The following is a 136,789-nucleotide window of genomic DNA, read 5'->3' on the forward strand; positions in this document are numbered from 1 at the left end:
TGTGATGGCAGCACATTCCTTATGCTCCATGCACCCTGGGCATCCCACAGCACATCCAACAGACAAAACAAGTAGGAAAACATAAAATTGCATCTTTAATTTTGAGCAGTCTAACCCTGCCACATTCACCAGTATCTTTGTCTTGAGAGGTGAGCATTGCCTTCCTCATTCCTTCCTTCCCTCTATCTTGCAGCCAAGTCTGCTTTTCTCCCCCACCCTCTCTACCCCCCATTCTTCTTTTACTTCCAGTCTTTCTTGTGCCAGGAAATGCTGAGCACTCTAAAACCCTGCTCCCTCCTCCAAACCAGAGAAATTGTAATAAATGAGTGTAAATTAGCAGGCTTGGCTAGCACTAAGTTTCTCAGGCTTGCAAACAGTAATACATACATGAGTGTTCAGCAAAACAGCTCCACAAAGTCACTCATAACTGAAAGGCAGAGAACTTGCAAGTCATGCCTTGAAACCACAGCCCCAACACTCCCAGCATCCCAGTAAAAACAATTTGGAGCCTGCCCTAAAATCAGTGGCCAGGAGGTTTGTGTTTGTCTAAGATGAGCAAACAAATTACTGGAGAAATGAGAAATAAAAATCAGTGTAGGGACTGGGGCATAACTCATGACACAGCACATCTGTCCACTTGCTACGGAAACTATGTTTGGCAAGTATCAGGTGTCTGAATTTCTGCTTACGTACATCTCCCTGGACAGCAGTGTATTAATAACACAGGCAGCCTAAAAACAGAAACTATCACCAAGAAAAGCTGCCTTCTGCTGAGAGCTCCTTGCTGTAGCCTGGGTATTGTTGTGCTTTCCTCAAACAACACAGAATTTTGCTTCCTTGCTGTTCAGAGTTGCCATCTAAGCTGATCTCAATTGAAGGAAGATGAACAAAACAAGAGGAAGGGAAAGGAAAATTACAGCAGGAAGCAACCCTTATTGTGAGCAGTTTTCTTGAACGTCTTCCCATCAGGGCTCACACTGCTATGTGACTCTGGAGAGCCAGCAGCAGCCAGGGGTTTAGCTTAAAGGCACAAACCTTTCCAAGAGACCTCCAGAAGGCAAAGTCCCTCATGCAGGGGACATGCAGGAGCTCACGCAGCCAGGCAGGACAGCCCTGGCACTGCAAGCAGCACAAAAAGCCACTGAGTCAAACGTGGAAGAAAGCAGCAAGTGGACACAGGGAGAGGCAGAACACTGGGCACAGAGAGGAGCATAGCAACAGAAGCAGAGTGGGAATGAAACCAACTGCATGTTCAAAAGGAGGCCAAGGCTTTGGAATGGGAAGCACAGGAACGGAGATGCTCAGGCTTTGGGGAATGTGGAACTGCACCAGAGAAGTTACTCTGGATAAACTAAGTTTTCCAAAGAGCAGCCTAGGAAGGAGCATTTGTGGCAGCACCACAGAAATGGGCATTTTTGGCTAAGATCAGTATCAGGTTTCTCATGTATTCTCAACCCGTGTTAGAGACGTGAGTCACACCAGTGCAGCCACTCACTCCTCGCTGCCTGGAGAGGCTTTCCTTGCGATGTTTCCCAGGAACCCTTGTGCTGCGGCATGGCCACACAGCTGAGCCGTGCTGCCCCCCGGTGTCAGGAGATTCAGCTGCCAGCAGGAGGAACGCAGCCACATTTCTACTTCATCCTAACTCAACAGCCATCTTTATGTGCCCAACACAAAGTCAGGAACATGGATTTCAAAAGAAAACTGTCTATTCTGGGCAGATGCATTTTGCTTCTTCTCTGCTGCTCTTTGCTGTATGATGTCAAGATAGAAGTCTTTCAGAGCTGCACATGAGATACAGACATGCAATTTCTGCCAGCCATTGTGGTGGCCAGGTATCTCAAACCTCAACTGAGCGTGTATTTCCCAGGAGTTTGGGGTGCAAGCACTGCCTGTTTCACACCAATCAACACACAGAGAAGGAATCCTGCAGATGGACACATCAACACTTCCATTAAAAGGCAAGGACTGTCCGTGAGTACTGGGCTGGTGAAGAGATTCCCCTGGCCTGCCCAAGGTGACAAGCATTTGATATGAAGATGCACTCATCCAAGTGTTTCCTCAAGAAAGGAGAATGATCTAATCTGAGTCACTCAGACAATGTCATTATGATCCCATGATTATTCCAGTGATCAAGCCAGATAGATCAGAATCAACAAGGCAAATGGTTTAGATTAATTTTTCTCTGCCAGGACTTCAACTGAAGTAGACAAGGAATTAGTGCCAGCCACCTACCTAGTTGGTTAATACCACCTGGGCTTTCCTCTAAAATCTTCTGCCAAGCCTGACCAGCCAACAGCATTAGAGTGTTTAAGACAACAAAAGATGAAGGTTAGTATGTTCATAGAACCCAATCTGAGATTTCTACAGATCTCAGACTTGCATTAAAATCCAAATTCTAACTGCACAAACTGCCTGTTCAAGCAGGACTCGGTATCTGCCATCTGCAATGACAAGCTAGTTGGAACAAGAATGGATCTTAATGCATTACAAAAAGCTACACTCAATTCTCTGAACTCGTACTACTGCTGACAAAAACCTGCCTTTGCACTCCTGGTTATTACAATATTTCAATGTGCTTATCAGCCCCTGGAGCAGAAGACACCCTTGGTTTCATGCAAGCTGTGAAACACACACAGTGACAAAGGACACAGAACTGCCAGTAGAACTCAGACTGCTCTGATTATTGGTGCATCTTCTCAAGAGCCTCAACCAGTGCAAATATGTGAGAACTTTCACAAAACACAAACATTCAGTTAAACCACTGAAGAAGAACCACTACCAAGAGCAAAGCAAGTTGAAAAATGGTAATTTTTTTTAATAAGCTGTCATTAATTATAAATTTAAGATACAGTTGCTTGCATTAGCAAACTCTGAATGGACGCCTCACATTTTTTTCCAAACAGTGAGCACTAGAAATTAATTTTAAAATTAACTGAAGATTCTGGACTACTGTAGCTGTGTCACAGCACAGGCACTTGCGAGCACAAAGTCAAGAATATCTTCATATGTCCCTTGATAGCTAAACCAGAGGGACAGGATCTGTGAACAGAGTCCTTGCCTAAGAAAGCCTGAAACAGCCTAGGCAGGATGAACCAAGCCAGGGGAGCAGACCCAATAGAAGCTCCACCTCAACAAGTTTTAAGTTGAAAAAATTATGGCTATAGTCACAAAAATTTTAAGTCTTTTTCTGTTTCTTCCGGCTTGGCCTTTGCCTTGGCTGCTTCTTTGGTCTCTGCACAGCGTTCTTAGGGCTGGCAGAGGGGAGCCTGAGAGTCACTTCATCCTCTGTGTCATCATCCATCCGAGCAGCTCTCCGGCGCTCAAGCACTGCTGGAGTACAGACTGGAGTAGGATCCTGAAGAGATCAGAAAACAGGATTCACTGCAAAGCCATCTGCCAGAAAAAGCTGTCACTGCCCCTGTGGTACCACAAGACACCTCATTCCAGCTCTCCTTCAGAAAATTGTTTACATTTTATAACTAGCTACTTTTGTAGACATTATTTCTTTGGACAGAAGTGTCACCTTCAAAGAAGCGTATGTGAAAGGCAAATGGAAATTAATTCACATTTTTTAACGTGTTGTTACGCACATTTGCTTTCTAAACTTTGTATTTTCTGACTCAAAGCATCATGAAAGTCAAGTGGAATATAATCAGGACAACGGGGCAGGGGGTGAGGGATATATTTGAGACTGGCATACAGAAATGCCACATTCAATTTTACCACAGAGCTGGAACATCCCAGCTTCGTTACCTCAGTAAGGCCTCAGAACTCAGTTGACAGAATGCATTAGTTATCCTGTCTTCCTCACAACCAGCCATGCCCCACTTACCACAAGTAAACCCAGTAATAATAAAAATCCCCAAACAAACACTCACCCCCCCAACTCACAACAATGATGAAACAGAACAGAAATGTTAATGCCTTACAGACTTTTCAGACTGCCAATATCTCAAATCTCAGTCCTGATGACCTGAACTTCCCTTTCATCCTGCTGCTATTTTTACCTGGCATTAAACACCAAATACTGTGCCAGGACAGCACAGGGTAGGAGGGACAGGACAGTATGGGAATGGGGACAGACAGCACTGGAGTGTATCAGCAATTCAACTCCCTTTTTATCAAAACAGGCTGGCATTGAAACACTGTCCAACAGGACTCCATCAAGGAGATCATGTTGTCCCAGGGTAAAGCAGAGGTGAGGGGATGTACCCTGCCTGGCCCAGCACCCTGCACTACCACAGCCTCAAGGGAGTGCTGAACAGCAGAGGCTGACACACTGAGGGACAGGCACTGCTGGTCACAGCGTGCTGAGCAGAAGCCTTTGCTGCTGAATACTCTCACAGCAGAAGGAACCACGAGGATTCTATCACCCTCCCCCGTTCCAGAGTGCAAATGCATCTCAAAGGAGCTACTTCTGGCACAAACATCTCTCAAGGAAACATTATTAAGGTGTTTGTGTGTTGAAATCAGTATTAAGGTGCCAGCTGAAGACTTCAAACGCCCGCCCCAATGTGAATGGTGGCACTGGTCACCACCAGGACTGGTCTGTCTTACCTGGCTGCTCAAAGAAACGTTCAGTTTTGGCTTCTTAGATGTTTTAACTCTTTTTCTCTTTTTACAAAGCGCCTGTGCAGCCTAGGAAGCAAGAGAGATCAGGTGGATCACTACACACTGTGTGAAGATGCAGTCACAGTTCACAGATACAGTTTCATAGTCACAGTTCATAGATTTGCTTTATAAGTACAAAGTCTTTGCTACAGCAAACAGGTTTAAAGAAATAAACTGACTGACACAGAGGTGATCTGGTTTGAACAAAAACACTGAAAGCAATGCAAGAAAACGTGCTACTGTGCATTTTTAAAACATTCCATGTTAAACAGCATTAACTGCTCACAACTCAGGTACTTGACCCAAGCACTCTGCAGAGAAGGAATATGCAAGAGCTGTGGAGGGAAGTTCTGGTCTTGGGACCTGTCTTCAAACCCCCACTCTGCCAAAGCCCTTCTGCTCTTTGGTGAGCTGCCCTCCAGTACTAAACCACAGAGTATCCAACTGCTTGTACCAACAGAAGAAAAGGAACATCTGCCCTTTGCTGTTACTTGTTATTTCTCTACAAGTAAACACACAGGCACATGGAGTGCAGCCCAGCAAGAGCACCATGCTGAATTCCTGCTGCTTCCAAATAGCTCCTAACACAAGTGAGCCTCCCTGGGGCTCCAGCTCTTTTGCCAGTTCCACACAAAACACACGATTTCCACACATCCAGCACAACTCTACAAACACATCTTGCTTAACACACTCACTGAAGCCATGCCCAACTTACAAATCCTGGGAAGTCATACTCCAGCCCCTTGTCAGCCAGCTTCTTCCGCAGCAGCCTCTCCTTCCGCAGCAGGCGCTGGGTCATCCTGGCCTTCTCCAGCAGGGAGCGGACCCGGTTGTAGCGGCGCACGGCCGGCTGCGACGGCTTCCGGAAGATCTTGTCACAGTCCTTGAACAGCTCCTCGTGCACCCTCTCGGGAGGCACGAACTGACCTGCAGCCACACGGGACACGGCTACAGCACGGCTCCCCTCTGCCACGGGCACACACAGCACACACGGGGCAGCCACGGCCGCAGCACCGCGGGGGCGGCGCGGCCACAGAGGGACACGGCACCCGGGGCAGAGGGAGAAACGGGGGGTGGGGATGGATGGGGGATGGAGGGATGGAGGGATGGGGGATGGATGGATGGATGGATGGATGGGTGGGTGGATGGATGGATGGGTGGGTGGATGGGTGGGTGGATGGATGGGTGGATGGATGATGGATGGGTGGGTGGATGGGTGGGGGGATGGGTGGGTGGATGGGTGGATGGGTGGATGGGTGGGTGGGTGGATGGGTGGACGGAACACTTTAAAAGCTTCATGCAGAAAGATCAGACAGAATTGTTTTACAACAACGCCGCTGTTACTATGATATTTTATGAAAAATCCTTTGCTAGGATTTTTCCCTCCTGGGAAGCTGAGGAGTCTCAAGAAAGACATGTAAACAATAACTGTCTGCTGCTGTGGAATGCAACAGGTGCATCTCCCATTGGTCCATGTGGATTGTTTTCACTTGGGGACCAACCACAGCCACCTGTGTCGAGGCTGTGAGCAGTCACAGGATTTGGTTATTCATCCTGTTCTTGTCCTTTGTAGCCTTCTGATCATTCTTTTCTCTCTGTTCTTTTAATATAGTTTTAATATAATATATATCATAATAAACCAACCTTCTGAAAAATAGAGTCAAACCTCTTGTCTCCACACATATTACCAACACACCTCAACTCCTAATCCTTTACAAAGAAAGTGTTACTGTTACCATGACTGAGGAACTCAGTGATTTCATCAGTCTTTTACTCAAAACCTCCTTTTTTCCAATCTTACAGATGATAACTGCAGCAGTTACAAATGCCAAGCAGTGTCCATGTGAAAGGAACTGTCTCCACAGCACACCCAACTCTGTCCTGAGATGTCATCTTACACTGTCACTGAGAGCAACACCAGCCCAGGGAAAAACCAGCAGCAGTGACCAAGAGCCTGCTGGGCACGTTCTTTACACATGATGAACAGCTCAGCCTGTCATCTCACACTGTCACTGAGAGCAACATCAGCCCAGGGAAAAACCAGCACCAAGAGCCTGCTGGGCATGTTCTTTACACATGATGAACAGCTCAGCCCCACAGAAAATACTTCTGGGACAAAACTTCATTAAAAAACCCCTAAGATTCTATGCACAGTTGAAAAAGGTAACTGAAATAGCAAGTTTCCTTTGCACGCTACAGGACTCACACTGCAGCTCGTACTTACACTTCAGCAGTCTCTCAGAAAACAGGTAGTTGTTCATTGTGTCTGCAACAATCTTGGCCACATCATCAGACTCAAACTCCATAAATGCATAGCCTTTGCTGCCTCCAGTCTGCGAGTGACAGGGGAGAAACATCAAACAGTGCTCTGCTACCTGAAGGGCTCTACTGAAGTTATTTTATTCTTCCAAAGTCAAAGGCCATCTCAGATAACCACAAGTAATTTCACAAAGGTCACTAAAATTGTGAAAAACACAATTTAGTCCTAAAAGACAGATTTAGTCCTAAATTGGTATGACATTATTTGTAAAATACACATTTGCACACAAAACAAACTGCTCACAGGTATCTACTAGCTAAAAAAAACCAAAGCTGCCCTGCATTGCTGCTGTTCCATTGTTCCATGCGACAGCAAACCCAGAAGTGAGAAAAAATTAGATTTATCAAACACAACAAGTAAGTTAAAACAGAAGGGTGGCACTTCAGCTGTAGCTCGAACCGGTGCGCTCCGGCACTTCCCACTGGAGGGAATTTACTCACGGAAAAAGGAGCCCAAGGCCGTGCCCAGCGCCGGCCCTGCCGCTCCCCCCGGGGCTCCGAGGGCCGGGGCAGCCCCGGGGCCCGGCCCCGCTCGGGCCCGCAGCGCCGCTCACCTTCTTGCTCCGGGAGAGCCGCAGCCGCGTCACCGTCCCGAACTGCCCGAAGTACTCGCGGAGCTGCGGCTCGCAGAGGCCGCGCGGGAGGTGCCCCACGAACACCACGCCGGGCGTCAGCTCCTCCTGCGGGCACAGACACCGCGCCGTCAGCCGGGCCGAGGGCGGCGCGCCGGCGGCGCGGAAGGCCCCGGGCGGGCGGGAGGCACCATGTCGGTGAGCGAGATGTTCGCGGCGCTGCAGGGAGCGCTCGGCCAGGACCAGGACATCCGAGAGGTGCGGGCGGGACGGGACGGGACGGGACGGGCACGGCGGGGGGCGGGCACGGCCGGGCGGTGGCTCGGCTGACGGCGCGCTGTGCCCGCAGGAGATCCGGAAGGTGGTGCAGGCGCTGGAGCAGACGGCGCGGGAGATCCTGACGCTGCTGCAGGGCGTGCACCAGGGGCCCGGCTTCCAGCACAGTGAGTTCCGCGCTCCCTTCGCCCGGGCTGGCCCGGGAGGAGGAGGGCGCAGCCGGGAGGTTTCAAGCCAGGCAAGGACTAAAGCTGGCGTTCAGCGTTGTGGACACCCTTCTGTCCCTCCCTAGCGTGGTGCTTTTCTGTCTCCATGCAGAGCAGTTTGCTCTTTCCCAGGTGTTCACGTCCCGGGCCGCTGAGCTGGCTCCTGGCTGTCCCTGTAGGTGGCTTGCACACAGGATGTGTTACCATCACTTGTTGGGCTTTTGATCAGTGTTCCCATCTCGTCTCTTCACCCCACACCCCAAAAAGCTGTGGTCCTGAGCACTGAGGGGGTATTGAGGATGGGCTGGGATGGGGGGAACACACTTCAGTCTGGGTTGTACAAAACAGATTCTCTCTGTGTGTATAAAATCTGCTTAACACAGCAAAACGTGGAAAGAATTTGCAAGGGCTGGAGCAGCAGGACCTGCCCTTGATGTCTGCTTGGGTGACAGCAGGAACTGTTCTGCAGCTCTGGAGGTCTGGGTTGGCATCAGCCTGGCTCCAGGCTCCTCAGGTGTGCACAGGATGTTTCTGGGCCAGCCTGTTTCCTCAGGCCACGAGAGCAGCTCTGCAGGCCCGGGTGTCACTTCTGCCCTTTCTGCCCCCTCCTGTCCCAGCTTACTGGGGAAGCTACTGGAATTAACTGAAATGTGTCCCTTAAGAGCTGGGGGTTTTCCAGTCAGTGAATATCTTGGGAGAAGCAGCAGCCATTCTGACTTTGCTGGGAACTCTCGAGAGGAATTTGTGCAAGCCACCCTGTGGAGGGAAGCAGAGCCAGCCTGCCCAGGTGCTGCTTTGCTCCCTTGCAGGGCTGGTGGTTGTTTTCAGCCTGATGAGGGGCTGGGGCTGGAGGCCTGGGCTTGCTCTGCTCTCAGAGAGGGTCTGTGTTCAGCAGTAGCAGCACCACAGGTTTGGGCTGTGCAGCCAGTGCAAGTTCCATCTGCTGGGAAACCCAGCAGTGCTGGGAGCCAGAGCTGCTGGGTGGTTATTTGCACAAGCTCCGTTCTCTAATCTGGGAAAATCCATGGGGAACAACTTCAGAGTCCTTGACAAGCATCTAACTGTAGAGGCCCATGTTCAACTCAGTGTATTTTCACTTGGCTTTTAATTCCTGGAGAGACCCAGTCATAGAACTTGAGGAGTCTGAGAAGAGAATTGGAACAGTTAAAGGGGAAAAAAAGAACAAAACCAACTAAAAAAATGAAAAAAAAACCCAAACAAAACTACAGACTAAAAACCAATCAGACAAAAAACTCAAAGCCTCATAATTATTACAAAAATAATGAGTTCATGCCTAATAGGCCAAGAGTTAACTTGTGATAGCAGACCTGTGAATTTGTCATCAAACTCAGCTCTGTTGATAAAACCATGGACACTTGGGAGTTTGGTGGAGGACAGCTTCCCCTGCCAGCCAGTGGCTTTTAAAATGCCATCTTGGAGAGGCTTCTGGGCTGCCTGTGCCAGATGGAGCTGGAGAGCTGCTCAGGAGGCCGGGCAGGGCAGCGTGTGCTGCATCCTGCTGCTGCCTGCTGCCAGGCAGGGTGACAGGCAGGGTGCCAGCCCGAGAGCCAACTCTGTCCTTGCTCTGCAGCTGCAGAACACAGAGCTGGCACCTGGGGTGGTTTGAATGTGGGGATTGTCTCTGGCAGAATCCAGCACGAAGTGTCCCTTACTCTGTTCCCCCAGGCACACAATGCTCACGTGGCTGAGGCAGCCCTGCAGCTCTCAGTGAGCTTCACTCAGCTCTTTCCTCCTGGCTGCCACATGGGGCACTCCCACATTCTGCTTCCTGAAGCTTTCATTTTTTGCATGTCATTCTCCCTCTCTTTTATTTTTTTTAACAGAAATTACGTGCTATTAACAGAAGTTTTATAATCACACTTGAGTGACTCCTAGTAGGTGTTGTTTGCTAAAAACCATCACACTTCCAGATGTAGCTTTTGTGACTAGCCCTGGCTTCTGCAGGTGAAGGTGCAGGAGGGCCTGTCAGGCTGCTCTTTGTCCTTCCCGGGGCTGTGCCCAGGCTGTGCGAGGGCTGCAGGGAGGCTGTGCCTGGGGCCCTGGGCTCGGCGCTGGGGCTGTAACTCTGTCGGCGAACGGGAGGTGGCAGTGGCTGCTGCAGGAACGAGAGAGCCTTTCTCTGCAGAGCTGTAACACAGCACACTGGGCAGGCTGGAGCCCAGGCTCTGCAAATACACCGTAAAAAGCAGGAAATGCAGCTTCCTGAAGGGGTGTTGCACTTCATGTAACCAAATTCTGCCGGATTAGAAAAAAATAGGATAAGATTTTAATATAGAGAAAGAAAAGTTGTTTTTCCTTTGACTGTGAGAGTTGTCTGGCAGCAGTGCTTGGTGTGTGCTTCCTTTGGGGCCAGCTGCTGCATGCAGTGCTGTTCCATTGCTTGGGATCTGGCTGTTGCTTGGACATCTTGGCTCAAGTTCAAAACAAAGGCGCAGAGCAGATCAGAGAGCCTGGAATTCCAGAGTCTTTCTGCTTTACCTCTATGGCTCATGGTGTCACCAGAAATAATTCTCAGACTGATTCCAAGTGTCAGTAGCCTATCTTGAACAAGAAGGAAGTGTAAATAGCATGGTCTACCCTGGGAAACTCTGTTTACAAACCTTTGCTGCCTGTCAAATATCCATTTCCTGAGTGTATTCATTCCCCAAGTGCTGTGCTGTTTCTTTTTCAGTTCCAAAGAAGTGTCAGAAGGCTCGTGAGCACTTTGGTACAGTGAGGACACAGATGGAGTCTCTGAAGACAAAGTTTCCTGCTGATCAGTATTACAGGTGTGCAGGATCACACACAGCCAGACACAGATATATATGGGAATTGCTTGGGCATTTGGCATCATTGTTTGGAATAATGATGTAAAGGTTGATAGGTTGAATGCTTCTTTCTCTTTGAAAAGTAAATTGTGGTAGACAAGTGTGAGGTTTTTATCAGTATAGATAAAATATGCTTTTGCTCAAGCACTGTAACTTTTCACCAAAAATAGTCAGTATTGATTATTTTTCTAGACATTTTCTTTTAAAAGAGAAAGGGAAGCTTAAGAAGTTGGTGTTCTGCTGGAGCTGCCCTTGTATCTGGGAGCAGGGCATTTGCTGCTCCATTAATTTCAGTTAAGTTGTTTGGTTTGGGGCATTCCTGGAAGCAGAGCTCTAAATCTGTCAGGAGATGGCTGTTTGGTTCTGCAGACACTAAATGAAGTTGTCACCTTTGTGTTCTGTTGCTGCCAGAAGAGGACAGTGCCTGGCAAGAACATTTCAAAGAACAAGAATCTTGTCAGCTCAGATCTGCTGAGGGAAAGCTCTGGCTGTCTGTGGGCAGCACAGCCTGGAAAAGTGTGGGAGCTGAGGAGGTGTGTGAGAGGGGTGAGCAAATGTCAGTGTCTGGTGTGGTAACCTGGGTGTGAGTTCTGGAGTACCAAGGAGATGTCTTGTAGCTGGTGTCATTCTGATAAACCAAAAATACTGCAAAGTGCCTGTGTTAAGGCAGAAAACACAACACACACTGAATGTGTGCTTGTTGCCTAATGCTCCAGTATTAAACATTAATTATTTATACCTTGACCTGGTGTTTCTTCTGCAGGTTTCATGAGCACTGGAGGTTTGTGCTGCAGAGGCTGGTGTTCCTGGCAGCATTTGTAGTCTACCTGGAGTCAGAAACATTAGTGACCCGAGAAGCTGTTGCAGAAATACTGGGGAGTAAGTTAATGTTGTAACTGAAGGGAAAATGCTTGTGACCTTAGACATTGTAGCTTTCAGAGGTACAGGGAAATGGCAGAACTTAATTTCTTCCTGAGAAATCAGTTCCAGAGTTTATCTGGTATTTGATTTCATTATATCAACAAGAAATTCTCAGAGGACGGAAATTGGCAAACCTAATGTTAACAAAAGTACTTTTTCATTAATTTCTTCATCAATGAAGGTCATTCATTCAAAGTAAGTAAATGCACCAAAAGCATAACACAAAGATGAGAGCTTGTTTCTCTAACTTCTTGCTTTTGGTATTTAAAAAGTGTGTGAAACAGATTAAATTCTTTGCCGTAAAAGAATTGTATCTTCACAGAGCAAAAGATTTGAAAAAAGTAAGGAAAATACATCCTGTATATAGATGTAAATCCAGTTACTCTGTTGGATGTACAGTTGAGAATGTACAAGATGCTGAATCAAGAACAGAGAGGCTGTAATTACATCATATACAGGAAAAGGCTTGCTTTTATTATGTAATAGTATTTCATAAATTTGATATTTCAAATTAGCACCAGTAAACAAATGCAATTTAAGGTGGCTGGGTTTGCTCATGCTCAGCTCCACCTCATCACTGCTGTTTTTGTCTCAGTTGAAGCTGATCGAGAACGGGGCTTTCACCTGGACATTGAAGATTATCTTTCTGGTGTATTAACTCTGGCCAGTGAACTGGTAAGAAAGAAATGCATGCATGTATTTCGTTTGAAACTGACCTTGAAAACAGAAGTAATGTGATTTTTAGCTTTCCTGAGTTGTTCTGGCAGTTATGATACACAACACCTTGATCTGAACTTGTAGCAAGAAGCTTCTCTGCATGTTCCTCAGTGTTACTTTTAAGATTTAAACTAGTCATTTAATTGAAAATCCAGAACTGTGCTCAACAAAAAGGTAGAGCTAAGTACAAATAATCTGACTGCCAGGAACACAGGTGCTTCATTGGTCCAGTAACTGATGGGGGCTGTGATGTGATGTGATGTGATGTGGGTGCTGCCTTCCCTGGTGTCTCTCTTGCAGGCCAGGCTGGCAGTGAACAGTGTCACAGCTGGGGACTACTCTCGCCCTCTCCGCATCTCAACCTTTATCAACGAGCTGGATTCCGGCTTCCGCCTCCTCAACCTGAAGAATGACTCCCTGAGGAAACGCTACGATGGCCTGAAGTACGATGTCAAGAAAATTGAGGAAGTGGTTTATGACCTGTCCATCAGAGGACTCAATAAGGAGGCAACAGTTGGTGCAGGCGGGGAGAAGTGAGGGTGCTCGTTGGAACAGCATCACTGATTACCTCAGATGGCTGCCAATTTAGGAAGTACCTAGAGAAGCCTTCCTACAGTAGTTTAGAAGAACTGCAGCTCAAAGCTGCTCTCTATTTTCTTACAAAAGGTGTAGTACAGGTGTTAGATGTTTTGTAAAATCATGTCTAGATTAGGACAGGAGACTGTTTCCAGTGGAATTCCTCTGTCAAACATACGGTGCTGTTCTCTGCACAGCAGCAATAGAAGTCAGTAACTCCCATGAGCTGAGATTCCCATTAGTTCTGTAGTGTTGCTTCCCTGCTGTCTGGGAAGTTCTGTGGCTGTCTGCTCACACACCCTCAGAAGTGTGTGCACAGCACTCAGCTCAGTGCAGACACATGGGATCTTCTAAGAACCACAGTGTGTAAATACAGACCTTTTTTTAAGACGCTTTTTTTTTTCCTTTTTGTTTCTTAAATTTTCACCTATGTAAGTTGAACAAATTTGCATAACTGTTTATGAACCAGATCTCTTTTTTAATGGTTTCTCATAATGTACACCCTGTAATTGAGAAATTAGTGAAAATATTTCTGAGAATTCCTCTATTGGAACTGGTGTCTTTCACCCTGACATATCTCTTCTCTCTCTCTCTCTCTCTCTCGTGTTTGGTTTTTTTTCCCCACCATGATTTCAGTTACCAGAGAGAGCAAGGTTTTCTTAGATACCTTCTTTCTCTGTCTGGTATTTGTTTTACTGGCATGAGTAAAATGCAGAGTTTAAAATGATGATTTGCCTTGAGAACTCAGTGTAACCAATTTTTATGTTTTTTTAACTTCCAAGTTTTCTGAATAGAGAAGTGTAAACTGACAAACTGCAGGTGGTGTCTGAGTTGTAACAACCTGTACACACCACAGCTGTACCTGTATCCTGGGATTAAAAACAAAAAACCACCCCAAAACTATAGTTTGTGTAGTAAAATGTTTGTATCTCCAGAAACGGGGAAGTTCCTGCTTTCAGGTAAGTATGTAAGATGCTTGCAAACACCAACAGCCTCTTTCATGTGTGTAAGTGGACAGACTCATGCCTCCCCATGTGTTTGTTCTTTTGTCCTAAATGACTGAGTTTTACCATTCTCCTACTTCTGGTGGTACAGGGGGTTAAGGAGAACAGCTGACTTAGGAGGAGGAATACTTCAGAGGATGAATGGGAACAGTCAAGTTTATGCAGAGTTTGTTTGCGTTTTGGTTCCTTAGTGAAGATTTACCACTGAGTTAGGGAGTTGTTGTTTTTTGGAAGAAAATGGTTTCTTGGTTATTTTGGCCAATAAAAGCTGTTCTTTGATTATGGCCACTTGGTACCTCTGCCTGTTGTCTGATCATCTGCTGTTATTTGCTTCCCTTGCTGGGAACCTCTCCTGAATACCAGCATTTCAGTTCATCCTTCAGCTGTCCTTGGACAATAACGGAGTTCCTCCCCTTGGCTGTAGTTGTTCAGTGGCACACTTCTAAACACTGCCAAGTGCAAAGTCAAGCTGCAAACAGATTTCATAGGCTTTAATTTTTTTTTTAAACTTTGAGCAATTTCACCAATAAAAACAGGAGAGCGATGGAGTTTATCCTTACCAACCCAAGAGGTGGCAAGACTATTCTAAGTGCATCTCCTAATCTTTCATGTTTGTCCTCATCCTTTGTATCTTCTGTCACTTAGCACGGGGAGATGGCAATATCCCCCTTTCACAGCTGAAGAAAATGAGGGTGTAACTTCCTGAGCCCTGCAGCAATGTAACAGCTTTCAAAGTATTTCTTTGTTCTTGCCCTGTGCCAGTGTTTGCTCATTTCTTAACACTGTGGCAGTGGGAGGAAGGAAGGAGCTTGAGCCAGTTTTGCTGCCCAAACCAGAGATGGGGGCTGAACCAACACCCTAAGGCTGTGCAGACACAGCTGTGCACATCAAGGTCACACAGGAATTCGTGGGAGCAGGGGAACAGAGAAGGGTTACCCGAGCATCAGTTTGGTGTGTCTTAGGTTAGAGGGCTCCTGGCACGTGAGGCCACGTGTCAGGGCAGCTGCTGGTTAAGGCTTTGCACTGACTTGCATCCCAGGTGCTCCAGCATTTGGTCGTGCAGCAGGTCTGCTTCCTGACACAGGATCCTGTAGGACCTTGTGACCTTGACAAGGAATCTGCACATTTCTCTGTAATGGTAAAACGTACCATTTTATCTAAATGGCAAGTTGTGTTCCTGTCCCACAGCTGGGAGTAGAGGGAAGAAGGGAAAACCCAGAAGGACTTGAGTGGGGAGGGGGGAGCAGGGAATGGCAGTGGACTGCAGAAGCTTGCTGGCTCATGGTGAATCAGATGCACTTGAACTCTGAACAAGTGACTCCTGTTGGTACTGAATGGATGCGCAGTGTGTGCTGGCAGCTGGGAGGGGAGTGAGCACAGAGCACTGGAGAGTCTGACTCAACACCAGCAGGCTGTTCCCTGAGCCACTTCAGCCTCAAGTGTGTTCCTAGGAGTGCTCTCTTGGATGTCTTTGTATTCACTAACTTGTTTGGACTTTTCACATCTTGATGTAATTTCTGTGGGTTTTCTTTATTTCAGTAAAAAGGGTACTTAAATAGTTGATTAATAGCTCTTTATTTATAGCCCTGCCTGTTGAAGCCCAGCAGATCAATGAAAGTGCTGACCTGAAATAGTTTGGGAAGCAGGGGTGAGCAGGATGCACAATAGACCTTGGGGCTGGCTCTTGAACTGGGCTCTGCCTGCTGGAATTGATTAACTGCAGCCAGCCCAGCCACCTCCTCAAACTGGCACTTGTCAGAGGACACTGATCACCTCCAGGCTGCCCTTTCCTGGTGCCAGCAAACATCTTTGTGCAGTGAGCTGGATCAAGGAACTGATTTAACTGAAACAATCTTTATTTTTCAGCAGTGTTTGCTCCTGACGTGGTGCATCACACAGTCCCCTTCATGCTGTGCCAGTGTGTTGGAAGGAGGCTGCTTCCTCTCCCTGCAGTGCCAGCTTTCAGTATTCTCTGAGCTGTAACACGGTGTGGTTACAGCTCAGAGAAAAAAATGGTTTGATTTTTCTTGCAGTAATTTAACTGCTTCCCATTTTGAGAGGATTGCCAAGGATCTTCTCTCTGAACAAATAATTTGCCTTCATTTCACTGTAAACTGAATGACCTACAGAGCCTCACTCAGGTTTTTCAGCCAGCAAGATCATTACACGCCAAGGCACTTAAGGGGAGCAGAAAGTGAACGTGGATGATGCTGGGGGTCTGTGGATCCTGACCTGTCACCCATCTGCAGTCCATCTTCTCTTGTTCAAGTACTGTCACAGGATGCAGCTCTAATACAGAGAGCTGCACTGGATGCAGGGTGCAGCTCTACTAAAGAGTGTAGGGGCTGTTCAGAGTCTCCTCCCTGCTGAATTCAGAGAGTGCTGTGAAACAAGTGTTTGGATTTCAAAAGGAAGACTCCTGTTTTATACCTCCTGTCTGTGTGTTGTGGGTCAGGCATGAGTTAGGTAAGATGGGCATCTCCTTGCAGGCTTCATTGCCTGTTTATTGTCACTTCAAACTGGCACTCCTGGGTCCCATTGGTTTGTCAGCCCTGGGGGCTTTCCCTGCCCAAGGGGAACATGGCTGTGTGAAAACCAGCCCTTTCTTGAAAGGAAGAATACACTCCTTGTCTGAGTGCTTGTTCACCTGCACATTCACACTCTGGGTGTACAAACGTGTAACCTAGGGAAAATGTAAGAGCCTCAGCTTTGCAAGGTGCTCTGCTCCCCTGGAAGTCTTCCCAGGGATGTGACTGGCACTGCAAGGGAAGTTCCTGTCCTAGGAGGGAAGGCTTCAAGCCACCTGGGCCTCCAGTGCAAACAAATCCTTTGCCTGATTCCATGCAGAGAACCTTCCCTGAGAGGCCTGTTTGCAGGCTGGGTCTTCTCAATTGCAGCTGAGATAATTTCTCAGGGATGCAAAACCTGCACTGGTGGAGATCACACTGGAGCAGGATTTGAGCTGGAAATTATGATGTTAATCCTTGCTAATGCATCTGGAGCCTAATGCCATCTTTTCAACTCTTTCCAGCTGTGTAACTGCTCCCAGTCAGGCCTGGGCAGAGACCAGTGCTGGAGGATGCTCTGCCTGTGTTTCAAAAGTGTTGTTCCATCTCTGCTGAAGAACAGGAACTCAGTTCCCATCACTCAACCTTTCCATCATGTTGTAGAAAGGTTTTCCTTAGGGGATCACCTTCACCTTCCCAGGGGAGGTCTATTCTTTTCTAATGAGTGCCCTCAGGGCTTGCCTGGAGCTTTTTGACTGTATAGTGTTACTGTCAAAACTTCCTTTTTCTTCGTTGCTTGTACCTATGTCTGATCAGATTGCTCCTCTGCAGCAGCATGTGAGAAATAAGGCAGTTCCCTCATCTGCCTGATCAGTAAGACATTTTGCTCCTCCATACTCCACTGTAGTGACAGGTCACTCAATGACAGAGAGAGCTTTGAATATTTATCTGATCTCTGGGAGGACAGTTTCCTCTGTTGCTTTCAGTTCCAGGCTTTTCCAGTTTCAAGTCAGAGAATGTCAGCCTAGTTAAATCTTACCCAGTTCCCCAGCACACACATGAGAGAAGACATCACAAAATGAGTTACAGCTGCCTCATCCATGAGCCCTGAAGGGATCTTTGACACAGTGCTAGAAGATTTAGTTTTTTTCCTTTTGAACATGTCAGGGAAAAGCAGGACAGTGCAAGATTCACCAGAATCTCCTGCTGGGGGGAAAAATATTTCTGGGAATTCTGCTGCATTATAAATTCACATGCAGCAAAGTCAGGAGATCTGAGATGATCTCAAGAGTTTTTTTCAGGATTTGGTGTATGCTGAGGTCAATCTTAGTCTCCAATGACAACTGCTTGCTGCCAGACCAAAGCTGGTTTTCTCTCTCAGATGTGTTCTTGATCAAATGTGAGATCCACACTGAGCACCTCTTCCCCATCTGCACTTCTTTCAATGACAACCAGGAAAGCACAAGGACACCATGAAGGAGAGGATCTCTATTCACTAAAGCAGAAGTGTCTGCCCTCTGAGGTATTTGCTCTTCATCTCCACATGTTTTCTTCAGGCTTTCCCACCCAGCCTCGTGACTCATAAAGGAGCTATTCCTTCTTTCCTTGGGACTTGAGGTCATAGAGGGCTCTTAGTCCAGTGTTTTGTTGTCTTCTGTGTCTGCCTTTAGAACTCAAAACTACATGGACTCTAAAAATAAAGACTGTCTTTTGTTGTTTTCCTGGTAAATGACCAGTAAGTCTTATACAAAATCCTTTTTAAAGGTCATTTATGAGTTCTGGTAAATCAAGGGAGTAACCAACTTTTTCTTTTTTCCCCTGACAAGGAGTACTTCCAGAAAGGTCTGCTTGTACTACTTGGGTAAGTTCAGTGGGCAGGAGTCTTGAAAAGTAATCTTAGTATTGTCAGTCATGACAATGAAAGGCATAAAAATATTACAGAGACCTAGGAGGACGGCAAGCTTGGAACAAATAATTGCTTTCTTGGCTTGCAGACAACCCTGTTCCAAGTACCCAGGGTTATAATAGCATTTTGTCAGTTTGTTAATCAGAAATGGAAAAATACAGCGCAACTAATCTCCAAGTCTGCCAAGTAAGATGTGTACATGTGATACTGAAAGACCTGGAACTTCCAGGAGAGGGATCATCTCATTCAGAAGGGTGCCTGAGGATTATGGAAATCTACTGCCTTGTCAGTGTACTGACACTCCTGCCCTTCCTCTGCTGCCTCACCCCACACCACAGGCGCTGGCAGGGCCACAGGGATTGTTCCCTGCTCATGTCCCCTTTCAACACCTGTAATTTACAGGCAGGTGAGCAGCTGCACACACCAGGTACATAAAAGTAGTGTGTGTTGGAAGCACAATCACTGTCCAGTCTGACAGGTTCAGCAATCCCACTGTCGCTTCCCATAGCTCTCCCAGATCAAAGGGCTTGTACTTACTGTTCCTTAGAACAGAAAGTACAACAGGTTCTTTAGAACAGGGCTACAGCACCAAGCACACGTCCTGCTCATAACTCAATACCCGGTGATTATTCATGGACCTTCTTCTGGGGCGAGTTTGCTTCAGAGGAAATAGGCCATGATTACAGGAGCCTGGCAGGCAGGTGCTTCCTGTGATACCTAGAAAAATCCTGAATCTGACAAATTGAACAATCAGCCAAACATAAGATTGATACTAAATATCAGACCTTTCACGTACTTATTGTTCTCTAACCTTCTTGAACAGCCAGGCTGGCTGAAGGTATCTTGATTTAAAGATATGACTGTACAAATGGTCCACTAGTGGTTTCAAGCATGAATTGAGGTGAAGAAAATCACTGTCATGGAAAGTAATTGAAAACTTTCCAGCAAGCAGAGCTTTGTGGCTGTGAAAACCACTCACTGTTTGGATAAATTGGGCTGTTACTGTACTTATGCCTTCTCTTGTCAGTGGTGCCCCAGAGAAATGAAGAGAAGGTGGCTGTGCCATTGTGGTCTTGGAGAGAAGACAAAGGTGCTACAAGCTGTTGTTTTTTGCATGTGAGGTGAATGGGGCTTGAAGGCTCATAAATGAGATCTGTCACAACAGCATAAGAGAAATCCTCCTCCAGCAGCTGCTCTGCTCAAGCATCTGTCTCTGCGAAAAACAAATGGCAAACCAAAAGCGATGCCTCATGCTCTTCACTGGCTGCTCAGTGCATGTTTTGGGGGAACAGTTTATTGTCTAGTGATTAGAAAAAGCTGGAGGGAATTCCAGCTCACCTGAGGGAGCCAGGCTGCTGCCCTGACAATCACTTTGACAGCTCTTGCTTGCTACAGAGCTCAGCTGTGTGCAGCCACGCTCATGTCTTGGGTACCCTCCAGATGATGCAAATCTTCCCATTTCCTCAAGGACAAGATGAAGCACTAAAATGCTGGTTGGTGCAGAATGAGAGAAAATACAGCCAGTAGGCACAAATCACTGGTGTCTGCCGCAGTGCCTGGAACAGTGCAACAAGCCCTGGCAGCGGAGGCCAGAGGACAAAGCACAGGGCACAGTGTGCTGAGGCTTGCTCAGATGCTGGGTCAGTGGTGACTTTACAAGACTAGGGATACCTTTGTGAAGATGTCTTCTGTCTGCCTTCAGTGGTGACCTTTGATACTGGTTGATCTCTGGAGAAATACATAAATGTGCTTGTGTGAATCCTCCTCTGAAATAAATGCCTGTAACAAAAATATTTTGTTGGTAGTGAATAACACTGATTGGCTTTGTCTTTACCCTGTGGGCCTAAAAGAATATTTACAGGCTGTCCTCCCAGATCCATGGACCAAAACTTAGGCTCCTTTAGTTTAGCCTCTCGGCTGAAATCTGGCCTTTGCTGAGTAAGTCACAGCGTGACATTTTGCAAAGCAGCGGTCAGTGTTAATGTCAGGCTGAAAAGGTTAAACCCTGTTTGCTTTTTTACCATTGTTCAGCTTCGAGTCATTTCCCTGCTGAGCAAATGAGAGAGGCTGGACCCTATGGGGCAGTTATTTGTGGCCTCAGTTTTGGCTCCAGAGCAAAAGGGTTTGTGCCAATCTGTTGTTGTCTAGTGAGAATTTGCGTAGCAAGTTTGTACCACTCACCCAGTCTCATTTGGAGTAGCCCTGAATTCTGTTCAGGGGATCCACTGTGCAGATGTAGGCACATTGCTCATCTGAATGCCACCCATATGAAGTGAAACACATTCTCCATAATACAAATATTAAAAAATAGCCACCTAAAGTAATTGAAACATAATTATTAAAACATTTTATGTTACTCTACAGTACAATGTAAATTGTTCCTTTCAATTAAATTTTGAAATACACTAGATTACATAATTTAAATAATTGCAAACTCTTAAATTCACTATCAGTGGTAGCAGAGCTGTATTTACATATACTTCTGAGATATTTCAGATGCAGCATTATGTTCCAGTCCATAAGTCAGTTAAACAACAGACTCTCACTGGGAGTGTGCTGCTCTTCCACAGGTTCTACACATATGTGGGGTTTATGCATATGCTCTTTTTTTTTTTTACTCTTTCTTGTTTTTTGGGTTTTTTTTGGCTGTGTGCATGCAGCTGAATCTGAGCAAATTGATACCTACTTGATTTGGATTAAAGATGAAAGGCCTTTCTTTTAAAACAAGTATTTTGACTGAATATACAGAGGTGAATAATGAAACACAGTCCTTAGGAGTAGTGGTGGAAAACAATTTTTCCAGCTTTCATCCTCTGTTGCATAATACTGCACCTAATTTTGCTGAATACCCGGACTTTACCTAATGCTGATGAAATACAGTCAATAGTGGAAACCTCTCTCATTGTCAAGACTGGCTTTCAACACGATCCATGCAATGGCAAGCATCATACATCATTCTCCTGCAGTGCAACATTAACAAGTTAAATTATTATCCTTCAGTGATCTCGAGTGGAGCCCATCTCTGTACGTACATGAGCCACAAACTATTGTGAGTCCAGAGGTTGGAGTTCAGCACCAGGCTGTGGCATTTGCTTCCAGTGCTAGTAAGAGTCTTTGGGGTCCAGGCTCCTCCCTGTGCTGTCCCTGGAGCAAGTTCAGGCACCGGGGCTCTCGGTGGTCTTTGCCTGCGGCACTGGTGAAGCCAAGCCTGCTGGTGCAGGACTCAGGGCCTGGTGTGAGGAGTGCTGATCATGATGTTGGGCAGCGCGTTCCGCCGCTTCTTCCAGGAGCCCAGCTCCCTGGAGTAGCGCCTGATCTGCCTGAACCAGTGGTGAGTCCGTGCCCGGTCGCTGTCCCGGAACACAAACGCCTCCCGCCTGATCTCAATGAGTTCGAAGGTGTCGTCGCAGTCGGGATCAGTGGAGACGATGCAATTACTCAGCCTCAAGGGCTCCCTGAGCAAATGGAACTTCCCGTTGTTTTTGTCCCTGATGAGTACCAGCACTGCGTCCTTCACAGGCCCTGGCTCAGCTGATTCCAGGCTGGACTCGGACACACGCTTCATGTTCACCAGCAGGAGGACCTGCATGTTCTGGAACTTCAGGGTCTTGCTGCCTTTCTTCACCCACTGGCCATCGGGGGGCTGGGCCAGCTGCAGAGACCCCTCCATCACAAACCGCGTTTCCTCCCGCAGCCAACCAACAGTTTTGAGGGCGGTTTCTCTCATCTCGATGTTGATGACTTCCCTCTTCTTCTTGCTGTCCTGGCGAAAGGATCGGAGGGTCCACGTGTTCCCCTCCTGCTTGGTTTTCATGTTGATGTGCTCCAGGTGGGACTCGATGCGGCTCTTGGCCTCGCGCAGGCTGCCGTGGTCTGGGTGGTACTCGGTGGTGGCCTTGATGATTCTGCTGAGCAGCAGGGGGTACTTGGTGACCCTTTGCAAAGGGGCCATCAGGAAGGACCGCAGGTTCATCCGCCGCAGGGCTGTGTTGTCGTTCTGGGAGACATTGAGGAATATTCTGCAGGGATTTAAGAAGACAGGATGAAATGGTGGTTGTTCTGCCAGCAGATGCTGCAATCCTAAATGCAAAGGAACAGCATGGTGCTGACAGCTGCTGGGCACTGCAGCCCCCCCATTTTTAGCAACCTTGTGAATTCTGTCTTATTAAAGACTAACAACCATTTCTGCAGCTGTGCTCAGCTGCAGAATCTTGATGAGGTGCCTGGGACACTTGCACATAACATACTAACAGTCTTCTATTAAATTATAAAATAGCAAGGGTGTGATCTTACTCTGGTACATACTGACGTAAACACGAGGCGGATACATCAGTTTGTATCAGACTGCATTAACTTGTAATGCCTTTCATCATTAGATTACAAAGCATATTAAACAAGAATTTGGCTGAGCAGTGGAAAGAGAAATTACTTGCCTGACATTGCCCAATAGATCAAGGCTAGGAATGGGAACCAAATTCCAGTCATGTGTGCCACAAAGTGGGTTTCTGCAGTGGAGGTCTAACCTGGGCTCCAGCACAGGCACTGAGAGCTGATCTCAGCTGAGTATTATTTGGTGACAGTTCAGTGCAGTGGTCACTGGGCAGATACTGCTAGCAAAAAACACAGAGTACAGCTGGGACCAACTGGTTGATACCAGTGCAGATACCAAGGATTGAACATTTTTGAGAATAAATGACTGTCCTCACCCCAAGAGGGAGCAGCAATAACTGAAGAACACTAGCATCAGACTTTGATCTAGATGGGCTGGCAAAGGCTTCACCCTCAGCCTGCTGCCTGTCTGTCCCCAAAGCCAGGATAGGCTCATCCCCTTTCTCACCTGAGCAACTCCTTCTCCTTCTCCAGAGCATTGAGCATATTCACAGAGGAGGACTGCTGAAGACAGTATGTCTGAAAGGCTGGCAGCATGTTCACAAATTCCAGGAATATTTCTCCGATGCACACGGTCATCAGGTCATCGTCCCCCTGCAAGCAGCAAAGGGCCCTGCTCAGTTAGCTCAGGAGAGCACAGCCACGGGGCCTGCCTTCAGTCCTATCAGCATGAACTGCTGTGGGATCAGCTGAGCACAGACCAAAGGTGGAGCTGGGCTCCCCCTTCCCAGTCAAAAGGCAGTTCCTGCAGGTCTGGGGGGAGTCAGTGCCTAGGGAGGGGAAGGAAAGCTGGTCTAACTGCTCGCTCTTCCACATGCCAAGAGCTGTCTGCTCTCCTCCTGTGGTCTCAGCCAGCTCATCAGAACAAGGGCCTGAAGGCCAAAGTGAGCTTCTTAGTTAAGAGGGTGTATTGTGCCCATGCTGGTGGGGCAGGCAAGCTCCTTATGCAAGGCAGGGTGCATCAGTAGAAGTGGCCATACACAGCTGTAGAGCAGGAGCAGACTGCACTGCCTGGCCTCACAGACAATCTAGAGCCAAGCTGCAGTAAACTGCAAGCCAAGGCAAACACAGCAAAGCCAGCATGAAGCCAGCCAGTGCAGGGCTGCAAGAGCACAGCCTGGGAGACAGAGCATGCTGAGCTCTGTGCCCCCACAGTCACATTCTTACCAGCATCCAGGCCAACTGGCCTAAACCTAACTTTGATAATGGGACCATTAAGACCTGTTAATGGGATAAATGAGCAAGATTGCTAATGTCAGTGGCATCACCATAGCACAGTGAGTCCAAAACTTGCAACCTAACACAGAGCTCCTGAAAGGAATCTGCAGGAATAGCTGAGAGAGTAAGGGACTAGATAGCTGATAGCTGACCATAACCCAGGAGTCCTGCCTCCTCTGCTCCAACCATGCTGCCCACTAATACAAAACCTATTCCAGTCTGCCTGGTCCAGCCCCTTTAGAGGGCAGAGGCAACATCATACCTGATCAAAGGCCTGATCAATCTCTTCTTGAAGTATCTCCAGGAAGTTCTCATTGAGGTCAATGAGCTCCTGGATGTTGCTGAAGATGCCCTGGAGCTGCTCCTGGCTGAGCAGCCCAGCCGCCTGCATGGGGAGGTAGAACTCCTCTTTGATGATGCGCAGGTCCTCTCCATAGCTGGCCTCCGTGTTGACAAACTCCAGCACGGACTCCTTGCGCTCCGTCCTGCGCTTGCGGCACTTCTCGCAGAGATCAGCCCGCCTCTGGTTGCAGTTCTGAACATCTGTCTCCACCGGGAGGTCCCTTTCTCCACAGTCGGTGCAGGGACGGTGGGCTTCCCAGGCCTGCAGGGAGCTCAGCGTTTCAGATGCCCTGTTCCTGCACTTCCTGGCTGGCATCTGGCCAATGCCACTGTCTGCCCTCTCCACATCCGCTGACTTGGTCCGGGTGGCCGCAGTGGGATCCAGGTCATCCCGGGCATCATTCACACCAACAATCCCGCTGTCCGTGCTCAGACTGCTGACGTTGCTCCAGTGACGTCTGGAGCGGAGGGAGCCCCGTGGGGTGCGTCGGGTCTCATCAAAGCTGCCACCATAGCCAAGGTTGGCTTTTGCTACCACTGGACCTGAGAACAGACAGAAATTGTTACAGGCACTGCCAGTTGCACAGAGCTCTTCCAAGGAACTCCTGTTGGCACAGCCATGAGTGGCAGGAACCCTGGGGGACAGGCTGGTTCTGGTGAAGCAGGGCTGTGAGCTGCCTCCCCTGTTTTGCTGCTGAGACTGGTGAGAATCAGAAGTAAACAGCTCCCACGTGAAGTCTGGGATCTGCATCTCTGCACTGCCCATACTTGTGAACTCATTTGGGCTGCCTCTTCCCCTGCCATCTACCAGTCAGGGAGAGAGCAGAGCAGATCCCGATTTCCTGCACACCTGGGTACAACCCAGGATGCTTCCCTCCCCTAGTTTTACAGAGTTGCTCCACATTTACAGCAGCACAGCAGGGCGCAGCATCTGGCCCATCAGCCCCTGAGTGTGCAGTGTGTGTACCACAGTCTCGCTCCTGCCGGCGCTTCTGAGCGTGCTGCCGCGCCGCAGCCGCGATCTTCAGCTCCAGCTGCTTCCTCTTCACCGAGTCTGCCGGCATCGGGTCGCTGAAGTGCGGCCGCAGCCGGCACTCCCGCTGGGCCTTGGCACCATCCGTGCTCTCGTGGACAATGTCGGAGCTGGACCGGCGACAGGCAGGACTGGGGGTCTGCAAGAAAGGCAAGAAAGGGTTTGGAGCAAGGCTGAGCTCAAAGCAGCACCTGGTTTTGCAGACACTGGACTTCAGTTGCCAAAGGAGGGAAAAGGAAACTCATCAGTAAAGGGATGGTAAATGTAGCTCTGCTACATGATGACTCAGAAATCTGTCCCCCTGAGTCCCTCTGTCTTGCTCAACCCTAACAAGTAAGGACCCCTCTCCCTCTGCTGTTGTATAGCTCTGAGTACAGCAGCTCTGAGGTTGGTTGGATCACGGCTGTCAAATAAGCATGAAAATGTCAACAGCACAACCCTGGCTATGCATGCTCAGGGACCTGCAGCTGCTCTGTGAAGGTAGCAGGGTCAGCACTGCAGGGTCAGAAAGTCCAGCCTCTGTGCCCCATCTGCACCTTGAGCACTAGGAGGGAATCTGTCTGAACCCCCAGACACACTGGAAGCCATGAAGGGGTTATTGCTGAACTCCCTGCATGAAATGCAGCGGCACATAAGCAGAGGCAGAAAACTCACTCCTGTTTTACTGAGTGTAATAAAAAAAGCTTCTAAAGCTTCTAACAGCATTTAATCACTTATGGGAGTTTCCCAGATTGCCATCTCCAAGCCTGCCCAGTTCCTACAATGAAGGGATCCTCCACAGCTTCTAACAAGGAAAAAATCCTGAACACATGCACGAGAGGGGAATTCCTCTCCCTTACATTCCCTGCAGGTGGAGTGTCACTGGATGTCTCATTGCTTGGCTTGTCCTCCCAGGTTTCTGTTGCCATGGACATCGCTGTGGGCTGCTGGCTGTCCTCCAGAGGTGGGAGATCAGCTTCCCTCAGATCACACTGCCCCTTGGAGGGGGATTTGGCAGCAGTCTCGGCATTGCAGCTGCAAGGGAAGAAGCAGACTCCATTGAACATCACGGATGCAGCTTTCCTGCCATTCCTGACACAGATGAGACTGAGCAGAGAGCCCAGGTTCAAACAGGGTCTGCCACAGTTCAGGAAAAGTGCAGGCAGGGTTCGTGACTGGTCAGCATGGACGGCTGTGCTTGTGTTTCATGGGCTCTAAGCACTGATCAGTTAAGACATTGCAAATTGGGTAACTGCATTCGTGCCAACACCAGTCTGGGTTATCAAGTCTCGGCTGTTCACAGGGCATTTTTGTGTCCATAAAACATGAGGTGATCCACAGGGACCAGAAACACTCCTTTCTAAGTAGGCCACATCCATATTTGCTGCTATTTAAGGAGATGCTGCCAACACAGAAACCATATTGCTCATCTGGATGAAAATCACCCACTATAAACCATAATACTTGGAAGGGATTAGAGGATTAAAGGAGTATTCCCTCTGTTTTTCATCTCATATGATCCCAAGCCCACTGAAGGCACTGGAAAGATACTATCTGTTTTCAGTGAACTCATGATCAGGCCTTTTGGAGCACTTGAGACCTGAAAAGACTGCAGTGCCTGTTGCTCTCACTTGGCAGTTCTGGGATGCCCTCACTCACAGCTGTCCAGTGCTAACAAGGGCCGGGTCTGGCTGATCCAGGCAGCCTGTCCAACCCCACCTTCCCCCCTCTGCAGACAGCATCTCTCTCCAGACAGACTCAGTCTGCTGCAAAACCACCGACTTGACAGAGTAGTTGACAGGTTGTTGTTGGTGATACTATTTGTGATACATTTTTTTTAACAGGCTTTCTAAGACATCTTATTTCCATGCATAATGAAGCCTGTTGGGAAGAATTTTTTTTTTTTTTTTGGTTTACTTAATTTATATGGACTTGGATTCCTTTAAAAAGGAAGGTTGTGAGGACTGAATATGGATGCTTGTATTTACAGGAAGCCAGTGTCTGGAACATATTTCAGGTTCTGCATGTATTTTATGCTAAACAATAATCTCCTATGAGAAAAATCTGCTTCTTCTTAAAGGCTTCACTTGTGAACTTATGCTGGTAGGTCACACTGCTAATGTGCAATTCCAACAGTGTCAACTACAAGCAAACACATGAGACAGATGGGCATTCTCCTTGCAATGAATGACAGTTGGCTCCAATAACAAACCATCAGCCAGTACTAAAATGACTGAAGAGGGAACAAATCTCCCAAAATACAAACTGGCTCTGTTGTCAGGCCAGAAAAGTTGGTTTGCATCTCTCCAGTGGATGCTTTTTCATCATCCTCCATTAATATTTCCAGGTCCCTGCTGACACAACCAGTTAAAAAGAGTTTAGCTATGGCTACGTGACAATGGCAACAGTGCCAACAGCAGGCTCCTGGCATTTGCTTTTTTGCTGTCTCTCTCCAGGTCTCTACTCCCCAGCCTGTAGAAAGGGGATACCAACATCACTGCTGGCACAGAGCAGTCTGTGGCACTTACAAGGCAACAGTAAGAGCAGCACAAGCTCACAGCAAGGCTGCAGCCCCCCCATGGTACTGGCCTGGCCTGCTCTGGCTTGAGAGGTTCCTGTCTCCTTCCTCCCTCCTGTCCCCAGCCATGCCTGGGGTACCACTCCTTAAGTGTGTGTAACTGTCTGTGTGTCCATGATCTAAAATCAGTCTTGAAATTATATGGGTTTAAAATCCCTCCCTCATGGATTCTCAGACAGATAATTTAATCTGTGTTTCACTGAGTTGTGTAAAGTATGAACAGATAGCTGGGCAAACCCATGGGAGGGAAGGCACAAGTTAAGGAGCAAGAAAACTCTTGAAGAGGATGTGCCACTGCCAAAAACCACCCTTTCCAAAAGCTGCTCCTGTTCAAACAGCTCCTGGTTAAATAACACAGAAAAGGGACCATGCTGGGGCACAGACAGGCAATGGGATGCACCCAAGGTTAGTAGCAGAGCTCGTAATTGGAATACTATCTTCTTGATCACACCAGCTCCCACTATACAGAACATACTCTGATGAGAGATGCTGAGCTTTCATTTGTCGTTTTCACAGTGCTTCAGATCATCCACTTAAATATGGGAAGCACTCCAGAGTATTGCTGCTCCTCTAAGTGAAGCTGACAGCAGCTTTCTGCTGATAGGGTCTGCAGACCAGATGCCACCACTTATTATGGTTTCCATATCCCAAAAGGGATATTTAAAAAAAATGTCCAGACGTGATCTTCAGTGGGAATAAGAGCAATATTACCCAGAGAGCTGAGCTAAGGAAACATGACTGAAGATTGAGAAATTCAACCCACTGCATGGCTGGTCAACTGGAGGTAAGAAAGGCAATTATGCAGAGCCCACATTGTGTGAAAGGAGGTTTCTTCATCCCTGGTTTGACTGCTCTACTTCTTGTCATAATTAGATCCCTCCTGCTTGATGTACTGGCCACGTGGTCTTGGGGCAAGTGCTGCTCCACACCACTAGATCAGTGAGTGATCAGGGGGATGTGGGCAAAACAGGGAGGATACAAGCAGTTTTGTGGAACAACATCTTAGGAATGCTCCCTTAACATTTGCCTCTGGCTTAGAAGGAAGAGGGGACATTGCCAAGAAAACAGGATATTGCCCCTTTCTCTAGTCCCCTCCTCCTGGCAGAGATCTGTGCTGCCAACAGGTTCACACCAATGCCTGCTCAAGAAAGTCAAGTCCCCTCTGCCCTCACAGAGGGATGTAGAAGGGGGGACTCCAGCATCTTTCCTTCTGTTGGACTGAATCACTTATTGGGACAGGAGTTTGTGCCTGGGGTTGGTGTCAGTTTTTCCTGTTCTCCCCAAGAGAGGTGATGCACTTGGGCCAACACAGAGAGGACAAGTTCTTTTTGAATGTGTTTTTAAACCTCTGGCTATCAACTCTGAATCTCATGGAAGTGGAGGCAACTGTGGATGGTGTATAACTGGAAATGCACCTGCTTTCCATGCCTTCACTGTCTCTGTGGGCCTCTTCATGGCTTTATCATTGTCTAAGCCAGCAGTTCTCAGCCCCTTCCAAACGTTCCTGACTCTTTCTGACTAATGGAAACATTTTTGTGCATCCCTTCCCTGCTGTCACCTGCCCTCCTGACTTGGTGTCAGTCCTCTGCTAGGGAAGCTGGTACTGTACCCACTGTCCTGTTGTCACCCCACACACAGCCCAGCACTCCTTTCTTTCTTAGTCATGACCTTGGATGTGGCCTGGATGCCAGTGATCATAACTTAGCACTCAAAATGCAGACAAAAATGTCCCACCTCTGCAGTGAAAATCTGAAGTAGTGAATATTCAGGAATATTACAGCTCCAGGTGAAAGACAGAAAACTGATAAATTTCAAAACAAAGGAAACTGGAGTTTCCTAATGACCAGTGCTTTGGCAATAACAATTACTATTAATTGTTATTACTCTGAAAACAATAAGGCCAGGGTGGTTCCTTCACATATAAAACTACCTCTCTAATACTAGAGCCATTGTCATTCACATTTTTAGATCAATTGTCATTTTGGTGTTAATAAAAATTGCTTCACGGATTTTAACAAATCCAACTAGGGAGACTGAACCCATTCACAGAAACAAAAACCACTGTGGATATTAAAAGCACAGAAACCACACATAAAGGCCCTGGGCAGGAAGTGTTTGGAGGCTGGGAGAGTAGTGGGAAGGAAGATCATATGCACTGCTCATTTCCTGTACTCTGCTCTGCATGCAGCTTGGGCTCCAGACACCAGTACAACCATTGATCTGCAAAGAGACAGCTGTTGTTACACCCTTACTGCTGGTGCCATTCTGTGTATTTCATTTCACATTCATTACAAAAATAGCCTAATCCATTAAAATGGTTGCATCCCATAACTTTCTCATGTACCTCTTCCTTAGGTTTTCATACTGTAGAAGAAAAGCACTAAGAAGAGAAGCACTGAGGGCTCTGACACCACCTACTTCCCTTTGGATATAAAGTTGCAGAATTATTTCTACTGTCACTCTGCTTCAGCCCCACTTAAATTCTTTCAGATTACTCTCATTCCTGTGCAGAAGTCACTATTATCTCCTCCAAAACCAGAGTCCAGTCTCAGCCCAGGCATTCTAGAAATAAAAAGACTGCACACAAGGTTGATGCCCTGGCATTTCACACACCCATCTGTGGATTGCAGAAGCAGCCAGGAACCAAGTCTAATGCAATTCTTGGCAAATCCAATAATGAAAGCCAAGTGCATGGAAACAAACCACTCCACCAACACTTACTTCTTTTCCCATCAGCCTCATCTCATGATAAGACAGTGATAACTGCTCTAAATTCATAGTTTCTAGAACTTGGCTGATTCCTACTGTGCCACCCTGCATAGAAAGGGATCCCCATTTCTTAGGCAGGAGGAAGGTAATAAGACTGCAGTGTCCAAAATCAGGATAGAGAAAGCAGTCGTTGTGAACATCTTACCCAGAGAAGGGGGAAAACCCTGGATGGAGAAGGGGGAAGGCTCTACAGAAGTATTTTCTCTGGCTGCCTACACAGAGATGGCAGAAGGACAGTATTTACAAGTACTTTCACTCACTGCCTGTGCAGGTCTCCAAGAGGGGATTAAAGACTCATAGCAACCATCTCACCCTTGTGTGCCTGCTCACTATACTAGTGCATGTCACACTATCTAAATTCATGTCCTGCAGTGGTGGGCCAGACTCTACAGCTTTCTTCAAAGGAATCATATCAATACTTTGTATCCTTTGGCTGTCTTCTACTTTCAACAGATGCTTAAAAAAAAAAAAAGACATTCTGACAATTTAATGCAGAAATAAAATGGGTGGGAAACTGGGTGTCAGAACTACTAACAGCTGTTGTCTTTACAGGATTAAGGTGCAAAAAAAGCAAAGTCTAGATGAAAATGCTTTTTGATGTTTAATCCCCCACAAAGTGGAATTTAAGCTGAACAGCTTTAAAGACACGTCCATGCGGCTATCACAGACTCCAAGATGAAAGGCTCTGCCAACAGCACATTTATGCTACAGGAATTAAATGTACCTATCAGGAAAAAGACCAGATCATTAACAAGGGAACTGCTTTCAGGCGACCCCACAGAGCATGTTACCTTTTCTTAATAAGTTCCAAGGCTGAACCTATGAATTCATCCTTCATTTTTTGTAGCTTAGCTCCATAGCTGGATAAGTCTGTGGCTTCTAACAGCAGCGATGAACAGCAAGAGGACTGGGTTTCAGAAGACAGTGACTGCCCTGCAAGGTGGAGGACATCATTTAATTGTCTTGTCTCTCCCTTCTGCTGCTCATCACTGAAGATCTGCCCAGCACTGTGTATTGCTCCTGCCTGTAGAGGTGATCGTGGAATAGGACTGGAGCAAATAGGGACTGGTGATGTATCTGGGATGGAGGTCTGGAAGGTTCTGTCCTTCACCTCAGGACTGCTCATTTTGAAATCATCCCATGTGGCTGGGTTTTGGGAAAAGCCAGCAGAGGTGTGGTTTTCATGAAATACATCATCATCCTCCTCTGCTGTGACAGCAGGTTCATTCACAGCTTTGGTCTCTAAAGCTTCTGGACAGACATTCTTACTGTTTTCCTCCTCCAGTGTCTGGTTTGCAGGCAGACCATTTTTCAAGCAATCTGCTGGCCCACTGCTGCTGTCAGATGAATTTCCCTCCTTACTTCTCATTTGCTTGAACTCCTCAAAAGTGGGTATGTAGAGCCTCCCTTTGCAGTGGCCTTTCTTGTTCTGTCCCAATGTGACTTTTCCACCTGTTTCCCCACTGCACTGTTCTACGGTCTCTGCTGTTCTGGATTTGCTCATCTCATGGCTTTCCCCACCAAGCTGAAGGGGCAAATTCGGGAAGCTATTCTGCCTTCGGAGCTGAAGCCTCCTCTGAGCTTCCTGCTTGATGTCTTCTGGACTGATGATCCTGTGTGCAAAGCACAGTCCCTGTCCCGCTGTGAGGCTGTGCCTGATAGCAGTGTGCTCCACCAGGACGGTGCAGCAGTTCACAGCACAGCCATTCCTGCACTGCCGGCACACCGGGCATCCAGAGCACTCCTGGGCCATCAGCTCAGGCAGGGCCACCTGTGGGCGCACTGGCTTACAGGGCTCTGCCACCTTGCTGCTGTGCAGCCTCAGCTTCTCCTTCAGCTCTTTTCTGGCATCCCCGTGTAGGGCTCTCTCCTGAGCAGAAGGGAAGAGCCACTGAGGCACTTTGGCAAAGGGAGGGAGGAGCACATCCTGTGCGGATCGAGATGTCTGTTTAGCATGGAGAGAAAGGTTCCTCAGAGAGTCTGATGCACTCTGTACTGGGGCCACATCCACACAGCCTTCTGTCCACTGAGTGGTGCCTCTATAGCGAAAGATGATCTCGTTATCCAGGCTCCGGCAGTGAGAATACAGCCCACAGTCAGCAACTGCTGCCCAGTGTAGGTTTTCCACACTCCGATACATCCGGTTTTCCACGGGACTGGCCAAACGTGCCTTGCCTGTGTGGCAGGCAAGAGTGTGGAAGTCCCCAGAAAAAATATGAGTGTCTAGGTTCTTTAGTGGATGCATGCTGCTAACTGAAAAATCCTTTAAGCCATGTTGTGCACAGAGCTGATTATTTTGGCAGCTCGAGATCACCCGGCAGTGTTCCTGTCTCTCATCAACACTGATGTATGTCATAGCAAATGCACATGGAGGCTCTAGGACAGTGGCGTCTAGGGGGAGAGGAGGGAGCTGGGGTGTCGCTTAGATGCCAGTCAATGTCCACAGACCACAGACAGCAAAGTGTGCTGCTGGGCACTCACTTAAGAGAGCTCTCACATGGGTGGAGTCGCCATGCGTAGAAGACCTGTGAATGGAAGGAAAGATGAGTTACTGAAGCAGCTGGGTGCTGACTTGCAGGATGCAGCAGCAGATCTGCTTCCAGGGTATGCAGAATCCAACACCAACAGCTTGTGCAGGAGCAGAGCAGCATAACTGGGCGATGAGCTCTGGGGCTTGGGCAGGCAAGCTTTTTCTTCTCCAGCCAAGCCAACAGTGGCCTTATACTACTTGTCTGAATCTGGGGAAGTTTTTCCTACCTACCCCCAGCAATTCCCTCACAATAACATTGCTCAGCTCTAGAGACAAATGCTCAGAAGTGCTTGCTGCAGGCTCAGCTTACTCACACAGCAGCACTATGGAGACGATAGGTTTACAAGAGATAGAGAGGTTCTTTCCCTAAAATGGGGTGCAGACAAGAGTGTATGAGTTAAGGGGGATGCTGGGGCCAGGAAAGAATGACATAACTGTGCTCTCTTTGAAGACTCAAGTAGCAAGGAGGAAGAAGAAGGCTGACAGATGGTGGGTTTGTGCCTGACAGTCACATTGCAGCCCCTCACTGCTCTGATTCACTCTTCACAAGGAAGATACATATGATACATATACTGACTGCATATGGTAGTCAAGCATTGCCAAGGCCTTCCCAGTGCAGAGACAAAGGTATCTTACAGACTTTCACAAATGCACCCTCTTGACTCCTTAGCCACAGGCTCAAATGATCATCTTGCCATGACAGCTCAGTGGAGGCCCCAAAAGAGAAAGCTATGCTTTACAAGGCTCCTCCTATGAGCTGTGCTCAGCACCGTAAGGCCCAGGGAATCTGGGCCTAAATCATATGTTCAGAGTGGAGAATTAAACCCCTAAAGTCCAGTTTGGGCCAGCAGGATGAAGACTAAGTGGCTATGCCCTTGCTGGAAGTGGACAGAGCCTCCTTACACTGAATGGAGAGACTCTAGATTTCTTTTAGGGATTTAGGCCTCATGGACTTGCCAGGAGTCACACAAGACATCAGTGTCTGCTACAGTCCAGTCCACTCCCATCCTTGGCAACCAGAGGCAAAGGGAATGAGTGAGTGCCATATGTAAAAGAGAGTAAGATTGGGCAGGGGATATGGGGTTAGCCTGAGACTTGTAAAGACAAGATAGAGCTGGGATGGTGGGGCATGAGTCTTTAATAATAATCCAGGCAAGAACCAACCAGGGTAAACTCACAGGAAGAGGTCTTGATAAAGCAAGACAGAACCAGTTACAGCCCAGACTGTTTGTTCCGTAGTGCAGCTGGATTCTCCACATGGCCAACTATTCAGGCAGCACAGCCACCTTGATCAGGAGGGGAATGAAGAGGTTTGTCACTCCCTGAAGGCTGACACCACAGGCACCTAGCCATGTGACACACCAACAGACATCTATCTGAGAAAAAGTCTGAGGTACTGTATTGCCTGGAAGACAATTTTGCTAACACACTATGAGCTTGATTCATCCCTTGCTTAGAGTGGCTCAAATTAGCATATTTTCCCTGCATTAATGAAATTTTGTCTAATCTCATCCCAGAGAGGGAAGGCAGAACTGCTCCTGTAGTTCACTGCTGAATGAAGAACATAATTTGCATCCTTCATAACTGCTAAAAACAAAAATTAAAACTAGCTCTCAAAGTGTGCTGTTCCCCAAAATGCCACAGGCACTTCTCACCCGGTCTTCTCATGGTGGGGCTGGAGTTCCCCCTTCTTCACGGCTCTGGAGGAGCCCACAGGTGACAGCAGAGAAACGTGAGGATCAGGACTTTCTGTGCTCATAGGTTATAACATAATCTGTCAAGAAAGAAAGAATTACATGATGTGAAAGCCAGTCACTGAGCAGAGAGCATGGCTCCTGGTAGTGCCAGAGGGCTCCTGTGAGAAAGTGCTGTTAATAAAGGATGCCATGCCCTGTCAGGTTGGTCTGTGATCAGGTCACAGCCACAGGACTAAAAGCCACCACATACTTTTGGCACTGTGCTTTCAGAACAAGAAGAAAGAGAAAACAGCCTTGCTGCAGTGAGAACAGAGAATAAAGGCTCCCCAAGGCAGGGAGTCACACAGAGTAAGGCCTGAAGAGAAAGCAAGGCCCATGTGAGGCAGGATCCTGGGCTGGACACTGGCTTGGCAGGCTCTACATGTGTGCATGTGACAGCAAGGGGGCCAGAGCAGAAAGTGCACAGGCAGGGGCAGAAGCAGTCAGGAGAGGAGCAAGGAAGCAGAGGCACAGAAACAACAGGGTGGGATCTGTCTGTCATGCTCCATTCACCAAGAGATGGGCAGCATTGAGAAGACAATTGCTTTTTGCCCATGATTCTCTTCAGGTGGAAGTTCACTGTCTGGGCTCATAGAGCTGACCCCTCCATGGGCTGCAGGTCAGCTACAGAGATGCCAGGCATGGGAAGTCAGGGGCCACTCTGTCCCTGCCTGCTCAAGTGCACAGCACGGGCCATGCAGGAGGGTTTATACCCCTCCATTCCTCAGGGGAATGCCTCAAACCCTCCAGGAGGTGAGGGTACCCCTCTGCACTGCAGAACAGCCCATTTCCCCAGCAGCCATTGAAGGTACCAGGGCTCTCAAGCACTGCCAGGCAGCAGGGACCTGCTGCTGCTTTGTCAGGGCAGGATTCTCCAGAAAATGTGCATGAGATGGCAAAAGTCACTTTCAGGCAAGGAGCAGCTGGAAGAAACCTCCTGTGGGCACAGTGGGGCAGGCAGAGTAAGGGACAGAGAGTGGGAGCCAGAGGCAGGTTTGCAGAGCAGAGGAGCCAGAGAAGACAGAGAACAGCCAGAGCTGGCTAAGAGACAGCAGGGGACAGAGACTTTACAGAGGAGGCTGCACAAAGTTTGCTGACATGTAGGCAAGAATGGAAACTTACTGGATTAAGTGCAGAAGGATGGGAATTTTGTTTCCAAATAATTAATTTTAATATTCGTCACCCATCGGGGGTGATTTTTTTTTTCTTTGAACAGTGATTTTTTGGTTTAAGCACTTCTGACACAGGAAGTCCCTCTGATACTTCCAGGAGAGCTCAGAGCAAAGGTGCACATGGATGTAGCTCACAGGTGGTGGGAAAGGGGGTCTGGTGCCCTGGCTGGAGTGAGAGGGAGTCTCAGAAATCAGTGAGTTCTGTTCCCCCTAACATCTGCAGGGCAGCTGTGGAGATCTCATAACAGCCAGCTCAGGCAGCAGCACCTTTGTTCCCTGTCACTCCACTCTTGGAAGGACCATTTCTTTCCAGCTGAACTCTTGTGATCTTGCCTGTTCCTCCATGTCCCTGCCCTGAGGGCTGTGCACACAGCATGTCAGGCAGCTAAGCTTAATTTCACTGAGCACCCAAGGCAGCTGCTGCCCGAGTCATGACCTGGACAGGGGGACTGGCTGGGGCACAGCCTCCTTCCCCCGCTGCTCAGGGCTGCTTGGAGCAGGAGAAAAGCAGCGGTCTCTCTAAAACAGGTAATTTGTCCCTGGTTTGTAACAAGGAAATACTGAGTGCTTCTCCCTCCTTCCCCTGTTCTTGTGCTCCATGGCACTCAGCAACTGCACATAGTTTCAGCTCAGATGCCTGCATTTGTCCGGCCATTGACACCCCATGATATAAAACATGCCCACACATTCAGCGCCCAAGTAACACGGCCACAAGCCTGTTGTAGGCAGTCTGCTGGAGGAGAGCACAGGATGGAGACAGAAAAAACCCCAAACCAAGTTAATGTTTCTAGCTGATAAGCTAGAGATGATCTCTGAGCAAATACTTGCAGGCCCATAACACATACAGAGTATTTAGCTGCAGTCTTATATGGTCACCAACAAGGAAACATTGGGAACCACAGCAGCTTGAAAGTTTGTCCTCCCACCACCTCAGAGCTTTAAGTACATGCTATAGCTACAGCAGGTGATTCCAGGTACTGACTAGCAAAGGTCAATGAAGTGTAAGGCAACAGAAGGAAGGAAGAAAATGCTAATTTCTTACATGGTGATCCAACTCTGAGTCCTCATTTACCTTCTCCTAAAGGTACACAGCAGCCCTAATGTATCCTGTGCTCTCCTCCAGTTAGACCAAGCACTGAGCTGCCTATCCCAAATTTGTCACTCCCCAATATATGTGAGCACTGTGGATTGATGCTCCTTTGTTTACCCTCCTGAGTACTTCCAGGCAGTCCTGTCCACACTTACCCAAAGCTCAGGCTTTATTCTAGACCAGCAGTCCTCCAAGCCTATGGTCACTTTTTCCAGGGCAAATAGCAAAGCAGAGTTTAGTGTTGGCTGCTGCTGGAGCACATCATTCCCTGGGTACTTCCAGGCAGTCCTGGCCACACCTACCCCAGCAGTCCTCCAAGCCCATGGTCACTTATTCCAGGCCAAATAGCAAAGCAGAGTTTAGTGTTGGCTGCTGCTGGAGCACGTCATTGCTTCTCAATCACATTGTCTCTGAAACATTTTCCTGCTCCCTGGCTCAAGGACTGAAAAGTTTCTAGTGGTTATGAGCCTCATGCCTTAAGTGAGCATAAGACTAAGGGCAATGTGTGCTCAGCTTATTTTCTGCCATATGATTCTGTTTAATCAACTTCTCCACTACTCTGATAAGTGCCTGCTTGGAGACTTGCCATTAACCTTAATTTTCCTGTAAAATCCCCCCCAAGAACTTATTTCTCAAGGATTAAAGCTTGAAGGATAAATTATTTCTTCCCAAACACATCAGAACTGTTCTGCCTGGCTGACTTTCTCAGCAAAGCACGAGACAAAGTGTCAGGAGGATGAAGCAGGCACGCATAGGGTAAGTAGCTCATTGCTGATGAAAAACACTGTGGAGAAGGCCAGACATGCTCAAGGACTCCAGGAATAGCAGGGCAAGGGATCACAGCCTCACAAGGCCTCAGGAAAAGAAGCCACCAAATCTGGCAGGGCTGAGTAGGTTTCCTGGTGCTGCTTTTCAGAGCTCACTGCAGCAAGATTTACTCTACAGACTTCTCATTGTTCCATGAAATGGTGAAGAGCAGCTTGCTATTGTCTGGCATCTCCTGCTTGATCAGAGACATCAAGTGAGACTGGTACATTTTCCACTTTCCACATTTACAACATTTCAGTCACAGGCAAATGAGCTTCTGAGTCATGGCCATCACACCAAACTCCTGCTTCCAAGGGAGGGGAATAACTGCAGATCCTTACTCCATCTTGAAATATGAGATTACACTAACCTTCAGGTTTTATTCTAATGTCTCTGCATTAGGTTTTGCAAATTGCAGCACTGAACAGAGGTTGGTTTATTCTGGACTACAATCTCCCTTTTATTTCAGAGATCCAGCCAGTTAGAGGGATGTGAACAGAACATTTCAAAGAGCTATCTAAAGGATTTTATCAAGCTATTTTACTGCTGTGAGTTTTGTGCTATCTGATACAGCAAACCTCATGGTCACAGCATGATCTGTTTACTGACACGTCATGCACATCACTTCAGCTGCCTAGCAGAACACCAGCAGTCTCAAGGGAAAGAATGCCAGATGTTTTATTTTTTTAATATTAAAGGTTAACAAGAAAAAGAAAGGTGCCTTGGCTGTATTTGCTTTCTTAGCTGTTCTCTTAACCAGTGCTGTGCTGCAGAACCTGGTTGATGGAGATAAAGTGACTGTACTTAAATTTCTTGGGGTTTTCTTTGTCTGTTGTAGCAGCTGAAACAAGAGCACAGCTTATACAGTGTCTGTTAATTGTAGCAGGAGAGGTACAGCCACAGTAGCTCTCTAAACCAGTACAATTCCCTGGGTTTCTTTCTCCTTCCTAGGGTAAACAGCTAACCATAACTTTCCCTGAGTTTACAGTATTATCACTGTTTTCATTGTCCTCTGTATGTCATAAATCAGGACTGATAACAAGAAGAACAACTGCCAGATCAAAACCAGGTAATAATGGGAAAACAATAACTTTTATAGTCTGCTCACTGATTTATAGTCCCTCTGTTCTCACCTTAAGCATAAGCAAGAACCACAAAGTCTCAGAGACAGCTTGGCATGGGGATCCCCTGAAGACACAGGACAGCCCAGGCTGAAGAGGGTACTGAGAGCATAGGCAATGACATTAAATTCTGCTGTGTTATGAGCTGCTTGCTTCACCCCATGATATTGTCTAGCCATTTTCCTCCTTTCACTTTTCCTAATCCTTTATGGATTTTTTTTCCTGCTTCTCCAAGTCTTCCTTCATCCCACTGCATTCAGCACAACTCAACAACTGGTTAATAACTTGTCCAGAAAAACTGGTCTTGGCCACAGTCAGGGCTGGCTGGTCAGAGCAGCCAAAGGGCACACATGTGCCAGGCAGATGTGTCACAGGAGAATCTGGCCACAGAATCTGTTGATCACCATGGGAACATCCTGCTATGGATCAGTTCAGTTCCAACAGGGAGAGTGTAGGAATCACCATAACTTCATGTGAGTTTAAATTTGGGCCAGATTGGCTCTAAAATAGTCTCAAGGCAGTGGAAAAGCTACTCTCAAAATTTTATTGACTCACCTAAGTATTCCTGGCTTCTTTTCTATAGGATTTTTAAGCTGTTTGGGAACTATTTTTACTGACATAAAAGGTTTCACCTGAGAAGCCCTACTGCTCCACACACCTGTGCACTTGGCAGCAGTGCCTTTGACGAATTTTTCTGGCTGCTCTCTCAGTCTGAGCAGCTTCTCCTTCTTGACACCCATCATGGTTTTCCCCTTGTTCCTCTTTCAAAAAGGTTATGATGAGATGATGCTTCCAGCCTACCTCCAAGGGCAGGCATTCTAGCATACTGATTTCAGGTAGCATACTTGCAAGGTGACTTGTGTTCCCTCTTGATTCCCTGCTTTTGGTGCCTCTTTTTGTCTCACCAATGCACCACTCAGTCTCTTGGATAATATTGCTCCAACAGTCCTGCTGATGATGCAGCAGAGGGACTGGAGCTCCAGAGGATTGACATTCATCTTGTAGCAAAGGAGGGCTGAGTAAGTCTATTCTGTAGCAAATGCTCCTGGAGACATCAGTGTGACACCCCCATCAAGTGTTCCCAGCTGGAGTTGCTTGTCATTATCAGCTGTGAAGCATTCACCATCTGCCAAGCTTTCAGTGACTCAACACCCTGGATGACGACAAAGCTCCTTTGGATGACTCCCTCTCAGGAGAAGCAAGTTCCATTTGCAATGAAGTCCCCTGGTGGGAAGATCACCCACAGCACCTATGAACCTGCAGGGTACATCTGACTGACAGATGCTGCCCTTGTCTGTAACACTGTGAGCCACTCTGCTCCCCTCTTACAGCTGCAGAAGGAGTCCACAGGGTTATAACCTGCAGAGACAATGCTCAGGCTTGCGTCAGCTGATGTTCAGGACCCAGGTGGTTTCCCCTGACCTGTGCAGACACCATGAACCAAGCAAGCATTCCCAGGCCTTTGGGTCAGGCAGAGCAGATTTTGCTGACCAACACCCTTCATCTTGGCACGCACACACATCACTCACTGTTGGCCTTACGAGGAACAGACATGATCTGAGCACAGGCTCTGACCTTGCTCCATACCTGGCAAAGACACACGCAGTTCTCAAAGGCAAACCTGAGCCAGGAAAACCTACCCATCCCCCTGTGAGATCTGGGAATTATAAAGCCATATGTCAGCTCACTTTACAAGCTGGCACCTCTACTTCTCCTTCAAATTCCCACTCTGCATAGGTATAACATCAGCACTAACTGCAGAAAATGGTTCCAATATGGCTATGAGTGAATTTGTTATTTCTTGGGAAGTGGGGAGAAGAAAAGGTTAAGGCTGTGACTTGAAGCTCAGTCCCAGCAAAGGGTCCGACATCAGTTGTGACTTCTCAGTGCCAGCTCCAGACCATTCTCCTCTGGCTCCCTGCCAGAGGTGTGCCCCAACCCAGCCCTGATATGCTCAGCCAGTGACTCACACGCCTTTGTGAGGCAGCCCAGTACTGCCAGCCCAGTGCTCTGCCTCCAGCTGTGGTCAGCAGCACATCCTTTTGGAAAGAGCAACACACATGGAGCACGTCTGCAGCTGAAAAATGATGAGGTGGGGAACTACACCTCAGATCATCTGAAACTGTCTTGATCCTCTCTGCATGGGTTTGAGGAAGGCAGAAGGGACAGTGCAAAAAAAAAGCAAGGCAAAATGGGTCAGTTGAGTAGGAGAACTGACAGTGAGTAAAATAAGCCAGCAGCAGGAAAGGGCTGCCTGCTCCCTTCCCCTTGTAGCATGTGAGAGGACCAACAGAGCCTTCACCTAAGCTGAATGTTGTCAGCTTTCGTGCATTGAAGACTGGCATTTCAACTCACCACTTTCATTCACTTTCTGGCAAGAAAGAGGTAAAAAACTAAGTCACACTGGGAAAAAGAAAATCAAGTCCATTTATAATATTGTCATTTAACTAATGATTTAATCTCATGATTTGCAGAACCTGAGTCATGATGCTGGATTTCTTTCAGGGTGGAGATGCCCCTGGCTGAACTAGCAATACAAAACCATCATGGCACACAGAAACAGCACTTCCCATCCCTAATACATTGCTTCCACCAGTCCCAGAAGGACAACAGCAAACCAGTCCTATGCAGTTGGCTCCCTCAGGGTGGCTGAAGGTATTCGTTCTTCCTTGTTCTACAATTGTCCTGAGAATCTCAGCCTAACCCTTAAAATGCATAGGGCACAGGAAAGAAATCACACCATAATTCTAAGAATCAGCTGTATGTCCGAAGTTCTACTACTTTCCTTGTACTAGGAAAGCATTTTTTGCAGCACAGCCACAAATGTTAAACTTTGAGTGCACCAGTGGCTTATTGCATCAGTATTTCCAACCAGGCAACATGAACCTTGGCTCCCATCTCACTGATGGGGAAAGAAGTCCCAAAACTTAATTCTGTTGATCCCCAGTTTGTTAACTTTGCACTGGAAGCCACTCCAGCAGTCCCCGAAGCTTAGGGCAGGTGGATGAGCAGAGCTCTTCCATGCCAGCACACGTGAGATCAGAACGAGATCCCAGGGGAGGAAGGGGGTGTTGAGGACAGGGAGGGACATGTACGATCTCATCCTACACCTTGCTTGGTTACATCCCAAAGCTGTCAGGCACTGCGTCATGCTGCTGGCAGGCAGGTTTGCCATGAGGCAATGTGGATGACAGCAGTGCCAGTAGTCCTGGCAAGGCATGGATGGCCACAGGCAGTAACTTCCCATTCCTCTGGCTCTGGAGGCACTCAGCAGTGCTTCTACAGAAAACCAGGCAGGCCTGTGCCCACCACCTGTCTCAGCTGAGGGATGTATCCTCAGAAAGTCCAGCACTGCATGTTGCCCACTACAAGGCAGTGGGAGTCCTGACAGGGAGCTGGTGCAGCTGGCCTGGCTCTGTCTTTGCATCAGTTCCAAGGAACATCACAGGTTCTTCCCTACCTACCAAAAAGAATTTATTTTCTTCTTTTGCAAAGATTTTCAACTCCTCCCACGGGCCTCTCTAAACAGCCCCCTCCCTTTCAGATGCTGATGCTTTTCAGCTGATTAAACTGTGGACCAGACCATGAGCTGGGTGTAAATCAGTATTGCTTGTCAATGCTAATTTACACCTGCTGAGAATTTCCCTTCCTTCACCATTTAGCAGAATTATATGACATGTCTTTTATCTCCTCTCACAGTTTAGCCTGCCATTCCCCTTTCCTGGCCCCCAAGCCTCCTGCTTTGCTCTGAACTCCCTGGAGGTTTACAGGATAAGTTGCTTATTTGCAATGTAAAGTGTCTCTCAGAACCACAGCCCCGTGCAAACAAACCCAAGAGAGGCACATTTATCCCTACTTGTGCAACAAATCCAGCCACATTTTTTCCTGGCAGCAGTTCCCTAAGCACACACTGCACAGAACTTGCTAAGGGAAGAAATATGTCCCTTATTGCCATTACACAATGCAGGACTTCTCTGGGGAGATGCAGAGGATGGAGAATGAAAGGATTGATTCCACAGAGACCCTGAGCCCTTTCCTTTCTCATTGAAACTGATAGTGATGGCTTACCACCCAGATCAGCACCCTGTAGATTCTGACTGTCAATAGGCAGGATACCATTAATGACTTCTTGTTGCTATGGTGATATTGATGGATACTCTGTGGTGTTGGTGGGAATCCTGTGAAAGCTAGCAAAAAAAAAAAAAAAAAAGGGGGTCAACAAAAATGTGAGTTTGCCTACAAATGGGCAGTTATGTGACATACTTGATGAATTCAGTGGCACTTCACACATCTTGCCTCCTCCTGCCTCCTACAAGAACAGCACGGTGCTCCCCAGAGCCAGTGCAAACACTCCTGCTTGCAGCAGAGCTCTGGTGCAGAGGTGCAGTGCTGCAAGTGGATTTCATTCCTAGGCATTACTTTTGCAGCTTCACCCTGGCAGTTCATTTCACATACAGAATAAAAATCTTGGCTCCAGTGAAATCGCTTGGACCTGTGCCAGTGGGCACAGAGCCAGGATTTCCCCCAGCTCTCAGGATGCCTTATCGCAAGTGACAATTTCATTCAGCTGCCTGGACAGCCACTGGGAACCCCCTGCCTCTCCAGAGCTGCTTCAAGCGTGGAAAAGCCACTGTTGCAGTTTTTTGCTGTATTTCACTGAGGCTCAGTGCTGTGCTCTCTTTGAAGGTGGCGTCATGGGCTCTCTCTTGGCTTCCTACTTTGCAATGTGCAGTTTAGAGCAACCTTTCACCTTTCATCCCAACCAAGTGACCACTGGAAATGACAGGCTGGGCTACAGTCACAATCAGGTCCTTTCACTTTGCAAAAGTGTTCTTGGGATTTGGGGCACAGGAGCCATCTTTCTAAAATAACACTTCTCTCTGACCTTGCTTTCTCTGGGAAATCATTCCTAATTCATGTTGGTGGCACATTAATGAAGAAGTGATAAAGCTCCAGTGGAACTCCTTCTTTCTCTACTGATGCTATTTATCTAAGCCCACCAAGGAGTGCACAAACTGCAAGATGCCTTGTTTCGAGGGAGATTTCAGCATGATTAGCAAATTTTAGACTATGCTTTTTGTCTTAGCAAAGACTCTTATCTTTTCTGCTTTGTTTTATGTCTAGGAGTACATACAAATTTACTAAAGAACCTTTTACTCCTAACAGTAGTACCACTCCAGGCATGTATCACTCCATCACCTGACAGGCACTCTTACCCCAGAAAGCTTTTATTCTTTTGGATCTGTTATTACAGAAGAATTATATCCACAGGGGAGCATTATCTATAGCAACAGCATTACATGGATAGTTTTGCCAGTAAATGCCCCAGTGCAGATCAGATCCAATGGATATGTCAGTGTGTTCAGATTCTTTGCCTCCATACGAATTCAGGAACTGGAAACAAAATTACCCTGCCCCTCTCTTTTGCAACTTTTGATATCCCTAGTTCTAATGGCCTACAGAGTCTGAAAGCACTTTACATCAGAAACAGATCCCAAGGGGAAAATTCAGTTCCTTTCTCTACATTACATGTAGCTGTTCATCAAATTTACCAGGCAAGGTTCCTAAGCACATGGAGGCTGGACCAGCACTGACAGAGGGTCTCTCTTGTATAGCAACCCTTTGATCAGACTGACAGCATCATTTATTTACTTTTGTTTCATATTCTTCAATGCTCCAGTATGTTATTTTTCCCAGTTGATTATCAAAGGCAAAGGCTGCCCTTTCAAGTTGGATTTGCACCTCTTCCCTTCCCCTCCATTTCAATTAGCTATGGAAATTACTTGGATTTTCTCTTTCCATCTCTTCTTGCCTGCCTGTCTATACAAGAGGCTTTAAGGAATACTGATGGCTGGAGACAACTCCAGCTGATGTCTTCCCTGTAGGAAATGTTGTGACTTGCAATTAGCACATCTAAGTGCTCTGTTTGACCTACTGCTGGCCAGGCTGGAGAGCACAGAGGCAGCTGCAGTGTCCTGCCTCTTCCCCAGCTAGGAGCATGGGGATGGAGGGCTGTGAGTGATATGGATGGAAGAAAGGAGGTATCACCACAAACCAGTAGGGACAGACAAGGACAGGAACTGGTTTACTACACTGGAAAACAAAAGGTGATAGGAACATAAAAGCTTCTTGAAATAGGATCTCTGCCCGTGGGGAACTGCTGTTCTGCTGCGTTTGCAGCTATTACTTTTCTGCAAACAATTCTGTGCCTTCAGAGACAAAACAGGCAGTGAACTGCCCAGAGCAGCTTAGGGCTGAGCAGAAATGGCATTTGGACTGGGCTGGAGCTCTGGGTTCCTCCACATGGAGTGGCACGGATAAATGTTTTTAGGCACAAATCCCAGCATGCTGTGAGGAGCACACATTCCACAGGGCAGCTTTCCAAGTGTGATTTGCCCTAAACAGCTCGTCACCAAAGGTTTCTGAGATCACAATATCAAGACTTAAAAACACATCAGATATGTTCAGGATAGGAGAATCACTCCGGGCTGTATTTGATACCAACTGGGCATTAACACTCAGGTGACCCCACAGCATTTGGAGAGATCAGACTGGAGGCAGTACAGATCCATGGGATTTCTCACCACACACGTCTCCACTAGACACATCATGTCATGGTTTACTGGAGATGTTGCAAAGTCATCATTAAGAAACAAATTCTAAGACTGATTAATACCAATGCATATACTCTTGGGATGTTCCTAACCACATCTATATATTCTAACTTATCAGCATTGCCATGGGACTCTTCCTTTTTGGTTTTCTGCCAGACCCTACACTACAGTGAAAGGTGATGGAAGAGGAGGCAGGACATGCCCCTTGTTTAAAGCCAGCTGTAAGAAAATGTTTTTATTTGCTCAGATGTACTGGATAATTTGTGTAAGCCGCATCTTCATGCAAGGGCTGTATTTGACACCAACTGGGCATTAACACCCAGGTGACCCCACAGGAACAGCATTTGGAGAGATCAGACTGGAGGCAGTACAAATCCATGGGACTTCTCACCACACACATCTCCACTAGACACATCATGTCATGGTTTACTGGAGATGTTGCAAAGTCATCATTAAGAAACAAATTCTAAGACTGATTAATACCAATGCATATACTCTTGGGATGTTCCTAACCACATCTATATATTCTAACTTATCAGCATTGCCATGGGACTCTTCCTTTTTGGTTTTCTGCCAGACCCTACACTACAGTGAAAGGTGATGGAAGAGGAGGCAGGACATGCCCCTTGTTTAAAGCCAGCTGTAAAAAAATGTTTTTATTTGCTCAGATGTACTGGATAATTTGTGTAAGCCGCATCTTCATGCAGTGCAGGTTTACAACTGCACATGTAACATGGTGAAGAAAAGAATAAATGCAGCAATTTTGCAGCTCTTCCTAAGAGAGTGAGGGAGAAGGATAGTGAACCAGACTCCTTCTCCATGTGCTGCTGGTCTTAAATATTTGTTATATGATATAGACTGCATGACATTAAGTGTGATGAAGACCCACCCTGGAACCAGAATCACAAGACACTCCATGTCACTTATGCCAGTAACTTGCTGCAGAGTCTGAAGCCGGCAGTATCCAACCAGCTCTGGGTTCTCACAGCCTGAGTTAGGTATCATTACTTCCATGCCATTTTGCAAAATATTCCAAGAGCCTAATGAAGCTCACTACATTCTTGTTAACCTTTATTTTTTTTTTGCAACTGGGAAAAAATAAGACACAATTCATAGTAGCTGATGAGAGTTCTTGCATGCGCATTTATTTTACCGAAGTAGTGCTAAAAACTAAACCAAGAGCATCAAGGCAGAGTTGCAGGCAACCAGCCAGTTTTTTTTTAATATTTTTAATAACACAGCACCCAGCGTTTGTGATTGTCACAAAGCACACACACCTATCCAAAGCTGCATAGCAAGAAGGCAAAACCACACTATTGATACAACTTCACAATCCCAATCAAAAGAGAGGAAACAGTGTCCATGCAGACATCTAATGCCTCATGGAAAACAGGCAGAAATCCTTTGTAAACACCTTTTTTAAGGAGTACTCTGAGAAGATACAGTGGAGATGCTGCAGCCAACATTGTGGTAAGAGCCTCATGCAACACAGCATCCCAGAAAATAATCTCAAACTCATAAGTACTGTCCATCAACAATTCCTGCATGTATCTATAACACCTCAGAAAGTTTAATTACCACTTAAGAAATGGAAGACTAAACGAGCTATGTGACATTTCCCACCCCAGACCCTGTAGGTCAGCACTATTTAAGACAACTGGGAGCTTGAAAAGCTAAACATTAGGGTTGGCAGATGAACAGATGGATGGATTGCTGCCAACATAATCCATCTTCCCACTTGCCTCCATAGGCCTGGGTGACATTCAAAGCTAACTACTTCCCTATGCAAAGAGAAATGCACGTGGTGCAATGAGTAGGCTTTAAAAAGGACACATCAGCTGGCAAAAATCCTTTATGGCTGCTGTTTAATGTGCAGGTGAGGCTGTAAAAGAGAGGCATCAGGCTGTGACAGAAGAGGGGACAGTAGGGACCAGAGTGGATTAGCTATAAGACAACCTCTGAGCAAGTTGCTAAAATCTGTCAGGATGCTGTCTTTTTTTAATTTTTTTTTGTGCATTAAGAGGCCTAAATCTAATTAATCTTTTAATCAGAGCAGATAAAATTGTGGTATTATCATCAAAGGGGATGCCTTATCTACAGCTTCATGAAAAATTTCCATCTCTGCTCAATTTGGATTTTTTTTTTGTTTTTTTGCTTGAGGCTCTATGAGTAAATTCCCCAAACACTGAAAAATAAAAAAGAGTAAAGTAGGAGATGGTTTAACACAGCCAGTTACTATGCAGATACCAGCTAATCTGATGTCAGATGGGTCTCAGTTCAGAACTTCTAGATCCAGCTCAAATACCTGTTGCCTGAGCACAGGGGAAGTTCCTGCTCCCTGACTGGGGCAGGCACAACAGGAGCTGGGACACACAGTGCCAGTATGAATTGTGCCACTCTCCCTGACTGAGGACACTGAAGCCCACAAACTCCCACACACCCAGGACTTTCTGGTTTTCTGCAAGGATTCAAACAAAAGTAAAACAATCTCCTACATCTACTAGCTATAGCAGGCTGTTCTGTCAGCTACTAGACTACAACATAACTTTTCTAAATTGATGCAAATAACTCTGACGTACCTTTGTACCTAGAGGACCCCAAAGAATAAAGGTTGCTGTCTCTGACTGGTCTACAGTATAACTCAGACCAGACTGTATGTTGTGGGATTTTTCTTACAATGGCTGAAGTCTTCAAGTTTTCTACATCTCCTGGCAAATATTTAGTACTGCTGAAAAAATCAGCCAGCAACAAGCAGGTGTAGAAAAAACCCCAATCAAGATCTGAACCTGGGACTCCAGATAATGAACCTTCCTGACTAACGTACTGGTGCATCTGCTTCACTGAACTTGCCTGTGGTAATCTGAACCAAAAACCTCACTCATTTCCATTTACTACTGCCCATATGTCACCTCTAAATATACTTGCATACTAGCATTTATGCAACGTTTAGTACAAAATCCATATGGCTCCTTTCAGCAAGCAGCCACAAGGATAAGTCACAAACTGAGTCTGGAGATGGAGCTTCTAAAGATTTCTTTCTAAGCACCATACAACATTTGCTGTAGATAAACAGAGGTGGAAGAGTTGTTACAAACTGCTCCAGATGGACCACGCTTTCTTTCTTGCATGAAGCTAAAATTGATTTCTTTTTTATGAAATATCTCCTAGTGATTCCTCTGGAAGAGAATTTGGGCAGCAGGGCAGATCCAAGCTTAAACTGAGGAGTGTTGTATACCTGCCACTAATTCTTTGACCAGTCTCACCTGGGACCTTCACCCTTGCTCCTGTCACCCACTGGCCTGGGAGCTGCATTCAGCCCCTGCCCTGATCCTTACTTAGCTTATGCTGTATGTGCTTGTTCTGACCTGGCTTTATTTCTTTGGTGACATCAGAGCTGTGTTGGAACTACAGGTTTCTCTGTTGGATGAAAAAAGATCCAATCATGGGACCCATTCTCCCCTTCCTGTTTAGGTGCAGGGGGACTGTGCCCCTTTTCCAAGGTTCCTGTCTCAACCTGTCCTGTTTTCTGGCTTTCACCTCACCTTCCTTCCTGGAGATGTCCACCCTTACTTGCTCCCTGACAAGGAGTTTTCCAAGCCCTTGAAATTTTTGAGTACAATCCACAGTTAAACAGAAGAAACAAATGTTCCCATGGAATGAGTGAGTAGAAAATCAAAAGTTTCTGAAGCTCCCCTGCAGTGTCCACTGCTGGGTGACCTTCCAGGACATAGGAGCTTGTCAATTCAATTCAAGCTTGTCCCACTTGGCCTTCTGACTATCAAAGAGAGCCTCTGAATGTTAACAATTTGTTGTAACAGATAAAAGGCAAATATAGGTTGGCTGTCGCTGCCTGAATCACAGGAATAAAATGTGGCAGCCAATGAACTTCTTCTACCTCAACCATCAAGAATCTAAGACCATTAAACTTTCCCATGCACTGAAAGAAAAAGGTTCCATGTCTCTAAGAGAATGCAGTCAGAGCAGTAAGTCAGGGGCCTTGTGCTGCTGTTGCTCTCAGTCTTTTAGATGATGGGTTCTTAACTCCCTAAATTGTTGTATCCCTTGTGGACACATGCTGTGTTAGACTTAATCTTGACAGATAGCAAGGAATTGATCACAGAAATAAAACATAACTGGTTGCTTAGTTACCAATGATCACTACACAGTTACATTTGCTGTGTGCAAACAGAGCCCTGTAAAAACCAATTACCCCTCATTACAACTCTAAAATGTCAGCTTCAGAGAGCTGAAAACAACTGAGCCAGGTAATAAACTGAAATTTGAGTAGAAAAATACAAATGATAATTGGGAACTTCCCCCCCTAAATTTTCAAACAGCCACAATCCTGTGGCTGAGGAAAGTAAATATATTTGTTTGAAAAAAATAGGATTATTGTTTATTGTCAAAGTGAAAACAAGCATGTTATATGTGTAAACACTGGGAAAGTAGAAAGTAGTAAATAAAAATGACAAGCTAAGAATTGCACAAAACTGACAGGAGGAAAAAGACATAGGGAGAATTAAAGAGCTTCAAGATTAGTGATAGTATAAAGGAGCTGAACACTTTGGGTCCAAAAACCAGCATGGTGTAACTCCAAAAATGAAGTGAGGGTGTGGTGATTAGGGAGAATGGCTTAGGCATGGGAAACAGCCCTATGTCTGTGTAAGGCAGACTTAAAGAGCCAGCAGGTGCAATGGTTGCAGGATCTGCAAACATCCTTCCCACTTCTTAAAACACAGATATATGGCTATTGCTGTTTAATACACTGTGAGGAGCCACCCTCATACTTCTCACAATTAGGTGCTATGCTTTTATGGTCCATTCCGAAAAAGCAAATCAATAAATCTCTCATAACTGTGACCTTCCTTTAGCAAGGTCTGTCTTTCACCTATCAATCAAACAGAGCTTTGGTGCCAGCTCTGTGGATAAACTGCTTTGCTTGAATGCCTCACCAGAAGCACATTCATGAGAGGATGCACCACAGAGATGCTGCAGGTTAGATACTCATGGACTAATCCATGCACTGAACTTATCACCAGGACAGTAAACAATTCATTCTCAGCATTGCTCGTGTCCAGCCTCTCTCCTCCACAGCAGTTCATCTTCCCTCTCCTAAAATACATTATAACAAAGCACCTATGGAGCTTTCTGCCTTCCTTGCATGTGCTGTAAAGTGCAGCTATCTAATCATGTCCTCATGGCAATGTAAGTTCTCTGAATACAAAAGAGTCAGAGCTGGATGCAGCCACAGTAGAAATGGGTTTGGGCTGAATGCTCTGCTCCTCTCCACTAAAAACTGCATGGCTCGTGTACAGGAGGGACAAGGACCGTAAGTGCTAAATCCTCTACAAGACCTGGGCTGGAGAAATACCCTACCCTGGGTGACCTGCAGTTTACAGAGGAGAAGAAATACACCCATTTCTTCCTTTCTCACCTCTTTATGCAGTGCAGCACAATGTAATAATAATAAATTCTACAGAGGATGAAGAGCACCTTTTTGCCTTTGACTCCATTATGAAATTGGTTCCTATGTGGCCAGGAGAGAAGCAAAAAACAGAATGAGCAATTTTGAGGTTGATAATGAACTGAGAGAAGTGTGTTCCTGTCTATTCAAGAGATGTACAGAAAGTGTAACAAGCACTTCAGTGTCAGGAAGCATTTTCTGTTGTTGAGTTTGAGCAGAAGCTCACGGAAAAACATTTTACAGCAGCCACCAGCTCAGCTCAGTGTTGGCTGTGGGAACTATTGCTCTGTGAAGAAGTTTATCAGCAGCCTGGATGGGATGTCTGCAGTGTAGGAGAGGTGCTGCTTGTGTTTACATTAATAGCTGTGTATGCATTAGTAGTTGTGTGGGGCAATAAGTGCATGTGTTCCATTGATGGCTGATCCACAGAGGTGCTTCCTAACTGGGATTGGTTCATAAACATCACAGTGTGCCTGCTCTGGAGAAATATCAGAGATGTAGGAACAATGCCCTGAGAGTGAGTCTGTGTGAAAGATGGGAAGTGCCTCTCAGCTGCTGTGGTGCCCAGGCCATCTGCCTGAAGGGTGACACTCTGCTCTGGGGGTCAGCATGTACAGCTGAGTCTGTTTCTGTAGCTGCAAAGCCACCTTCCCTGTGCAAAGACAGAGCTTTGTGATCTCCTGAGAGATGGGGGAGTTCTGTTGTCTCTTCTGCTCCCTGTAGACCCATCCCAAGTTAGCATTGTCTGCTGCTAATTCCTTGCTTATTATCAAGGCCCTCAGGTATGTAAACCTGGACCAAATGAAAAAGGCCTCAAGAAATAACAGGCTTACCTCATCATATCCCAGCTGGCAGCACTGCTGAGGACATGGTGGAAAACTTGATTTATTAAAATTGATGAAGGAACTGGCTAGTCTTGAATAATTCATTACATATCAGCTGCTGCTGAGGTAATAGGAGCTCAGCAAGATCCTCTTTAGCACTGCACAGTGCCTAAAATCTTTAAATAAGATGAAGTCAAAGATTGGCTAGTTAAAGATTGAAGGGCTTTCTCCATGTGAAGTGAGAGGCCCTGGATCCTGGTGCTGAGGTCATCCAGCTGCGAAAATCACCCACGTCTCTCAAATGGAAGCCAGCCTGCTAATGTCACTGATATTTGCCAGGGCATGAAACATTCTGCCTCAGCCATCAACTTCTGCAGAATATAATAGCTCCATTTTTCACAATTCCTACTGGAATCAGGTTTAGTTTTCAATATTCACCACAAGCTAGAGATGTCTGAGGGTGTTGGCTTGCTTTTCTGATCATTATGCTTGAAAATAAATCAGCCTGGTACACTAAGAAGTAGGCATTACTATTTGAGTACACAACTCTTGAGGTGCAATCTCTGCTGCTGCTCAGGGCTTTTGTCAGCACCAGCAGAATCAAATTTCCCACAGCCTGGGCAGTGGCTGGGATGGGTTTTGGAAGCATGTCAGAAGCTCTGGAACAGAATCCTGCTAACTTCATCTGGTCCCACTTGACGAACCAAGAGCTCTTTTTAACTCCACTGATGTCAGTGGTAAAACCTTTGATAAACACGTAAAGCAGCAACAAAATAAGGCACTGTAATAAGATGGCTGATACTCCTCTTCCTGTATATCCTCCTGCAGAGGTCAGAGGAATTGTATTTAATAAACAAAGAGGAAAAACCAATTGCTATAATGAACACATTCCTGCTTCCCTGCTGCTGGTACAGGGTCTCCACTATCCACAGTTATAGACTCTCCCTGAAATCCATCACTTTCTCTCTTTCCAGCTGGTGTTGATGGAAACTGGCCTCACATCCAGTACTATTCTCAGCTCCAGCTCTGGTTTGCATTGCCTTCCTTTGTCTCCCACCAAGCACCTAGAAATTTGTGAGGTGTTGATGGTACAGCACCGCTAGATCATTAAGACAGCTGGACACAAGACAGTTTTTGACTTAAGATCTCAATCAATGCAGAGATTGTGATGCCTTGTTGATTTCCTCATGCCAGATTTTACTTCCAGATGCCATTCCTGCTTCAGCCAGAGCAGATGATTTTAGCCAGCGTCTGAAGCATGTTGGTAAAGGTACTCTGAAGTACCACTGGCATCATGAGACATTTGACATAGCACCAGAAGACTGTTGGTTTCCTCTCCTCTCCAAAAATACTGCTGCATCAATCACTTGTGAAAGTGTTTTAAAAATTGAAGCCAGCTCACCCTTGCCTTGAAATGCAGGCAGCACTTTCCCTTCCTGCTGTCTGTTAATAGCCTTTCTGCAGGAGGTCACACAACACTGATTTACACTCCTGAGCTTTTTGTGGACATAGGTTAAGATCATCTGGAGAAGCCACAAACTGAAGTTGTGACTTCTCACCCTGAAGTGTGTGAATGAAGCAAATACACCTTCTCCCACAGCTGCAGAGTGGGAGATGCTGTGAACAAACTGTAACTTGGTAACATATGAGACTGATGTCTGCTCCCTGATCTCCTGAGACAAGACACTCCAATTCCTGTGTTTCAGCTCAATTACCTGTAAGAGGCCAAAATAAAACTACCTTCCAGCATCTGCAAAACTCTCCTGGCAATCTCTGAGAACCAAGGAAAGTCAGGTAAGTTTTCCTAAAACTGAAGTATAATTACTTGAAATTAACTTAATTCTGGTACCTGTGCTCAGGTGTAAGAGCTCCAAGCCACTGAGCACAAGCTGACAAGCCCAAGGACACTGTGCCTTCCCCTCTGAAGTGGCAAGGACAGGACTATGGTTTCAGAAGACCAGTCTATGACCTATACATGCCTCTCTTTACCCACCAGCAGCATAACTCTCTGTGTGGTTCTGTCTTTGCAGCTGCTTTTACCTTTCATTGTTATTTTCTTCTCCTTTTCCTTATTTTTTGCCTTTTTATTTTTTTAAGAGTCATCTGTTCTCTTCTGGAAAGGGCACATGACCGGGGACGATTGCCTTGGGAGCTGGGTTAGGAGGCAGAGTGCCCCTGTGACCTGCCAGACAACAGCAGTTGCTATGTGGCTTCCTTTGCTTTATTCCTGCAGGAGACCAGCTGGTATTTATAGCATTTTCTCTAAACAAGGCATCATCCCTGAGGTACACTCAGGTGAGAGTACTTCAGGGAATTCCCACTGGGAGGTGAGAGTAAAGGATTTTATTATTAAAAAAACCCCAAACCAACAACAAAACCCACAAAATCACAAATCCTGGAGGAACTGCCATTTCCTTTCAATGTGAGGTAGGGACTGCAAGAGAAGTAGGGAAGCAAGAGTTTTACCAGTTCCAACACAATCTCATTTTTTTTCAGGACGATAGTACAAGTAAATTTCAATGCAAATCCTTTGGGGAAGGGTGGAAGCTGAAGCCTGTCCAAACATACACCTGGTTTTAGCTGGGATAGAGTTCATTTCCCAGCCTAAACAGTGAAAAAAACTTAAGAGAAGGGCACAAAGCAACCTATTTCTTATTCTAGGCAGAAAGGAAGGCAAATGGTATAAATCAGGAGTAGGAAAACGTAGATGTTTTTCTTAAAGATTGTTTGTTGTGGTTTTTTTTGTTGTTGTTTGGCTGGTTTTTTAACCTAAGAGATATAAAATAGATTAAATTGAGTTGGCTAGAATTTTGGGGACACTGGAGTGGCTGGGTTCACAAAACAGTTTGTAAATTGCCTGAAGAGACACATTTGATTCTCTGGGGTTCAAGTGAGGGAGTAAAAGGGCCTTTCTCCCAGTTCTGTCCTCAGTGGTGGTGTGCTGAAGGCACACTCAGTGCCACTGATGGCCCAGCTAAGTGTGAAACCTGGCTTTGTCTATACAGCAAAAAAGAAAAAGAAATGTTAAATGCTTTTTTATTTTCTCTAAGGATATGGTGGAACTCAGCCAAAACCCTGTATTTGTACTGCTCTGCCTAAGGCAGCATAAGAACCTTCTCTGGTGAATCACTAGGCCCCAAAGCTTTCACTGCTCCTAAATGAATGCCAAGTATCCTGGGGAGGTGCTGCCAGGTACAAGGACATAGTGACACTGCTGGGCTAATGCATGATGGGTGTCCAAGGCTGAGGGTCTGCAGGATTCTGCCCCACACTCCCTAGGATGATGAGGTTTGGGATCTAATCCTCTGTATCTGACTTTCACTGTGCCCCAATTCACTTCAGTTTTTCTGCTTAATGCTATTTTCTGATCTTCTATAAAGCATTTTCCAAATATTTTGCCCAGTATCTTCCACGAAGCTGGTGAGAGACATTCCTCGCTGTTCAGGGGCCCACATGAGCAGGATGCTGGCAGGCAGGTGCACAGGGTATCTTTGGAGATCAAGGAAAACAGAAGATTGCTGCCACCATGCTTCTATGGACAAATTACACACAGAAACGTTTGGAAATGCATCTTCTGCAAGATGGAGATAAAGGGTGCAAGGGCAAACCCACTGAGATAAATTTGAGGCTTCCTTTGCAGCTACAACAGCCATGCTGACACACACTAGGTTAAGACCAGACTCAACTTTTTGATGTTAATTGCCTGGCTGCTTTAACTGGATATAAGCTTCTAAGTCCTGAAGTCAGCTGTGTGACACAACCAACTAATATTTACCTCTTCACTGCTTTATCTTGCCCAGTGCTGCAGGGTCAGTGCACATGTTCCTGTGCATTAGAATTGTCCACAGAACTGGTGGATTATTTTGCAAGAGAAGCAAGTAACATTTCACATCTGAAGGGACTGATCAGACATTAATCTCAGGCAAAGCTACTCTGGCTTAGGTTCAGTTTCTGCTCCAAGGAATGGCTCCAAGGCACTGATAACCATCATCAGCAACCAGACAATAATCACTGACCTGTTGAGCTACTCACTGGCAGTGCAATGACTGTATCTGGACATCCAGTGGGCTCTGATTGGTGATGTGACACTCAGCAATGCAGTCAGTGTCCCTCTGGACTTTCTGAGGGGCACAGAGGTCTCATGCTCTAAGTACACACAGAATACCACAAAGTAGTGGTTTGAACATGGCTGAGGATAAGGAAGCTTTTTAAGATGAGCTTTGGAACACCAGGATTCCTGCTGCAGTCTGTGCCAATTGCCTGGCATGTGGAGGGATGCAGGACTGCTGAGTCCAACTTCTGTCTTTCTTCTTTGAATCTCTCCCATCCAAGATGATGTAGGATAGGAACACCATGGGGGACAGAAGACACCCCTACTGCTTCCAAGCACTGCACTGCCCTGTGAGCTGACTCAGTTAGGTGGAGCACCAGATCTGCAGCCAGGCCTAGAAAACCACCAGCAGCTGGGAGCAGCAGGTTGTGTGGTGCAGAGATAGCAGGTGGTTCCTGGCTGGGCTGGTCATGCACTTGCACCACTGCACTGGCACACCCAGCCTGGCTCCACTGAGCCAAGGGTGCCACTGAGCCTGTGGAGCAATTCCTGCTAATGAGACTGCAGATCCTCTTGCAGCCATCCCTGTTACAAGCAGCAAGACACTGTCTCAGCCTCCTGATCTCAACCTTTGTTAGAGTTTTGTATTAAGAGAACACAGGCTCAATTTCTCATCCACATTGTAACTTCAGTGACGTAAGAGTAGAGGAAAAAAGACATTAAATACTCTGCATCAAGGAGTGCTGGGTCTTTTTCCAAATAAAGTGGAGGAGGATCCCTCAGTAGGGTGTAGTCCCATATAAGCAGCTTTGCTATCAGGTTCCCTCACTGGGAGGAAGGCTATGAGGATAAACATCTTCCCGCTGCCCCCCACACCCACAATTACCTCGTGGCTGTCAGCCACGCTCAGCAGGGACGTGGGCATGGGGACAGGAGGCTGGCCACTGCTAAAGGCTTCCTGGACATCTGTGTGCTTGAAGGAGCACTGCTGGAAGGCACCCCTACTGCAGCTCTCCTCTCCTTGCAGGACAGTTCCTGTCAGTGAGGACCATCCCTGCATGCAGGCCTAGGAGTAGGCTCACCTGCACCAAATGACCACACATCTGTCCTCACAGTCAGTACATCAAACAGAAAGGCAGCTGGGAGACCCAGACTATTGCATACAGAGGAGCAGTACCACAGGCACTAGCCTCATTACCCTTATTTGCATGGATGTAAACAACCTGCTTGGAAGCAAGCAAGGATACTTGATTTTTGCTACAGCCAGTGTGAGGAGAATACTGCATGGAGTACAGAGCTACCAGGAGAAGCTACGATGAAATCAGCCCACCCCTCTTCAAGCCATTTACTGCAACACGAGGCAGCATGAATCAATAATATGTATCGAGCTGGGAAAGCTAATCTGCATCCAGAGCATCATAACAAATTAAAAGGAAATAAAATCAGTACAATTCCACTGGCTCTCATTACTATCACAGTGGAGAGTAATTAAAATCTATGGGGTGAATTCAACGCTGTAGGAGCTCTCCTGAAGCCAAAGGCACTGTACAAGGGCATTGCTTTTTCCAGATGCTGTGTATTTCCAACACCAGCAGGAATGGTAAAATGGGCAGAGTGGATAGGGTAGAGTAAGAGCCCAACCTCTTTAGGAGCCAGGCATTCTGCTGCTTGCTCTTCCTCATGTGGAGTCATGCTGCACACCTGCTGCTTTGGTGCTCAATGTGCTGACTTTCAAAAGCTCCAGGCATTTGTATGTGGGGCTCCCACTCAAGGACTTCCCAAGCCATTACACAGCTTCCATTCATCAGCTCTGGCTGTCGCCTCATCCTGCCTGTTCCCTGCTCCCCTGCATTATCCTGCTGCCTTTGTACTCCTCTCTCCTCCCCATTCCTAAGCACAGCCACCCATGCCACAGGCTCTCTTAGGTGCTAAAGAAATGCCTTTTCCTGCTATCCTGTTGCCTGATAAGACTCTCAAGCCATCTTTCTGTGCTTTCCTATAAACTCCTTATTCTTTGACCCACACACATCCCTGATGAAGAAGCTGAAGGAGGACTACCACCTTCCCCAAAGCCACTTGCACCCCCATTACAGCTCTGCTCCAGTCCTGTGTTAATTATGAGCTGGAGCTGTGCTATAAGGCAGGAATTCAACCTAAGCAGCATCCACTGCCCAAACTTTGATACCTTGACTCTGTGAGGCTCTACTGCCCCACAGCCAAGGCACTGTCATGACTCAGTGGAGACCCTGATTCCCACTGGGTGGAAGGAGATGTGTGAAGCACAGGAAGCACTGAACACAGCCTTGTATCCAACTACCCAGCACTGCAGCGTGGAGCAGCAGTGCAGCTGCCATGCTGGGACCCAGAGAGGCAACTGATGGTGACAGCCAGCGGCATGGGGCTGCACATGCAAAGTTTGGTCCACGGGGCTTAGGAGGTGGAAACTGCCATTGAAAGAGAGAGGCATTGGATGGAACAAATCAATCTGGGGAAGTCCTATAGAAGGCGTGTAGCAAAAGATTTCATCTCAGCATGCTTGTCCAGCTTTCACCTCTATGAACCTCTTATCTCCTGTCACTCCACCCTGTGTGTGTCTTCCACCTGCAGAAGCTATGCCAATGTCAGCAGGATGATGCAGCTACTAAATACCATGTGTGGCAAACACCAGTCTGCACACAGATACTGCTGCTAAGGACTCTTCCACATGGACATGTTTAACAATTATGGTAATCTACAGAGATAATCCAAAGTGATTGTTAATGCTGTTTTACAAATCGGTGTACTATGGTCCTGCAGGTGGAACCATGGACTAAGAGTTGTATTTCCAGATATACCATGATCTTGTTCACTGTCTGGAAAAGTGGAGGTCTCACTTGACCTGGCCTCACCTCAGTATGCCTTTCACAAGTTGAACTACTTCATTACCACATATCCACATCTGTAAGCATGTTCAGATTCACCAATGAACAGCACAAAAGCCTCATTCTTAAAAGTCTTCAGCACCTTAAAAGTCACAGCCATATTATCACAGAATGTGCTTCAACATTGCACTAAAAACAGGTGCTCACATCTTGCAAAACAATCCAGCAAGGAAAGCAAACAGAAATCTGCCCCTTAATATGTACCTATCTAGTGGCCAACCTCCCTCATTTTTCTAACTTCCATCTGAAAATAGCAGACCTCCTCTCCAGATATATAAATCTCATCTGCCTTTCCTATTACAACTTTGAGCTGATTTGTATGACATTTATATATTCTTCAAAGGGATTGCTCTTTAAGGAAGTGGTAGCTTGAGGTACAACTGGAGTTTTGATCTGAATATTACTTTGCTTAAAACGGACTGTGCTCTGATGGTCTTTATAGGAGGTGAGATATAGTTAGAGGAATGGCTTCTAGGCAAAGAGGAAATATCCTGTACAGACCAGGAGGAGTAGGGATCTTCTTCCTATGGAGGTCAAAACCATCCTAAATGAAAAAAATATCTAAGGTATGCACTAATGTATGCTGCACTGTTGTAAGCATGAACTGGATTGCTGATGTGGTAGTGGGCTGTGTTAGTGCCTGCAGCTGCTTCTGGCCGGGTTAGCTCTGTTTTATGGATTTACTTAATGCTAATGCTGTAATGAAGAATAGCCTCAGGAGTGTGCTGAGAGCCAGAATAAAAAGTGCTGCAGAGTTATTGCTCCACTGTCTGCATGTGACCAGAAATATCACAGCACTGTGTAGACAAGCAATGACTGTCTCCCTTGGGAACATGGCTCTGTGGTACCCAGGTAAGAACAGAACCCAGAATAAAGGGCAGAAGATCCTCACTGAGAGACAGGACTGGCTGTTGAGTTGGCAGACCTGGTTCCCAGAGCCAGGAATGAGACATCGACTCTTCCTGTTGGAAGGTACTCCGAAACTCCTATGGCAGATCAAACAAATAAGTTGTGCACCTTAATCTTAAAAAGCTGATCAGCTCAGAGGCTGCTTATCAGTACAAAGGAGTCCATGGCCTACCCATTCCTCTTTCAAAAACAGATTTTCTTTCTTTTTTTCTCCAGTGACTTTGGCTGATGCTTGTTTTCAGTGATGCTGAGCTTTTAGGGAAGCTGAAGTACTGTGTTGTGAGGTCTCCCCACTGCAGGTATGGCTTCTGCAATCACAAAGCACCAATTTCCAAAGCTGTATCTAGCCCTTAAATAGGAGAAGTGCCACACTGGGGCTTACTGACAGGTTATATCTTGTGTTGTGGAAACCTGAGCCCTGACTGTCCACAGAGAACAGAGCTGTTGCAACAGCTGTGGTAAAAAATGGGGCACATCAGTGCAAAACAGTTAAGCACCGCAAACCAGGACTCCTGAGGGAGTGCTCTCATCTGCTTGTAACTGAGAGGTCTCAGTTCAGGCCTGAGGGGTTTTTTTTTCAGGTTAAACTACCACAGCACAGATTAGCAGTGAAACTCTATTGATCCTTTATGAGAAGCAGTTACCTCCCCCGTTCTCACAAAGCATTTCCTTGGAAAGGCTCTTTCAAGACAGACCTCCTTTAGGCAGGGGTTGCTTCTGTCTACTCCTAGAAGCAGGCTGGAAGGATCAGCCACACCAGCACAAACAACAGCAGTATTTCAGCACAGAGCTGACTGATATCTCCAGGCACTGACACCCTGTTGGTCAAGGGGGCTCAGCTTCAATCCAGTACCAGCCATGGCTAGTGCTAATTCTGCTCCAGACAAACTGATCCACTGCTCTGTCTCTAGACCTCTCTGCAAGGTGTGTTTATTGAGAAAGATGCTTGAGATGTAATGACCCTTAAGATAAGCAAGGACTTGAGTAGAGGGAATGGTAGGGAAGTTGTCTTTTCAACAAGCTAGGATGCCAGCAAATAAATCTGACACAACAGCTCCAACAGGCTGTGATACTAGAAATTAATGTGTGTCACTTCTGTGCTAGGTCTGAATGAAGCTGTCTCTGCTCAGTGTCTGAGGGTCTTTAATTCCCTTTTTCCTCGGGGAAGGACCTTGCATGAAAAGTTCAGCTGTGTGTACTCTGAGTCTTGTGAATCACTTGATTGTGGTCAAAGCCACTGTCATCTTTCAGTTGCTAACTGGCTTCCTAAACATGCCTACAGAAACAGTAGGATTGCTGTGTGGTAAACAAATTACTTTTGACAGGAGACTGCCAGCACTGCTCCCAGACGCCAGGGAAGCCACAAGATGGGCTGCACAGTGTCTGACTGGAGCAGCTCTAGCACTGCATCTACAGCTAGTGCAGTGTCAGGCTGCTTCTGCAAGCACTGACAAAGAACCGAGCCTGCAAACTCCCACCACCATCTGCTGAAGCTTCATATCCCAAAGGAAAAATGGATTTTTGCTTACACGTATCTTCAAGCATTTCAACAGCAGAAAAGGCAAGGGCGTAGACGCTCTCTCTAGCTTAAAACACAAAGCCATGTTTCTTCTTTATAAGAAAAGAATTTACTACTGCTCCTTGACTTCCCATCTAGGACAGGGTTTCTTTCAAAAGCTTTAGAACCTTTAGTCCCTTTCTGGAGAGAAATCCTTAGGACAGGTACCACTGAGTTCCCAAACGAGTTATTTCTAGAATGTGAAAATAAACACGGCTTCCAAAAGGTCTGCAAAGGGCCTTGAGATGTTACATGGCAAAGTGAATATCAGCAGACAGTGGAGATTTTTTTCCCCTTGTGCTTCACCTTGAAGCAGCTGTTAGCAAAGCCAGAAAACTCCTCTGCCCCTTGGTGTATTTAATACAGCCTTGGCAAAGGGACTGCAGTCAGCTCATGAATATGAGAATTGCCTAATTCTCCAGCTATTCTTATTACCTCAGCCTGAGGATCCCAGCTTTTCATAACTAATTCCTGAAATCACAGACTTTCAACTGTCCTTTCTGTCCTTGAGCAGCAAATCACTCCTCCTCATGTAACAGATGCTGGTGCCTGCTGTGGTCCCACCACTTTTCCCAGGGCCCTTCCCTAGCAGGGACAGCACTGTGGACAAGGTTACAAGTGCACAGATCCCGGAGATACTCACCCTTTGTTGCTGTAATTTACAGGAGCATGTCTGGAAAATAACAAACACTGCACAGCCCTGTGCAGCCCTGTGCAGTGGCTCGGGCTGGCTGAACATTCTGAAGGCTGGGCAGGGGCTGGCAGCTGTAATGCAATCTGTCTCTGGCAGCAGAGAGCTCTCACCCTGTTCCTACAAGCTGACTCCCTTCACATCCCACCTTGTCTGTGACTCCCACAAAGACTCAGGATTTGCAGTGCCTCCCCACTGTCACTTCAGTTTGCTCTCATTGTCACATACATTCTCAGTCCACCTTCCCTTTCTGCACCATGTACCTGTCTTTGTTAGTTTTCCTTATTTCACTGATCTTGCCAGCCCTGTCCATCCTCCCAAGACTCAGAGCTAAAGCTGTTCCTGTGCTGGAAGGTGATAATGGCTGCCAGGAACCAGCTGTGAGGGCCACTGCAAACTGAGAAACAGATGGAAGCTGAGACTGGGCTAATTATGCAGCAGGGACTGCAAAACTTGTGGAGATGTTGGGCAGAGGTGCCCATCTCTGCATGTACCCAGAGACAAACGGGTACATCCTTTGAATGCTGGCAGGTGACATGGGAGCAGAAAACTCATCAAGCTGTGGACAGCTTTCCAATCCTAGCTGTGGAGCACTGCATGTGATGCCTCTTCATCTCACTAACACCCACGACTGCTGCTGCCAAGCTGTTCTGGACAAGAAGAATGTGATCACTGCAGTGGCAGCTGAGGAAATCTCCAGGCTGGTTCCAAGGGCTACACTCCTGGGGGCACAGGCAGGTTAGATCTTTTGCTATAGGCCAAGAAGCAGCTACAGCAGCACAGGTTATACTGCAACAGGATCTTGGCAAGGTGGAAAAAACCTCTTAAGATCTTCCTGGTTTTTTTATGATAGAGGATTTTTTTTTCCCCAAGAACTTGCCAAAAGGGTAACTGCATCAATGGAAAATAAAAACTCGGTTATGTCCTCTAGTAGTTTATTTCTTAGTTCCAAACTGGCCCATTCAAAAGCTGAAGAATAAATCACCTCCAAAGTCCATGGTTTTGTAATCAGAACCTCTCTTTCAATTAGTCATGTTATAGGGCTGTAAACACAATAATTCCATCAATACTATGGAACAGTCATGTTGCATCTGTATTAACATAAATGTGTGTTGATGTGCCACAGAGCTAATCTGATGTGACAATAATTGGCTGATGCCCAGCCATGGAGGCCCTGGAGCTATGCTTGCTGCCTCTCCTCTAAAAGAACTGTCCTCTGAAACACTGGAAAGGAAACCAACTGTGATGCTGTATCTTGCCTGCCATCAATCAGCAATGCTTCTTGCACCTGCACCACTGAGGTGTTTGAGGTTGGTGGTAACTGTTTAGTGGGGGAGCTGTATTTGAAGTGCAACTTGATCTCCTAAAAACTTAAATATTAAGAAATCAGGATTTCCAGACTATCTTGTTAGACTAAATCAGACTCAGCAAGTTTGCAATGGATAATAAACTCAGAAAATCCATAAAAGCATTCCTTTCTCTTTTCTCTGTGACTACTGGGAGCTGTGCATCATCACCTAGTCTGCAGTAGGCTTTTCTTACACAGATGAAGCTTAAGGAGCTTAAAACTTTATAAATGCTTTGGGGCTACCGTTGTTATCCTGTACAGTGCTCTACAGACAGAGGCAAGCCTTAAATCTAGACTGCAGCTGGGGTTCTCTGGTTAAAGGCCTTAAAGGAGATCAATATAAGCAGTGTCTAAGGATGTGAACCAGATCTCAAACACAGTCCGTCTCCTGTATGAGCCATGAAAACAAGTGGACAGACTCAAAAACCAGGCTAGGATCAGGAGTCTTTGCAGTTGCAGGCACAATAGAAATCACTTCTTTTGCTTTTGGCAATATACCCTTCAAAGAGCTTCAGTGAGGAGAGACCGTGTCTCTTTTTGAGGGAGGCTACCAGAGAAACCACAGCAGACCCCAGGCTTTCTGTATCTGGCTCATCAGCTCTGTGTAAGCTTTGCTGTCTGGACGCACAGTGCCTTGCCTAGTGCATCCTTGTTCACAATAGAGCTCTTGGGCTCTACCTCAGTACAAACCAAATAAGAGAGGCTTGTTTTACTCAGAAACCATTATTCTCAACAGTATGGCACTACTGGCAATATACAAGAGCAGTATCTCAAAATCCAGAGCATACGTGGCTGGCAGTGCCCAAACCATCTTATGGAGCAGCCAGTGAAATTAGGAGAAATTTTTTTAAAGTAAGGTGGGAAAAAGCACCCTAAATAGGGAATTTTGAATCTGTGCTTAGATTCTGGATTTGAATTAAATCTTTCTAGGTCTCTTATCTGCTTGCTCCTTCATCTGTAAAATGAGATCAATAAAATCCCCAGATTCACAGAAGTTCTCCCAGTCTTAATTGATATCTCTGAAGCATTTTGAGAACCATGAGTGAAAGAAACCACTACCAAGCCCTCAGGCCTCACTATAATACCAACAAACAAGCAGAATTGTTTACAATGCTTTTCAATGCCACAATGACTAGGAAATGAAGAAAGGCTAAAGTGTAGATGCACCCAGTGCTGCCTTGCTGCAGTGTAAATGTAAATGATAGGAGCAGATTTTAGAGATTTTCCTCCAGGGAATTCCGTTTTCAATAATGCAGTAAAACTTCTACCTCTCTGGATTCAAACAGATGCTCTTGCTAACACCTCAGGTATCAAAACCTATTATGAAATTGGGAGAATGCGTCTTGGAGCTGAAATCACATGGAAATTAATAAAGAAATGACTCACTGGGACCTCGCAGATTTAAAGAGCCAGGTGCTGCCCAGCCGCCCCTTCCCAACGACTGAACTCAGCCTAGTACCGCACCAGCACACGATATCCCACCTTGCACAGGACAGAAAGCCCGTAGGCATCCCCAAGGCTGTGTCCTGCCGACTGCAAAGCTCTCTGTCCCTGCGGGTGCAGATTTAGCAGCGGAGAGCAGCGCACGGGCAGAGCGCTCCGGCCCGCGCTGCGCCAGCGGAGCCCCCGCTGCTGCCGAGGAGCGAGCGCGGGCTGCGGGCACATGCGGGACCCCGGCAGCGAGCAGGTGTCAGCAGGCGTGGAAGGGCTTGGGAAGCGCGTGTATCCCCCCGCTCCCGGTCCCCGCGCTGCCGGCAGGACCCGAGGGGCCGCGCTGGAGCCGGGGAAGGAGCCCCAGCGCACAGATAAATCATGGAGCGCTCCATGAGCGGTCCCGCAGCCCTCCCCGCCACGCAGCCATTTGCCTTTGTTGCAGCCCCGCGCCCGCAAGGTGCGGCGTGGCCGGGGCTGAGGATGAAGAAGGAGCTCGCTCCCCGGCCACTCTCCCCTCACAGCGGGGCGGTGGGGACACGTCCTACAGGACTGGATGCCGAAAGGGACCCGCCCGCCCGCCTGCCCGCACCTGCCTACCTGCGGAGCCCGCCTGGGACGCGTCGCCCGCCGCCTTTGTTGTGCATGCCCGCCCCGGCAGCGCCGAGCCGCGGCTCGGCTCCGGCCCGGCCCCTCGGCGCCCCTGAGGGGAGAGAGCGGGCGGTGCTGAGGGGACGGAGCGGGGCTGAGGGGACAGAGCGGGGCGGCCCCGCGGGGCTGGGAGGAGACAGCCCTGCAGCCTCGGCTTTAGGGCGCTCGTCTCTCGGCACCCGCCCTTCTCGCCAGCCCTGCGCCCCTCCTTCCCCAGAGTGCCGGGCAGCTCCGAGCGCGGCTTAGATTAGCCCTCGGCTTCCTCTTACGGTGCTTGGGATCCCTCATTTTCCATATCCGGTAGCTGTTCTTTAGACTGGCCACCTCGGGAGTCCCTATGTCCGGTCACAGATCGCGCGTTCTTTTGTCCTACAGCAAGCACGGCTCTGGTGACTCTCCTGACTATCTTCCTGCATCAGCCGCCACAGGCTCTACACGTGACGGGCAGTCTCTCTGGAAAGAGGAGAGCTGCTGTGAGAATAAAGCCAAGGCACGGGTAACGCCTCCGTTTATCCCTGCTCCTGGGCGAGGAACGAATTTTATCCTCCATTTACAACTATTTTAACTGACCATTCATTTTAGGGATAACCGTGAAAGCTTGAACCTCTGCCCTTTCAATCAGTAAGGACTTGACAAATTAATAGTTATGTTGATTGTTTCTAGGATAAAATACCGCAGTTCACTGGCTCTATCATGTAATGCCAGATTGAGCTGGGTCTTGTTACCAGACTTATATGTGTGTGCATGTTCATCTCTTTCTGAACAGGTGGGTTCTGCACTGGTGAGACATGTTACAAGGAGGGTCCCCGATCAGAATTGCTCACATTGATGAATTTTGTTAAGTGATTCAGCCTGAGTAAAGGCATTGTTTCTGTTTGAAGACATTAATTAGAGAAGAACTAAATTCTGCAGAGAAAAGTTAATTGTGAAGAGAAATAAATGGTATAGAAATCCTGAACTCTTTCTGTGTGTTCAACACCTGATTATACAAATATTTTTTTTCTTTCTGGGGTCTGTCAAACTCCTATTTAACCTTAGTAGTAGAAAGGGATTTCAGTGGCACTGGGCTCACGGCATCCTCTACTGAAGGCTCCTAAATTACAAACTTCTTCATTAAGGCTCATGTGTCAGAGGAAAAGACAGAAGACAGAATGTCCTCAAGGTTACAGAGATGTTCTTTGGCACAACTGGGAAAAACTGCCAGAGCTGTGGTGTCCTGTCCTTGGAGCGTCCTTCATCTGTCAGACATTGCCATTCTGTCCCAAGAAGGCACCTGGGGTAAACCCAGCCCTGCTTCAGGGAGAGCAGGGGAGAGGGAACAGGAGGCAGCTGTCCTTTAGTTCCCCTTGGTCACTCTGGGCCCATATATTGCTCATGTCAGTAAACAATCTCCTCCTTAAAGGGTTTTTCACTGGACACAAGGACGCTTGGAGGATGACCTGGTGTTATTGTGCTGTAAAGAAGGATGATGAGGAGAACTTGGAGATCTATTGTGATGGTCTTTGCAGCTCCCCCTGCAATGAGCTGCCTCCTTTTCCGTTGCGTGCTAATTTATAAATAGACCAGATTCTGCTACTGAGAGAAAGCTTTTGTCTCTCCTTGTACTCGATATATGTGATACTCTGCAGTGGAGAGCAGATGTTTGTACCAGATTCTGCTCCCATGGAAATGGGCAGTAGAAGACTCAGAAGCGAGGGGTGAAATAGCATCAGGGTTATCTCTTGTCCTCAGCTCAGAGCTCCTGTTACAGCCAGTCTGAAAGGCCAGAAGACGCCCTTGGATTTAGCAGCACAGTCTCAAGTGTGTGCCCGTGTCTCTGCTGGAGATGGACATCCTGTTGTTTGCAGACTCCAGTTACAGCTAAAGCTAAAAAAAAAGCGTCTGTCTGCATAAACAGGAATTTTCCTCAATTGCAGGAGCTAGCAGAGGACACTGCTTTGTCTCTGTCCCTGAAAGGGCTGAGTAATGTTTTGCTTGTTTGTTGTTTTATTCTTTTTGCCGCCTTCTTCCAGCTCCATGACTTTGATGGTGTCTTTGGCAGAAGAACAGTTGCCATTGCTCCCATTTTATCCATATCCACCAGAGGATTTTGTTTTCCAGATTGTTTGCTGCTGCTGAAGCCATAGCAATAATGCTGCTGTATAGCTTTACTTAAGGGAGGGAAGAAACAAAACCACATGACAAATTGGTCCAATTTATCACAGCAACAGAAACCTGCAATTCAGCTCAATCGCCCCCACAGGCCAGCTTAGACAGCATCAATATTTAATGACCTGAGTGCCACTGCCTTCACAGGTTGAGCTCCACCTCTGCCCTTGCCTTGTTGCAGGTACCCCCCGGGAATGTCACCCCACCAGTGTGGAGAGCACCCCCAGAATTCCTCTGAGTGAGCAGGGTCTGTCTCAGCCTGCCAAATCAAGCCTGTTTGCTACCCAAAGGGGCACAGTCCAGACCTGCTGGGTACGGCTAAACTCTGCCCCTTTTCCCACCTGGCTGAACGACCCATGCCGTAGGTTTATGCCCAAGTAACATCTCCTGGCTTTCTGGGCAAGCCTGTGGTCTGTGGCAAACAGGAAAGCAGGAGTAGGACTGGACCATCACAGCTCATAACCTCTCCTACAGTCTTTGTTTTGGGTAATTGTTTAAACCAGACAAGACTGTTCACTTGGTAGCAAACTGGAGGTGGCTTCTGTTCAGCTGTCTTTACCTGTTCCCATTATTAAGGCAAGAGTATTTTATTCCAGAAGGAGCTGCAATAAAATAAAATGTCAGCAACATGTCCAGCAAGTGGTGCAGGAAGATTTGAAAAGGGTCAAACTATACCAAATCCCTCCCACTGTGAGCCAAGCAGGGCATCAGAGGAGGTTGGGAATCTCTTTTACTGGGTCCAGGCTCTGAACTGGCATCCAAGAACATCTCCCAGCTCCATCCCAGCATGTGGCCCCTTTCTGGCTTGCTCTGCTTGGGACAGTAACAGGAACAAGGGAAAGGTGATACAGCTATACACAGCCACAGGCATGTTCCCTCATGGCTTTCTTGCCTCAGTTTCCCTGGTCTGTAAAATGGATGTGACCACAATCTCCTGGTCACAAGCACAAAGTTAAAAAAAGCATTTTTATCAGGGCTGTGTTGGGGCAGAGGAATTTGTGCTGCTGGACCAACAACTCGAATTCCTCCAGCAAAGCAGCATCGTCCAGTAGGTTCTCAGTTCACTTGAAAACTCCCATGATTTAGCAAATTGCATATTCCAAAAGGGGAGTTCATTATCCATTCCACTGGCAGTGAGTGACAGAGGCCATTACAATAAATGGCATTTTGGGAAGATGGCTCTCTAATTCACTTGTATTTAACACTGGCCATGGGGCTCAGCTCTTTATGTAAGATACATTCAGCAAAGCCCTTTTGTGACCATCTCCCTGCACCAAGGATCTGTTAGAATAAGGGTGATTAGGAATAAATATAAGAGCAGAGGTTTCTGCATCAAAATGCAGAGGGCCAGAGGCTGCATGGCTGAGGGGATGATGATGTGCACAGAGGACTCATGTATTTAGAAGGGAAAAGCTGGCTTGCTGCAGTCCATCCAGAGATGCTGGGCCATTTCCAGTGCCAGAGCTTGGCTGCTGAGGGATATCTTCCATCCCCTGGAGCACTTGGTGACTGCACCCAGACCCTCTGCACTTGTAGCTGTAGAGCACCTGTCTTGCTATGGGCACAAAACTAACACAGCAGAGCTGTGCAGAATAATATGTAGCTCAACAGACATCTGCAAGTGCCCTAGCAAATACCTAATGGATTGTTCCATCAGTTAACTGTCCAAGAAAGGAACTGTGAGCCAATTCAGTGCATTCCAAATCACAGTTCTGTGCAAAAAAGTTAACAGAGAGCACAGCTCTTCCTCCTGGCAGCCATCCAGTTATTAATTTCCATGTATCAGCTGCATCTGAATGGGCTTGGTCTTCCGCCCACTGTTTCTATTTATTTGTTTTCTATTCATCTCCACTAAAACTAAAACTCAAAGCCTTCCAGAGAGAAAGGAAAACAAACATGCTGAACCAATACTACTGCCCACATACAACTAGCGGAAACCACTGCACTTTTTCCTCCTTTGCAGTGAGGCAAGATCTAATTTTTAAGACTCTGGCCTTTCACAAGAAAAGTAGCACAGGTAGCTATGGCATTAGCACAGTCTCAATTTCTTGTTTCAGACACATCATTAGACACCTCCTTCAGCTCTTGGCTGTGGGTGCTCCAGGTCACAGTGACTGCAGAGACAGTGCTGGACATCTTCCTGCATGAAGCAACTTTGCATGGTTTAAGAAGACAGAGCTGATTGGTCCAGATGGTCACGTTGGCTGAGAGTTTATGGGTCAGGATTAAAGGGAGGGCAGGACTGGTGACATTGTAGTAGGGGTCTGCTTCAGACAGCCCAAACAGGAAGATGGAACTGATAACATCCTCTACAGACAGATAGGAACAGCCTCATATTCACAAGTCTTGGTCTTCATAGGCAACTTCAACCACCCCAATACTCTTAGAGGGACAACACAGAGGGGATAGGCAATCCAGGAGGGTCCCAGAATGCACTGATGATTATTTCCTTCTCCAAGACACAGAGGAACCAACAAGGAGAGGTGCAATGCTGGACCTTGTCCTCATCCACAAGGAGGGGCTGGTGGGGAATGCGAAGCCCAAGGGCAGCCTTGGCTGCAGCAACCATGGAATGGTGAAGTTCAAGGGTGGCAAGGAGGGTGCACAGCAAGCTCACTACCCTGGACTTCGGGAGAGCTGACTGGCTTCTTCAGGGTCCTGCTTAGTGGAGTAGCCTCAGATAAAGCCCTGGAAGGCCCAAGAAAGCTAGTTCATACTCAAGAATCACTTTCTCCAAGCTCAGGAGCAATGCATCCTAATATAAAGGAAGTCAGGCAAAACTACCAGGAAGCCTTCATGGATGAACAAAGAGCTCCAGGACAAACTCAAACAAAAGGAAACCTACAGAGGGTGTCTACCTACAAGGACAGCTAGTCTGGGAGGAATACAGAGAAAGTACCCAGCCTGCCTCACGTTTGCATGATTTCCTATTGGTGTCTTGGTTTGTTCTGGACACATTTTTATTTCAAAGCACATCACCTGATAAAATGTTTTGCTATAAAATCCCAGGCTTTTACAATGCCCAGATTCTTTACGCATCCCAGTGTGAATAAGAACTGAAAAGCCAAGGTTATGAACTAACTTTTAAAGTTATACAAATTACAAAATACCTTCATTTACAATTAGAGTATTTAAATCCTATTTGCAACAGCACAATCAATAGGATCTAACTCTTGATGTACAGGAAGGGATTCTTACTCAGTAAAATGCACTAAAATAAGGCCTTGGTCTTTTTCAGTCTTTTTCAAATGTTTTCCTTCCTTAAAAACATACACAAGTGAGTGCATATGAGTCTGGTTGAACATGAAATTCTTCTGCTTGTTACCTAAAAGGTTTTCCTTCCTCCAATAAAGAGAGTTTCCAGTTCTGTGTTTATAGCATCATCAGGAATTACATCATCTTCCATAAACTCATCTCCAAGCTTCTTCCACCATGGCCAACGAGTGTATTTCAGCATAGTGTTGTGGGCTTGTCTTGCCTTGGTAGCTACAGGGATTGATCGACTCATAAAGGCACCAAAATCTTTTTCTGTAGTCTCTGCTAAACCTGGAGCATCTGCAAGAACAAGGAGAAGGGTTTCGTGTATTTTGTTTGTGGTTTTATAAGTATCAAAAAGGAAAAAAAAGGGAAAATTACCCTCCCACTTCCCACTGTCCTAGGCCACTCCTTTGCCTGTGCTGGCATTGCAATTTTATGACTACATGATAAATCATAAATCTGATTGGAGAGGCAATCCAAATAAAGGCTAATCTGGAAAAAGAAATACATAATGGGGTAGAAAAAAAGAAAGGGGAAACATGGACCACTTCTTTCAGGTGCAATGGTGGTATACACCAAAATGACTTCTTGTGGAAGTATCAGAGGATCTCCTGGTCACTACTGTGGATCAGTGTTCCTGGTGCAGGGTGACATCAGCTTGGTGTTTCTACTGCTCTGGTGCAGCAGCCTTGTGGTTCCCCTGCTTGGGGGACCCAGCACAGTGTAAGTGTGTGGCTGATTTGCCTGCTTGGGGAGTGATGAGCTGCAGTGACACAGCACGTGACAGACTAATGGAATTCAATAACTTGCTGAATTCTGCCCAGCTTGGGTGCTCTCTGGTGGCTGCAGTTTGCTACTCTTTCTTTTTCATGCAAGCCACTTGTCTGGAATTAAGATAGCACAGTAGTGAATTCTGTTTCACTTATAGCCAGGCCAAAGAAAATGAAAACATGGAAATTGCAGTTCAAATATTTCCCTCTTCATCTGGAAGGGGTGAGAGTGTTTTAACCAGCAGCTCACTTACAATATGAGAAAACAAACCAAAGCAAAACAAATGTGGGTGAATAGGTTGTGTGAGACCCCCTTTTTAAGAAATTCTAATGCCTGTTACAGGGCTATTGCTTTTCTTGTGAACATATCAGACAGAGACTTTCAGCAGAAGAATAAGATCCTCCTTGAAAAACAGGTGTTTATCCTTAACCTACAGCAACACTTGGATAATCTCTAACAAAGCCTGGATCTCAAGACAAGGCATATGGCAAAGGAAGAAAGATATTTCAATTTTGAAATGAGGCTTTACCACTGCTCACTCTAACTTTCCCTCTAAATTGGTTTAGTCCAAATGGTAATCAAAGCCATGAACAGAGCAGTCACATACTCATTAGCAGCTCCACGTCGGTGTTGACCTGAGCCAGCAAAGCCTCTCTCCGCTGTGCTGCCTTCTGATCCAGCCTGTTCCTCAACAGGAACTGTGCCAGCTTTGCCTGAGCCTGCATATGCAATTCTTTACTCCTTTCTTCTGACATTTGGGAAGCCTGGAGGAAAGTAAGTTTGTTACCATTAGGAGCTGGTTATTTAAAAACTTCTGGGGGCAGAATAATGCCTCAACAAGGAATGCAAATGATGTTCCTAATTGTTAACTTCGTAGTTTTGCTTCCTCTGCAACTGTCTTCAAAATTATCCATCATCATGCATATAAATTTTCCAATTACCGTTTGCTTTGACACTTTTTATTAGATTAATGGTTAAAATCCCCAATATCCTAGTGCCTTGCTGCCAAACAAACAGGGTTGATACATACATACCTCAAATGGATTATCTTCATCATAATTTATGAAGCCGAATATATTTCATCCCTACAGTATTTTATGTTGCATCATTAATGCAAATTATGAAATGACTAAGAAACAGACCGGATGCAATTTGATGTAGTCATCCACCTTCTGCTGCAAAGCTAGTCTCTGCTCATCAGTCAGTCCCTTGGGTTCTTTCCAAGGAGAGAGAGGTCTCCTCCTTCTTCGTTTCTCCAAGAATTTACAAGCCTTTGTAAGGAACATATGAGAATATGACAGTCACAGAGAGGAAGTTTGTCTTCATGCTTTGTTTGTAAACAATTAGTGAAAGTGTTTCAGTACTGCATCTGTTAAAGCCTAAATGCAGCCATGATGTTGAAAAGACAACATACAAGGTCAGCATGAACACTAAATAGTAACAACACTCATAATAAGTTAGTGACTCATCTGTAGTATGGTGACATTCCAATCCCGGGTTTCAAAGAAGTAGCTTTTATATTTTAGTTGCAAGACTGTATTAGGCTTTGTAGCCTATACAAGGTTTAACCCTTTAAAGCAACTTGTGGCTCTAGACTATCACCCCCAAGTAATTTTTAAATAAATTATGGCTACATTGACAGTAAGAGAATAAACAGTTTTATGAGGCTTCACAATAATCCACTCAGTCCTATCTACTGTTAGAACAAAGTATAAATACTTACTGCTCTTTGAATGATGACAGCTGCCTTATACTCCTTAAGGGATTGTTTCTGCTGATGAAAAATTCTTCTTGCTCTATACCCTCGCCAGAATCTCTGGATAGTTAATGCTGATTTCTCCTCCATTTCCTGCATGTATTTATTCACCTGACCTACAAAGGTAACAGAAATCCACAGTTAGAAGACTGTGGGTTAGGTTCTCTTAACAATTTACATTGTTAATCCTCAAGCTAGAGAGCACCAAAAAAACTTGGGTGCTCTCAGTTAAAAGCCTCTCTTTCCCCAAGGTCTCCTGGCTGTAGGTCAGGTCTTGCAGATCATAGTTGCAATGGAGCTTTGTAACACAAGAAAACTGTCTCTCCCTTTCTCCTGCATCATTTTGAAGGCACCAGATCTTGATCAGTAGTTACTGAGCCCTGGGGGAATTAGCACATTCTCTTTCAGATAATTGGGTCAGGAGAAGAGACAGTAAGACTACAGTGCAAATAGACATGCAAGATTGGGAAATAGATTTGGGGAAATTGTTCCTAAGGACACCCAGACACTCTAATCTTCTGCTATAGTTTAATATAAATCATACTGGCATGGACAACTTCCAGTAAGGCCAGCTGTCGTTCATGGAAGAGTCTCATGGCCCTCTGTCTCTGAAGTTGCATTTGCAGCTTTAGAGCTTCATCCTCCTTCTGTTTTGTTAACTGCTGCAGCTCCTGTTCCCGTTTAGCTCTGCAATACACAAATACATTAACAATAACCTAAAGTTGTACATTTCTTTAAAGTATCTCTCCTTTTCTCTTTGTGTTAAGTGGTCCAGCATTGAGACAGAAAATCCACAAAACAATCTGCTATGCCAGCTGTTGGCTGCAGAATGACACCAAGCAATGAGAAGTCTTTTGCAAACTAACAAATTATCACTCTATCTATAGCCACAAAAAACTCTGAACCACTCTGTGAAATCAGAGTATAAACCTTTACTTAGGATAAAGTTCTAAGCACTCTGAAGGGAATGATGCTTCATGTGGGACATTCACAGCCAGAATGAACTGGAACAACACTTTTGATTCCATCATCTGCTGAAGAGGTAAAGCAACATTAGCCATCTGCTCCAGTATCCACCTTTTCCAGTCCACCTATCAGCATGCATGGCACCTGCTTCCCACAATACATACAATTATTTTTGTACTGACTGCAAAAGGAGATCAGAATGTTGGCTGCCAAGCCTCACACTTCTTAATTTTGGAGAGATTTTTTTTTTCTCCAGGAAATACATACTGACACATTTGGTCCATCAATTTTGTTAGAAAACACTAGGAAAGAATTTTCTTGCAAATTCTTCCTGATCTGTTCTAGATCTGATGTTAGGATGTTGCCCTAAAAACCTGCAGCAGAAGTTTCACAGATGAGACAGTTGAAAACTCTGCAATGGCCCTGGAGTGTTTAAGCCAACAACAGCATGTACATCAATGAAATATGATATGCAGCAACACATCAATATAGAGACTAACATAAAATACCTACTGTACTGATGTATTGATACTAATAACCACTGAGACCACTTGGCCATGGTCTCAGTGGAGTATGAGCAGATGTGAGCTAAAGCTCCCTCTCCCTTCACTGCCCTTTCTCATCCCAATGGACCCAGCCTAGCAGCCTAAGACCTGAGAATGTACAACTTCACCCCACAACAAGGTACCAATGGAACTTCTCTGCTCCTACTGCAGCAAAATCACTTCCCCCTCAGGACCTGAGTACCCTCACTGGGCCCACAGCCCAGGGGTCTGCTCTCCTCTAGCGCTTTTCTGGGGACAATGAAAGAAGTGCTTTAAGCACTAGGAAAGAAAACCAACCAATGGACAGAGCAGAGGTATAAGGGATGCCAGAGGAGGAAAATGCCCACAGACTAGACCTAATGTCCAGCTACTTCTGCCATTGCTGCATGGCACATACCTTTAGACTCACAGTACTAATGACCTATTTGTGTTTCCCACCACTAGTATAAATTGAGCTATAATTTTCACACCAACCATACCTTTTCTTTAGTTTCTAAAACTGTATTGGGAGAGATTGGGATGGAAGCTATGTAAAAGAGATGCTCTGGATTTAAAGATCTGACCTCAAGAGATAAAAAAGCCTCTACCAATATCTGACAGACCATAATCCTTTTACAACTGTAATGCAGACTTAAGGTGTGCCCACACACCTACCTACAGAGACAGATCATGATACATGTGATTATATCAGAATGGTTTCAAGGAAATGAAAGGTTTTCAGCCCACACATTTCTGCAAATCAGAGCTGTAAATTTTTTAATTTTTAATTTAGGTAATTAATATTTTAATCCAAATATTATATTTCTAAGACAAATGAAGTCACATGCTGAAACAAGACTTTTGATCATATTTTATTGATAAAACTATTAATATTTTGCCCATCAATTTTTATCAGCTTCACTAGGTTGAAAACTACAAAAATGTTTCATGAACTTCTCAGATGCACATCTGTGAAACCAAGAGTGTCTGTCAGGTATTTAAATGATTCTTTAATACTGATTATTTCCTATCTAGTTTGCAAAACACATTCATCCTCTGTTTCTCCTAATGATAAGATATATTTGCTTGCACAAAACCACACTGTGACAGGGAACTGCCTCTGAACTAAAGTAAAACATACACAGAGTAGGATCCAAGCTTCCTTCTGCAGTTCATGGCACAGAGCAGCCTCCCTCTGGTCATCTCTTTAGAAATGTAAAATGGTTTCATTTTTGATGCATTATTAATAAAAATTGCCATTTAAAATGTCCTACAATTAGCTATGTAATAGTGAACTAGCTTCAAGGAGAGACTACAGGCTTTAACATTCACCGAGGAGATATTTCTGAAACCACAGTTTCAAAAGATTAAAACTTGCAGAGTTTAGAATCTTCCTCTGCAGGTGAGCAAAGTTTGGAGTTTCAATCTCAGCACTATTTAACCACACTTGTTCTAAAATAAATCTGTGAACATAACCAGAACCTGATTGCTAAAAATTAAAAAGTCCTCTTAAAAGCTCTTCTAAAGTCATGTTTACAGTATCCTAAACACTATTTTTCAGTGTAATGTTTTGAGGTAGACAGAAGAAAACCAACAGTGGCACTGTAGTGTTACTATATTTGCCCAGTACACTGCGACTAAGTGAGCCATGAACACACACAGCTGTAAGGATATTAATAAGTTTCCATTCCTCTCAGTATTGTACAAACACTTTCAAAAGTCCATTTAAATGACTTGAGAGCTACTTAAAGGGCACACAGTAATGTTTACAATATTGAAAATATGACACAAGCGAGTCAAGCAGCTTGGTGATTGCTGATAGTCTCACCATCCTTTCCCTGCTGCTTTTCCATGTTACATCTTAGGCCATCATCCAAATTTTCTGAGCTATATGTTTAGCTTGCAAGGTGCCTTTTAAGGGAAGGGATATTGGTTTCAAGTGTTTGGAGGAGTAAAAAGGAGTGACAAGGATGTCAGACTCCATCACAAAAGTGCAGGGACCAGTGGCCCTCAACAGACACACTCCTTGTCCCTGCAAATCTTTCAGAATTTAAAGACTACACCTTAGACAGTCCAATATCCTCTTAAGTCCAGTCTAGACAATAAAGAATAGTTGTTTGCTTTGTATTACTTTGGTCACAATGCAATGTGATTTGACTGTGATTTATAAGATCTACTTTTGACACAGTAATGATCAATGTGCAAAAAAAGCTTGAAAAAACTTGCTGAGGAGCCTACACTTGATTTTAGTCCCTTAACCTATGTTAAATTCAAGCTAAATTTCTCAAAACCGTTAGCCTAACACATGCTAACATTACTGCTGCAATCTAATTCAAGTGAGACAAGCATTATTTACATAGCTTCCTTCTTCTCTGCTGCTCCAAGGCAGAGGATACTGTTTCTAGGTCACTGAAGTAACTCTACTTCTGAGAGCCAAAGATTTAAAAATTAATGAAGAACAAGGTCTTGCAAACACTACACTGGCACTATGGGCCAAGCATTACAGGCCTTGGTTTCTGCAGCACTCTGGCATGTGGAAGCTCCACGATAGCTCCAATGTAATTCACAGAGCAATTTTGTGTGAAGTTAACTGTTAACCAGTTATCTGTCTTACCACCAGTACATCATCTTCTAGTGCTGTTTAGTGCAATGGGAGGGATAGAGACTGTCCAAAGAGAGACAATTAGGGCCATGGAATGTAGGATATATAAGGACAGGTAAGGTGTGTTTAGCCTAAAGGAAGGCAAATCTGTCTCTCACTACCTAAAGAAGTGTTAGAGAGCAGACACAGCCAGCCTCATGGGGGTGCTCAGAAAAAGGACAAGAGGCAGTGATAAAGAGTGCAACAAGGATATTCCCACTGCCTGTAATGGAAAAATTCTTCACAAGGTGAATCATCCAGCACAATGAAAGGGGATCAAGTGAGATGGTAGGATCTCCATCCTTGAAGACCTCTAAAACTGGATGTGGCCCTGAGCATCCAGATCCCATTTTGAGGCGGGGCCTACTTCAAACAGGACACTGAATTACATGACCTGAATTTTTCCTCTTCCTTTGTGACTTGAGAAAACTCAGCCCAATTCAAACCTTCGGACTAGATCCTATTTCCTGTTTTTCACAAAGTCATACTGTTTACCTGAAGCTCCTCTGTAAAGTGACCACTGCTTGGGGTAGCTTTTTCAGCCTTTTCCTTGTCTGAAATCCCCGCCATGCTGCCTGGATTATACAAGCTGCTTCATGCTGCTTCTGAAATTAATAAAACAGTTGGTAGAATATTTTCTATGCATATAAAAACACTTTATTACTGCTTGCACAATTGGACTATCTCAACATTTGGCCAAACCCCATCAGTTTTCAAATGCATCAAATTGGAGATTTTAAGGCCTTATGAGGCAGTTATTACCATGAACTCCACACTTGCCCCAAAAGCAGCTAATCTGATCACCTGTATTGATGCTGTGATAAACCAATGAATGTACCACACAAATATATATATGTAAAATCTATATGAAAAATTTGTATTTAAAACATCTGAAGCACTTGATATTTCAGATGGTGATTCAATCAAAATACCTACACTAGGGAGGACAGAAAGACAACTTTGGAGAAAGAGCATCAGAAAAAATGTTACATTTGCAATATGATAAGAAGTCACTGAAATGCAAACATGAAAAACATCTATTCTATTCTTAAATGGATTAAAAAAAAACCCCACAAACAATATGAATCACAAGACATCCTGCTCTGTTGAAGATGAAAGCAGATCTCTGCAAATATAACTGATTTGCATTGAAGTACTGCCTCTGAGAAACCTGCATGTAAATTTGTTTTAAGATGCTCATGAGACACACACTGTCTCTTTCATTGGGAACATAGCCCAGGTGGTGTTCTTACTGCACATTTTCTGTATATGATTTAGTTCTATGTAAATGCTGCCTAGAATTCAGAGATCTAAATTTGTAACATTGATGTGAGAAAAGCAGATGAAGTTATTTTAATCTGATAGTTAGCAAAAAATTAATTATTTCCCCCTATGGTTATATTGAAATCTATGGTGAATCTGCACAGAAAGCCAATCTCTTGAGTCACAGTCCAATATTTTAATGGTTGAGCAATTTCTTGATGTTTTAAAAAACCACAATAAAATAATTTCAAAAAGGCAATTAAAAATTAATTAACATAGTGAAATAATAACACAGGTTTTTGAAAAGTGTCTACAAAGTGATAAAGTAAATCCCTTCTAAACATACACAAATCACATGTAAATAGGATTTCACATCTGAATAGGATTTCACATCTGAAAGTCACATTAATTTAATCACCTGCATTTCTCCTTTTCCACTGGATTGTTCCAAATACAGCAGGTCCAAGAGTTGATTGACCTCCCTGTCAAATCCTTTGCCAGTCCACTGTTTACTTAAAAGTTCTTTCAATCCTAAAAGAAAGAGAAGAAGCTAATTCAGTAACGTGAATTTTTCCTTTCAGGCTTTCAAAGTAACAAACTGCAAATCAACAAATCAAATCTGATTCTATGTGCAAAGAAGTGTGAGAGCTGAAGACCATCAGCCATCTTTGAGTGTCAATGCATAATCTTATCAAAGGATGCCTGGTGCTCCAACTATTACAAAGAAGTATTATCCAGTGATTTTGTATGTCCAGTCAGTATTGTGTTTATATCACTGACAGTCAAATTGCCAATGTACTTTCTGTGTCTTATCAGTAAGTCATTGTAAGGTGCTAAAAAGAATTCAAAGCACCACACAAGTGCTGGGTATTGTTAACACTCTTTTCACACTTTTCATAGTAAAATTTATTTCTTTCCAGCTGGAATTGTTTGACCGTTTAACTGTGAGTGCATGTGCATCCAATCCATGAGACAAAAGAGCTTTTTGGGTTTGCAGTAGCTAAAAAGCACCCTTGTGCTCCCCCCACAGCACACACACACTCCCTCTATGCAAGGATACAGTAATGTGTGCTAAAATGTTTGTATCAGACAAATCCCAGAGCCTAAGGGCTCTGCAGGGAGTTGGAGGGAACAGGAAGGAGGGCAGGAAGTATGTGCGTGTTTGCCTCCTGAAGAGCTGCAGATTCAAGTAACTTTTCCATTTTCAAATCATTGTCCATAAACATATTCACACCCTGGGCAACTCCAACACAACAGTCATGTGCACTTACAGAATCTGTAGCACACAGAAATGGCACCTCTGTGGCACCATGTGCCCCATTTTAGAAAAACAATGACAGCTAAACACTGCAGGAGAGAGACAGGCAGGACTCCAAACGGGTGCCCCAAGGCTGCCTGAGCCCTGCAGGGAGCCAGGCTACACGAGAGAGCTCCCTCACACACGTGCTGTGGGTCTGACACAACCACTTGCCAGTCTCTGTACAGACTACACAGCATATGCTCCTTTTGGCTACTGACAGGGAGTACCTAAGTGTGCCTCACAGATGTGTCAGCCCATGCAGGACAAAAGGCCAGGCCCTCCAGGGAACCTGACACAGGGACTGTGCTGGTCTTGGAGATGCCCTCACCTCCAGCAGGCTGCCTTCACTGGCACAGCTCACACCAAGGCACCTCATATACTGCCAACAGCTCTGAGCCACTGTGAAGCCAAGGGACTTCAGTGAGATGGCCAGATGGTAGAAATGCTGTAATGCTTTCTTTCTTGCTTTTATTCCTCAAAGTCTCTAAAGGATTCCAAAGCCTGAGATAAACTAACAGAAGGATTTTAAGTTAAAAAAATAGAGAAAAAAAAGCAATTTTTTTTCTTTTCTTTCTGGAGAGAGGAAACACATACAAGAGAGAGATGAAGAGTTTCTAAATGACTGTGGTATACTGTGATTTTAGAGCAAAATAAAGCATCCTTTGATGCACAACTGCACTACTTCAGATAAGCCAGCATTCTACAGCTGGGATGATCAGATCATCATGGCAGCTTCCCAAGAATCCACAATGTGATACCAGCCTTAGGCACACTATACTTAATTCCACAATACAAGGAATCCCTCCTCTCAGTTCTGTAGGCAAAAGGGTGGCAAAGCTGTTCAACTGGTCCAGAAGTTTATCTGGCTGATACTGTATAATAAGTAGTCAGCACAAGTGCAAAGAATGGGAATTGGACATTTTGCCTTGCATTCCCTCTTTTTACTGTCCTTGTCCTCAGAGGACTGAGACTGCTCACAAGTAGTTTTGACCAACAATAACATCTAGAACATAAAAGACATGGCAAACATTATGCCTGTTCTATAGACTGCATGGGCATCATAGAGTACAAAGGGGTTTCCTGGAGCTTCCTGCTATGCTAGAGACAGAAACATAAATGGGACACCTCATTAAGGAATGAATAATATAGAACAAATTATACACATACTCAGCCTTATCGTATGAAGGCATTGAGACAAAACAATAAATTAATTTCATGAATTCTTGGAAAGAGCTCATTCCAGTTAATTGGATATCAAAAGACAGTCAGCTCCTGGATAACTAAAGCCCCCTATCAGATGAGCAGACCTGCAACAGCCAGGGTCAGAAGGTCACTAAGTAAAACTTTCATGCTCTGGATTAGTGAACCTTAGCACTGTGGCAGACATCACAAAGGGCTCTGTGACTGTGGCAGTAAAGGCACCCTGCCTGTGGATCCCTCAACAACCAAGCTGCACAGGGAAACAGAAGAAAGCAAAAGCCCCATCACGTTGGAAATCACAATCAACAACTTTAAAAGACAAGTTGTCATATGCAGAGTCCTCAGTACACAGAAGAAAATAAATCTAGGAAATAGAAAGAGGTGCAGTAAACTGCAATGAAAATGAATAGAAGGGGAAAAAACCCACAAAACAACATGGCATTGCAGTTTCCACCTGGACTAGAGAGTTACTGAACCACAATGGGAAACCTCTGTCTTTTTATTTTCACAGAAAATGTAAGAGAAGGCTCAGTGATTAGTCCCATGCATGTTTACAAACCTTTGTAGCGAGCTGTGAATAACTGCAGAAGCTGTTTGCAAGATTTTGCCACTAACAACAGCAGTTTTGTGGCAGCACTTCCTACAGCAGGATTGGTGGTAGAGGAAAGCTTATAAACAAGTTCATCCAAAACAGAGTGAAGGGTCTCTTCTTCAACTTGAAGCAAGACAGAACTTTAAAAAGAATAAAGAAAAAAAAAACGGGGAGTGGGACAGAAGTGTTAATTGAAAAAACATGACCTCTTTAACAGTGACTTATTTTTATCTATGTCAGGCTATATACACAAGTCAAGATGCCCAGCTAGCTGGACCAGGAATGTGATCCAGACAGTACTACTGTTTCAATCAACCAATTACCACTCCCTCAATTTAAGAAGACTGAAACCCCAGCTTTTTAATGTTTTCAATTTCTATTACAAAGAATAGAGGAAAAAAAACCCCAAACAATAAAACACAATAATGCTTGCATATGAAAAAAAAATATTTTACCAAGCAGTAATGAATTATCTTATGTATTTATTATTAAGAAAAATAATTATATGAAAACAACCAACCTATTGATCCTCAAAATATTGTGTAACACAGACATCATTATAATTGCTGTTTCAACATCATCTGTTATTAACAACTGCAGGAAGCGATCATTTTGTAGTACTGCAAAGAAAACCAAAAACAAGCAAACAAGAAATCATACAATCAGAACCAGGCTTGAAAATACCATAAACCAAATAAACATCATCATAAGTCATAGCAAGTAAAACCAGACGCTGTTTCTGGAACAAACTCCCTCATTTATAATTCTTACAGTGAAACTTACTGAGATAACTAAACTACTTCAGCCTCCAAAAAACATGGTGAATCCTGTTTTTACTGCCTTTGGACATCCCTCAGGCACTGATGTTGCAAGGGAATGAAAGCCTTAAACCCCTTTATGTTACAATAGTACCCTTTTCTTACAACAACAGTGCAACATGGAATTAACACCAGGGTAAAAATATCCAAAAAAGTTAAGGACCTGAACCTTGACAGTTTGTTACCCCAGATTATTTAATGTAAGTCCACTGATGTCATTAATGCACCATCTTTTTTTATCCCAGTGTACCATTGGCTACGTATTCAGTAATTTTTCTGACAATGTGTGTTTTTAGTTACATATCTTATGATCCTTTGGTTTTTGTCCAATAATAGAAACAAAACCAAATTTGCTTTTCAGAATTAGTGTGATTAATATCAGTTTAAATGAAAGTTTATTTTGGTCAGAAATATATAGTGAAGTTTGTTAGATATTAGTAAAATTTCCTGTCATGGCAAAAACTTCAGAAATCTGTCTGCAAATCTATCTACTTATCAGGGCTAGCAATGTACTCTAGTCAAATTCCAGCATATTTTAAACACCCACGGGAAAAGATAAATTGTCTCCTATTGGGGGAAAAAAAACCCCAACAACCTGATTTTTAAAAGGTATAGACTTACAAAGAGAAATTAAAGGATGACAATTTAAATATTTATCTCTGAAAGACTAGAAGGGGAACTCCAGAGCATTTCCCTTTAGTGGATATTTTCCATTTTAGATATTGCTGTTGAGCTGACTGCTTAAAAAGACTGATTTAACACCTACTCAAGTTTAGAAGACTAGGTGGAGATTAGCTTAAGAATGAATTTTCATACTTGTAGTTGCCACAAATAAATGTTCAGGTGTTCTGTGGGTTGAGATTTTCCTTACCACGTGCTGCTAGTTGGATATGCCCACCGAACAGCCAGCAGATGGCATCAGTAACTGTTTGGAACCAGTGTAAAAAGTCATGTTTTTCTTTTTCCTAAACAAGAGAGAAGTAGGTAAAAACATCTGTATGCACCTTCATTAAGAACTTAATCTTGATGTCATGGGAAGGTTTGTATGCCTCAGGAATTTGGCAACCAAACTCCATCAAATTTCCAAATTAAGTTGGTGAAACTGTAGGAACTAGTGAAAAAAGCCACCCAAACCTGTGAGACCTTTGAGGTCAGAGATCAATCAAGAAGACCTGAAGATACTAAAAAAATAAAAGCATGCATTTGGGAAAAACAATCACAACAACGAGAGAGAAATCTTGTTTATGCCTTAAAAATATTTGATAGCATTGGAGGGATAAGACAAAAAATAGCTCAGCAATAGGCATCACAGATTTAATGCACTAAGTGGGAAATATATTACCTTAAAGAAGAGGGGGAAAATAAATAAAAGGTATGAAGTGGCCAAGGACAGAGTCAAAATGGAAAAGGTTTCCTAATAACTGGTGTGGTGAAGCTTCAGAAGCACCTCCTAGCTGGAGGTGTGGGAGCAAACACCAAACCACTATAAAGCTGAAATTTGATCTGTTTGCCAAACAGACTACATTATGTGCCTGCCTGTGATAGCACTGGACTGGAAAAAAACATATAATCAATCAGAATGGTAGGAAAGGACCTAAAGTCCATCTTGTTCCAGCTCCACTGCCATGGGCTGGGACACCTTCCAGTAAACCAGATTTCTCAGAGCTTCATGGAGCTTGGCCTCCAATGCATCCACAGCTTCTCTAGGCAGCCTGTCCCAGTATTTTACCACCCTGACAGCACAGAATTTCTTCCCAATACTGAATTTAACCTCCCTCTTTCAGTGTCAAGCCATTATCCCTAATCCAGTCACCACATGCCCTTGTAAAAAGTCCCTCTCCATCTTTCTTGTAGCCCCTTTAGGTACTGGGAGGTGATATTCTTCACACTGAACAACCCCATCTCTCAGCCTTTCCTCACTGCAGAAATGCTCCAGTGCTCCCCTACGACCAGTAGGAGCTCAGGTTTTAACACATGAATACTCATACAGGTGCACATTCCAGTCTGTATCCAAGTGTGAGCCACAGACTACTGGAAATCTGGAATTTTGGTGTGTGGAACAGCAAAAGGGTTTTGACAGTACCACACTGCTGATGAATGCTGTTACAAAGCACACGATCATACATCCCACTTAATTCAGCCTCCACAAATGAAACTGTGGGAAGCCTATTCCTAGATCCCAGCTGGAGCCTCAGCTCTCAGTCAAGGTTTAACTTTGTATTTGGTCCAGACTGACAAGGACAGATACAAAATAACAGTAATATGTTAAACTGTAATATTATCTGCTCTGTGTTTTGGCAACATGTCAGTTTCTGAAAGCCATTTCACTACTTCCCTTGACTTCAAAAACTTGTACAAAAAGCAAAAGAGAGCAGAAAAAACTTCAAATATCTACTGGTAGAGTGGGATTTCCAAAATTCCACTGAGCAAGCATCAAGTCTGGGTGCCCAGTCACCTCTGAGACCATGAAGTTTAAAAGCCAAAGTACTAATTATAATGTAGACTGCATTTGCATTCAAAAGAAATGTTTGCCCACAAGCATGACTCAAGTAGCATGTAGGCTGAGACATAATAAGAAAGTATGGGGGAAATTACATATTGTGGATAAGAGTCTCCTGGGATGCCATTTAGGAAGCTTCCTTGTTAAGCACAAAATGCACTTCTCAAGTACTGCACTAACAGAAACTATGTTACTGCACTGATGCTTTCTGAAAATTGATTGTCTGTGGTGTCTATCACAATACTTTGTAGGAAAACTTTGGCTAAGTGCAAGAAGCCAGTGAGCCAAGAAATGAGACAGTATGGAGAAATGGGGATATTAAAAGAAACTGTCAGAATCCATGAAGATGGTAACTTAAATTACTCGTGGGTTTTTGTTTGTTGGGGGTATTTTGCCTTCTGATTCTAGAACTCAGAATACTCCAGAAGCATGAGGGAACCTCGCTGAGCAAAATCCTCCTTCATTGCAAAAAAGGAGGAAAATGTGAGAAAGTGCTTAAATCTATAAATTCATGAAGTCTGCCTTTGGCATTCTCCATTTGCAAGTTCAGAAACAGTGAGCATTCTTGGAATTTTTTTGCCAATTATGCAGCAGAAATTGAATGACAAAACAAACTTCAACAAATCTGATTTAAAATCTGAAGACTCTCTAAAACATTTTTTTGTAAAGCTGAATGAAATGAGTGAGAAGTAAGTCATTATGAAGGCTGAACTAATGATATGCAAAGTTAAGACACTACCACGACTGGGATGCTGTCTTTTGTAGGCTTTTTGTAATGGCTGTGCACAAGTCATGGAGCAAATGCTGCACAATGACAGATTTCAGCTTCAGAACTCAGAGGCATAAGAAAAACTGCTGCAATTTCTGGAAAATAAATTTTCCTAATACCATGTCCCTAGAATAATAACCTACTTATCCAATATGCAGAAAGTTTGCAGGAGTTCTCTGCTATTTTAACTGTGAAACTTAAATACCTTCATTGCTCGGATAAATCGTGCTTGCAAGCGTTTTCCCAAAACCAGCAGGCTGTCTATAACTGAAGGAAGAAACTTCCTGGAAAATTCCTCAGGATCTTCTTCCACCTCTAGCCCTACACAACAATGACTGCAATGGAGTAAAACAAAACAAAACAAACAAACAAACAAAAAAAAAAAAGGAAAAAGAGTCAACCTGAATAGTCAGAGGCCTGTTTGAACAACTTTGAATGAATGTCACATCATCAGAGCAATGCTTCAGTGGCAGGGGACAATTCCCCCCAAACAACAGCTCACTGCTGTGACTGGCTCCAAGGTGGCTGCCTCCAGGGAAGAGCAACCACTCACAGGCTGGAGACCATATTACTATTCATTATGGCATTTTTCACTTAAAAACATATCCAACATTCTCCTTCAGCTTCCTAGAATCTGTTCAGGCTTGCTCCATATTCTAGGGAAGGGCTCTGATGGTCATAAAGAAGAAGAAAAAAAAGGCAAAATAGAAAGGTAGAAAAAAAATGATAAAGGAAGCCCGATGATGAAGGGTTGCACATTTGGCAGTAAAAATATGTATAAAAAATATACCACAAAACCTTCAGTGAGCCTGTCTACAATTTTTCTCAAACTGAGAAGGCATGTGGGCTAGAAATCAGTTCCTCAGATCTCTGCTCTCTTATTTTACTCACCGCAACACGTCGGTTGTTTCTGGAAGACTTTTTACAAGAAACTGCATGTTTTACAACTGGTAAGTTGTTTCAATTCTGCACTTGGCACTGATACCAGTGCAACAAAAGACTCTTCCTGACTTTTCATGAATTTTGCTTTCTGATATCTTATCTAGGCTATATTACCTATTTGGAGATGCACATACATAAAGCTGTCTACCAAAGCCCTTGGAAAACAAATTCTAGGCATGAAGCTGAGAATCATCTAGCTACAAAAAGACATTTTTAGAGCTAAAATAAATTTCAGTATTCTCTGCAACTGAGACAGCTTTTAGGGGATGATTTAAGTGTCACTCTACTCTGGTGATAACTCTTGCATCCCTTACTGAAATTCCTCACATTAAAAATTCATCCTGCAGATATGGCATAAATAAGAGATGGTCACATAATTACTTCATGCCTTCGAATTTTACTCCTTAGTTAAGCCAAAACTAAACTTGAGGAAAATTTAAAATGTATTATTTTTCCTGACATTTAAAACTGAGATTGGATCACTGGGGGGTTGAATTTAAAGTTTTCTTATTTACAACACCATTCTCACAATATCCCTATATCAGGCTATCTAGTCTGTATGAACTGTGTCATCTATTATATTTAAAAATGTAAATAGATACTTCAAATGGGTATATTAAATAAATATTTAAATAGAGTCAAGCCAAGAAGTGCATCAATCATGCTGAAGATCTTTGGAAGACAAAATCTAAGCAAACAAAATAACAATTTTTAAATAATTACAATTCAAAATTATATAATTACTGGGTAAAAATTGTTGCACTGGTGAGTACTGTCCACAAAAAAAGGTAAAGCCAACACAAACCCTGTTCCCACCATATAGTTCCCCCAGTTCAGTGGAACACAATGCAAATGAATTAAACAGGACCAATTAGGCTATGCCTGACCCCTCTGCTCTCGACTGCTTCCCTGCACTTTAACCCTGGCCTTTCCTGAACAACAAGCCTTGTTCTGGATGGGAGCCAATGTATTACAGCTTGAAAAGAAAAAGAGCAAGATGAAAGGACAGAAAGAAAACTGGAAGAAAACTTCTTAGCTTTTTTTTTTTTTTTTTACCTTAGTATCTCAGCTAGCTGGGCAGCAGTAGCCCAGGCTCCAGGCAGCTGAGAGTGGTCTTGCTTAAGGACCAGCAAGCAGTACTGAGTAAGACCATAATCATACATATCTTGCTTAATTTTATTTGATTCTTCACATCCTAAGGAAGGACTGCTTAAAATTCCTGTGGGAAGAAAGCAGGAGAGAAACACAGAGAAACATAAGATTCTGATGTGCAGGAGTTTTTTTCTTTCTCTAAAATGTAAGAAGAGTATATGTACACAGAACCAGGATCCAGGATTAAAGAAACTGTAAAAGTGCTAACAACAGCATTAAATATTTTGTCAGCAATTTCTGCTGTTACAGCTACAACTCATTTGTAAGATTATATGACAATTAGGAAGGATAGCTAAACTTAGGTTCCCATTTTCTCTCTACATATTTAGTAGCAAAACATACATTACCTGGGATATGAACCATTTGTATGAATTTCCTAGGCTAGATAAAACCACAACCACTAGGAAACATATAGCTTCCTTATAATTACATCCCAATTTAGAACAGGACCTGACTTGTTTCAACCATTCCTATGAGCAGTGGCTGTAGAGCAGAAGGAAAGCTCACATAGGAGCTCATGATCTTGTTTCTATGTTAAGATTTAAAAAGTGAATATGGACAACCACCCTTTGGGCTCTCTGCCCAAAGAGCACTGGGAGAAAAGATTTGACCAAGTGTAAGATCCTTGTCTGAATCAGCAGGGAAAGGGCCCACATTATCAGCGTGACAGCTGAAAAGCAGAAAAAAATTCTGTCCATTTGCTCCTCAGCTTCCCCTCCTTATTCTTGCCAAGTTAAACGACACTCAGGAAAAGCTGCTGTATCAACCTTCCTTACAGAGTTTCAGAAAAACCTTCTGTATTTAAGGAGGTAGACGGGAGAAGGACTGGCCACAGTTCACCAGCTCATAATTTTATTTTAGGAACGGCACTAATTACCCTTTAACTTCAGCAGCAGCACGGGGATGTCCTGTTCTCTGCTCTCAGTGATCTGCGCGGCCAAGGCCAGGACCTGGGGGTCCGTGGCTGCCATGGGGAACGGCCAGAAGCGCACACCACCATCGATCCCAGCCTCTCTCCTTTTTACGACAAGGCGCGGGTTCCTCACGCCACTACTTCATCCCGGCTCCTGCAGCACCAGCGGGAGCCCCGGGCTGCAGGACTGCCCCTGGGAAAGGAAACAAACATGGAGGCAGCCCCACTCGCGCCCCCTCCCGAGGCCGCGGGCCGCCGGACCGGCTCTGCCGCCAGGCCGCACCTCCGGCCGGGCAGCCTGAGCGCGGCCCCACGGGGCGGGCAGCAGGAGCGGCCTCACCTCACCCAGGGCCGGGGAAAGGGCAGAGGGAGCGGTGCCCTCTCCCACCGGCGTCACTGTCCCCGGGAGCGGCGGCGCCGGTGCCGCGAGGCCCCCCGGCCGCGGGGCGCCCTCGGGGCGCTCTGAGGGGACCCGCGCGCACCGCCGAGCCCGCGCACCGCCGCGCGGGGGCTCCCCGATCTGCGGGGGGAGGGAGGGGGGATTGGAACGCCGAGCCCGCCGTCTCCAACGCGACGGCTCCCCCAGGCCCCCCTCCCCTCACAGCTGTGTGGTCGCGGCCTCTCTCCGCCAACCAGCGCTCTCCCCTGCGGGAGGAGGGTGCATTTGCATATCCGCGTGCGGGCCGGCGCCTCCGCCGCCCCACTGGCGGAAATCTACATGGGGACGCGCTCGCTGGCCAATCCAGGCCGCGGGAGGCGGGGCTCTTCCCGCCGCGGCCTATCGCAGCCCGCGTGGGCGGGGCCCGCCGGCCGGGCGGCGTGAGGGATGCTCGGTGCGGGCGGCGGCGGCGGCCCCAGGGCCCGCCATGGTGTGAGGCGCCGCCGCGATGAACGGAGCGGTCCCGTCGCTCTACGACCCCAAGGCGCGGGTGCTAAAGCTGGGGGAGAGCTTCGAGAAGCAGCCGCGCTGCGCTTTCCACACCGTCCGCTGTGAGTGCTGGGCTTGGGGCAGCTCTCGGGGGCTGCGGGGGTCGCGGAGGGGTTCGGCGGCCCCCGGTCCCCGCAGTTCCCGGAGGGCGGGGGTGGCCGTGGCCGCTCTCGGTGGCTGCCTCTGTCCCGGGGTTCTGGGCCGCAGCTGGGCGCTGGGTGCCGTGCTGTGCTGGGTGCTGCTCCGGGGTTTCGGGAGCGGGCAGGTTTCAGTGGGTGCTGGGAGCACGTACGGCCATTGTATCCTAGCGCTGCCCCTCGCTATCCGCTGGGCACCAACTTCGCTTTTTATGCCTTTTCCGTAGCGTCTCCCTGCGGTTCTGCTGGAAACAGAGCCAAGCTGAGCCTGTGGCTCTGCCTTCTTTCCTTGCGCTCAGTTTTTAGAAGTTCCGTGTAATTCAGCAACCAAAGGTTAAAGGCAGGCGGTGTTAATCACGGAGCCAGTACGCCCTCCCTGAGTACATAATTACTATCTAGAGAGGTGTGTGCTCAAAGATTCTGAGGGTAGCTAGGAAACAAATGCTCCCAGGATTATAGTCCTTGGTAATTTAGGACTGCAGCTTCTGGTTTTGTTGTCTGGTTATTTATATATAGACTGATATCCCCAAGATTCAGAGAACGTATGTCCTCTGGAGAGTGCCCGGTGTGCAAGATGGATAATGTGCTCTCTGTGAGCAAAGGGAATGGCACTTAGACAGATTTTCTCCTACTGTAGAAGCGGAGGCGAGGGAAAACAAAAAAGTTATAAATGGATTTAAACAAATGCTGCTATTCGAAATTTACCCCAATTTTAAAGAGGACTAACAACCCCGTCTGGTACCTCCTACCCTTAGAGTTTCATGCTGACTCTTGTAATGTGATGATTTATTCTGAAATCTGTTTTGAAATCTCTTTTCCTTTCCAACAAATGAGACATAGAAACTGGCATGTTCATCGGTTCTATCAAATGTACATGCAAAAGAAATACCCTCCAACACCTGACTTTTTTAAACAGTTGAGTAAAAGGGAAAACAGCTGTTGGTTAGAAGTTAAGACTGGAAGTATCAATACCTTCATTTTCTCAATTATTAACAGCCAGTGGCCATATATAAAAATAAATTTTCTCTGGTTTGATGAGAAACTTTGGAACGGTTGTGTGCTTGTTCCTGGAGGACGACATTTAGGGCTTAGCAGGGGCTGTCACCTGTGTCTGAGCTGCGAGCCTGCTGCACACACGGCCCTGCCCAGCAGCTCCCGCAGCCTGGCTTTCCTGCCGGGGTGGTGTCCTGGCTGCAGCCGTGCTTCCCAGCCGTGGTCTGTGCCGCCTGGCCCGTGGCTGCGGGCCGAGCTGGGAGCTGGGAGCTCCCCAGCTGCAGGAATGCCGCAGTCAGTGACCAGCAGTGTGAGTGGGGCAGGCAGCGAGGCAGGGCAGCGGCATCCCGGGCTGCGAGACTGGCCCCGCCGTACCTGGAGCCGCGGGCCCAACCCCACAGGTGTTATCACAGGCCCTGAAGAACCTCCTGATGCTATCCTGTCTCCCTGAATCGGCACAGGCAGAGTTTTGGCTGTAGCCCTTCCCAATATATTTGGAGATAATACTTTGTAGGTAATGATATGTGACAGAGATGCCGTGCTGATGCCAGAACATATGCTCGTTTGCAATGTCTCAGAGTTGTGAAAAGGACCAGAAATCAATACCCTCTTTTGCTCAAAACTTATTTTAACAAGCCCTTTAGATGCTGAAAAAACCAAAATGTAAATCAATGTTAAATTGGGAAGGAATTTCACTTTCAACAGAAATAACTATACTGAAACACCAAGTTTTTGTCAGGTTCTGACGTGCTTGTTACAGTAAAGTTAGAAACAGAAAGAGAAATGTATATTGAGGCTTGATGTTCTTTGCATTTTCAGTCACTTGTCTGCATCTCCCATGTTTGGGATCAGCATTTTCAAGAACTATTTATTGATTTTTCTGAAAGTAATTATATGAGAATATACCTTTTGAAATATAACATAGCTTGTTTGGCTTCCTTATTCATTAAAACCTAAGGGTATTTTTCTAATTTTAACCTAAAGATTTAAACACTTATAATGAATCCTGAGAAAAGCAGCTTGACTTTGAATTCTATTGACTTATGGAATGAGCTGCTCAGGGGAATGCTAGATGATACACTAGCAAAAAAGGTTTTTACTTAATAGCCTCCAACTGCAATTAAGTGGTGCCTGCATTTATAAGATTCCTGAAAAGCCTGTAAATAATCTCATTTGTTTTTATATTTAGATGACTTTAAGCCTGCATCTATTGATATGTCCTGTGAAGGAGACCTTGAAGTTGGCAAAGGTGAACAGGTGACAATAACGCTGCCAAATATTGAGGTGAGTTGATGTGGCTGAAGAGTGGCAGGCTTAAAAGAATGATTTATGTTGTTGTCCTAAGTATATTCCCTGACTCTGGAAGGGTGTAAAGTTTTAGTGCTGCTTCAGAGCTGCCTGAGTGATTTTTACAGTAGAAAAACAATCGCTCTGAGAATGTAAGATTACAAAAGACCCAAAGGTTAAACAGCTGCACTGTAGCTTTAAGTGTATTTGCTGCACTGGAAATATGCTGTAGGATGACCCAGAAGTGTTGCGTACACAGAAAAGCTTCATGTGTATGTTGGCAGTGCAAGTTTCCCCTTGGTATTTATTGCTCTAGTGCAGTTCTAAAGCAGGAAAGACTGGAAAGGGAAAATTTACTACCTGCCATGCTTTACTGCTCTGCTGATATGGGAACTGAAACCCCTTTTGGTGAGAGGTGTCCTAGAGAGAAATAAGGAAATATTGGGAAATAAACATTTGATCAGTTTCAAACTAAGCTAAGTGTGTAGAATCCAATTCTAGTCAAACACCAGCTGCTTTTGGACATGGCTACTCTGAATCTAATTTGAATTAACCAATGGCATTTTTAATGGCTAGAAATGATCACTTGTAGTGAACTTGTCACCACTGTTTCTAAGACAAACAACTACAGGAGTAACACTTACTGGACTTCTGATTTAATAGGGCTCAACTCCACCAGTGACTGTGTTCAAGGGCTCAAAGAAGCCTTACCTAAAAGAATGTATCTTAATTATCAACCATGACACTGGAGAATGTCGCCTAGAGAAACTTAGTAGCAACATCACTGTGAAAAAAACCAGGTGGGTGATTTACAGGAGAAGCAACTGTGCTTTGCTCATTTTGAAAATCAATGTTAATGAGTCTAAATTGAGATATATAACTACATATCACTATTTTTAGGAAAACATAATTTTAGAAAGTACCTGGTCTTGCTCAAAAGAGTGAAAAGCCTGCTTTCTCAGCAAACTGACTTCTTTTGAGTCATGACTGCAGAAGAAATCAAAATGTATTTTTTTGTTAACCAAAACATGTCATATTATTGAAAGAAATAGTAACTATTTTCAAAACCAGAAAATAGTTTAGAGGAAGGAAAAAAAGATCTGTTTGGCTATTAGTTTGCCTACTGTTTTCTGGCTTGTAAATGAGGAAATTAAAAAAAAAAAGAAAATTTTGTGACTCACTAAATTGTAGTGGGTTGTTTTTCTCACACCAAGTTTTTTAATATTTTTCTGCTGTTGAGTCCATCTGAGTAACTTCCAGAAGAATTATTATTAAGTGATCCTGGGTAGCAAGATACAAAAAGAAATCAACTGACAAAATATTATAAAGTTAATAGTACTTATAAAAAATAATTTAAAACACATATACAGTATTAATAGTACAATATTAATATATTATGTGTATTAGTATAATAACTTACCTAAGAATCAAATGCTGCTATTTAGAAAGGCATGAGAAATAATTCCATGGTACCATATCCCCTGCGTTCTTGCATTTTTCCTTGCATCTTTCCTTCTAGTAATTAAAAGTCTTTCCCTTTTACACACAGAGCTGAAGGAAGTAGTAAAGTCCAGTCTCGCATTGAGCAGCAACAGCAGCAAATGCGAAATGCAACAAAGGTTCCAAACAATGTTAAAAACTCTCCATCAAAGGAAAAAACGTTTCCATCTTCTCCTATGGATGATATTGAACGGGGTAAGCTCCACTGGAACAAGTTTCAGAGATTTTGCTGTTAACAAGCAATTAGTTTTTAAGAGCTTTTTGCGTGTGTATGTTGTTTTTATTTTGTTTTGTGTTGAGTTTCATACTAGAAGCTGATTATGTAAGCAACTACACTCTGATATGGAAATGACCACTCTGGCTCAAGTGGGTAAAAAAGCAGTATTTGTAGCTTGCTACAGTAAAAAAACACAGCTGAACCATTAGGCTTAATAATGCCAAGGGTCCTGCTGCTGTCTCCTTGACTCTGTCTTCCACTGCTACTTTAATCAAGTATATGCTTGGTTGTATTGTGGTACTGGAACTAAGTCACTTCCATTTTGACATTGCTACTTTTTCTTTCTGTGCACTCAGCAAATATGTTACAGTACTTTACAACTCAACATACACTTTAAATTACCAGATAGAGCCTTATGGAAGATGAGACTCCAATGAAAAAGACAGCTAAAAACTTGCATAAATCAACCCTTGAGCAGTGCTGTGTATTGTTTCCTTGAGAGATTCTGGTTTGATGTGACACTTATATTTCACTTAATAGGAGGCCTTATTTCCTTTGGGAGGACAAGGAAGATGGCAGGTGGTAATTACTTGCTACAGAAATGCTGACAGGTGGCAGTTTCATTGACTGGAACTGACATCTGCTTCCTACGTTGTTCTGAATTCCTTTAAACAGAATTTTTTTTAGATGCATCATTATGAAGATGGTTTTTGTTTCCATTTTGGTTTTAAACTCTGACCAGCAATCTATATTGCAGGACAGTACTAGAATTCATCTAAGGTTCCAAAGAGGAAGGACAACTTGAGCAAATGAAATAAAATTATGCCTTTTCTAGGTGGTCTGTTCTTTTGGGGGAAGCAGTGGTATCAAACACTGAAAGAGTGACTTCCAATGTACCAAACTCTTGTGTAGTGCCAGTCCAATTTTGAGTACTATTTAAAATGCTGAAAAAATTAAAAGGATGGTAGAGATATTATCAAATCATCTAGTCCATCCTTCTGTCCTAAAGTCAGATTTCTGATGCAACTTTTAACCTGTTCTTAGAACCTTCCAATGACAGATCCTTGTACTTGCTGGCAAGCATTTCCAGGGCTTTGCTCTCCTCACTGTTTGGCTTCTCCTGTACAGATAGTCTGACAGCAAGCCTATTACTGCTTTCATATTCATCATGCAAGTACAGAGCAGATTACTCTGCTGTTTTTGAGCAGTCCTTCACAGACTCAAACTGCTCTGTCTTTCCCATTCTTTATGCAAAATGACACCAGTTGATTCAATCTTTCCTTAGAAGCTTCCTTTCTAAATCCCTGATTTGTTGTCAATTTCCTTTAGCTTTCTTGCAATGAGTCCAAAAACTTCCTAAAGTATAGTCCCTAAACACATCTACTGAAGTTTTAGCAGTGCTGATGTGAGCAAGAAAGCTGCCTTACAGGCACTATTCATCCTTATACACAAAGAACAAATAGTATCATGTCTGTAGCATCACAAGACTAAACAGTATCAAGTCATTTCCGGGCAGCATTAAGTGGTAGAACAGTGTAGGGAGGCACTGTAACTCTCAGACTCTTCAGAAGTGTTCCCTAATCATTCTTCATCCCATGGTTGTGTAACTGACTATTCCTGCTTAAGTACACTACCTGGAACTTGTTACTAACTTTGTTTTCTGGGGTGGAGGGGAAGCTCATTCTGCCATTATCCTCTAGTATATGTACTGCTCTTCCTTCCCTGGTTAAAATAACTTAATTTAAATTCTGTCTGAGTAAATTACATCAAAATTCAAGACAGAGATCTTATTTCTCAGTTTTTGGTATTGGTCATTCACTTAAAATTTTTCTTATATTAGACACTGCTTAGGAGGAAGTGGAATTGAATGCTTAGGACTCAAGTGGTGTCTTTCAGTTAGGTGTCTTACAGCTCCAGATGTGTGGAGGATCATGTTCTCTTATACACGTCCTTAGTAAAAGAAGGATGCTTACATGCTTCCAATTCTTATTTTCTTTCTGCTCCCCTTCTTTAACTTACGTTTGACTAGTTCAGTCTTTCATTGTTCTTTCTTTCCTAGCTTTGGTTTAATTTGTCCCTGTAGCCATAGCTGCACTCTTAGGTGCCATTTTTCCTGAACACAATTTTCTTTTAGACAGGCCTTTGATAAAGATGGCCTTTCCTTTAGACTGGCCTTTGATAACTTAGAGTCTGTTTCATGGAAGTTTGTGTTGAAGATTAATCTTTTTGTTCCTCCTCTCTTCTTCTCTTAAGCTTTGCACTGTCTTGCATCTTGGTGACATTCGCCTTCAGCCTGTTCTGTATTGGGTGAATCTGAAGAGAGATGAGCTACTCTCCTACTTGCTTTGTTGTGTCTGCTATATCAAAGCAGTTCCTGAAGTATTCTAAGAGCTTGTAAGCCCATCTTAACAAATGTCTGGGTATTACAATCTTATATAGTGATGAACTTCTGCACCCTGTATGACTCCTCAAGTCCTCCCTCCACCATGATTCAGAGGTCTGTTTTGGACTTCTCTCAGCACTCATGTTTTGCACAATTATTATGTGCACCCTTCAGCAAAGATCAACTTCCTCTGTATGTTGGACTTATGTCAGAAATGCATACTGTGCAGCATTATTTGCACCTCCAAATCTATAATGAAACAAGGATTTGGAGAAATCTTCCTAATACAAACTTTGCGTAGCTCTTTTGGATATTCTTCATGCTTAACTTGATTTTGAGCAAAATGTAACATGGTCCAAAAAATTTATTGATTGCAATGCTGAATTGCTGGCAGGCATTTTGGGTGCAGCTGCAGACATCTTGCAGTGGGTGGCTCTTTTGGATATTCTTCATTCTTAACTTGATTTTGAACAAAATGTCACATGGTCCAAACAAATGTATTGATTGCTGAATTGCTGGCAGGCATTTTGGGTGCAGCTGCAGACATCTTGCAGTGATTGATCTGTGGATTGTAACTGCAGTTTTTAGTCAGTGAAAGCCATATTTGGGGTGCTAAGGAAACACAGAACATTTTCTGCTAGTTGCAGAAATTGAAGGCTATGTGGGCTGCATTACCCCATGGAATGTGGGGTTAGGCATTTGTGTTCACAGTCACCCTTGTTCTAACACTTGGCTTGAAAGGGAGAAAGTGCTCAAGCTATGAGAATAGAAAACCACATGACAGGCTGGATACTCACTTGTGCCCTTTACTTTGTTCTGGAGATCTTTGGTGGGTTTGGTCTGGGTTTTTTTAAAGTTGCTGTAGTGTGTGCCTGATGTCTGTTGATTTTTTTTATTTTTTCCCCTCTTCCTTATATTTCAATTATGATGAATATAAACTGAGAAACAAATCATATTGTTTGCAGAGCTAAAAGCAGAAGCCAGTATCATGGACCAGCTGAGTAGCTCTGACAGTTCATCTGACTCTAAAAGTTCTTCATCCTCTTCATCAAGTAGTGAAAATAGTTCTAGTGATTCTGAAGATGAGGAAATGAAGCCCTCTCTTCCGATGTCGATGCCGTATTTGCAGCCTCAGCCTACTGTGTCTGCCATACCACAACAGGCTGTTCCTGACAAAGATGCCAGTCATAACAGATCCCAAGAGAGCAGTGGTCATATGATGAATACACTACGTAAGTACAAAGGCTGTTCTTTTCTTAGTGCACGATTCCAGACATCAAGATTCTGGAAGGAAACCATATTGTTTTTAAGTATGTCTCTGTTATAATTAAAACTGTGGGAAGTGATGCTAGGGTTTGATTGTTCAGCAGCAGGCTGAATTAGACACTGGGCTAGAAGGTTCGTGGTTCACAGAGATATTAAATTAAAGCTGAAGCAGTTGAAAATATTTCCTAAGCTGTTCTGGCTTCCTCCCAGTTCTATACATTGGGACTGGAGAACAGTAATTTTTATTGAAAATCCTTGAACTAACAGGGCACTCCCTAAGCATACACTTATCATTTCTTGGATAGAACTATAGGAAGGATAGTATGGTTGCACTACTCTGAGTTACAGAAAAGATGGTGTATTTTTAGTTGTGTCAGTTACAATTACTCATGGCAGGGATCCACTGGCCAACATGGCAAAACTGTCCTTTACATATAAGGAAGGAGGTGATTTGCTTTCAGGTGATATTATCTTAGTCCACACATTCAGGCAACTAAAAATTTAATTTGAAGAGTAGCTGTGGTGTTCAAGAGCGGTTGCTGCACAGTCTGGAATTGAATGCTCAATGTGTTCAAAAAAAGAAAAATTTGAAAAAACTCTCACATAAAAAATAAAATCCCACTAGGCAGAGAAAGTTCACTATCTAAATAACAGGAGTACTCAGACATAGAACTGAGTATTCAGCTATGATAACTCTTCCAGAATGGTTACATTTTTAGTTAGCTGCTTAGCTGCCAGATCTTGTTTTGAAGAGATTTCCATCTACCCTGGTTTGCAGCCTAAGATTGTCATGGCTTATCATTTATATGTAAACTTGTTATACTGACATTTTAGACTCTGGCAGATCTACTTTTATTTCAGCTCTTAGTGGATAACATGAATGACAGCTCTTTTTCTTTTTTCTCTTTTTTAAGCTAGTATTTAAATACTTAAATAACCTGCATTGATATTTAATTATGTACTGCATTAACAGATAAGATCAGAGTGAAAAGTCCTGTGACTTTGTGTGCAGAGAACTAAATGCTGCTTTCATTTTACTGTCATTTTACTGACACTGTTCACTGCAGAGAACAATGTCTTCATGTTTACAATTTGTGTAACATTAGAGTGCCACTTATTTCAACCCTTACTGACAAATGTGATTTCCCATTCTCCACACTTTAAATAAAACTGTTATGAAAATGTGATTAAGGTTTATCCCCAGTGACAGAATCTCAGGTGGCAACACTTCCAGTGAGAAATACAAGTACAGGTGGCCAAGTCCAGCAGTTCCAGCAGAGGGAGAAAATGCTGCTTAAACCATGACAACATCATGACTGTTTCAGAAGAAGCTGGTGGCTTGATGTTGCTTGAGAATCATGTTGACAGGTAGAACTTCTGCCTGTAACCTTAGGCCTCTGAGCTTGCCCAGCTCTTGAGATTATTGCCATTTACTTCTATTATGGTTACAGATACGTTACTGCTTGAAACAATTCCATCCCCAACTTCCAGTGCAGTTAACATTCAGAAGACACCTCCACTAGTTAAAGATAAAACCAGCTACTTCCAAAATTGCCCTTCTCTAGCTCTGTTGCTGAGGGAATTTGGGAGGAGAGTGAAACCTGGATAAACTAAATAGATAGCACATTGTTCTACTTTGAATGGCAAGAGTTCTCAGTCAGATTTTGTACAGTCATTTCTTCCATCTCAAATAAGATTTTGCCGAAATAAAATACTGAATCAACAAATGTCAGCACAAGCTGCTTGCTTGTCTAATCTTGCTTTGAGGTGTGTGCTTATGTCTGTGACTAGTTTTGTGCACCTCTGTAGAACTGGGGCCATACCAGGTAATTAGTGAAGTTTTTCTTTGACTTTGTGTGCAGGGAAAAGGTTGGGGAAAGCTTAGACAGCAGAGTTTTATCTTACATGTAGAAATTATACAGCTGAAATTTTTTAGAACTTGGAAAATAGAGGAGGTGGTGTCTAGAGCATGGTAATGAAATACTTCTGTCAGATACATATCTGCCTCTTCAGGAATCTGGGGCTCAAGACTGCCCCTCACTCCCAAAATACTGCTTCTTCCCCTTTCTACCTTGAGAAGCTGGTTATATAGGCTCACAGCTTGCCTTATAACAAAGTCTGTAAATGGTGACACTAATAAATCTGTTCTTCATGAATATTTGATCATATGTTGCTTTATGTCTACTTTTTGTTTAATGTAACTTTGGAAAGTTACATTAAACAATGTAACTTTCCAAAGAAAACCCAGCATAGATGGGCTATTCTGTGGCCTTGTGTTAGGTACTTAGTATTCTGCACAACTTCATTTCTTTTGATGCTCGGTACAAACATAGCTGTTTTACTTTGACAAATAATAATTTTCCCTTGTATTAGTTTGGTGTTGGTGTGACCACTAAGATTTGTGAGACAGTGATCACTCCTATGAGTTTTCCTGTCCCCTATAACTAGCAAGAATTGTTGAATATATTACATTCACTTATTTAAAAACACAGGAAATGTAATTTGCAGTGCAATCTATTCCCCCAATTAATATTGCTAATAAGCAGCTGGCACCATGAAAACAATCCAGCAGTTCTCCCTCACTTCATTGCTGCCTCATAAGTACAACAGTCTAGATGTTTCTTTAGGGTCCTCATTAATGAGCTTTCTGTCTGGGCACCAAATCCATCTGAAAGCCACCAGCTCTAGATTGTGCTATTTTGCCCTCTCTCTGAAGGTGTTTTTTGGAAATAGGATTGCAAAAATGAGACAGAAAGCTTAGCCTGAAGTAAATCCGAACATATTAATTCTGACTCTGGAACTTGGAGTTCTTGCTTTTCCCATCTGCTGGTTTTCACAAGCATTGGTATTTTTGGCTGGTGTTACAGGGTTTGTGTAATTTCTATTAACTGTGTTGAAATAACTTTTGAAGGCTGCTGAAACACCATTTGGAAGGTTATCTTCTTGTTCACACTCCCTGTCCTCCCATAAAGCAGCTAGTGCATAACAGGGCTGGGATTTCTAAGAATTCACTGTAATTCTCCTTTGAGTGATAAATACATGAGTTAAATTTACCAATACCATTCTCTATCTTGAAAGATCTTTTAGTCTATTACATTGTTCTGAATAATTATTGGCAAATAACTTGATTTTGTTCTTTCTAAAGTGCTTTTAAAATTTATCTTAAAATAATCTGGCTGTAATTTTTTTTCTCTATATAGATGATTGGAAAGAAAAAATGTCTACAGTAATACTTTAAATATTTTTGGAAACAATCATCTTGACTATTCTTTTCTTACATAAAGTGGTTTTGTTGTTGCAGAGAAGCATGTACCACTTTGTAAGCATTATTGATGACACAGTGGAAAACAAAGGAAGGCTAAATGCAGCCATGTTAAAGACTCCAGTGTTCTGGCAGAAATGATATGCCTGAGAATAAAAGATCCAATCTGAGTCTTGTGGGGTTTTGATGTGAGAATAGTGTGTTGACTCAGTTTTCTCAGTTTCAATGATTTTTCTTTTGTTTTTAGGCCATTTCTGCACAGTCTGAGATGATTTTTTCTTTTGTAATGGTTGTTTGGCAAGGGAGGTGTGGGTAAAAGCATACCAGTTGGAACAGACTCCTAAAAATGTGTGGGAAGTTGCTAGATATGATGTAGATTGTGTAGAGCATGCTGTTGTATTTTTTGTCACCTGTCTGCCATCCTGGGAAGATTCCCTTCCTCACAGCCCCTGAGCTTATGGACATCCACAGCAAGCACAGTGTAGCCTTTTTACTTCCTCATTTTGAAATATATGGAGACAGCCACCAAATTAAAGTGCTTTGTAAAATTTCTTTTGATGTTTTGTTTGCTCACTGGTTCCAAAACCAGTTTGAAATAGTAGGTCACTGATACATCTTTAAGTGGTATGTCAAAGAGCTGCTCTTCTTGATTGAGACACCACTTTGTTTTCAAGCACAGCTGAGTAGCATTCAGATGTGTTTCCAAAAAAACCCAACAACTTGTTTTTCGTAAAACTGCACTCACCAGCAGTTTTTCCACTTGTGAAACATGAAAATGTGGGTGGCAGAGATAGCTAGGTGTTGTCTTTTGTGATCATGTTAAATAAATGCCCTTGTGCAAATATGCTAATGGCTTCCTTGCCAAGATTTTGAAATTATAGAAAAGTGATCTCTCTAAGGTTCTGTCACTGTGAGTTTGGTTCTACACCTACTTATTCTTTTATCATAAAATAGTTTGGGTTAAAAGAGACTTGAAAGATCATCTAGTCCAGCCCCCCTTACCTGTTTGCTATTAGCTTTTGTTAGCTTTAGTTGGGAAAGGAATTATCGTGAAAGAAGAAAATGATTTCCTTGAAAATGACTAATATGTTGACTCTTTTTCTTCTAGGAAATGACTTGCAGCTGAGTGAATCTGGAAGCGATAGTGATGACTGAACAACTTTTTGGCCTTAAATATATCACCTTTTTTGCTAAATATGTCTTAGCATCTGTTTTGCACTAAGATTAGATTACGAGAGACTGGAATGAATGTCCTCAATTTTGATAATAGACATCCTAATTTTCTACTGACACATCATGTCTGTAATACAGCAGCATTGATATCCTGTCAGTGCTATGGTTATGTGTTTATCTTTCAAATTACTGTATTTACAGTAAAATTGTGTATGATCTGATTTTGATTATTTTTGCCTCAGCCACCTGTTTTACTTGAAACTGATTTGTAACAGCTAGTTACTTTATATAAATAGCTATGGAATGGAGAAATTTCTGATATTTATGGAGGCAAGTTTCCTTCCTATCACTTAAATGCTGATCTCATAACTTTGACTTGGAGGGAGAGAAAGGGAGAACAACTAAATGAGGTTTGCTGTGTCAGCTACACATTTTGTTCAGTTCACAGTTCATACCTTTAAGGAAACTGCTGAATAATGTGGTCCACTAGTGCAGTTACAGTTTACAATTGTTCAACACATTGCTGAATTCTTAATTTCATTATATGATGGGACTTTATATATTTCTGAGCCTCAAGATTCCTAAGGTTCTTGTCTGTTTTATGCAACTTGAATAGGGCAGTCTTTTTACAACCTTTTTGTATCTAAATTTAGGTAACTGCAGAGACAGCAATGAATTTCCTTCATTTAATTCTGTAACGGAAATCAGAAAATTTCTTTGTAGAAGTATAAAAGTAATTTAATAAAGCAAATGTTTATCATTTTCATGCATCAGATTCTGTTTTTACTGGTTAAGAATTCAATTTTCTACCAAAAGTAGTCTTGCCAGTGAAGGGGTCAGGCAAAGAAATAAAGCAGTGAAACAGTAGCTAGTAAGGACTCTAACCTGTCTACAAGACTGAAATGTTTGTTGCTTTTGTTACATTGAGGTGACCCTTAGTAAGAACTTGCCAAAAGTTTATGGTGATGCAACTGAATGTTTATTACAGATTACATCCGAATGCCAGTGGGAAGTGATACCATATTAGACAAGAAAAGGTCTTTTTTCATATATTAAATTATACTTCAAGACTTAAAGAACTGAGGATCAGACTTCAAATTTCATCCTGTAATTTACCACTTAAGAGTTTTGTAACAGTAGCGAATGTCTGTAGGGTGAGTTCTGACAAGATAAGTCTGTTCAGTCTTGCACAGAAGTCTCCTTTGCTGGATTGCAGAGGTTGGATCACAGCTCTGTGTCTAAACTGTGAGGATTGAATCCCATATGTCAGCCTGAATGTGCACACATGGAAAAAACTGCACACTCAGTAAATGTATACAATAGATGGTAGTAGAGGAGCTTACTCTCTGAACTCTGCTCTATCAGCCCAGTGAAATATGGGAAATAAAATGAAATATGGGAAATGCTACTTTCTGATGCTTCCAGACCTTGTGCTCTGCACCAGGTCACAGCTTGTTAATCTTCTGTCTTCCTAAAGTTGGTATTGTAAGAAGAAAAATGTTCTTGTGTTTGTACTCAAAGGAAAAAACTCATGGGTGAGCAGGTGTTAGAAAAGGGCTAATGCACAACCTTGAGGAAGGATGCTATGTAATAACCCCTGTAAGACATTGGAAACTCTTGAGGGAAAGAGGATTGAGGTCTCTCATAGATCCTAGCTGTTGGTGTGGGAACTGTAGCAGAGTACCTGGCTCTTGGGATGTGCTGCTGATAAAGTCAGCTAGGGCAGTGTGAGGAGCTGAGATGTTGTACCTTAGCACTAAGGAGCAGCCCTGTGTGCTAAATAAAGGGGTCTCTGATAATGCAGTGTCCTGAGCTGAAATATCTTCTTTTTGCCTTCTCTCTGCCCCAGTGGTTCATTTGCATCAGTCTTCCCTTAGGATGATGCTGAATTCTAATTCCAGCCGTAATGCTGCTGTTTTTGCTGAATAACAGGGCATCCAGGGTGTACAGAGTGAGCAGATGTGTGGAAGCACTGACCATGCTACAATCTAAATCATGCAGAGCACGTGTGTTCATGGATTATAATCACACCTTCAGTGATAAAACTGTTGAGTGCAGTCTGTGTATAACTGTGCTCACGTGTATACAGGTGCTTAAATATAGCTCAGGGAGTAAAGCAGATTTCCAGGTTCCTGGGTCTCAGGACTGTAACTAAGCCAGTGCTATCTTTAGGATTTGATCTTTGGGTTGAAAGCTTTCTAGGAAGGGAAGAATGTTATTGAAGCTTTTGTACAGTATGTAGTGCAGAGTGGTTAGTGGCCAGTCAGGCATTTTGTCACATGCTACAATTGTGATAATGCAGGAAAGCTTCCCTTTAAGTAATGGGACTTTACTTCCCTTTAAATAATGTGGATAAGATTCTCTAACAGTTCTTGGAGAGATAAGGGAAAAAAGATAACATGTAAATGCATTAAATAATAAACCTCTGCATGCCTTTTCCATCCCAAACGTGATTGGCTCCCCCCTTATCCATCTACCTGTCAAACATTAGCAGGTGAGCTAAGGAGTTTGTGCAGCCCCTTCTCATGCAGAGGACTTGGCAAGGGTGTCATTGGTGACTTGCAGGGGGCATTTCCTCCCCTAAGGCTGGGGTTGTGTGCCCTGAGCAGTGCTGAGCCTCCATACTGCAGGTTGTTCCCAAATGGCATGAGTGAGAAGGGGACTGCATTGAGATTTTCAAGCAATTTTCTTTTTTCTTTTTTTGACCCTGATTTATAAATTCTATTCTTCTCCCTTAAAACCAGTTTTATTCATGTGATATCAATTTCACTAGAAAGTAATAAAAGCAGTAACAGCTGTAAGTTCCATGACCACTATTTCTACAACCTCTGAGTACCTCTTTCAAAATGACTTGAAATATATCTGTCTCTATCTTATTTCTTTCAGTTCTTTTGTCTTTACATCCAGAGATTTAAAGCACTTGTGTGTGTATCTCTAAGCAGTAGGTATATTTGAATAATATTTTGAGGCATTATATATATTTCTGCGACTTTATAATGAAGCTATTGTATGTTTGGCTGTGAAGAACAGCTGCTTATCACTTATATTGATAAATCAAAAATACCTTCCCAATGCAGCTGAAAACTTGAGAATTTTTTAGTCTTCAATGCTAAGGACCACTGCAGCCACAGTGCATCTGCCCCTTCCCTCTGCATGGCACCTGGTACAAGCACAGTTTGTCTGGTAACTACTTCAAGGTTGCAGTATTCGCCCCCCATTAATTCCTGAAATAGGGATTATATGTGTTTACCAATTGTACCTACCTTGCCTGGCAGCTTCCAATTCTTTTAAGAACTCTGTCCTCTTGTTTTTCATGAATCCTGCCCTGGGGCATGTGGACAGGCTGGGACCATCTCCAGGATAGCTCTGGCACCATGGTATTCCATGATGCCACTGGGATTGCCATATACTTGGGGTTTTCTGAAAGCAGGGTATAATAATTTTTCAGATTAAAGGACTTGACTAAGTCACTTCTGTGCTAACAGAGAGTTCATCACCTTAACAACAGAACCACAGTATTTTTAAGAAGACTTATTTTTTGGGTTTTTCTTGACTGATTTCTGGGGAACCAAATATGAACAGATCATCTCAGATAACAGTTTGATTTGGTACTCAAGACGTTGATCCACAAAAATTATATCATTTCTGGCCAACACTTTTCATTTTCTTTAGAATTTCTACAGGAGGGTTTCTGAGCACAGCCAAACAGATGGTTGAATCCTCCTTAAACATGAAAGATGAGGCTGCATAAACTGGACTGACAGAAATGAAGAAGCTCAGAGGAAGAAAGAGAACATAACTTGGGTCATGATGGTTGCTAGGCTGAGTGCTTGCAGTACATGTGAATTCCTTCTCTCACCACTTTTTGAGGTCATTCAGCCAACCACATAAGGTGCTAAGGACAGTCTTGATACATATGGGTTTCAGACCAGCTTTCTGAGGACATGTAAAAAGAAGAATGAGGAAAAAGAGTTTTGAACATATATATTCCTGCTGCTTTGACTGATGTAGGGGAAATGCAAAAAGAAGGTGAAGATGTGCTGAAATGAGGAGAAAAAAAGTGAGGAATGATAATGGTTTTCACAGTTTAGACCTCAAATATGATATAAGTAGTCATCCACATCTGAGGGGGAAAAGAGAGACTTCTGTGACTCAGCTATTACTCTGCCCAGTTCAATGAAACTAGAGTAGCTGCTTTTCCTGGTTGTTAACTGGTTAGCAGTGGCATCCCAAGGCAGCAGCTCCTTGCTTACCAGATATATGCATTGGAGTGGGCTGAAGTAATAGATGCTAAATCATTGGTTACTGTGGGGTTTATTTCCCCACTTGCAGATTGTCTTGATGGAGAAAAGCTCCTGAAGGACAGACTCAGAGGTCAAGGCTTGTGTTGGCATGGAGAACTACACAGCTCCAAAACAGAAATCCCAACATCTCATACAAGGTTTGTGTAAAGTGCCACATCTGCTGGGAACAGCAAAGGCTTGGGCTCTAGTTGTTTCTGTGGTTTTCTGAATCCGTAGAAGAAATGAGCATGTTCTCAGATTTTCCTTCTCTCAAAGCAAATCCCTCTGCTGTGGTCAGGAAGGAATGGAGGTTAGAAGCAAAGATGAAGGAGCCTTTCATTCAACAGAGAAGGCTTTGTTGATGTACAACACATACCTGGTGAGTTACTGCTGAGACCTCTCTTGACTGGCTTTGAACAGGGGCCCTTGTTACAGAACCTGTTCTCCATCTCTCATCTCCGATGTGCTGAGCAGCCTGGCTTGTTCTCGTAAGTGCTTACGCATGACAGAGGATTACTCGCTTCGTCTAAGAGATGAGGCCTTCTTCATGCTGTTTAAAGAAAAGTGGAGTGTCTTAAAAAGTTAATTAAAGAAGACCCAACAGCAACCTAAACTCTTCTTTAATATCTTTAGTTTCACTTCCATATGCTGTGTATCTTGTTCTACCAGTTTCAGTGCTCTTGCAAAACAGTTGCACAATGGCTTCCTTTTAGCAACCAGCAGAACTAAACTTGAGCTCTCCTAACTGAATGTACCTTTTCTAAGATATGCTGAATTTTCAATAAACTCTACAGAACCCCCTTTTCCCTTGTGCCTTTCATTGCTACAGCTTTTGTAATAACTACCATTGACATCCTCACATACAGCTCCCAGAGAGACATGGGAGCAAGTTCCAGCATGAAAATACCAACTCATCCCTTATCCAATTACCTTTCTTACACCTGACTCTCTGCACATTAGCAATTTATGAAAAGATTTAGGCTTTTACCAGAGTTTTGATCCAAGTGTTTATAGTAGTAGTAAAAAAATCTATCACTGTGAAGTGTTCCAAAAAGCTAAGGCTGTTTTAAAGGCCAGTGTCTTATTGAGATTCTCCCTTCAAATAAACATGTTTGTGCCAGCATGCTGCAATGAGGGCACAACAAACTATTTTGGAATTATCTGTCCTTCAGTGATTCTGCTGGAAATGTTTGTGTGCCTTATTATGATCCTCTCCCACCACAGTGTGGAATAACTTCCATTCCCATGCTGCATGATGACCTGGGCTTTTGTTTTGTTTTTTGGGTTTTTTTTTTCCCCATGTGTGAAAGTTGACATTTAGCTAACATTTTAAAACCACTTTTTATTAGAAATGCTGGTCATCAAAAATGTTTGCCAAATATGACCTGAAGGCAGGTGGGGAAAACTCCATTCAGATTATCAGCTACACCTGTGTTACTCCCTTATTTGAGCTCTTTCTCCCCTTACAAGCCAGACTTTTCCTAGTAGCCTTTACCAACATGGCATTTGTCAAGGACAGTGATGATCAGTGGCTGTGGCTATGTTTAACTGAGGATGCAAGACCGTTAAACTATTTAAGAAGTTCTTTCCACAATGACTACATTTTAGAAACTACCACCTGGAAGGAGTGTACTGAGCTTAGTGGGGACTTTTTATCCCCTTTAATTTGTAAAACAAACTGGCTACTAAAAGATTAGAACCCATCCCTGCCTTTGTACTTTCCATTTGACTCCCTCCTGGTGATAAAACAACTGCCACTCACAGGTGAATAACTGAGGGCCCCAAGAGAGAAACTTGTTAAAATTTTAATAATGTGTTGCCTATATTTATAATTCTGTAAAGCTGAGTTGAGTGAGCCAAAGAATATACCATGTTACATCAGAGCCTTTGATCCAAATCACCTCCACTGTGGAAACAGTACATGCTCATGCTGCACAAACCTCCCTAAACCCAACAAAAATACATGTGAGATTGTCTGTGCTGTGCAGGAGAAGGATTGCTGCCAGGTAACTTCAGCTGCTGCTCAGTGGGAGCAGCTCTGTGCTGGGAGGCTGACAAACAGCCAGTGTCCGTGGGATGTGTGTGAAGGCGAGGAATGGATTGATCTGATGCTTTCTGGGACTTTGAAAGCAACACCCAAGCAGGTGCTTTTGTTGCTGGAAGTGCTGAGGCTACAAACTGTGCTCCCTGCTGTGTGGTAGCTGTGTGAGTCTCCTGGGTCTTATCAGCAGCTCACACCACACAGACACCTCCTGCCTGATAAGAGATGCTCAGCTGCAAGAGGCTGCTTCACAGCTGTGTTTTCTTCACCTTGTGCTTCTTTGACAAGAAGGATGGGCTGTACAAGTGGTAAATTTGTTTTCCAAGCTAAATGAAAACTGTAATTTCAAGCTTGCTTGCCTTGGCACTTCTCACAGTCTTCCAGTTTACAGGGCTACTGGCAGGGTGCTCATCAGGGAGGGAAACAGTTTGGTCATCCCACAACAAGGTGAGGTGACTGTTCCAGGTAGTGCAGTGCCTCAACAGCAGGGATCCTCACTGCTGCACTCTGCTCAGGTGACAGAGCCACATAATTTAACATCAGCTTGTTGTGCTACTGCAGTGTTCCCAGACTGCCACAAGCCCAGTTCCAGTGAAATCAGGCCACTCGGCCTCACAAGTTTATTTTCTACCATGCTAGCATGAGCTTCACTCCTCCCTTCTCATGCAAGAGAGTATTTATGCCACAAGTCTCTCACTCTACTCTTCCTGTAGCTATTCTTTATTGTTTGAGTTGATGCAAGAGTATTTTATGTCATTACTATGTCTCTTCTGACAAAGGAATGAGGCCCAGCCTTCTGAAAAAGGTGCCAGTTTCGAAGCATAAAGACCATCTTAGAAGGGAGACAAGCCTTGGGAACCACACCTGGTAGCCCTTTTCCCTCTGGGTCTGAGTTAGTCACACATCCAAGCTCACAGTCCTGTCAGGACATAACCCACCCAGCGGCATGGTCTCCCAGCCTCCAGCACAACTGCCCATGAGGAAAGAAAAATCATAAAGTGTAAATGTTTGAGTCACAAACAAAGGGTGGGTGAGTAGGATTAGGCGAGGCTGAGCTGACTAACCCACCCCAGCAATAAGCAAGTATTGCTCCCAATTTGTCCTGAAGGAAATGATCTGGCTGTTTTAAAGCTCAAGGTGGTGTTGAAAGGTGCAGAAACATCTTAACTCTGATCGTGGGCCACCCTGCCAAAATGATATCCCAGGCTTAGATCTGTCTGGATTTAGACAGAGACATCACAAAATCAGCGATAAAAAGCAAACCAGGAATATATCATTGCTGCTATTGCTTCTGACAGTCAAATCCCTTGAGGCAGAAACAATTTATGTGCGGCCCAAAATGACTCATTAGGAGCTGCTTCAAACAATTGATGTCTTCCTATTGAAAAGGCAAGTCCTGATGAAACTGGCAAGGACACAGTTTCAGATTACTTTATACTCTGCTTTGTAAAGATGTACCCAGGGTTAATGACAGTTTAGTACTAATTGTGTATCTCTGGCAATTTGCACAGAGACATTTTTCTGACTAGAACCTTGTTCCCGCTTTTAACATTTCTAGTTCTTGAACAACAAAACAACTGGAAATTAGAGCACTGCTTTCTCAAATTACTTTATCTGGGCTTTCAGGGTATGATACAATTAAGTATTTAATTGGGAGGCCCTGTATGGACAGTGTAAAATTTATGTATCCCCAACCACGGTGCAGCCTCCCTCACACTAGAGTGTGATGGTTGTTTACTAGCAACCAGCAGTGCCAAAATAACTCCTTGGAGTAGCAGGCTGACATGGGGCTGGGAGGAAACGAGATGGTCAGGGCACCTTCAGCAGTAAAGCAGCTTACCTGTTCAGTGACGCTAACAAACAGATGCAGAAATACAAAAGTGTGGCTTCTTATCACAAGCAACACGTGTGAGCAGGGTCTGAGACCTGGCTGCTTTCAACTTCCAGGAATTAGCTGGTAATGCATTAGCTGTGCTAAGATAAACTCCTGTGTCAGCAAGGCCTGCTTTAACTCTCCTTTGTGTGTGTGTGTGTGTGCTGAGATACACTCTGAAGAAAGAGCATTTGGTGCTGTAGGTTCTGATCTCAGCTTCAGTGAGATAAAGACAACTCTTATGCAGCAGTTGTTCAGTGAAGGCCATTTGTTCAGCACAAGGGAGAAATGGTTGATAAATTTCATTTTTCATTTACAATGGCTTTAAATGCCCTTGAGTAGGAACATGGATTTTAAATTCTGACTATTATTTAAATTATTCGTGAAATTCTAACTGACTTCCATCTGATTAAAATGACAACTTGAATTTACAAATATCCAAGTGGCTTTCTTCAGGGCATGGAAAATTAATTTCCAGGAGGATTTAATAAATGCACAATGACGTCCACAGTCCCTGTTCTCAGCTTATTTTGAATGACTGGTGTGTTTTGGTCTTTCTGCACTTCACTCTTCTACTGATTACCAGCAGAACTGTTCATCCTTGTGCACTAGCACAGCTGGACTGTCAGTAGGAAGAGAGTAAAGGCTCTGGGAGCACCCCTTCTCCTGGAGGTTTTGGTGCCTGGACATGGGTTGAACTAGATCTAGTCCTCAGGTTTTCTTTTTCTTTTTTAGTTGCAATTAGAGGACACCCCAATTGGTAAACGTTTTTGTATTTCATGTGCTTGTAGGTTTCCAAAAGCCTAAACCTGGCATCATGAATAGGTCAACCTATTTGACCAGACTGCCCCCCAACTTTGATTTGTACCCTCTCTGGGAAAACCTTTGCTTAAGCTTCAGTTCCTCCAGATACAGAAATTTCCAGGAGCTTGTTTTTTTCCCAAAAAGCTATAGTTAAATACTGGTGACATGCATATATAACTTTCCTTAAAACTGGTGTTTCAGCACATGGTACTGGGGGAGCAGTTTGTGGCATTTGTGTGCAAGACAAGAGATGGTGCTGTGTTTGGGAATAGTTTGACTCTCTGGACTTGTGGTTTGCAAGGAAATCTGAAGCTATTTGATTTGGGGCCTCTTCCCATAATTTTCTTAAATCTGTTATTTTTACATGCTGCATGCTTTTCTTTTTGTGCAGCCACAGCTTGCCAAGGAAGGCAGCCTCAGACTGAGAGTGACAGAACCTCTGGGGCTGGGGAGGGAAGCAGCCCCATGAGAGCTGGTATTGGTGTTGATTAGAACTCAGGGAGCTCACAGGGCTTCCCACAGTTAGCCCATGGAGCAGTCCAGAGCAAATCCTTTTACTAAGGGATTTCTTAATCATTTCCTGGGTGCCAGCAGATCCTCTATCCAAGACACCGAGAACTGGGCACCTAGAAGAGGACTGCTAGCAGTGACTGAAAAAAGAAAGACAAATAAGAGCGGAGTCTTTTGAAACATGTTTTCCCTGGGGGAACTCTGGAAACAGCTGTACAAACACTCAGATGGCAGCTGCATGTGCCCATATGTGCTGAGCTCAATTCCCTGTCAGGTCACACTGAACCATGACTGTAAGCTTTCCTACCCTGCCTCTCCCCAATTCCTACTCAAGGACCTTCCCCTGCCTTGCTCTTCCAGTGGGGATAACAAGCCTTGGCATTCAGGGCCAGATGCCAGACTCAGGAGTTGCCCAAAGTTTTGTTGTATTTGAAGAATGCCATGTTTGGGATCACCAACTCCCTTTTTAAAAACACTCTTGATGCTTCAGTTCATCTTGTGATGTTGTTTGCCACTGCTGAGAAATTAGACCTTGCTGCTGATTTACACAAATACATCTACATACAGGTGAGATGAGAGTAAATCCTGAAGGGAACTACTTCCCTCCTCAGTTCCACCAGAAATTGCCATGAGTCCCAAGGACTGCCTTTCCAACAGAAGCCTTGAAAGAAAAACATATTCAAAAGAAACAGACATGTAAAAACCCCTAACTTTAGCCTGGAGAGAAAGAGGCTCCCAGGGGACCTTCCTGCTCTCTGCAAACAACCTGAAGGGAGGTTGTAACCAGGTGGGGGCTGGTTTCTCTCTCAAGTAAGAAATGCAGAGAAAAAGGCCTTGTGTTGTGCCAGGGAGGTTTAGGTTGGATACTGGGGACAATTTCTTCACTGAAAGGCTGGTCAGGCATTGGAACAGGCTGCCCAGGAAAGAGGTGAAATCACATCCCTGAAGTGTTCAAAAGGCGTCTGGATGTGTCATTTTGGGACATGATTCAGTGGGGCTGGGTTAACAGCTGGACTCGGTGACCTTAGAAGTCCTTCCCAGCCTTAATGGCTCTATGATTTTACTCTGCATTTTTGTTGTAAGAGGGAAATATCTCCTGCAATTCCCAAGAAGTGCTGCAAGCACCTCATCCCAGAGTCACCCTCACAGAACTCCTGACCCAGCCTGAGAGCACCAGGTGGGCACTGAAGCTGTTTTGCAATGGCTCAGCGGCCATTTAAAGATTGGAAGGTAGTGACGACTGATGAGAGCGGCAGGGAAAGCGCAGAGAGCCCGGCCCAGAGCAAAGATAAACATCCTCCTGGTCCTGGCACCCGCGGGGTCCTGGGCTGCTCCCTGCTGCTGCCCCAAACTTCAGCAGCAAATGTCCGGCTCTCCTCAGGCCTCTGTTCAACCCGCCCGCTGCAGGCTGCCCTGACAAAACCTGGTTTCCCTGCCGGGGTGATACCATTCACTCCCGTTCCCGAGCCCCGCGTTGCCGTGGCAGGGGAGCGCTGCTCTGGACGTTCCCGTCCCCCGCAGGCCGGGGACAAGGCAGGGACAGGCCGGGAGCAGAGTTTATTTCCCCGTGTGCCGTATCCCCGTGGGCCGCAGGTGCCGGCGGCACGGCGGCCGTGGCCGAGGGTCCGGCGCCACCTCCTGGGCACGGCTGAGGGGGCCCAGCCGGGCTGGGAAACACCCGCACCGCGGCTGCGAGGGCACATCCAAGGGCATCCAAGAACAACCAGATTCCCTCAGCCTGGGAGCCTCGCCGGCCTGCCAGCGGCTGGGAGGAGAGGCGGGCACTCAGAAAAGCCCTCAGTGTTGTTGTGTGTTTTGTGTATGTGCTCCCTTCCCCTTCCTCACTCGGTAACGTGGGCTTTTGTCCCTTCCAGACTGGTGTTTCTCAGCCCAGCGTGGTCCCGGGCGCTTTCCCAGCTGTGGAAGAAGGCGCTGAGGGCGCGGAGGGCTTCGCACGGGCAGCGTGCGCCATGCAGGCCTCGTGAGTCCTGGGACTTGTTCTGCTCTGCAGAATGCCAGCTGTGAGAAGGCAGGCAAGAAGATGTGCCAATCCCACTGGTGTGGGGAAGGCACGGGAAGGGCGCTTTTCTTGGGCGAAGGCGGAGGGATGCGCTGTGCCAGCAGACGCGCGCTGAGGGCCGGGTGAGGAGCCGGGCCCTGCCCCGGCTGCGCTCCCCCTGCTCTGTTTCCAGGCGGGATTGGGCTTGTGCCAGGCCGGTCAGGGCTGTCTGTGCAGTCATGCCCACAGAGTCTGTGCAGATGTTCAGTAGAATCTTCTTTTTTGCATTTAAGAGCCTCCCGAATTCAGTGCCCCTCAAGGAGGCTAATCTCGTGCTGAGATTTCACAGAGGCATGGGGCACTGCAAACCCGTTCCCTCAGTTTACTCACGGTCAGCCTCAAGAGGTTTTCATGGATGTTATCTGATGGATCAAAAAGAAATCTCGTCAGTACATCGTTGCCCTGATAACTGCTACTCTGCATGGAAGGAGGTGGTCTTCAACGAGTGAGGCAAACAAATAACCTGTAAGAAATGGGAGGTTTACACAAATGAATTGCATTTCTTGCCTAATATACACTGATGATGAAAGTCTGGCCTAAGCATAAACTTTGGATATGCTACTGTGGGAATGCATAATGAATAGAGTCATTGCTTGTGTGTGTGCCTTTGGAAGGGACCAGCACTTCCCATCCCACCTTTCTGCCGTCTTCCCGGGCTGCAAGCCCTCTGCTCCAATGCCTGTCTCTCACTAGGTGAGGGGATGACATCTTGCACAATGCAGTTGCTGTATGTAGTGCTGTTAGGCACCAGAGAGTGTTTCTGCTAATGACTATTCCTGGCAGGAACCCCTGTGGTGGTGCTTCTGTTGAAAAACAGGAAACTGTAGAAATAAATCTCTTCCTCTCTAGGGTGTTTTGTGGTTAAGCAGAGTTGCAATGCAAGGGACCACTTTTGCCTTGTCATTGGCTTGGTGTGACTGTAGGCAAGTAATTTCTTCTCTCTGGAGTAATTTCATGTCTCTGAAAGTCTGAGAAGCCTGTTTCTGACATGAAAAATTGGGTGTTGAATCACTTGTGTAGCAGTAGAGGAGTGTTTTGTTCTTGTTCCGTTGTCTTTTGTTATTTACCACATCAAAGAAGAAAGTGGTGGAGGTGATTAGCATAGGGGGAAATGCCTTTTGAGGAATATGAATTCGCTGGAAAATACAGTTTTGCAGAATAAAATTATTTGTGAGTCTGGGTTGAGCTCAGTGAATTGTTTTGGGCGAAAATGAAGACAGAGAACTTTTTCAACTACGGGTTTGGTTTTTCTGACATCCTCAGAATAAAATGTGTCACATTTTGTGGAAAGTGATGTTTGTTTAAATCACTGCAATTCTAGGAAGGAAAATGGGACCCACAGTGTGGTCTGGAGGAGGGAAGGGCTCAGAGTTGACTGAAAAAGCCTGAAAAAAGTCTTAAACTGTCTGAGGTCAGACTAATTTATGGGTTATGATAATTTCTTTTCTCAGCCATCATTCAAACCTCGGTGTCCTCATCCTGATAAACCTGGACTGATGAGAGGACTCCCTGACACTTTTCTTATTGTTGAGTTACAGTTTGATGCTGCTCCCACCTGCAGAAAGAATTTGGCTTGCACCTCAGTGAAGAACACAGTGGAGTGATAGCAATTTCCAAAGAACTATTTGAAACTGTTGGCTGTATCCTGCAGTTGGGCTTTAGGATAGGGAGTGAGCCCCCAGAAGGGGAGGAGGAAGTGCTCAGCATCATGCTCTACATACCTCAGACACACAGCTTTGTGTGACTCCAGGACCCTGGGAGGGAGCCCTGCTTTCTGAGGCAAACAGTGCCAGACTCAAGCTGTTTTCAGTTGTGCTGTGTCCCTGCTGTGTTCTAATCTGTTTGAACTGCAGATAGATTGTCTTATGGGGAAAAGCTCCTAACAGACAAATCCTATCTGTTAGTTTGGTAACGAGACATAAAGTCTTGGAGGATGAGGGAAAAACTGCTTCAGCTATGCCCCAAGATTTGGTGGTGACTGTGAGGTCTTTATGTTGGGAAGCACTGCTCTTTTTTTAATCTTTAAAACTGAGGGACTTGGTGACTATATTTGCTTATGTTTCAACGTGCTGATGGGGAAATTGAGGGGTCCTTCTGTAAGGACTTGATTAGTAAGGATCAGGAGCACTGAAATACCTGGAAGACACGTATAACATCATCTAAAAAGCCTGGCTTATCCATCACATGTCAGTGAAGAAGCATTCTCTCCTACGTGCTGGATAGCGTCCTGTGCGTCCCCGATGCAGCAGTGACTCGGGATGAGCTCTGCAGGCAGGACAGCCCGTGAGTGGCACGGCTGCTGCAGTGTCGCGGAGCACACGCCAGTCCCCGGGCCGGCCAGGCAGTGGCACTGAAAGCAAAGCTAAAGCTGAAGCCCAGCCCTCAGCCCTGGCGAGGTGGGCGCTGCTGCACGGGAGGCGCGGGGCTGGAGCAGGGATTTGGAAGGAACGTCAGCTGCACTTTGCAGAGCACAGGGAACGTTCTCGGTCCCTTGCCATTTGGCAGTTTGCTCTGTTAGCCCAAGTGCTCACAGGGTGCATCTGCATCCCAGCTGGATTCCGGGGGCTGTAATTCACCGGGGCTGTCACCAGGGGAAGGCGAGGGTCTTTGTTGCTTGCTCAGTTTGCCCTGCTGAATGACAAGAGTTCAGCTTTCCCTTCTGCAAGAGAGGTGTATTTTCAGACTTCTTTTTATTCTGCCTCATCTGTCCCATGAATGAGATGCTGACCTGGATCTTGAGTGTATCTTCAGAGTGCCTGGGTGCAAAGAGAAGCTGGAGGCAGAAGTGTTGTTAAAAGCACATGAAAAGAAGGGAGTGTCTGCATGGCAAACGTTCTCACTGTGTCTAGTGACAAAGGCAAAGATTTCCTATTGATTTTCTAAATTGCAGAGTAGGCACAATGCAACAAATGGTTTTGAGCTGTTGTACTTGAAATGGCTGAAAATATTTTGATGAAATAATTTTGTTCAGAAAATACTTCTCAAAAGGGGGGTGGTTTTGATTAAACTCCACTTGGATCAAGGACATAGAGAGAAATGACTGCATGCTCTATTGCAGTGCAGAGCATGGGATTTAGCAGACAACAGGAGTTGAGAGAGAATGCTGAATGTCAGTTTGGATGAATGTATCCCAAATTTGTGTACCAGGCTGGGTTTTTGTGGGTCAAGTTTTTATTGATTCATCCTGTTGAAACAGGTCCACTTTGTAGAAGAGAAGTATTCACTAGTTCTGAGGGAGCTGGGTTCAAGTCACTCTTTGGTTGAAGCTGTGATGTTTATGCAGTGTGAAGTGAAGAAGCTCCAGCAGCACAGATGGTGGCATGCCCAGTAGCCTGCTTGGAGGAGACCTGCTGAAAAGTCAGCCTGGACTTGAAGAGTCTCACCCTCTCCCAGATGATAACCCCTCACCACTGGGGTACACATGCATTTCTTTCAGAAAGTATTTGAGATGCTTTGTTTTTATTTTAAAGTGGGATTTTTGAAGTTGCCTCTATTGGGTTGGTAGCCCATTTTGTACCTAGTACTTGTTTCAGTAGAACAGCCACAGGAGTGAAAGGCAGGATTTTCTGTGCAGTGTGTTTATATCCATGCAGTATCTAATGGAATAGAACAATTAAACTCCAACTCAGTAGGTTTCTCTAGTTTCCAGATAAATTCTATATTGGGAACATTGCCCAGAAAGCTTGCTAGAAATCTTTGAAAATACATGAGCACAAGTTTCCTTTTTAACTGTATTAGGTATTATCTGTGAAATAACCAGATGAGCACAGAGCAAGCTGAACCCCTGACCTCCTCAAAATAAAAAGCCTCTTTGGGTGAATCTGAATTAAAATAACCCCACTAGATGAGCAGGCTCCCTTTCTCCTTTGGCTTTGCAAACCAAACACTGTGAAAACAATCTCTCCAACCTAGTGCCCTGTTTTAGAGCACCATCTGCCTTTTTCTTGTACAATATTTCCCTCACTGGTACTGCAGCTATCTCCCTCTGATGTGTAGGAACAGAAAGGGTGATGGGCTAGTGCAGATATACTGTGGGTTGCCAGCTGACTCCACTGGTAGATCACTTAGTGCCCCAGACTGTCTGAGTTCATGTGCAGTGTTGTTCAGGTTGCTCTTACTGCAACATGGGATTACCATCTGCTCGCCCACCTTTGGTTGCCTTTAAGTGCTGTTCTTTCCTCAAGGTGTCTTTAAGGAATGCAGTTACTGCAACTTGACTTCCTCTGGTTTTCTAACCTCTGAACAAGAAATCAATTTTACCTGATGTGTTTGGCCTGTAAATGAGCAGAGGAATCACAAGAATTTCAGTTAGCAGTGGTCTGCACTCTGCATCTACCACGTCTGCAGCAGTGAGGGACTGTGGTGTGCAGAAAGACCTCAAAGAAGCCTCTTCTTGCCCCGTGAGGTCCTGTGGCTTTGTGTAAGCAGCATGTAGACAGTCCCTGAGACAGGAAAGGATGGAACCAAAGGGACTCAGTCTGTCCTAAAATACAAGTCAAACCTGCTTGGGATGCAGAATGCAATTTTTCTTTTACTGCTAGCTCCACACCTCTTGCCAGGTAGGAGAGTTCAGGCAAAAACCTCAGCTCCTGGCAGTCCCAGCCTGGCTGTCTGTGCCTTACATCAGCATTCCCCTCACCTAACAGGTATATTGCTTCCCTCCTCTGCTGTCTGTCTCTGATTGATGCTGTCATTTGTGTATTGAGACAACCAGAGCTTATAAATCCTTCCAAATACCCTGTTATTAAAAAGGGATCTCACCTTCAGCTTCAGGTGGTGAGAGAGGCTCATTATGCTTCTGTTTGTTAGCTGTGCTTGTGCAGGCAGTGTTTCTTGAGGCTGGAGATGGTGCTTGGGTGTGTGGTGTAACACAGTCAGCGAGCAGTTGTGTGTCAAGAGGCATCTGGAGGGCAGGCAGGGGTTTCAAGAGGCAGCAGCCTGCAGAAATTGAGATATTTGCACCTGCACTGGGAGGGCTGGCAGTGTGGAGACAGGCATTTGTGACTTCTGAGTTGTTCTCACTCCAGAGCAGTTCAGAGTCATGGCACCGTCCCAAGGACCCTTTGTTGTTGTTCCTTTCCTGTGGCTGAGGGTGAAGATGGATGTAAAACCAGAGGTCCAAATTTAGCAAGTGCAAATTCTGCCTCCCAGAGGCTGTTTGAAGGGCCAGAAACAGCCAGGATGAGCAAGGCAGGCTCTGTTATGAACAAATGAGAAGCTCCTCATCCTGCTCCTCCTGTGTCCTAGGGGCTCTGCTTCCATAGGGGAGGGCAGGTGTGGACCAGCCATACACCAAACCTCACTTACAGGCTGGGATACAAAGATATTTATGAGAAGAATCATCCACGTACAGATTTAGCATTGGCTGTCTACTTCATTTCATCTCCAAAAAGCCCATAAAGCTGTGGCAAATGTCTATCTCTGTGTCCAGGTGGATTGAGTTTTCTTGCATTCTGAGGGTTTCTTCCCCATTTTTTATTATTTTATTTTTTTATTTTTTTATTTTTTATTATTTTACCACAGGCAGAAGGGTCTGTTTTAGGCCCAGTGCAATAACTATCATAATTTTGTCAGGCTGACACATCAGTATGGTGCCAGTCATGGTTATAGAGACCCTGGGACCACTTCATCACAGCAGCTTCACTCCAAGGCTCCTTTTAATCTTTTCTAATAAAATTTAAATGACAGTAGCTGTTCCAGTCATGAACCAAGAAAAACCTCTCGTATTATTTCCTCCTTTTTTTTCTGTAGTGTTGGGTTCTCTGTTTTATTGTGACTAATTTATATGAGAATTTACATCTTCTAGAGATGGCTATATGAGTCTGAAAAAAGTGGCACTTCTTTCTAGTGACTCTCTTCTCAGCAGATAGGATTTTTCCAGAAGAATGTGGAAAATTGTGTAGTTGGGCCTTTGCCATCTTCATCATAATCCAGGCTGAGGTTCCTGAGGCTTATGGTGGTTTTGACCAGGAGCTGTTATTGAGCTTGGATAAGTATTTGCTGCAGGTTTTTCTAATCAGCCATGAGAGATCTGACTCACTGGTGATGCTGAGGTACCTGTCAGTCCCACATTAGATGAGGTGAGCTAATTCTCCTCACATGCTTCCACTTTTCTCTGCTCCCAAGCAGAAGATGGTAGAAGGAGAAGTTTAACAAAACTGCACAACCGTTTCTGTTTAAGCATGAGTGGCATTAAATGGCCTGCCCTACTGGAAAATGGGCCTGCCACTTGGAAGGAGAGGTAGAGTGGCTTTTAGCAGATTTTTTGATCTTGCAGGCTGCACAGTCCACAGACTTGGACCAGCCCCTGAGAAAAAAAATTTTGGCACTAAAAGTCCACCCACAGAAGACAGTCTCAGCCTTCCTAAAGTGTGAGGGGTCAGGGAGCTGTTTGGAAATCCTGTGGCTTGAACCTCTGTTTGAGCTGTTTCTAGCACTGAGCACAGTGGGATTGGAGCAATAATTTGGATTGTGCCCATGTCTTTTGCTTATTTTTCATTTAACCTGCTGATGGCCTGTGTCTTATATTGCTTTTCAGATCCCTGAGAGTAACTGCTCATGACTGCATTAGTGGGAATGGATGTTTATGACTGATCCCTTGGTGGTTGCAAAACTCATCATGCTTCATCAAAACATAACACTCACTGTGGTGCAAGTAAGTGTTTTTTTCTGGTCTGCTCCTCAGTCTGTTTCTAGCAGAAAGCTGGAGAATGACCAGAATCACTGAGGCTGTCAAGAGTCTTGGTGGGAAGGAGGAAGGATGCTGGTGTGTGTGTGGGAGTCAGTCTGGTGGGGGTGGATGCTGCCCTAGTCCAAACAGCCCATGAGTGATGAGCTCATGTGCTGGGGTTATGTGCTCTGGGAGGGGAAGTGCAGGATTGCTGGGCCAGATTCCAAGCATTGCTATGTTCCCTCCTTGTCATTCATAGGTCATGAAGCTGGAGGGAAGGCAGGAGACTGCACTGGTAATGTGAAATCCAAGTGCTGTGGCAAAGAGGTGGGAGATGGGGACTGATGTCATTAATCATCTCTCTTAACCTCTCATCCAGAGAATTTTCACTGGTCTAGTGTGGGGAAGACCTGCTGCAGGTCCTTCACCAGCACAGGTCTCCTCTTTGACATCAAGAGATTTTCATCCTTTCTTTTAGCAATTGGCCTAGTCTCACATGTAAAGAAAATGTCAGTGCATTTAATCAAGGTATCTTCTGTCTCCTTTCTGTATGCACATCAGGGAAGGTGATAGCTGGGGCCTTATTAATACTGCAGTGGTGAAATGTCACAACTTTGTGGCACAAGCAGGACTTGATTTACATGAGTATGATAGAGATCAGACTGGGAGACTCAGACTACAGTGTCAAAGGCCTGTAGAGTTAAATTACATTTTCCTCCCTGGTGATGGAAATGAAGTCCTAGAGGGAAATGAGTTGTTTGGTCTCATCTGAATTCTTTCTGAAGTAGTGTTGCCTTCAGAAACTCTAACTGGCACCCAGTGCCTCTCTTCTTGGCAGACTTAGCGGGAAAAACAAGGAATTAGTGATCTGGGAACAACATTTTTGGCATTTCTCAGCCATCCATGTTATCTCATTTAGCTACAAGAGGGATTGTTACCAGGAACATCTGTGGTGTCTGGGTGGAGGATGAGAGAGCATTTAGGAGACACACTGTGCATCCCAACCTCTGTCACTTTCTGGAGTCAATCCCCAACAGGCTGTCTTTGAAGGGGATATCTTTTATTCAAGTTTCCCATCTTTACTCAATATCCATGTCCTTCCATCAGCCTACACCTTTCTGCATGACTGTTTGGCCCATATCCACTGGCATCATTATCCTCTTGTGCTGATACCTTGCCAGCACGCCTTGCTTGAGATCTGGCCCTTCAGCAACACTGCATGTTCTGGGAGACTTGCCCTTCAAAGACTTCTGGCCAAACTGTATCTGTCTCAAGAGCTTGGATGTTACAAAGCATCAACAGCTCTTTCCCTCTGAAGTTTCTTCCAGTTGGCACATTCAGAAAATGCTGCCTAGACTATTTGCTTTGCTGACTGTTTTCAGTACTTAGTACTTCTCAAGTTTTAGAAGTTGTGGGGGAAAGTGAGCTAAGCTTATATGTCTAAGTGATCCTAACATGAAGGTAGGTATCCTCATTCTTTGGCCTAGGGAAATTGATTTTGTAGTAAAATGGGAATTCTGGCTGCTGCTTTTGCAAGAATGACTGTGAAGACCATGGACATGGGTGCCTGGTGGCTGGACAGGCCTTGGCTGCTTATTTCCTTGTGTGTCCATGGTTCTCACCTATTTCTTATTACAATGTTGTTCTTAGGTACCATTTATCATCACTTTCCTTCTGTAAGAATTTTTCAGCAGAAACTGAAAAAAAAAAATTACGGGAAAGTTGGCATAGTTTCTATTTTTCCTCTTTCAGGTGTATGTTATCCTATGGCATATGTACTTGCTCCATTCTAAACTGAAAATACCCCCCTAAGTGTTGTCTCCCCAGGGACCACCTTGTTCCCATTGAGGCAGAACCAATGTCATATGGATGTCTGGAGACAGTCTGAGTAGTTCAGGGGCTGTTTTCAGGGTAGATGGGGACCTTGCTTCTCATTTTCAAGAGACCAAATCCTTTTGAGCTCAGCCTAACCCATATAAAGATTTTACAAGATACGTAGAGTTTGCTACAGACTAAAGCCATGCAGAGACACTTTCTTGAGTCTATTGCTTTTGGTGGATCTCTAAAGAACATTATAAATGCTCAGTTTTGGAGCCTAACAGACCCCTAGGGGGTAACTGAGGCTCAAAGAGACAGTAACTCAGGCAACACCTTTTAAACCCCTTTTCTTTTCTCTTGCATTTTAAATCCTGTATCCCTGTGCCTTTTTACCATGTGAAGTTTCTAGCAGAGAGCACACAGAATTCTGTTTATAGGGGACTAGGGTGTGAATTATTACCTGTGAAGCTTGCAGTCAAGGTAGTGGGTTATAATACTAATTAAGGCAAATGTCACAGCAAGAGCATGCTGACGTTGTCAGAATTAATGGCCCAGAGCATTACTACTTAGCACACCTTTTGAAGTTAATGGAATCGTATTAATTGGGATCTTGGAGGGACTGAGGGACACAGAGTACATCACTCCTGAGCAGCACCTCTGTTATTACATTAGAGCTGGAATAGCATCCAAATTCCTCCTGCCTTTTAGGCCCCTTTTGCACAACCATTTCACAAGAGGGTGTCTCTGATAAGGCCCAGGGGAAGGTTGTTTGGTTCCAGGTTAAGAGGTGGAAAAATCTGTTCCTGCTGTGGTTGCAGAGAATCACTCTGCCTCCAGAAACCAGTGCTGAGGACTGCCAAAATGCCTCTGGCACAATACTGAGAGGACAAGGAGATGTGTTCAAAAATACTATGTACCCTTGTCCCTGAGTCTGATTCTACAAATTCATCTCCCCTCCTGAGTGTTCATTCCAATGGGCACAACCCACGGTAGTGGTGCAAGACACAATCTCAGAGCACTAAAACAAAAGTGTCTGTCAGCAATTCTGAGTTCTTTTGGATATTAACGAGCTGTGGTAGCACCAAGACCAGCACAAGGCATGGTTAGACCTAATGCCAACAAAATTTCTAGTTTTGAAATAGAAAACAGCAAATCATGGAGGCCATTTTCTTTCCTTGGGGAAGAAAAAAAAACAAACAAAACACCACCAAACCAAACCTGAAAAGCTGATACTTATAGAAACCCAAAACTCAAAACTTTTAATACAGTGCTGTGAGCAGATGAGGAAAAAGAAAAAAGCCCAGGTTTTCTACTGAGGATTTTAATTCTAAAGCCAAATGTTCTCATTTTCATCCAAGTTTTCCACATGGGGGAAATAATTTTTAAGCATCTCTCATGTAAAATAATTAACCATAGATGAGAAATGGATGATTTCAGAAGAAAAGGAACACATGCTATCTTTAGATAATGGTATTAAATCCATTGTGCACTGGAATGGAAGTTTTTATGATACTGTAGATTTTCTGTGCCATTTTATCCTTCTTGAGTTTATATTTTGAAAAAATTACTTAGCTATGATAAAACCTTTTTTCTGTGTTAACAGGAGTACAATTATTAATTGTCCTTTGCAATGTTACTGGTATGTAGGTTTGTGATTACTGTTGACTAAATTTGTAGGGTTTCACAATCTCTCCTGTGCTAGCATAGGGGAAACATTCATATTTGCTAGAAACGATGATGATTCAGTGTCAGCTCAGTTACCCACTGCGTGGAAGTAGAAACAACAGCGTGGTTGAGCCAGTGCTGCCCAGATGCAAAGATCCCTCTCAGCTCCAACCTCAGAGGCTTGACTGCAGTATCTATCTGGAGCTCATCCCAGATGGTGCTCGTCAGATGAGCAGGAGCTGCAATATATAGCCCTAAATCTGTTGCAGGATTCCTGCATGATGTTAAACACTCCTCAGCCTCACTGCTGGGCATGCTGTGCAGCCTGTAACTGGCTGCAAGGGAGGGCAGGGTTTTCCAGCAGAAGCCCTTCTGCTTAGGGCAGTTTCTCTCAGGGCTTGTTACCCTGACCTGAGGCTGCAGAACTGCTTTGCTCCCAAGCAAGCGCAAAGCGCTCCTGGCTGTTTAAATCTGTCGCAGTTCTGTTTGAACTGAAAGGCTCCTCTGTTCCTCAGAGGAGTGTGTTGTAAAACAGTGACATTTGTTAAATGGAGAACACGTAGGGCAAGGACTCCATCAGCTTCAGGAGACAGTGAGTAATGATCTCTTAATATCTGAGAGCTTTAAAGCTACTATAATATTCTTCAAAGTCAGGGTAGTGTGGTGGGGCCCTGCAGAGCTATCTTGCGTTCAGGAGCAGGTTGCTGCTGAGCACGCAGCCAGACACTGTTCTTCAGCATCATCTCTGCAGAGGGGAGCATTAGTTGCTGTGCAATGTGCATCACAGCCCAGACAGATTTATGATTTACTTTCAAGCGTTCCTGTAGCACCCATCACTCAGCTGGTTACCTGCACCTGCCGGGCACTACTTTGCACTTGGGCTGCTGTCTGCTCTGCCCTCTTCCTGACACAAATCAATGTGCTAAGCCTCAGTGCACTTGAGAAGGAGGTAAAAGCCCCACAGCTGTCACCACAAAAGGAGGAATGGAGGAGAAGGTCATGTCTGTGATTGAATGTCTGTGGTACAGGTGGATGTGGGTCTTGCTGTTTTGGATCCCTCAGACTTGTGATACCAGTGGTGTCTATGTGGCGCCATGGCTTCGTGTTACCCATTGGGCAAGGTCCTGGCTCTGCAGAGCTCAGAAGAAAAGACAGGGCAGTAACTTCAATCAGTCTGTCTCTTCCCCTCTTGTGTTGATGTCTGAGCTGTGCTGGGCACGTGCTGAATCTGCAAAGGCTTCTTTAGAGCCATCATGACCTCTGCTGCCATGCACAGACAAGACTGAGCTGATCCTCTGTCACATGAAGATGTACATTTATGCTATTTGAAACTTGGCCAAGTAGCAACTAAGTGGTAATGAACTGTGTGTTTTTGGCTTCAGAGTCTCTGGGACAGAGGGCTGGAAGCAGAGACAATTTATATCCTCAAGTCTGTTATTTACAAGCAGTCATGCTCTTCCTCTTTCTGTAGACAAATGGAAGGAGTTGTAAATTTGCCATATACAGTCCCTTGAGCTAATGCTTATGGGAAATATAATTTGAAACATTCATTTGTCCTAGAGAACTGAACCTGACCCACACTGCCATGGAGATAGGTACAAGAACCCAGGAATAGGTGGATACATGTCCATAACATCCTTAGTATAAAGAATTTGCTATCTATATAGACAGAACAGAAGAAGCAGGAGGGAAATTAGGTCTCCTGATTCGGAATTCACCTTATTAATCACTGCAACACTTGACTAGTTAAGGACTAATTAAGGGCTAACTGTGGGTCAGGAGAAGTGAAGCAGCTACCAAATAGGCATGACAGCATTGGGCATTCATTCCCTAACAGATCACATAAACCTGAAAGTGTACCCCCTACTTTTAGTAAGCATGGGACTACTCACATTTTAGAATTAATCTGAAAAACGGTTATGCCTTGTTTCTAAGGAAAAAATCTTGTGTGTTTGTCTATGAGAATACAAGCATTACGTGAGATAAGTATAAAGTGTGTGTGTCAGAATCAGGCCTTAGAATTTTTGCACTTCTTCCTATCTGGACACTTTTATGAGGACAGCGTTGTTCTGTAGAACTCGCTGTATGCAGAACCATTTGTTAGAGCAGGGGTGGTGTGTTTTGTTTGCAAATAGTCTGGTGTTTTAATATCATCACTCCCCCACTCCTGTGCTTACCACCCACATCAGGAGTTTAAGGAAGAGGTGAAATACAGTTATTTTGTGCACTTTGTCTGTTTTCCTTGCAAATCTTCTTTTCATCTGAAATAGGGATTTTTGAGGGCTAATGTTAAAGTCAATAGATCTAATTAAATTGATTAGATTCTCTTTTAATTCTAGTAATTGTACTGGTTTGACTGGAGTTGCTACTGATTTATAAGGAATTGCCATTTGTGCCATGGACTTCTTCAGTGAAGGACAAATCCAATCCTCTGTAATACTGTATATCTCAGTTTCCCCTCTTCCACTTTCACAGTCTTGTTCCTTGGTGTGAGTGGAACCAAGTAGAGTGAATGTCCAGTGTCTGCTCTGGCTCTTGAACAGAGCTAATGACAGGTCCTCAGAGTCCCAGCTAAAGGCTATGGCATGAGCCTTCTGGCTGTCCTGCTTAAGGCTTCCACTCATATCTGAACCACATAATTTTTTGTACTTGAATATTATAATGAAGTATGGGGATAAGACTTTACCTGTTTGTCTGGGACTACATCAAAGTAATATTACAAGCAGATTGCCAAATTCCTTTGTGCTCTGGATCTGCCATTCTTCTGGTGTGTACATGGATCAGCCATGCCTTGGAGCTCTGCAGGGCATGATGAAATGGGGCTTCACAGGGTAGCTGCAGCAAACTCATGGTCCTGGGGATGTCATGGTTCTGCTTGCCTGCTGGTTCCCCTGGTCCTGCTTGGATATCTCAGTGCTGTGCTAATACACTGTGCTCCTTTGCTAGCATTGTTAGCTTCCTTAGATCTGATGCTCCCTGGCTGTTATCTCCATTTCCCACACAGCTGTTAAGTACATTTTCTCTTTTAACTGGGTGTTTCATGTACCTGGCAATGGTGACTGCCCTATATTTTCCAGCACCACTTCTGTGGCTATCTGCACTTATTTATTTCTCTCCCTCCCAGATATATCGTTTCTGTCATGGCATTGGGTCCTCCCTCACTACAAAGAGGCAGAAATAAAAAAAAATCACTTCATAAATTCCCCCATTTCATCACCTGCTGACTCCAGTTCACCCCTAACATTTTTACTGGAGTAATTGTCTTGTTTACTCTCTGTCTGGTACAGGCATGTCCACAGTGCATTATGCTTCCTGGGAACCTCTCTGTAAGTCTGGTACTCAATATCTCTTTCTGGTTCCTTAATAATCCTCCTAACTCACTTTGCCTTGTTTTTATAGGTCTTCTAGTCCCCTTGCAGGTAGTTCATATCTTTAATACAATTCTCTTTATTGCTTGTACTCCTTTTTACCTTCTGGCCTAAAAACATTGCCCTCTACTGCCTTGGGTTTTGCTCCTAGTCTAGACTCCTGTAATTAGCACTGAGCTCACAAAAGGTGAAATAGTAATTTTACAGAGCTGCCCATGAACCTGTGCATGTGAGAGAGCAGCCGGGGGCACAGCTTGGGTTTCTCTGCCCCCCAAACTCTCTGTCCTCCCAGCTGTCTGCCCTGGATGCTCCAAAGGCCCTGCTGTTCCTTTCCTTTTCTGTGGTCTATTATTTTTCCAAGTAATACCTTTGACTCTTATTAGACCTGTTTGGCATTTACCACAGTGGAGCTTGGTCTGCAGGTGTCTCCTGCTTGCAGATAAGAAAGATGCTTCTCTGCTGGTACTAGGAGGGCAGTTATCTCTCATTTTTAGGCTGATATCTGCAGAAAGTCTAGTGCCAGGTCAGTGGATGCAGAGGAGTGGATTTGACTGGGTACTCTAAGGCGTGTGGAAATTAACACTGGTCTCTCTACATGGACCTTTTCAAAACTTTAAGTGTCTAAGTTAGAAAAAAATCTAAGAGTATTCCAGTATTGTACTAAAGCTGGGAAGAACTCAGGAAATTCCTGACTGATGGGAATGGATGCTGGGGTGTTCTGTAGATCAGGCTCTCTCAAAGCAAGCATGAATCCTCGTGTTAGTTTGTTGTGCTTCACGAGTCCCTTTTATATTTGACGTCATTGATTGTATGTGCAGTTCTTCAGATGGACCTGGGGCTGCTAACAGAAAGGGGACATCTCTACAGGCAACATGTTAACAATGTGAAAATAAAAATCCTTTCTCCTTCACATTGCCAAGATAAAATGAAGTGCTCTCCATGTCCCTGACCTGTCACCCAAATTCCCATCTTGCTTTTCTGTCTTTGGCAGTAAAAATAAGTGACCCAGCATGATGACTTTCCATTGAAGGAAGGGCCTGATAGCTGAAATTCTGTGAGGTTATTCAGAGAAGCAAAGATCCTGAGGAACAATTACATCTTTTCCTTAATAGCAAAAAAGCTATGCCAGTATGACTTCATCTTCCTGCTGTGCAAAAGCTACAGATGTGCTTTTAAGGCCCTACAGGAGCTGGCATCTGCATAGCATGTCCTGTGCATTGTATCGCTCTGCTTTGGCACTGGAACTTTGCAACACAAAAGCTTGCATTAAAGTGAGGGAGACCACAACCAATAATAGATAAGGGCAGTACAGTGAGGATGCATGATTCTGGCACAACAACAAAAGCCAGTGAGGGCTTTGGAGGGGAGAACAGTTCTTTTGTTTTCAGAACCAAAGTATGCCATGGAAACCTGTTTGCTTTTTTCCCTGGGTACCATTACAAAAATAATAGATATATGAACTGTATGAACACAGTGTGTCAAATGAAGTATTAGAGACACTGTTTCATAAGAAGTTACAAGCAAAATTAATTTCAGTTTTCTGGGAAGTAAAGGATACCCCAAGGCTACAGGGACACATTTTGGTTGGTTAGAATATGAAATGCATGCTCCTGTCTCAGAGAGGGGGTATGTTTCTGATTTTCTATTATTGATTATTAATGTGTATGGGTTTTTTATCTTGCTGGAAGAGAAAAAAACAGAAATGAGGAGTGTTCTGATTATTTCCCATGCCTGTATTTGTGCAGAACTTTGCACACAGCCTTCTGAATGTTTGGGTCACTTTATCTTGACTCTCCCTGCAAGTCATCGTGTGATAGGCTGAGAAGACTTCATCTCTTCCCAAGGAAAGGGGTGGAGATGAGCAGGTAAATTGCCTGCCAGAAGAGTTGATCTCCCTCCAATGATTAGAAGAACTTTCTCAGTGAGAGTGGGTCTCATTGGGTTAGACTACAGGTGTCACTTTTGTTTAGCTACAGATATATGAGGGGTGTCCCACACCTCTGGTCACACTTGCAGAGATATATAGTGGGAGTTACCTGACTGCCTCTGTGCTTAAAGACTCTGGGAATTTTTTTATTCTGTAGAACACAAGGGAGTACTGAAGGAAAAAAAGTACTTTCCAGTTTGAGCAGTTGGGGAATTAAATGCTAAGATAAAAGCTCATAATTCTGATTTTCCTGTTAACTTCCATCTTCTGATATTAAGCATATTCTGACATCAGTCATGAGAGCAACTGGCTGTGGAGTTAATGCTTCACTATGCCTTGGAGCAGGGCACACCATAATTTCTGTGCTGTCTTTGTTTTGAGGATTCATAGGAATCTTGGACCTGAGGTGCAGTCAGATAGTAAAAGCAAGACAGTTATCACAAGGAGATGATCCTTTTGAAGAGGTTTTTTTTTTTCATTCTCATTTTCAAAATAATCCATATTGTCTTCCATTCCCAATTCCTCATCACTATCAGAACATTTAATTAAAAGGTCATATCCATCTATGCCTGGTGCCCTAGATAGCTTCTTCCTCCACTTTAAACAGAAGCTAAATTTCCCTAGTGAGGATAAATGGGGGAAGAATTAGGCCAAAGTAGGTAGATACAGTTTCTGTGGAACACGTGGAAAAGGAAAGCATATGCAGAAGTCACATCTCCTGACAAGACTGCTCAGGCAAGACATTAGTCACAGGCTGGGAGTCAAACGGCTTCCTGAGTAACACCAGGAAACAGCAGTTTTCATCAAATGACGCATCGCAATATGATCGTTTGGGGCAAATTGCTTGATGCATATGCATTTCAGCTTAACTCACTGGAAAATAAGGACAACACAGTGCTCACTCATCCCAAAAAGTAAATACATGGGGAAGGTAATAAGTTTGCCAGATAGTCATGTCATGGAATGATTCATCGGAGTGTACTTGCTCTGAAGCTTATGCACTGCTGCTTGATCTTGACAAACATATAATTTCATATGGAGATACCTGGAAGTGTCTACTTAATCATCCTGGATTGGAGTGGTTTTGCCATGTCCTGAGTGGGAGGTTCCATCCTTTTCATGAGGAGTGCTCCTGCCCTCTGATACATGACAATAAAATTCCTGTACTCAAACACTCCAAATACCAGATGCATGTTCTTGATGTGTGCCCTTGTGCCCATACATGGGGAAAACTAAAGAGGCTCCATTAACCCCTTAAACAGAAAGTTATTACAATGTAAAGTCCACAATTAAAGCTGTAAAGCCAGTTTCATAACTCATGTAGTGATGTTCCCTCTATTTAATAAAGTCATTTGTTGATCTGCAGCAGGAAATTATACTTTTTGAGCATTTAAGTAATACTTCCACTTTGCTTCCAGTTATGAGGCAGTTTCGTATTTCCCTGGGCTCACTAATGCTGACTGTACACAACTTTTGGTGTTGGGCACTTAGCATAGGAGCTTGAACAAAGTTATTGCTATTTTGTGCACAATATGGGAATGTTTCCTTTTAGATATCTCCCCTTTGCCCAGCTACCTCCAATACCACTGGAGCATACCCCATTCTAGCAAACAAATCCAAAAGGAATGGATTAATCCAAGTGAGTTACATAGACAGCCAACATCAGGAACACCTGGCCCAAGGAGGACGTGGTGTCAGATTTCTAAAGCTGGCCTGACCGGTTCACCATCTCTTCAAAGGCACCAAAGGACCTGGTGTCTCTCCTGAAAAATGAGAAGAATTCAAACAGAGGAACCAGGTGCTTTTAAGAAAACTGTTTCAGAAGGATCCATTGAACAAGAACTGGTGGTTTTTGTTTAGCCTAAATGATTTGAACACAATTTTTTATGATCCTAAAGCTGTTTTGGCTTTCTTTTTAGGTCAGCTCATGTAATGAGTGATATTGCTCCCGCATACAAACCTCTCATCTGTGGTATTAGACCATGGCCATCAGCATGGTCACAGCTGGAGTCCTGTGTGGACAGCAGAAGTTCCTTGACTCCATCCACTTGCCACCATGGCTGTTGAAAATCTGCCAGCACGCTGTGGCTGATTCCATGAGACAAAAATATCCTTCTTATAATTGTCCTTTTCCCAAATGGATCCCTATTCAGCTAAAAGCCCACTCTAGCCTGCATTATTTCAGAACATTTCAGAACATGTTTTTTCTAGGACATTTCTGAGCATTTTTGAGGCATTTCCTTTAGGTGGCAGCAGGAGTACAGGAATATTCAGCCTTCACGGTCCCCTGCGATGGCACAGCTTTGTGCTGAAGAATGTAAACTCAGTTTTACCACCTTTTCATAGCCTAACGCACATGAAAGTTTGTTTGCATTATTAGAGCAGCTTCCTGATGAGCTGAAATCATGAGTCAAGACCCTGTCACCTGTCTGGGCAGTCCTTTGGGCCTCTGCATGTAACTGCTATGACAGTCTGGACACTTAACAATAATGGAAATGATGCAGGCCCTGCTTAGGGCATCAGTCTGGACTTGGTATTGCCTACACACAACATTTTGATGGAGTGTGAAAGGCAAGGAGGTGGGGAGGAGAATGCTCAAAATTGTGTTGCATGTTCACCTCTTCTAGGAGTTGAGGCAAAACTGACAATATGTTAAACACAGTTGCAGTAGCTGCTAAACTGCAGAATTCCCCATTTCTGGGATAGCCCTACTTTTTGCCTATCTGCTGGTAAGCCAAAAGATACTTCTCTATACTGTCTCTCATTTTCAGACTCCCTTCCTGTTTGCTTTGAGAGGAAATTCTCAGCTGTTTTGTCCATCACATATCTTGGGAAATGCTTTAAATTTTGTGGTCTGCTTGTGAGACAAAGAAATCTGCAACATCATTTTGCTTTGAATGCCAGTATGCTGTGGGGTCTCTCATGTTGAGGAGTTGGGACATGGAACTGTAAACTGTGAACTCCACAGAATGCCATTCAGGCATTTCCATCCAGCTGGAAATGAGCCGCTGACTCTCAGTACTGAGGGGGACTTGTCTCAGGGCTCTGGCCTTGGGCTCATGGGAAGGGAGACAGAGGCTGAGCTTTGGTTCTTGTCACTCCCACACCTGAAGTGACTGTGGGATCTAGCTGGAGATCCTTGGCTGGGGACCTCGAGCGATTGCTCGTATGCTGCTGTATGAGAGCCTGCTCTGCTTCAGACCCTTCTGGACTTGTTAGCCTCAGACCTCATTTCTCAGTGCTGCTCCAGAGGAGAAATTATGTTTCTTCTGTGTGTTGGTCCCCTGCCTTCTCATGACGGCCTTGAAGTGGCCTCACCTTTTTGAGGAGCAAGCAGATACACTTGTTGCAGTGACTTGTGAAAGCTGTTGGTACAGTTCCCAGTATCCTGATGTTCTCTGTCACGCTCAAACCTCCTTCCATTCATCTGTCAATGAACAACTGCTGTTGCTTCACACCCTCCTGGAGCCTGGCCATTTATCCAGCTTTTATAGAGAGTAAATAATATGCTCAGTTATATGTCTGGAAATAGTGTTCTGTACAAATTCCTGGGGCAATCAATATACAGAGTCATTTTATGTTAGAAATAGCTTGTTCCAAATGGCCATATATATCTTTATTATACTGTAAATTCTCACACTGTCACTGGAAGCCACATATGCCTTAGTGCAGAGCTTTGATTGCAGAGCAAGTTCCTTCCCTCCTTCCATTTCCAAGCTTCTTTCTGTTTCCTCTCATGCACCTGGATCAAGGTTTAGGAATTGACTGAACTCTCCAACACACCTCAAAATCTCCTTCTCTTTCCAGTGCAAAAGTGCTATTAGGATATTTTTCTTCCCTTGAAGGCCCCACTGAAGCTCTCTTCCAAAAAAACCAAATCAGTCTGTGAATGTCCATGCCCTCCCTATAACCTTACTATTTTGGTAATGTTTCTTCTGTCAAAATTAATTTTATGGCAAAAGCCTTGAGAGCTCCAAGCCAGCACTGAGCCCTGCTCTCCCAAGTGCTATACGCAGAGCACAATATGGCTTTAGTCATCTTGAACCAAAAAATCTATCAGAGGGAATCTGCATCCTCTGCTTATGGTCTCTCCATATCTGGGGACTAGTCTGAAAGGTTTGTGAAAGAAAAATATGGGACCTGGGCAGTCAGATATAGTGAGGACAGTTCCAGCCACTTCATGGAATGTAAAATGCATTCACACAATGGGCAGGGATGTGGAGGAGATTCATGGTTCCTGCCCCTCAGCAGCTGGGGGGCTGCTTCACAAACATGTCTGTTAGCTAGAAAATATCTGGCACTGGTATAAGAGGGGATTTTCTCTGTAAGGAAAATATAAAAAAAAACATGTGAGAGGCAGAGTGTGGTGATACAGATAGAGAATGAGAGTCTTCACATACAGACACAAATGCTGTTCCCCTAGAAGCATTCTCATCTCTTTCCTGTGATGGGGAAATGAAAGTTATTCTCAGGGTTAAAGTTATGGGCATTGGAGACAGCAAAATAAACAATAATGGCTTGGAGAGAAGACAGGAAGATGAAGCATGGCTGTGCCTGGGGGACAGTCACTGCTTGCACAGCATGTCTTCCTGCTGTACACCATCTCAGAGTGAATCCCACCTTCAGAATTTGAATTACTTTAGGGGAGATATTTCTTTTTTACTGTTTTTACCCCTGTTGTGCCCAGAGAAAGTGAGCAGTGCTTGTCCTGCTCTGGCACAGCTGGAACAAAGCTCTGCCTAAGCGAGAGCCAGAAACTGCCATAAAAGAGAGGGATGATTCTCATGGGGCTGGGGAGCATGGGTTGTAGTTTACTGCGGGTCTCAGCTAAGCTCAGAAGAAAGAAGTTTGTCTGCAAGTCCAGCAGAATTGAGCAAGTTCTGAGGAGGCACTAAAATGTCTTGCTGGGAAACAGTTTTTGTTTTTGAGAATGAGTGTGGCTGTCAGGTGCATCCACTTTGCTGGGCTGGGCCTGGGTGGAGGGGCTGAAACATGGCCCACAGGTCTGGGGCTGAGAAGTTTCTTCCCACCCAGTAAGAAGTCCCCTTGGAATAAGGGTATTTCTGTGTGTCAGGAACTGGTGCTCTGCTTAGCACAGAGGCACCACATCTTCAGCTGTACAGTTAGCAGCTGTGACTCAGTCATGACCTTGGACAGCTGCTCTCAGGGAAGATGTGCTGCCAGCTCCATGGCCTGACAGAGAGGGGATTTGTGAAGCTGCTCAGCATGGTTGTGTGACATTTGGGAAGGCTGTTTGGAAAGTCCTGACCCTTGGGACAAGGTCCACATCTCTGTGAGCATCACCTCCCTAACCTGGACAAGGCGTGAAACCCCACCACAGCTCCCAGCACTGCTTGTGTGGGGAGGCAAAACTGTGCTGGAAAAGCCAATGTAATCCTGTACCATGAAGTCACAGCGGGAGGCAACAGGCACATCCTTTGCCAGTGTAAATTACGGTGACCTGATTGATTTCAGGGCCAGCCTTAGTATTGAAGATGTCGCAAAAAGTTCTTTCAAAGGAGTCTTTAGAGAAATGTCTCCCCCTTGCTCTTCTGTTAACTTGCCTGTGATAATGCATCTGCAGTTGCTATCACTGTAGAGCTTGCTCAGAAGAAGAAGAAAGAAAAAGAAAGAAGGAGAGAGGCTGCTGTTCATCTTATTGACCGCTTTTTCACTTCTTTAAAAGTAATTAGGAGTTTAATCAGAGTTTCTATGGATTTTTGGGGGAATCTGTAATTAAAATCTGCACAGTCAACTTGCATTATATACTTAACCCTCTTCCAGAGCTGCTCAAATATCTCTAATATTCTCACATGCTCTAATGGAAAGTGTCAAGTACCTCAACATAAAAATGAGCAGCAAATCCCCTGCAACGGGCTGCCAACACTGCAGCCCCCAACAGTTTTTTTGTTGTGAGGAAAGGTCTGCTCTCTGATAACAGCTCAGGCTGTAGGTTAACAGGCCTGATCGACTCCGAGCTGATTTTTCTCTAATGAATAGAGATGTTTCTTTTCATCAGCATAGAGTGCAGTGTATGGAGAGGGGGAAGGGAAGCAGGAGAAAAAAAGAAGCTGTCTGACTGTGTAGGGATGGAGCCAGTTTCTTGATAAGCTTTCAATTAAGAGCAGATTAAAATTAGGTTTATCTTCTCCTGAAAATGGCAATGACGTTAATATAATACAATGTAATAACTTAATAACCCAGTTGGAAGTGACTCATCCATATTGGAAAGATCACATTTTTGCTGCCTAGTTCTGGGAAGGTTAAGTATGTCCATCCCTCATTCCTGCAGGTGTGCAGGCACCCATGGGGAGAGGGAAAGCTGGACAGTTCACAGCCTGGCTGCTTCTCCTCCTGGGAGGTTTGGTGTGATTGACAAGGGAGATTTATGGTGCAGAAGTGTGTGATGGGTCCATTTGTAGAAACAAGTGTTGAGGCTCAGCAGGATCCTCCACTGCCTGGTCCTCATTGTTTACTCAATCCCATTGCTCCACCAAGGACAGGACAAACACCCAGAGCTTTGAGGTGTAGCAGCTGGTTTCTGGCTTTGCTAGGAAAAGATCCAAAATCAAACAACCCCAGCTGACTGTTCCTTACTTCTCAGTCCAGCCCATCACGTGTGTTATGGACTGTGAAATCTGCTGGCCATAGTGGGGGTTTATTCCTTCTGTTCAGGTAAAGGAAATAAGTTTCCTCTGCCATGGGAGACTGTGTGTGTAAGCTGCCTTGTGCAGTGTTTGCTGCCCTGAGCTCAGGTGTTGACCCCTGAAATTAACCCAGATTTTCACCTGAGAAGAGCCTGACTGAACTGGTGTCATGGGAGAGTGCAGCCGCTCATTCTGCTCAGGCTGGATATCTCAGATGTGCCATTTGGCTGCAGGGACAAAGCTGGTAAATCCTTTCCTGCAGTCAGGAGATCTGATTGGGCTGAGGATGATTTGCTCATCTCGTTCCATGGGATGATCAACACTAGCCTGTAACTTGTGTGTTGGACAAAGGACTTGTGTCTGTGCCCTGCAAGGTGTTTTATGGAGGAGGGTATAAAACACTTCTACTCTCTTGTCATGAAGGCTGTCATCATCATCTTGGTCCAGAGCCTGAGCTTTACCCATGAGAAGTGATCAGATTAAATTAATTGTCTTACTAGAGCACCCAAGACCTCTAAATAATAAAGTGTAATGATATAGTTATTTTCAACTGACAATGTTTAAGCATTTGAATTAGTTATTGTGATTTTGTGTGCTGGCCACTCTGTTACGTGCTGGAGATTTCCTGCACTTCAGCATGTCTGTGGCTTGCTTGTGTTCTTTAGTTTATTTAGCTGAGAATAATGAATTAAAGCAGCTCCCCAGTAAGACAAACACCTGTGTCCAAATACAAAACCCTTCAGGGCAGTATTTACTCATTCCTGATCTCTAATGTGGGTTTAACCATTTACCT

At 44.7% G+C, this 136,789-nt stretch overlaps 5 protein-coding genes across 6 annotated transcripts; 2 read left to right on the forward strand and 3 right to left on the reverse strand.

Annotated features, from left to right (window-relative positions):
• Positions 1–2,792: 2,792 nt before the first annotated feature.
• On the reverse strand, positions 2,793–7,679 carry NIFK (nucleolar protein interacting with the FHA domain of MKI67; the record flags this gene model as incomplete). Its single annotated transcript, XM_039701892.1, is given in 6 exon segments — positions 2,793–3,214; positions 3,217–3,358; positions 4,561–4,641; positions 5,330–5,541; positions 6,839–6,947; positions 7,488–7,679. Coding segments are annotated over 6 exon segments (783 nt in total), but the record flags the coding sequence as incomplete, so codon positions are not given.
• Positions 7,648–14,326, forward strand: TSN (translin). The gene is made up of 6 exons (XM_039711410.1): positions 7,648–7,763; positions 7,855–7,948; positions 10,680–10,776; positions 11,579–11,694; positions 12,332–12,411; positions 12,754–14,326. Exons 1-6 carry the CDS (start codon positions 7,698–7,700, stop codon positions 12,988–12,990), a joined length of 690 nt encoding a protein of 229 aa, XP_039567344.1. The 5' UTR covers positions 7,648–7,697; the 3' UTR covers positions 12,991–14,326.
• A 6,441-nt stretch (positions 14,327–20,767) lies between these two features.
• On the reverse strand, positions 20,768–65,718 carry LOC120503088 (rho guanine nucleotide exchange factor 17-like). The gene is made up of 6 exons (XM_039711284.1): positions 65,622–65,718; positions 26,268–26,442; positions 25,363–25,567; positions 24,316–24,938; positions 23,284–23,429; positions 20,768–22,465 (listed from the first exon to the last, which is right to left on the reverse strand). The coding sequence occupies exons 1-6, from the start codon at positions 65,666–65,668 to the stop codon at positions 21,670–21,672; spliced, it is 1,992 nt and encodes a 663-aa protein (XP_039567218.1). The 5' UTR covers positions 65,669–65,718; the 3' UTR covers positions 20,768–21,669.
• Positions 65,719–70,762: 5,044 nt separating this feature from the next.
• On the reverse strand, positions 70,763–89,832 carry IQCB1 (IQ motif containing B1). Of its 2 annotated transcripts, none has more exons than XM_039700067.1 (14): positions 89,684–89,832; positions 89,150–89,378; positions 88,177–88,339; positions 86,384–86,513; positions 83,781–83,874; positions 82,612–82,711; positions 82,059–82,231; positions 79,418–79,530; positions 78,232–78,341; positions 74,150–74,292; positions 73,573–73,721; positions 72,992–73,120; positions 72,457–72,613; positions 70,763–71,375 (listed from the first exon to the last, which is right to left on the reverse strand). In XM_039700067.1, the coding sequence occupies exons 2-14, from the start codon at positions 89,241–89,243 to the stop codon at positions 71,146–71,148; spliced, it is 1,785 nt and encodes a 594-aa protein (XP_039556001.1). In that variant the 5' UTR covers positions 89,244–89,378; positions 89,684–89,832; the 3' UTR covers positions 70,763–71,145. The 2 variants fall into 2 exon arrangements, with proteins under 2 accessions (XP_039556001.1, XP_039555989.1); XM_039700055.1 differs by having other exon boundaries at positions 89,526–89,832.
• Positions 89,833–89,991: 159 nt separating this feature from the next.
• On the forward strand, positions 89,992–103,090 carry EAF2 (ELL associated factor 2). The gene is made up of 6 exons (XM_039701518.1): positions 89,992–90,175; positions 92,433–92,527; positions 93,194–93,330; positions 94,080–94,225; positions 97,596–97,862; positions 102,267–103,090. The coding sequence occupies exons 1-6, from the start codon at positions 90,073–90,075 to the stop codon at positions 102,311–102,313; spliced, it is 795 nt and encodes a 264-aa protein (XP_039557452.1). The 5' UTR covers positions 89,992–90,072; the 3' UTR covers positions 102,314–103,090.
• Positions 103,091–136,789: the final 33,699 nt, after the last annotated feature.

Source organism: Passer montanus, unplaced genomic scaffold, assembly GCF_014805655.1.
Source record: "Passer montanus isolate IOZ18808 unplaced genomic scaffold, ASM1480565v1 scaffold1, whole genome shotgun sequence".
Classification (NCBI taxonomy): domain Eukaryota; kingdom Metazoa; phylum Chordata; class Aves; order Passeriformes; family Passeridae; genus Passer; species Passer montanus.

Excerpts from the sequence above, each read along its gene's own strand:
- TSN (XM_039711410.1), top strand. The coding sequence starts at position 7,698 with ATGTCGGTGAGCGAGATGTTCGCGGCGCTGCAGGGAGCGCTCGGCCAG. Across the intron at positions 7,949-10,679 it reads GGGGCCCGGCTTCCAGCACA|TTCCAAAGAAGTGTCAGAAG; the intron begins GTGAGTTCCGCG and ends TTTCTTTTTCAG. Across the intron at positions 11,695-12,331 it reads TGTTGCAGAAATACTGGGGA|TTGAAGCTGATCGAGAACGG; the intron begins GTAAGTTAATGT and ends TTTTTGTCTCAG.
- LOC120503088 (XM_039711284.1), bottom strand. The coding sequence starts at position 65,668 with ATGCACAACAAAGGCGGCGGGCGACGCGTCCCAGGCGGGCTCCGCAG. Across the intron at positions 26,443-65,621 it reads GTCCCAGGCGGGCTCCGCAG|CTGCAATGCCGAGACTGCTG; the intron begins GTAGGCAGGTGC and ends CTTCCCTTGCAG. Across the intron at positions 24,939-25,362 it reads CCGGCAGGAGCGAGACTGTG|GTCCAGTGGTAGCAAAAGCC; the intron begins GTACACACACTG and ends GTCTGTTCTCAG.
- IQCB1 (XM_039700067.1), bottom strand. The coding sequence starts at position 89,243 with ATGGCAGCCACGGACCCCCAGGTCCTGGCCTTGGCCGCGCAGATCACT. Across the intron at positions 78,342-79,417 it reads GTGGAAAAGGAGAAATGCAG|AAGCAGCATGAAGCAGCTTG; the intron begins GTGATTAAATTA and ends TATTAATTTCAG. Across the intron at positions 74,293-78,231 it reads ACTTTACAGAGGAGCTTCAG|AGCTAAACGGGAACAGGAGC; the intron begins GTAAACAGTATG and ends TGTGTATTGCAG.
- EAF2 (XM_039701518.1), top strand. The coding sequence starts at position 90,073 with ATGAACGGAGCGGTCCCGTCGCTCTACGACCCCAAGGCGCGGGTGCTA. Across the intron at positions 92,528-93,193 it reads TAACGCTGCCAAATATTGAG|GGCTCAACTCCACCAGTGAC; the intron begins GTGAGTTGATGT and ends CTGATTTAATAG. Across the intron at positions 94,226-97,595 it reads TATGGATGATATTGAACGGG|AGCTAAAAGCAGAAGCCAGT; the intron begins GTAAGCTCCACT and ends TATTGTTTGCAG.